At 41.2% G+C, this 120,227-nt stretch overlaps 3 protein-coding genes and 2 long non-coding RNA genes across 14 annotated transcripts; 2 read left to right on the top strand and 3 right to left on the bottom strand.

The window, feature by feature from the left end:
• Positions 1-15,579: 15,579 nt before the first annotated feature.
• Positions 15,580-41,296, bottom strand: CEP152 (centrosomal protein 152). Of its 3 annotated transcripts, XM_065688523.1 has the most exons (27): positions 41,194-41,296; positions 39,827-39,946; positions 37,684-37,784; positions 37,394-37,460; positions 36,833-37,177; positions 36,113-36,281; positions 35,193-35,333; positions 34,172-34,311; positions 33,701-33,901; positions 32,112-32,259; positions 31,356-31,447; positions 30,923-31,086; positions 30,137-30,344; positions 29,161-29,274; positions 28,917-29,047; positions 28,603-28,731; positions 28,322-28,457; positions 27,397-27,576; positions 26,615-26,887; positions 26,027-26,158; positions 25,145-25,792; positions 23,373-23,547; positions 18,587-18,668; positions 18,388-18,494; positions 17,469-17,625; positions 17,123-17,226; positions 15,580-16,858 (listed from the first exon to the last, which is right to left on the bottom strand). In XM_065688523.1, exons 2-27 carry the CDS (start codon positions 39,911-39,913, stop codon positions 15,855-15,857), a joined length of 5,235 nt encoding a protein of 1,744 aa, XP_065544595.1. In that variant the 5' UTR covers positions 39,914-39,946; positions 41,194-41,296; the 3' UTR covers positions 15,580-15,854. The 3 variants fall into 3 exon arrangements, with proteins under 3 accessions (XP_065544595.1, XP_065544596.1, XP_065544597.1); XM_065688524.1 differs by lacking the exon at positions 26,027-26,158 and having other exon boundaries at positions 41,194-41,295; XM_065688525.1 differs by lacking the exons at positions 26,027-26,158; positions 26,615-26,887 and having other exon boundaries at positions 41,194-41,293.
• Positions 41,297-41,496: 200 nt separating this feature from the next.
• On the top strand, positions 41,497-43,172 carry LOC136019022 (uncharacterized). Its single transcript, XR_010614702.1, has 3 exons — positions 41,497-41,576; positions 42,583-42,681; positions 42,908-43,172. It is a non-coding gene; the product is annotated as an uncharacterized LOC136019022 (long non-coding RNA).
• Positions 43,173-44,131: 959 nt separating this feature from the next.
• On the bottom strand, positions 44,132-76,134 carry SHC4 (SHC adaptor protein 4). 7 transcript variants are annotated; one of them, XM_065688162.1, is made up of 13 exons: positions 75,261-76,127; positions 74,812-75,185; positions 67,796-67,866; positions 60,802-60,865; positions 59,803-59,922; positions 58,117-58,170; positions 54,869-54,920; positions 53,425-53,551; positions 50,812-50,989; positions 49,359-49,419; positions 47,797-47,976; positions 46,223-46,476; positions 44,132-45,362 (listed from the first exon to the last, which is right to left on the bottom strand). In XM_065688162.1, exons 1-13 carry the CDS (start codon positions 75,388-75,390, stop codon positions 45,207-45,209), a joined length of 1,821 nt encoding a protein of 606 aa, XP_065544234.1. In that variant the 5' UTR covers positions 75,391-76,127; the 3' UTR covers positions 44,132-45,206. The 7 variants fall into 7 exon arrangements, 6 of the variants coding, with proteins under 6 accessions (XP_065544234.1, XP_065544235.1, XP_065544237.1 ...); XM_065688163.1 differs by having other exon boundaries at positions 74,812-75,182; XM_065688165.1 differs by lacking the exon at positions 75,261-76,127 and adding an exon at positions 73,326-73,495 and having other exon boundaries at positions 74,812-74,877.
• On the top strand, positions 61,194-65,486 carry LOC136018686 (uncharacterized). The gene is made up of 3 exons (XR_010614536.1): positions 61,194-61,319; positions 61,440-61,511; positions 62,106-65,486. It is a non-coding gene; the product is annotated as an uncharacterized LOC136018686 (long non-coding RNA).
• Positions 76,135-83,754: 7,620 nt separating the features above from the next.
• Positions 83,755-113,821, bottom strand: SECISBP2L (SECIS binding protein 2 like). 2 transcript variants are annotated; one of them, XM_065688313.1, is made up of 18 exons: positions 113,660-113,821; positions 103,443-103,621; positions 101,751-102,075; positions 101,117-101,252; positions 100,456-100,685; positions 100,346-100,370; positions 99,455-99,570; positions 97,725-97,856; positions 97,351-97,434; positions 96,158-96,325; positions 95,859-96,000; positions 94,052-94,221; positions 92,844-92,976; positions 91,726-91,888; positions 90,817-91,037; positions 90,029-90,183; positions 89,339-89,558; positions 83,755-88,351 (listed from the first exon to the last, which is right to left on the bottom strand). In XM_065688313.1, the coding sequence occupies exons 1-18, from the start codon at positions 113,675-113,677 to the stop codon at positions 87,681-87,683; spliced, it is 3,288 nt and encodes a 1,095-aa protein (XP_065544385.1). In that variant the 5' UTR covers positions 113,678-113,821; the 3' UTR covers positions 83,755-87,680. The 2 variants fall into 2 exon arrangements, with proteins under 2 accessions (XP_065544385.1, XP_065544386.1); XM_065688314.1 differs by having other exon boundaries at positions 113,581-113,665.
• Between the last annotated feature and the right edge of the window lie 6,406 nt (positions 113,822-120,227).

Here is a 120,227-nt window from a genome sequence, read left to right as displayed (position 1 = left end):
CAGCCAGCTCCAGAACAAATGCATGCCTCCTCCTTAGCAAGGAAAACAAACAAGCAAAAAAGCCCTGCAGTTTTTACTTATGCTTTTGGATTGATTTGGAAATCCTGAAGAGCAAATTGCTATCCCACCCCTTGAAACGTAGGAAGTTTTACACTTGAATAATTTGGGGTGAGGAGAAGACAGTCAATAATTAGAATTCAAAAGCAGAGTATATACTCCAGTCAAGTAGCTCTGTACCAGGATCATCCCATTTCAACATACACAGAGAGTACAAAACCAGAAAAGCAAACCTATTAAACTGAAAAGAGATACGCGTTCTGCTGCTCCTCACTTACAAATATTCTGGCAGAAATGTTGGATTTCCTAATGTGCAGGTATTCTCATTTCTGATACATTCAGGCAGGTTCTGACAGTGAAGGGATCTGTGTTATTGAATTAAGCTGCACAGTTTTATGAGCAGACAGCTGACCATCCATGCACAGCAGCTTCCAAACCACCTTGCCCAAAGATAAATGCATGGTGTAGTGTGAACCAATGACTCAGTATGAGGGGGAAAAAAGGAAATACCATGTAAGGTTTCCTAGTACCAATCTCTGTTTACAGCTGAAATGTAACATTGACACAAAATATGATAGATGCTACTTGAAATATATAGTTAAATCAATTTATAGTAGTTTTTATACTGTGTGTAAATATGCATTATCCTTCTAAAGGTACATAGAAGTATTTAAACCAGTACAGGAGATGCTGTATTTGTGTGTGATCAGCAGAATAACAGCACTCTATTCATTTTGGCTGATTTTTGTCATCAAGCAAAGTGGTGGATTCTGCAAATAATCAAAACAGTCATTTAATTTTGACCAATCCAATGCCACCACTCAAAAATTTAACCTGAAAAGTTCCAGACAGACACTTAATATACAGGTAAAACATAGATGTACAGTGAAATACTATGAGATACTGGCACGAGAAAGGAGTCATTTGATTTTTCAGTTTTTCTTGTTTGTCTACCACAGATAGGAAATATTTTTTCTCTACTTACGCTTGTTGAAAAGACAACCTAGCATTGGACAAAGGATTTTGTATTTCTTTGGCAGTGGCAAATTAAAATTGCTCAGAAATGAAAAGAGACCAGGATAAAGGTGGTAGCAACTGCCCCGCTATTAAGAAATCTCAGACATGCTGTACATTGATACACAATTTTCTTCCTTCACTCTTACCTATATGTACAGCAAAATCTAAACACTTATTTAGTGAATATAGAAGGTAAATATGTTCAAACCAAGCCACTGCAAAATAATGTTGTCGGATGTTTACTAATTATGTTTATGATGTGAAGATAGAATTTAGCAGTAAACAAAAGTGAGTTATGAAAGGAATTCTACGTTACTATTTACTCAAACATTCCTTTGGGTTTGACAGTTTCTGTTTCGACCACTTTAATTTTCTGGATGAGCTACCAGAAAAATATCCAGTCTTTGTCACAGGTTAATGGGATGATTCTCTCATATCTTTTAGGACATTTTATGACATATTATTTGGTATCTTGCATGGTTGCAGAAATATGGATTACAGTATATGAAATAATGTTACATGGTATGCAGGCTGTCCGTTAATTAAGCTAGTGAAATATGCAGCACATCATCAGCTTCTGGTGTGCCAGTTTAAAGAATATGCCTATATATTAGAAGTACTTAAATTGTTGACAACTTTAAAATAGCACCCACCTGGGCTCTCAAACCACTAGAAAAATACACTGTCACAAGCAGAAGACTTAAAACAACTTCTGCTCTCTGCTGCTGAACAGAGCTACTAGTAAGGGTCATCCACATGCTTTCCCACAGCCACTTGAGCCTTTGCAAACATCTGGACTCCGAAGAACATCTGGACAAACAGATTCCTATATGGCCTTCAAAACGCTTGTTCTCCACTCAGAAGTTTCACTGAAGGGAAGAAAAAACTCAGAGGAGCAATTTCGATGATCCAATTGATCACCATCTCCCATGGCAAACACAAAGATGAGCTCTCAGATTAACTGAGATCCAGAAGCTCACTGATATTTTAGCTCCTTCATCAAACCCTGGAATCACGCCCAGAAATAAATGACACCAGGAACATGGCATACAACATCACTGCTGCATGCATAGTGGTATTTGCTTTAACACATAAGCCACTATTTTCCACAATTCTGATTCACCAGATGATACTGAGGATCTTACAGCTATATCTTGGAGCATGTAGATGGCATAGATTGTGGTGGCAGGGCCCAAAAATTAGGGGAAGATACTTATAGGTAGATTCCTCTTATCAGGGAATGATAGATAAAACATGAACCACCTTATGCAGTTAGGTATGAACTTGGAAGCCATGATCCTAAACATTTACATAATCACACACACACTTTTTTTCAAGCCCAGTACATTCCCCTGGTAAAATAAATTCTCCTTGCAGGCTACGTCTTAGTGCACCTCCCTGTGCTTATCAACATCACGTACACAAATCATTTTATGCAGTGGCTAAATTATTAAACTGTAACTGATTGTCAGAGAAATACCTCTTTGTCCTGCTATTCGATTCCCATAAAACCATTGAGCTGAAGTTTGCAGAGCTGATGATCTTTGCGTTCAGCAGCAGTGATGGGAAGTGCTGGTCTCGCTCCTTCCTGGCCTTTACCAAGCTGGTCCTGCTCATCTTCTGCAAACATTCCTCCCTCTTCTCCTGTAGGATGCTTACCAGAATTTTCACATTTTAGACAAATTGTTTTGAACTTTTGCAAACAAACCCAAAAATATTATCACTGGAGGTACTGTGATGGAGTTGGAAGCTCATCTCATTCAGGTTTCTTTAATTTCCATTTATATGAACTTTTTCACTAATTGCATTTTTTGATCTGCGAATTTACTCCAACCCAAGTAAGCAAAAATAAGTATGTTCATCTTCCATATTTCTTTATTAAGAAAGCCTTGATTATGCCAATGAAAACAAATAGTGTGGGAAAGTTTTAGTGTGTGTATTTTCTTAAGTACATTAAAAGCACGAACAGTAATTATAGCCAGACAACCAATTAATTGGTTTACATCTAAAATAAAAATAAAAAATGGAAAATAAAACAAGCTATCACCCATTTTTATTAACATTGGTTGGCCAGACAAGCTGATAACTAGCTATGAAATCCATAAACGATAGCTTTTAGGGGACAAACTTCACTTAAGACATTTACTTCATTTTTACAAATTGTTTTACTTGATGTTTTCATCTGTCAGCTGGGCTTATAATGATGGAGGAGGAAATCCAACCTACATGAGCATATAACTCCATCATTTGTGATACTGCGCAAAGTGATGGTGTAATACTTCTATAGTATTATAAGAATTAAAAAGTCTCTGTTGGCTCAGACAATTAGTGGCCTATGTGCTTCTGGGGAAATTCCCTTATTTTATCTCAGTTGTATCCTAGGTGACCATAAACCTATTACATTTTATACACATTCATAATGCATCTCTCCTGTTTATGCCTGCATGGAATAGTTTAGGCACAGAACTTGTGTTGTTTTAAACAAAGCAAATCCTTTATTTACAAGAACAAGGTGAATTTGGTATCACCCCACCAAAAGCTGTAGAAGTCAAACAGTAATTCATTTGTCCTTTCTAAGATCAGAATAAAACAGATGTTCTTGCTCCTCTAAAACACCTGGATTCTTCAGTATCGGAGACAAAGAAAGCACAAGGCCATTCAAGAGATGCCCTAATTCAGACACTCTCCCTTTCAGTACTATATTTAGGGAAGTTTTGTACCACATTCATAGCTGGTTTCTAAAACTAGGTCACATTTTAAATCAATCCTTAGCTTGTAAGGGTAAAACTGTTGTACTACATCTGAATTTACTAAAGACATGAGATTACATTAACAGTTTTTCCATGGGGGTCCAAAAGAAAACTTAAGCAGAAGAAATCCTGTGACTTCTCCAGGAAGGGGAAGCACAACTGATTTTTGTAAGACTAGTGCTGAATAGAAATACAACTAAAATACACTGGAATGGATTTTTTGTTTTTAATCCCAGTCTATCACAATACATAGGTTGATACATTTAATTCTATGCATGCAGGTGGAAAACCTAAAGTTTAACAATAGCACGTGCTTCTTTGATTTAAAAAGAAAAATTTAATCCAGCCTTAGTGCAAGAAAAGGAAATACATATCCTACTACTTTCTGTCAGCTATAACCCTGTCAAATTCAATGGGAATCTTGCCAGAGTAACAGTTGCAAACTGAGCTTCCTCAGTCTTACATTTGTCCCAGATGACCTCTTAAATCCCACCTGTAAACTCAGAAGCAAAGTGAAACAAATTTCAAGGCTTAGCATGAAATGCCAGCTGCTGGGTGAATTTTCAGGCTAAGATACTAAGCAAAAGAGATACAGCTTTTTATTAGAATTAATACATTCCAAGTGGGTGGAAATCAGTAACTAGGAGCCTCTTCTTGTAGCTCTCATTTATGCAGAACTCCCTACTGACTCTAACAAAGACAGCTGAATCAGGCCTTACATTCCTTCAAACACTGTGTCAGCAAGGGATTGGGTGTCTCTGCCTCTGTTTTCCATCCCAGTGTTCCTCTGGCTATGAGATGTCTCAGTTGATCGGGAGTTGCCCCATGATGCAGTTGAAATAATAAACAAGATAATAAGAGACCAGGGATTAGACTCAGAACCCACCACATTCCATTTGCAAAGCCTTTCCTTTGAGAAATAACACTATGAGAGCATTGCATACGGCTGTCATAGAATCAGTGATGAATTTAAGTCTGAAGGGACCTGTAGAGGTCATTTGGTCCAGTCTCCTGCTCAGAGCAGGACCAACTTAAGAGTAGGCTGTTCAGGTCCTGTCCAGCGGAGTTCTGAATATCTCCAAGAATGGACATTCCACTTTTCTGGACTAACCTAATCCACTGTTTTACAACCCTCATTGTGATTATTTTTGCTTAATATTTAGTAGGAATTTTCCTTCTTAGAATTTCTGCTGGTGCCTCTCATCCTACCACTGCTCACTATCCGGAAGAGGCAGTCTCTATCTCCTCTATACCATGAAGGCAGCAGTAAGATCCTCCTTAGCCTTTACTTCTTAAGTTTGAATGAACCCTCTTCTCAAAAAGCATTGCTGTAGCCCCTAACCGTCCTGGGGGCTCTCTGACAGTCTTGCTGTAAGTGTTAATGCTTTTGGGGTTTAGGAGTGGGGGTTTGGTTTTGTTTTGGTTTAATTTTGTTCTTGTACCCTGGTGCCCAGAGCTGCATACAGTACTGCAGATACAGTTTCTCAAGTACCAAAGGAGGGGAAGAACAGCTTCCCTCCACTGCCTGGTTACACTGCCACTAATACAGCCCCATATGCAGTTGGCCGCCCTCACTGCAAGGGCACGCAGCTGACTCAGAAATGGTAGTAGTGAGTCTCCAGCCAGTGAATAGTTCAGTACGGCTCTGGTCTGCACTTTCCTTTATTAGTAACTTTCCAAAGGCTGACTTCATTTCCTCAGGTTTTCTAGATACCAGTAAATGGAGACAACCTCATCTAGAGTCTGCGATTTCTTACCGGGTATAAAATCATTTGGGATTCCCCCACCCCATCTGTTGAAAGCATTAGAATTTACTTATGAGAATCACTGGGGCGTTGCTTTATCAGGTTCATAAGTTTCAGCAGCCAGTCTTCTTGCCTCTAAATGGCCATCAGATGCAGGGTCTTTTATACACCACACTGGATAGAACATGATCCATTTAGTAATGCATGTATCTTTTTATATTACATCTTGCACTTCCAGTACTGTTATTTGGGTATATTCAGCCCACAAAAGTCAGTAGGAAACTTCCCATTAACTTTCATTTTGTCTCATTATTAGCCCTTTCTCATTTCTGTATTGGCTCGACCCACAGCAAGCTGATTGTGTCCTAAAACAGATAGCTATAAAGCATATGTATAATGCAAATAATCACATTGCCTTTCTTTATAAGAAAACAGGAAACAACAATTATAGTTAATTCAAAAATACATTCATTTTACAAATAACCAAATGAAGTTAAGGAAGCTATTTGAGTAGGAAGTAGCAATAGATACCAAATACTGTGGCTCAAAGTGGGAATCAGAAGGGTCAGGAAGAAAGCTCTGTATATTTTGGTGGTTTGGGGTTTTTGGAAACTCTTTTTTTCTTCCCTACAAAGAGAATTAAGATGTAAGTATAATTTATTATGTAGAACACTTGAAATATGAGAAATGTAACTTTTACCAGTGTTTCCAGTACAGATTAATCAGATTAAGATTTAAATGGGGGAAGCAATTCTAGCACTGCAAAAAATAACAACCTTTAAAGCTTTTTTTCCTTCTTTTAATACTGCCTCTAAAGCATCCCTAATGGTTTGCAAATTATCAACACCAGATCCACCCAAAATTGCTGGAGTGGGGTGGAGTTCAGAAGAGACTGGTTTGCTGCATTTCTTTTTTAAAGGGGCAGGTTTTGACACTTTACAAAGCTTAAACGAAAATGTTGAGCACTGGTTTTAGCTTTGTGAACTCCCTTCAAGACCAAAAATAATACCACATAACTTGAGACAAGTAAGAGCAGAGGTCGAACAGGCACACAGTCAGCAGAGGAAATGTCATCTGACACCCGCAAGGGAGAGCCAAGGAAAAATACTCATGGGCAGGAGATGCTTGGGAAAAAGGACATCTATATCTATCTGTCTATAGAAATTTGGATATATAGTAAGGCTGACTTTTCCCACTCCTGTTCATCAGTAAAAGGAAGGAAGTCTAATTTCATGGATGAAACATAAATAAGATTCATGCTGCCTTTTCAAGATAAGGAAGTCTTCCAGAGGCTCCAGTCTGGACACATTTTATGATAAACTATTGGGAAAACAGAGCTTCCCTGCACTGCAATGATCTGGAGAAACTTCCTTTGGCATTACAAGCCTAGTCCAAAGACTTGAGATCATTTTTTTCCCTTCCACTTATTTCAGTGGACTTGAGAGCATGCCCTGACTTCACTGTGGTGAAGACTGTTCCATCAGTTAAGCTAAGCTAGAGCAGTGAAGTTTCTGAAAATAGAGTATCACTTGAATTTTGATGCATTATGGAGAACCAGAAACAATTCCTTCCACACAATTGGCAAACATGTCTTTCCTCCTTTTCAAAATACATGGTCCTCTCCATTCTCTGGTCCATACACAAGGCCACTTACCTGCCTGAGCTTTTGTCACAAACAGCAGAACAGCAACAAGTCTGTGCAGTGCTGCTGACTAAATATTCAGTCCTGCACAATGAAAATAAAGAGAATTCTTGGCAGTGTTGTCTAAAACAAGGAATTACTGCTTTTTGAATTTACTCCAACTTGTAAAACAGTTTTTAGAATTCGCATATGTATCATGCTCTAATACACATGCTCGACACTGACAAATTCAGAGCTGAATGTGTTATAAGAACAACTGCGCTATTGTATCAGTTCAGCGTGTCACTGATATGCACGTGCTGACAATGGTCATTCCCCATGGAATCCTAGAAAGTGTTGCTTTTTTGAGGGCATCTCAGTATTTGAAATCTTATTAGCCTTTTCCACTTTTCCCCCTCCCCTCCAGTGGTATAATAAGCTGCATTTTAAAGGTAAGCTGACTGAAGGAAACCTGGTAGCAACTTACCTCACTTTGACAGGCTTGTTTCACAAGCTGTCGTTCCTCTTCCTGCAGTCAAAACCTGTATAATAGCATCTGCAAGAAAAAAAAAAAAGTGGAGAGAGGGATTAAACATTTAAAAAAGCCAAACATTATCATTTATGCCACTGGCTAAACCCATAATATGGGAAAGGTTAGCCCTATGCTTAACCAAATCCCTGGAGAAGAGAGCTTTTCTAACACATACGGAACTAAATTCTGTATTCTGTTAACTGTGATTGAAGGACCAGAGTAGACAGAAAGTCTGAGGAACTTCTTCCACTTATGCAGAATGAAAGTGGGATGTAGCCAAGGAAGATGCTGGGAAGTACAAAAGTGTGTTAATCTGCAAATCCCAGCGATAAACCTACCCGAGGCTGCACTGCTCAGCCCTACTCCTGAGCTATCAGCAGACAGCCCTGCTTCAAGAAAAGGCTGTCTGACAGCTGCCAGGTGTAGAAGTTGCTGTTCCTCAGATGATCAGCAAAATATGTTCTGCAGTTGCCAGCACTTCTGCAAGAAAGCATTCAGCAGACAGTGTGGTGATTTAATTTATGAGGTTGCTCATATTCCAGAAGCTCTCAGAACCCCCAAGTGAGGCTGTGGCCCTATTGCACTATACTAAAAGCGCAAAAAGAAAGCTCCAGACAGTTAGCCATTGCCATTCGACACCAGGTCTAGGCAAACGGTAGCAGTGGTGGAAAGACACTCCGACAGCAAGGCAGAAACATTTGCATTAAGCTGTCCATCTCTAGGATGACTCCAGGACTTCATTCACCATAACCAGATCTTACAGCTTTTTTATATGATCACTTGCATTTTTAAGATTTGATTTCCTTGTCAATAGTTTCAGTCTTCTGGAACCACAAAAAGGGATGAGAATAAATATAAGGGGCAAGGTGGGGGAGGCAGTGCCCTCATTGCAGTGCTGGAGCAGCAGGGCTCGGACAGGCCTAGCTGCAGAATTGCCAAATGTCAGGTAGGATGCCCCAAGCAGCAGTGGATCCTTCCCTACCCAGGCCCATGCATTCCCAAAGGCAGGCCCTGCCAGCTTGTTTGAGTAAAGAAACTTCTGCATCAGCTGCCTGCTTGTGCGCTTTTTAGAGCTGCAGACAATTTTATTTCAACATTATATATCTTACATGCTTCCTATATATGTACACATGAATGATTTTGATTTAGTTGGACTGTTGACACTGCTGCTCAAGAGAAGAGTTAAAAACAAGTTAAACTCCCTGGCTGATGAATTGGTCACAACTTCCCACAGGGACTGCTCAGACATCCGCAGTGATAAATAGAGTCAAAGCCTCTACTGGCTCAGCTCATGTTTATTAGAACTATCTGCTAATGACCTAAAGGGAACAATCTTGAGAAGCATAGCAAATAGCTTCCCCAGCTATTGGTTTTTATAACATGCATCACTGACACCGGCAAATAATCTCTCATAAGAGTACAGCAGGAAGACAGGAGTTACGTTTTATGAAGGATTTTACTTTTCACATTTGGTTTCCTTCCAGCTTGGAAACTGAGATACTTAAGTTTTCCACAAAAGAAGAATCATGCGGAAAAAAGGCCAGGTTTGGATCTCCTAAACTGTTTCATTTCAATTTTGACTTTTTAGAGTTGCAAAAGTTTACAAACAGACTCATTTTAAAACAAAAGGTTTCACTCAAATAGTGTTAAAATGTTTTGATTCTTGGAACGCTTTCATTTTTCTTCCACAACTGAATATGAAGACAAACACAATTTTGTGAACTATTTTAAGAGAACCGTATTTTCAAATGGAAAATTGTCAACATTTTCTTTATTGATCCCTTTTACTCCCCTTTCTTTTCTTCCAAACATTAGTCCAAGACATTCTAGAAGAAAATGGAAAAGTTACAAGGGGATAGTTTGAAAAGAGCAGCTAGCTACTGAAAAGTGAGTCCTCTAAGTACATTTTCCTTAATATACTCTCTCTGAGCAGAAAAAGGAGAGACGAGACAAGCGTCTTATGAGATACCCCATCTTCTCCAAGGACACTGTATTAGCAAGTCATTTCCATACCTTTAAAATACAGAAGCAAAGAAAAATTTAGATGAGCACTTAACTATTGCTAAATTAAGCCTGTGCTGCACACCTGTATAGCACTGATTACAACATCAGCAATTTCAGCAAAGAACCAGGGGATTACTGGAAAAGTAGAAGTTTCCATTCTGATCCTGTAGGTTCTCATGTATTTTCCAGCTAGTGGAAGCCACATCCTACACAAAATGGCCAACTGGCAAGCTTAAAGGAGGAACCCAGTCATTCAACAGTCTCCATATGTCCCACAAGTTGCACAGGCCCAGGCAGCGCTAGACACGCACCAAAACTGGCATGTCGCACAGCACAGACATAGAGCAGCACTACAGACGTGACTGAGTTCTGCTGATGTTTCTGCAGCCTTGGTTGCAGTTTGAGTCACCATGACAATGACACTAACACCCCTCATGAACAGATTTGAGGACACAGGAGACAGAAGCTTACTACACAGCTTTAAGATTTTCCTGTACTTACTGACTTTAAAGCTGTGGGTACAGTTTGGCCTTCAGCTAAAGCCAATACATAAAAACCAGCATTGTTTAGAGAGTTAGATTGGCAAGAATCCCAGTCACTGAACAGGTTTCTCTATACAAAGAAAGGAAGAAGGAAGGAGAAGTAGACCTGGGTTTTTTTTACAGAATATTAACTATTTATAAATTTTAATTTATAAATATTAATCTATTGTGATGAAGTGTTATATAAAAGTACATATGGCATAAGACCACTAGAGGGGAGTAAAGTAACTTAAAAGTGAATGTTTCTTCTACTTGGTTTTGCTGTACAAATTACATTTGCACATGTTAATTAACAGCTATAGTAAAACCAGAGTATTAAAGAATTGCATTTGCTTAACATTCTAAGCAAAGTTGATTAGATAATTACAGTATTTCTGTACCATTGTCCCCTCTCACTAGGCTGCAGGCTGACAGGGAACATTCATCATCTGGATGAAGCCAGAACACCAGGGGTGGCATTCAGCCAGAACATTTGGCAATAGACGTGAATTTCTTTACTTGTATTGAGATTTATAAAGAAACAACACTACATGATGGAAACAGACTCATTTTATCAAGTGTGAAAAACGCACCAGGCTTAAAAGCTTGCTTGGTAGGTAAGTATGTACAAGAGGAAGGAGAATAAGAACCCTGGTTCTCACATAGATCACTGTCCAGGTTTACACAACAGTGAAATATTTACCCAAGCAACAAGAACAGAGAGAAAAGCATGATTAATTTGGAAGTGTGAAGTACTCTGCATCAGTATGCTGGGTGAAGTCTCGCTACAGCTGCAAGTAATGTGCTCCTGTATCACTGCCAGGTTACCATCATCTCCATTGTAACCCATCTACACTGTGGGAGACAAGACTGTGCAGTGAATCTGCACAAAAGAGCAAACATTTAAAATAAATTTCAATGGGAAATCTTAGCAACTCCCACAGAACAAAGGGAAACATGAGAACACAGTTCCAACAGCAGAAGAATGGCTTTGACAGCAAATTTTAAGGACAAATGACTGAAATATATATATGCCACTGTATATCTTAATACTTCTGGGAAGTATACTCAGCTTGAGATTTTATGGGAAAAGGGACACTATATGATAGTAAGTAGATCTCCAGACTTCACTGGACAGTACCAACTACGAAGTAAAATAAGAGGTAAGGGGATAGTAAGATACAACATTCCAAAGGTGTTAAGGAAAGTCTGGTAAGCAAGCCAGAGCTCTCCTTAGCTGCATCTCCACAGGTTACGCTTACAGAAGCTGGATTTAATCACATCAGTCTTGAAAGGCTTTTACAACAGGATGTTTTGCAAAGATTGTAGTAGTTGCGCAGAAGAATGGACAACCAGTTGAACCAGTCTGGAAATGATCAAGCATAGTAGGACCATGAGTGTTGGATCTAATTTTTTTCCATTTATCGTTTGCTGTCCTTTGGACTAGTTCCACATTTGCATGCCACAAGAGACCTATGCATCTTAAAAGCTGACACATGGAAAAAAGAATGAAAGCAATGGTGTTACCTAAGCGAAAGAGAACTGAAGAGGAGAACAGTAATTTTTAATCATGACATAAAAGAAATCCCTATTTCATGTCTTTGGTACACTGAAGAAGCAGTTATGAGCTTAAATTGCAGCAGAAGAGTTCAGGTAAGACACAAAGGGAATGGGGAGGCAGCCTTCTATCAGTAAGGGTAATACTGCAATGGATTTATCTGGGCAGTTGTAGACTCTCTCTATTGGACCTTTCAAAACACATTGGTCAAACATTCACTAAGGACTAACATCAGCACAGGTGATTCCACCTTGCAGGAGGAAAACAGACTAGGTGACTTTCTTAGAAAGGTAAAGGTGGAAAAGACCTGTAAAAGACTTGTGATGTTATGTAAATTCTAATTCATTAATGTCATAAAACATGATGAACCAGATAACACAAGAAAAAATGGTATCTCACACTGATGAGATACATACAGATGAACCAATTTCCTGCCAGCAAAGGCTGAAGAGGATGGGGAGATCCACACACACCTCTTAAATCAACAGTAAGCTCAAAGTACTAGAAAAACCTGGGTTTAATTCCCCATTCAGGCTTGCTAACTGTGTGAACAAGCCAACTAAACGCCTATAGCCTCAGTTCCTACTCACGTAACTGTTCATGTGCACAGCAAATTGCTGTGATATGAGACAAGGTTTCAGATGTGCATACGTTTACCAGAAACAGAGAATGTGGGAAGTGAGTTTATGCAAGACCTATTCTTAATTTTCTTCATTAACAGATACAGGTGCTGCTCTTTCCAGCTGAAAGATGCCACCGAAGAGAGAAGCTAAAACATTAGCATCTGAGACCAACAGTTAACATATTCATTATTCAAAACATGCATGACTTAAATCATGTGCATTCCTCTTCTGTACATCACATATATAGCTAATTGTACGTGTTTATAAAAGATGTTCTTAAAATTACCATTTAAGCATAGCATTAAAAAGCAATTTCAAAATTCTATCATATTTTAGTATGAAGTAGTGACACATTTTCACAGAGAAGCTGTTCTAAGCAGGAATGTACAGACATAGATAAATCAGCTGAAGCAAAGACACATCAAGGAAAGAATACTGCTGCATTCTGCTACTTTGAGGATGGACCTGGGGTGTGGTTAAACAATGTTTAAGCTAAACTGCAACGTCACTAGAGTGAAATTAGATCTGGCTCCTACAGCATAAATGCAGTATTAAAATGGGAATTACCTGAATCAAAAAGACATGGGAGCAGGTAATGAATTCTTGACTAAAACAGGTAAGTTCTTTCAGCAGTATAACCTAGTGGGTGAAAAACCATGGCAAACTTACTGCAAGAGACTCATCTAGTGGCTCTGTTACAATATTGGCTCAACTATACAAGTCCAACCACATATATTGCAACACTACATCCCCCTTTCCGACGGGTGTCAGCTGTCCAATTTCAGGAGTTGCCACCCCTTATGCTAGCCCGTTATTGCTTCATTTTTTCCTGCTGACGCTGGAAAGAGGGCTGAGGAATGCTTTTGAGTAATTGTTAATTCTTGGGCTAAATATCTCCTTGTTCCTCAGACTTTACTCACCAGGGAATAATTGCTGCTGTTTGGGTATGGATCTTTCCTCCAGGCTTCTGCAGTAGATTCTCATTAAGGAAAACTTGGCAGGTCTGGAGCTCTCTGGAGTTATCAGTGCAACAAGACACACAATAAACGTTAGGTGAGCAAGGATTTAACTGAATCTCTACCTACATCTACCTTCTCACATGCACTGCAGTTTTAGTCACTCAAGTTCACTGGTATGGTGATGCAGTAAGATACGACTGAAACAGCAACCAAATCTAGTTGGGCACCTAATGTCTGTATTTAAATACTCTCCCTTTTACTAGCTGGGATTGGAAAGATTTCCCCCTTCCTCCCTCTTTTGCCACAAGTGCATAACATCATCCGTAAAAGAGGAGGAACCGTCACAGGACAACCTTTGCTCACGTCAGGTTATGGAGCAGCTGAAGAAAACTCCCTGGTTTCCTCACTGTAGGAATCTGCTGCACCCTCAGCTTTCTTCAGAGCAGTCAGTAATAAGGAAGATGCCTTCTCATCACTGTGGAACCCCAGCTTCTAAATTAAATACATAAAAATCATCAGCTGTTCAAAGCTTTAGCAGGACTAGAGTTACTAAAGTGCTTCATATGCCCTAAAACCACTGAGCTTTCAAACACAGGAAATTTTCTTAAAGCGAGAGAACTGACAGTCAGTTCTGCGCACAAACATTGAACAAGGTGACAGAAATCACATAAAGTGTTCTGCACAGTGGCACGGAGTGTGGCTTTTTGGGGAGCAACTACAGAGCAGCTCTTCACCACACCACAGATGAAGGATTACATGGAAAAGCAGGTTTGGTCCACACTGAGGAGCTGGATGTTTAGTTTTACAGACGCAAGCTTTCTTCATCTGGGGAAGGTTTCTGGACTTGCCCAAGCAGTGAATTAATGTGGTGTATTGGTTTAAACACTCGTACAAGTACCTCTCATGCAGGAATAAATGTGCTGCTTTTTTACCTTGTGCAACTTGGGGAAAAATGTTTAAACTAACCCGAAAAAACCACTCATCATTGAAAAAAATTATCTCCACGTGGGGCTTAGAGGACAACTAGTAAAAACTTTCCCCTGCAGACAAGGCCACAGCTATTTCCTCAGCTAAGAGCTCGGAATTTGGCCCTTGAACTTAACCACTGCCCATGTTTGTTTAGGCACAAGCAGTCTCTCATGGTTTGATTTGCTCCCACTGACGATGACAAACCCCACCTTCACTAAAGAGGAAATGGGGTTGGATTTACAGGCAACTTTAAAGGCCACCAAGAAATTCAGAAGTCTCGGATTAGCTCGCCCAAGAGAGTCTCAAGTCACAAACCAGTCCTGCGTACCAAGAGCTGTAATGCATTCTGCCTTGCCAGTTGGCCTGAGATATAAACATGCAGGATGTTTCTGTAAAGGAAGTTTAACACATTTTTCTTCAGAAGCTTTCTCTTGAATCTTGTACTATTTTCCTCTTAAAACCCAAAAGATTCTCAGACCAAACTGTGCTGCTCAACTCAAAGACCAAATGAGTATCCTTACGGCAGTTAAATGTTACATATGAGAGGTATATACATTATCTGAGAGAATATTCAGTCTTTTTTCTTCTTCTATCATCAAAGAATAGCAAGCGAAATCTTTTTGCTTACATCTTCTGTATTACTGCTGATGTGAACTGCTGGCCCATAACCAGACTTTTAATTGCAACAGGTATGATTTAATCATACCCTGCATAAACAAGCAGCAAACCCCCTCTTCCTCAGAGGAGCACTAGAAATGAAATGCTATCCCTAGGAAAGCTAATAGTCTAGAGGAAAACAATGCATTTTACAGTTCTCTTCAAGACATGAGCAGGCCTTTAAAACAGAAATTTCTAAGCATTGCTATATCTTCATTACATTGACAACCTATGATAGTTAAGGAACACCTGCCAAATGTGGTTATTTTAATTTATACCTTTCTTCTGCCCAGTATCAGCTATTTGTTGCTGTACCAGAGGGAAAAATACTTGAAATGTGATTTGTTATAATAATGAAAAAAAATGCAAGTAGGGTTGCTTTTATTATCAGGACACACACAGAGGCTTACAGGGGGTCCTTCAAAATGGGAAAGTCAATTAAAATACTGACTTAAATCCTAGAACATCTCTCATTGAGCTGTGAAGTAATTTTCATAACCATTTAAAAAGACTACCACAAGTTACAGTACCTCTGTTTTAGATAAACACTGCACTGCAAGCAAAACTTCATATAAAAATAGACTCTATTTAATAAATTTGCAATATAATACACTATAAAAATCAAAGTGTTATTACAAAGGTAAACAAAAGTCTGCATTAATATTTCAAGTAACTTTATAGCATTTCTTCAAATTGTGTAACATTGGTCACAAAATGGACACAGTAGAACAGGTTTTCCCCGATCCTCACACTTTTATTTTAAAAAATCCGTATCTTTTTCCTCCTCCAAAGGAGGAATTGCTGCTTGTGGTTTAGGTTATAAAGCGGGACATCGAAACCACTATCTTGCTGAAGAGACTGTAGATTCCACAGCACGTTTTTCCATGCATTTGTTGCAGCGTTTTCCTGCATTTGAATCCTGCAACACACTGAATTGTGTGACAGTGGAATTCGATTTGTCAGAGTTGAGGAATGAAGAATGTTCTGGGTTAGTTGTCAGGTGTCCTCTACTGGAAACTTTAGCGCTGCTTTTTGTGCTGAGAATCTTGCCGTTGCCATTAGGAATGTGTCTCCAAGAAGTAACACTTTCATCTACAGGAGAAAATGACCTCATGTGAGGAAACTCCTCACAGCGTGCAGTCTGTGTGTGCACATTAGCGCTGGCTTTTTGTTCAGGATACAAGAAAGGTGTATCACTACAATCCAGGCTTCCATTCACAGAACTCCATTCACTGCAGCTTCCTTCATCTCTTTCTGGAGTTTCTCGGAAATCAAATTTCTGAGTTCTTTTAGATTTAGTTTTCCATTTTCCATATGACTGGATACATTTATCCTCTTTCAAGACCATTCTTTCACCCTTGCTCTTAAGCATATGAGTTGGCCCAGAGATGGTATGGCCATTTGTAAAGCTTGGTGCATGCGTATTTTCTAACATTACTTGAAAAGCAGATGGAGAAGCACTCTGATGTGCTGTATTACCAGCAGCACACAGGAGTCCTTTGTCTGCATTTACAACAGGGCCATATTTTTCTCTTCTTCCATCTTCATTTGAATAAAACTCTGGCACAGCATCTCTTGAAGCACCATCAAGATTTTTAGAATTACTCCCATTTTGAGTATTTGAAGTCACTGTTTCATGAAGCATATGTTGAGTTTCAGCCTGCACTGCATCAGACTGCTGTCTCAAGTCATGTGGTACACGTTTCTGGACAACTTTATCACCGGCTTTTTCGGTAATGCTTTCGCCACATGATTTGCTTTCCATATGGTTTGCCCTAGTCTGAAGCACGCGATCTCTTTCTGTGTACTCAGCTCCAGGTGGCAGATCAGAATTTAACAGCAGAGCTAGGAGAGGAGGGAAGGAAATAGATTAATAGATTAAAAGAAATTAAAATTAATAGATTAAAAGAAAGGTTAATGCCAGAAAATAAAGTTCTTCTGTTTGTTTTTAATAAAGAATTGTAAGTGCTGTCAAAACAAGCAGCTTATACTGACATTTGCATTAGCAAGCTTATAAATAAATAGTACTTCACTTTGCATTGCATTTTCATTACTACATGCATTAAATCAATATGATCAAGAAGAGAACAACTATAGAATCCAACATACCTGACCGGGTAGATTTGCTTTGGGGAATGTGTCGAAGAGGCATTTCAAGTCCTTTAGCCATTGTAGCAAGCTTGCTGGCAGCATTCATTATTTTCTTTTCAGCTCTGCCAAGAATTGCAGAACATGAAAAAAAAATTAAAGTTTAAGGGTAATTCCTTTTCAACTCTGCATTTTACTTCAAGGTAATGTTGGCGAGAGTCAAAGACTGAAAAGACAGTATGCCAGACTGCTCAGCAGTGACCCCATGCCAATACGAGCAGACTGGCAAGACTTTAGGTCAGACACCATTTGCTCCAACACACCTCTTTCAAAGCCAACAGTAATTTCCAAACATACTTTAACGTACCCTTCATGTTTCCCATTATCAGTAAGCAGTTCTTGAAGACATGTCAAATAGTATTTGTGCATTTTCCTTGCCGTCTCTTGGCGCTCTCTTAAGACCTCCACTTTAATCATTTCAGCAGCTCGCTCCTTACTTTCACGTATATAATAAAGCATATCACCTAGAAACACAATTAATTAGTAGCAGTTTTCCCCCAGAGAGGTAAAAAGCCAACACCACAAACTGGGATTGTCTAGCAGACCTGGAGCAAGTCAGCAAAAGCCTGAATTTACCTGCCAACATTCCACCCAAATCCCTGTGCCAAGTGTTACCTACTGGATTAATGCCACGGAAGACCACAGTGGGTCAATATGAAGCATCAGACAGGAATTCAGTTGTCTGATTCTGCATCTTAAGCAGCAATAGAAAACACTAAGCACAGGGATTTGGGAGGAATGTTGGCTGGTAAAATGCGGATCTAGGAATTCCTCAGTGGCAGTAGAGCTGTCTTTGGCGACCTGCTGCATTCAAGTAAGACCCAGTGCTACACTTAACCTCTCTCTTCATCCAGAAGGCTGCTGATCAAGACAGATGGCAGGATATAGGAGAAGAGAAAAGGAGGTTCTCTTTCAGAAGTTGCAGGGTAGATGGATTGTTTGCTGGAGAAACAAGATCAGTTCTCAAAATACACTTTACTACTTTACAAGACATAATACAGTGCAACAAAACAAGGGTGGCATAACAAGGCTTCACCCATCACAGTTAATCTTGTCTAAGATTATGGTGACAATTCCATTTCTCACATCCACTCTAGTAAGAGGGAAAAATTTACTTCTCATGCAATTTGGCTGTCAGATTCTGTGCAAATTGGCTGAAGGAGGAGGAACTGACAAAGGAAATTATTTTGCTCTCCTAACTTTTTAGCTAAGACTTCAGTACTTACACTTAATCTTGCTCACAGCTTTAATGTACTGAGCACGCATTTCTTCCAGCCCTTTCACAGAGTCAGAGGATGTACAAGGTTTTGAGACGCCTCCCTTTGACAGTGACCTGAAATGCATGTAAGTCACACTTCACAAACAAAGCAACTTAAATCTTGCCAAGAAAGAAAACCCAGCAGCTTGTTTAGCTTTTTTTATTACCTTGGTGGTGTTCCCAGGTCTTTCAGTTTAGTCTTCATCCCAGAATTTTCTGCAATTAGAGCTTCTAGAACCGTCTCATTATCTATAAAATGAGAAAAGTGATGAACCATAATTCAGTGCACTTCTCTACATTCAGGTTGAGTTATTACATGAACTGCTGTCTGGTATAAAGCTCAAAGTCACGAATGCACATCAGCAAATGTACAGCTGTTGCAGTAGCAAGCACTTGGGAATCAATCACAATGTATTTCAATGAAGCCTGGATATAAAAGTTCTCACACAGTAATTAAATAAATTGAAAGCCTTCATATGCTATTACTAACATTATACTAGAGGCAAAACTTCAGGAGGTACCAGGTGTACACGTAAAGAAAGGACAGGGGAAAAATATTAGGGTTGTTTTGACAAACAAAAGGACATCAAAAGGAGCGTGACCAACAGGTCAAAGGAGGTGATCCTGCCCCTCTACTCTGCTCTCGTGAGACCTCACCTGGAGTATTGTGTGCAGTTCTGGTGTCCTCAACATAAAAAGGACATGGAACTGTTGGAACAAGTCCAGAGGAGGGCCACGAGGATGATCAGGGGACTGGAGCACCTCCTGTATGAAGACAGGCTGAGGAAGTTGGGGCTGTTCAGCCTGGAGAAGAGAAGGCTGCGTGGGGACCTAATAGCAGCCTTCCAGTATCTGAAGGGGGCCTATAGGGATGCAGGGGAGGGACTCTTCGTCAGGGACTGTAGTGACAGGACAAGGGGTAATGGGTTAAAACTTAAACAGGGGAAGTTTAAATTGGATATAAGGAGGAAATTCTTTCCCGTTAGGGTGGTGAGACACTGGAATTGGTTGCCCGGAGAGGTTGTGAGTGCTCCATCCCTGGCGGTGTTCAAGGCCAGGTTGGATGAAGCCTTGTGTGGGATGGTTTAGTGTGAAGTGTCCCTGCCCATGGCAGGGGGGTTGGAACTAGATGATCCTGAGGTCCTTTCCAACCCTAACTATTCTATGATTCTATGATTCTATGAACACTGGAAAACAATTATTAGTTTATGGGTCAGCAATTGTGCCTTCTTTGGAATAGATAAAATTGCCTTTGGGCTACAAAAAAAATTGTCTCTTCTTTGGGAGAGATAAAAATAAAACCTGGTTGTTGTTGGGTTTTTTTGCTTTGGGTTTTTAATAGCCAAAAGCCAGTATTACAGAGGAAGGCTGGATTTCCATGCTGAACAGTGCTCAATGCTACTAACTAGCATACAAATATTAAAATGAGCCACCACAGAGAATGAGAGGATAGTGGAGCTGAAAAAGTCCAAAGCATAGGACTTCAAGCTGATGCTGAAGACTCTTGATCATGGCATACAGATAGGTCACCTGTGGGTCATCTGAAAGTTAAGAACCTTAAAACCTATGCATTAGCTATGTAATCTAATTCAAGCAAATGATTATTCTAAAAAAGGGTATGGGAATTTACTGTAACTTGAAGAATTGCTGGACAGACCCATAAAAATCAACAGCTGATTACCAGCTTTCCTATTTTAGGAAAGAAAGCCAACATGAATACCTACAATGAATGCTGAAGGTACCTCCACTGCACCCAGCCACAGAAGTTCTCACATGAACCACATGGCCTAAGGACAACAGACTGTCACCACACAGTGGAGGGCATGTCTTAAAGACAAGTCTTCCTTCTGGAAGAAGCAAGGCTTTCGTGGTAGAATATGAGGACCTGAGCCCTGGAAAAGGCATGGACAAGTCTGGCTTTCTTCCTTCTCTAGGACGGTGTGTGGAGAAAAGCAAAAAGTAAACAGCCATCCTGGAACACAGAAAGAAGCAATTTGTGGCCTTCAGGGATCCTCATTTGTGGTCCAAATCTCATTTTGAGCAGCTGCAAGTTGTATCTATGATGACCTTGTGACACCAGTAGCCTCTATTTTCACTAACAGACCTCCTATCACCCTTCAGTCTTTCCTCCAGTCCCCAGGGAAGTTTACACACTATATGGTTGTCAACAGAAAGAGCACAGAAATAATATTAGGCAAATTTTTGTGACTTACCCACCTGGACTTGCTCACGCATCTACAAGCTGGCAAGAGCCTTTCACTTACCAGCTGTCCTGGGTTTACCAGTAGCCATACAGCATTTTGCTCCTCACTGAGCACAAGATTTATTACAGCACGCAAATGAGACTTCTCATTTAAAAAACAAAAGGAAAAAACCCACTCCCCCCACCCCCCCCCAAACCACAGCCTTTGGCAACTGAGGCTATTCAGTCACTTGGTACAAGCTACTACACCACATTATCTCCCTCCAAGCTGACCATTTGTCAAACCTGCTTCCAGCAGCCACAGAGACTTTTCTACAGTTACTGTAGAATTGTTACAAAGACAATTCTGCAGAGTTACTGACCCTCAGGATGCAGAACCTTCAGCAAGTCCAATTCCTGCCATGTTCAAGAAGAGCCTTAAAAAAAATGTCATGAACACTATTGTGTACAGCTTCAACTGATTAAAACACTGCAGGGAGAACGATCCTCTTATTCAGTCGTCAACATGTTTTCCTTCAGAGAAAACATCATTCTCTTTGTTCTGATCCTTAAAACAAAGGGCTTCTCCTGACTTCGGTACAGCTGAATAAAGGGATGGAGTTCCTCAGATACCAACTGAATGGGAACTGTGCTCCATATGGTACATTATGCTCAATTAGGAAATAAAAAGTTCTTGAGCACAGGAATAAAAGAAAGCAGGCAATTCTCCTACAAATCCTCTCAGAAATAAACCTAGACAAAAGGAATTCTTGTTGCTATCAGACAGATGAATCAATATGACTTGTTCTGAGTGAAAAGCCTGCACTCAGGGCCCATAGGAGACCCAACCGGAGAAGTAGTCACAGGCATGGTAAAGGGGTTAGGTATGCCAAAGATTTTTCCACCCTTGTTAGCCCAGATTCTACTACGGCCAGAGACTTTCACCAAATTAAATAAAGCAATAAAGGATGAAGTCTATTATCCTGAGAGGACAACAGATGTACATGATGCAACAGCATCCACAATAAACATAGGCAGCAGTATCAAGTCAGATAATTTCCAACTAAGCCGACTTTTTTAAGTATGCACACACCTACTCCATCCACTGAAAACTAAATCGTGCAACGGACAGACTCATGCAGCCAGCAAAGCAGAGCCACTCAAAGATGTCTTGAGGTGATTAACAGTCCTAACCTTGGTTTTGCTCTAACTTAGCTGCATGTTCCTTCACAGCAAGCTGAAGATGTCTGTGGGCTATCTCCAGCTCTCTTTTCAAGCCCTGGCACACAGCCTCTCATATTTTAAGCTCCTGGCATTCACAGCAAAAATCTTCCTGAGACCCAATTTTCCTTTTTGTACATTTCTCACCTGCAACAGTAATTGCTAAGACCCAAAAAAACCAAGCCCAATCTTACTATTTCCTACGCTCTGCTCAGTCTGTCTCTTGCTGGAAGTCATATAACACATTAGTTTAATTAAAATAATCACAAGAGGCTGGAACCCTATTATAGAAAGCACAGCAGCATCTATCAAGCAGTTCAGCCCTCACAGCCTCAACACATTCCTGTCGGTGATGATTTGAGCCTTCACTCAGAGCTACGAGACCTGTAGGTTGAATGTTTAATTTTTAATTGTTTTTTCAAAGCACAGCTGCCAAGCAGGGTCTGCTGGAGTCAGCTGAGGGACACTCTCCCAGCTGGGAAGCCTCACATGCGGCTCAGTCTAGTTAAGTTAAGAAATTCACAAAGACTGGGCTACTTCCAGGAGAACAATGGCTGCTCTCTATAGACAGGACTGGGAGCTCTAGAGGCAGAAGCACTGCACTGCCTGTATTGTTTTGTCTTAATAGACGGCTTGTTATTTTGATGTTGAAGGAATTCAAGCCATACTATAGGCATAAAGCCAAACTCTCTTGGGTTTTCTTGCTTTATGTTTTTCTGTTGCATAAGAATTCAAACTAAACAGAAAACCCCAGAGATTTCTGTACCTCCCATGAAGTCTTCCCCAGCTAGACTGTCTCCAATTTTGCCATATAGTACATATGACACCTCTGGGAAGAGCTACAATGCTGAAATATATACTGGGGGGAGAAGGAAGGCAAAGGGGAAAAAAGAAAAAAAAACCAAACAAACAAAGAAAAACAACAAAAAAATCATCCAGGGATTTGAATTTTTTCAACTAAATTCTCGATCAAAAGAATCAGACAATACCACCATGCCAGGTGAAGTATAGTTCTTGACACAACAGTATCTTCTACATGAATGCAGAATTCTTTGTCTTGTCTAATAGCAAGAGCAAGTAGTATAGTCCAGTCTTCAAAGCTCTGATTTAGTATCATCCATGGTTTAGACCATACCCTACTCGTCATGATCAACACTGCCTTATTTATGAGCTGTTATACAGCAAGGGTATTAGTGCTTATGCTCACAACCTCCAAAGAGTACCTGCAGCAGATATGGCAGCTACTTCTTTACTCCTGAAGGATGGCTTTAAAAAGCAGAAAGCTACTAACATTTAATAAACTAAACCTCAAAGCCTAGCATTCAGTCAGTAAGCAGGAGACCAGTACCATTAGCTGCACAGTTTGTGACTGTGACACAGTACAAGCTTATGCAATATTAAACAAACTTACAGCCAGAAGAACCCCATCTTACTCTATCACCCAGATATTCACTAATTAAATTTATATCAATAAGACATTAACTGTTAAAGACTTAAACAAGCTTAATTTGATAATACATAATTTGCCAGATCAAAACCAAACCCAATACCTTTGTCTGTTCCAGTTTCCTGCAAGGGCAGCTGTTGTCTTGGCCTCTTTTGTGCTTCTACTTGGTGTCCAGCACCAGACACAGGAGGTCTCACCATGTCCCCAGTTTCTCCTTCACCATGATGCAGGCATGAGCATGCTTCTTTATTTACATTACTCATTAGCTCTTCATATTTCTGCAATTAAAAAAACCACTTCCTGAAAACCCAACATGCAGCAAAAACCTCAGGTGTCCTCACTATCTTAAAGTGGATTAAGTAGTATGTTATGGATAAAAACAAGCAACTCTGGCCACTAAATAGCTTTATTAACTGTAATGCAGGTGCTTTAAACCTGCAATAGAACTGTAAATCTCAAATCAAACTGTGAATCTCATGTTTTGCTCAGATCAGGAGGAAAACACGTACTCTAGCATATAAAAGTTTTACTTTGCATAATTCACTGCAACAGCAGTACCTGGCTATCTCGAATTGTATTTTGGAAATGTCAGTAGCCCTTAACATTGCACAACTATAAAATACCCTTGAATACTTGATGCTGACTTGTTCTTTAAAACATATCAAGCAGAAAAAGGGGTTGGACCCATTTAGACCTTCTGCACAAATATGGGTAGTAGGACAGGATTATCTACATAAATGGAACTCCTTTATTTATTGTTATTATGGTAGCATAAGAGAAGACATTACTAAGAATTTAAAGGTATCACTGGATAAGGTGGTTTAAGCCAACCAATGTTTTGAAGTTCAAAGGCATTTTAAAACGTTTACCATGACAGATTCATATGTATTACAGAAGGTGCTTCAGGCATTAAAAACTCCCCTTCCGATTCTCTTTACCATTGTGAAAATAACTTATGCTAGTAAAATTTTAAAGGACCACATTCTGAACAGAATCATATTACCACTAAAAAATCGGTTAACATTGTTATGAGAAATCACTTCCTTTTCTTGAAAAACATGACAGTTTCTTTCTCTGTCCTATTCTTGGATAATTCCCCAGGTGCTAAATGCTGGGTGGCAATGGCATTTTCAGTGGGATGCTCCCCATAACTAAAAAGTTACTACAAGCATAAGCATTGCAAAAAGAGGAATTTGCTAAAACAGACAACAGAAGATTTTACACAAAATCCTACTTAGCCCCAGAGTCCTCTAGAAGGGGGTAAAATGTCTTTCCTCATTTGGGCAGGCACATTGAAAAGTATTTCCTAGAGCCACAATAAAGTTAAGCAAGATTATTAATTCCCAAGCTAGATCAGTTTGGCAGTTGTTCAGTTCTACTACAGATAATTTGCAGAAAAGATTTACTGCTTTAACTTTTTTCTTCCCCTTCTGATACAGACAGAGTGACATGATCCGCAGTTACTGTCCAGTCACCATTATGATCTGCCACATTTCTAAAAAACAAAACACAAAATAAAGAGCTGCTATGCAAAAATTCCACTTAAGAGGTCACAAGGGGCCTCAACAGGCTCTCAAACTTAAGATGGTGGATTTATCTCCTTAATTACGAATCTTGACATTATAGGATGACACTTCTAACTTGGCATTCTCTTTTTCAAATACTGAAGAAATCAGAGCTACACCCATCCCTTTTCCCTTGCTAATGGTAGTTTTAGCCCTCTTTTGTAGTTTTACAGGACTATTGTGATCAATGAACTCAAATGTTGGATTCTCCAATTTTCAGGATTACATGGATATTTTATTTTGGAAGGAAATACATATGTGTGACTTCCCAAACTTTCTGGCTGTCAGTTATAATTTACAGAAATATTACCTCTTTCCATTCTTGCTCTCTCTTTTCCAGAATGGTGTAAAGTGAGGATGTGTAGGCCTTCTGTAAGCAAGCCTTCAGCTTGTCTTTACACTGATGGCTTGATTGAATATGAATGTCAAAACACTTCTTCCAAGAACACTTACTAGGTGTACACTTGACAAGTTCTTCATGGATGTCACTCAACAAGTATTCAAGCTCAACCAGAGTCTTCTCCTCATACTGATTAATTTCATCCTGCAATCTCTTTGTCTCCTGAGCCTCCCATTCTCGCTGCTTTTGGTCTATTAACATCTTTATTTCTGCTTCTTTCTGAATGGAGAGATCATACTTCTGCTTTGCAAGATCCTCCTTTGCTGTTGCAAGTATCTCTTTAATTCTGTTTCTGTGATCATCTAAGAATGATCGGTAGTCTTTCTCATTTTGCTCTTGTATCTGCAGGATTTCTTCTTGCTTTTCTTTGTTCCACTGAGCACGGGCTTTTGCTAGTTCTGCTTTGATAGCTGCAGGGATTTCTTCTTTCTTTAGGTCCAGTTCCTTCTTGAGAGAAGTTACTTTTTCTTCGAGTTCTTTCACCCTTGGTCCAGATCTTTCTGTATTGCCATACTCTTTCTTCCATTTCTCTTCAGCAGCTGAGAGAATGAGGGCTAACTGGTGAATACATAACACAGTTGTTACAAATATATACATACATTTACATATACATAAACTATCACCTTGGGTCGTTATCTGTTGGAGATTATTCTCAAGTTATTTAATGAAAGTATAATCCTATATAGAAAAAAAATGGATCAGAACCAGAGTACACCAGAAACACCTTTTCCTAATGATTCCCCACCAATGCCTACATTTATTCCTCAGAAATATACAAGTATTTTGGGCTACCTGCTTTGCTGCAGTCTCTTTGTGCTCTTTTTCCCATTTTTCTTGCTCTATCTTTAGATTTATTTTGTACTCTTTGAGGTTTGTTAGTTCTTGCAGCCACCTGGTATGAGCTTGGGTTAAAGCTGCATCTACCTAGAAGCAGATTAAAAAAAACCCTCCTTCAGTCACCATCGACTACAGTTTATCATTACTTTCATGCAGCAATGAAAGAACAGAGTTCAGCTGGGATAGCCTATGTTTACAGAAAGTAAAAGAATCAGACCAGCAGCATCTGATGCATTTCTTGATGCAAAACTGATACCAAGATGATAAATATTAAATTTATCTTTAACAAAGTGGTATAAACTAAGTCAGTGTTGCTCAGTTCTGTTAAAGACTCCTGCAAAGCTTGTCCAGCTATATGAAAAACTAACAGCTAGAAAAAAACAAGCTTCATGCTATAGCTTCTGCAGAAAATTTTTAAGAATGTATCTCTAATCTACCAAATATCAACTACTGAGCTTAAGTGGAAAGCAACACTTCTTTTTGTGACTTAATTGCACACAGCAGTTTCACAGGCTCCAGGCAGACAGAACAATTATTTGTTACCTGGCTGGCAAGTTTTTTATGGTATTTATTTTCCAGTTCTATTTCAAATTCTTTTAAGGCCTCTTCAGAGACCATCTTTTCTTTCAGAGCCTTCTGGATCTGCAGCCTCTGGTCTTCAACAATCCCTTCCAACTCTTTAGTTGAAACTTCATCCACAACTGTTACTGGGTCAGTTTGGCTGCTGCAGTCATTACATTCAACTACAGTTCTTCTCACTTCTTCCAGCCTACTTTGCCATTCTCTTTCTAGTTTTGCAAAGACTCGTTCTTTATTCTAAGGAAAAAAATATCCTTAAGAAAATCTTCCCAGTGCCCAAATAACTCGAATTTCACTGTATTTAACAAACAAAACTTTCTTTACATTAATAATCTTTCCTAACACAATAAGAGCAAAATCATGCTAAGAGGAGAGAGTCTGGCAGCTCATCACAGCTTTATTCCCTGGGATCGGATACAGAAAGAACTTCTATATGATAACTGAAAGAAACAATAGAAAGCATAACCACTTGCCCAGGGATCAGGGTGGAAAACTCCAGCATATTTTCAGCTGTGACATTCAGGACATTCTGCATGTTACTTTAAACATCTAGAGTTTTCTTTTTCTGAAATACTAAGCATCTGCAATACCTACTGACTTCTTCAGAGGCTCATGAAGTGACAAAACCCTAAAAGCCACTTCAAATGGCAGAATAACAGTGCACAAGTGTATTTACATAGAAGTTCCTTCTGAAAATAAACAAATAAAAAAAAAAATCAAAACAACCCCTGAAATAAGTTCCACACCTCTTTTTCTTCCTTCTCCCAGTGAACTTTGGCTAATGCAACTTCCTGTTCAACCTGCTGTTCCTTTTCTTCCAGCCACTGCCTCTTTGCTGCTATCATAGAACTGCGGTGTTTCTCTTCAAGCTCATTCCTCAGAAGCTTAAGAGAGTCTTTTTTTTCTTCTAAAAGCTGTTTCTTGAGCTAGAAGGAAAAAAAAAAAAAAAAAAAAAAAAGAAAGTATTCTCCAAGGCATAATGAACTGCTCTGGCAGCAAGTGAGGAGAATGCATAAGAAACATGATTAATGCTCTAGAGCGCTGCACTGATCTTCCTGAGGACACCTGAATAAAAGATTCAGCTATCAAAAGGAGGTGTTTTAAGGCATGATATCAGAGGTTATTATAGGCTATTGCTCTAAAATAAGTTTTCTCATCAAGCGTCTTTATTCCCAGCATACTTTGAGATGTACCTCTTTGCTGTACTTGCTTAGCAAGATGGTTGACCTACTTTAGTCACTTCACACTGTTTTATCTTCAGAAAAATCAATATAGCAGCCAGAATTCATTATTGCTTAAAATAGCCACAGTATTTGCAGATCGGTTTTATACAGGAAGAAGAAAACTTGTAACATCATTCAGTTTTTTGGAAAACTGTCTCATGAATGTGAAACCTCACATTGAATGAGCAGTCCTCAAGCATCAGAATTATGAAAGTTGACTACATGAAAGTGAATAGCTATTTGAAAAGGTTAGTTCAACAATATTTTAAAAGCTGGGATACTAGTATATTATCTTAGCCACCAATAGGTCATATTTATGAACTTTATGATATAGCCGCATGCCTTCCAAGTATCTTCCCCTAACGACTACAAAGTTAAATACATTCATGGATATCAAATCTTGAAAACAGTCTGAAGTAATACAGTTTACAGATATTTCCATTAGTACCTTATCTTCCTTCAGCTGCTGCTCTTGCTCAAATTTCTCCCTTAAAGTAGCTTCCAAGTTGTCCTTCTCCCCACAGACTCCAATGTAACATTCCTTCACTGCAGTCATCTCTCTGTTCAGCTCCTCTATGTTAGCCCTTCACAGGACAGATTATTTATTATCAATTAATCTTTACATTCACAGCCCAGCAATTCTGTATTAAAAAAAACATGACTAGAACTGAGAGCCAGACAGGAAATGTGAAAGTTTCAGTAAAATGGAAAACAAATGCTAAGTCTTACTGTAACTGCAAGATTGTCTCTTCATAAGCTTTAATAAGCTGCTGTTTTTCTGCAGCATGCCTCTCCATCAGGTCTTTCTCAAAGTGCGCTTTTGTATCCTCATGATGTTGCTGGTAAGTTCTTTCACATCTACAATTTCAAGAAAGGAAAGTTACCTAGGCTTTTCTTCCCCTTCTAAACAGGGTTCAATTCTTCCTTAAGAAAGAAACTAGCTTTCTTACATTGATCTCCACTTGTATCAGATTAGCAGGCACAAGGTTATACATGCAGGCTAAAAGTCCACAAATGGAACTAAACACAGTTAAGAGACTTACCTGTCAATGGCTTCTTGTTTATCTTGATCAAAATCCTGAACCATCTTCCTCATCTGACAACAGAGATCTTTATTTAAGCTTTTCAGGTTTTCCTCATTTTCCTTCAGTTCTTCAATAGTCGAAGTACAGTTCTGGCCAAACAAGGGTCAGGTAATAGGTGAGTTGTAAAGAACCCTAATTGCAGGTTTTAGCAGCGGTGTGGGTGCGTGTGTGCTTTTGTGGGGATAAGCAGCATCTCTCTTACCTCAACTTCTTTTAGCAAAGTTTCATTAGCCTTTCTGAGTCTCAAAACTTCTTCATTGAGATTATCAGAAACTGAAGGACTGGCCACTGAAGTATCATACAGATTTGCAACAGGCTAAAAACACAAAATCAAAGTGATGTCTTTTGAGATATATATGATTAAGATGCTGATGCTTTCAGAAGTTAAAGCTGCCAAATAAAAACTGCACTTAGAAGAAATAAACAAACAACACAAAAGGTTAATTATTGCAGTGGAAAATAGAATAATATTACTATTACACTAGAAGAACTCTTGAAACTCATAGCATCATGAAGGTTTAAAGTAGCTCACACTTGATATTGAGCTTGCAAGCTGAATGACTACTATGATCCAACAGACAGCACACGTATTAGATTCCTGTCCCACATCCAGGTCAAAATACGTAGATTACAAGAGCAGATGTTACAAGTCTGATCAATTTGTAGAGGGAAAGTAATAATGGGGTGAAGAGAGATACAGTATCAAAGAGATTCCTTATTGATCAAATTACATAGTGAAGGCCATCTGAAGGCCGTCTGTTTAATGTTCCATTATATAACTTCATGATACTACCCACTTTCCCAGAGAAATCACAAAGTTTTTTTGGCTAAAGAAAACCTATTTTCTCCAATGAAATTTAATTCTAAAGAAGCAGAGCAGCCATTAAGTTCCACCAAGCAAGTAAGCCATTGCATCAGAACTCACCTAATAACACCGTTAACACACAATAATAATAACACCACACAATGCTGTCCAAGTTCCACTACTCTTGTTTCTTTTGCACCAAATATACAATTCACGACATCATCTAAATGACAATACTTTCCTTAAGATCAACGACAGATTTACTTAGTTGCTATGAAAACCCAGCTGTGAGTAAATTTTTTCATTCATTTTCATAAGAAGATCACTCAATTCCAGCACATCTTTAATTTTTAAAAAGTGTAAACAAACCAACCTCTGACTCTTTGGATGCTTTTTCTGCTTTCACCAACTGCTTGTATTCCTCTAAAGTCTTCTGGCAATCTTTCAGATCATTTTGTAATTGAGTAATCTGGTTTCTCTTCATTTTATTACTGCTCAATAAACGTTCCAGCTCGGCTTTTAATTCTACAATGATTTCATCTTTAGAGAGCTCTTTATCCACGTCTCTGTTCTGCATTGCACTATTACGGAAGACAAAACTGGTTTAGTATTTAAAAGACAAAACACATTAATCTGAAAAGTAGTGGCAGCGAATAGAAGAGCAACTAATACTACCAGAAATAAAGATGTCTAAGAGATAATAGTAAAAAGAATGAGAGAACATGAATACAGAAGCCATATGCTTTGCGTTTGCATCAAGCTGCAGTTAATGTACAGAAAACTTGTTCATTCAGCTGTTTCCCCAAAAGATTCATTCTCACATTATGTGAGGTTTTTTTGAGACAACTCAATTGGTTGTTTTAAAAAACAGCTTCAGCATTAAGTGGCTACGTAGAATCTTTGATCAAAAAGTTATCCACGCATGCAACCCATACAATCCAATGAGTCCCTATAATATCTGAAGATTTATTAAGCAGCAATTAGGCATCCAGTTTATGGTATTAGTTCAGTTTCCTGTTTCCCAGATTAGCTAGCAACACAAGCGAAATTTCAAGTGTGTACCAAAAACCCTACATGTTGATCCAGTAAGACCATCTTGTACACATCACTTATAATTTGATGACTTGACTTTTTTCTTCCAACAAGAACCACTTGATACCTGCAGAACCTTGGTTTCTTCCCGGTGACTTTTTTAATTCCCAGCTCTACATAGGAATCACCCAGGTTCGTATGCACCTCTCCACCTGCATCGTTCAAAAATACTCCAAGCTTGGCAGCAGATTCATACAGAGCTATTTCTTCCTTCAGTTCCATTAATTCTTCCTTAAAGGAAGAGACAGAAAAAAAAATTATACTGAGCAGAGAAATTCCAAGCAAACACACCGGTTAGACAGATGTATGATATCAGATGAGAAAGCCCCATTGTGTTTTAATGGAGGGGGGAGAGAGGTCCAATGTGCAACACAGGGAGGTGAAGTAGTGAAAGGATGCGTTTGTTCCTCCAACGAACACAAAGAGTTTCAGCTACCAACCTCAGCTATAATGCTCATCCCCCCTTAAATCAAAACAGTAAGATATTTAATAAAATTAACCTGCAAAGCCTTGTTCATGTTATTGCTTATCATTTGTGCAGACTGAGCTTGTTGCAACTGAAACCGTAACTGATTTGTCTCCTGCATCGAGCCTATTGCAGGAAATAAAAGGGAGAGAAAGAGCAAATCATAAATGTGCAACAAAGACTATGCAATCTGAAAAGAGATCACAAACTCAGCAATGTTGATTCTGGTAACAGGAATTACTCTGTTTCCTTGACCTCACCAGTAGCTACTACATGCATTACTACTAAAAGATTTCAATATGTAAAAGTAGACACAAGTCAAATACACAGAGAGCAGAATATTTCACATGGTATTCCTACTGCTCTAAGTTTCCAAGAACCAGTCTCCACGAACAAATACAATTTCTTTCTCATCGAGATCTGAATTTAGCATGGCAATTCAAGTCAAGTGCCTACAGCTTGCTCTCAAAGGCTGTTATTTAGTCCCAAACTGAGTTTACACATATATAGCACAAAATGCATATAAAAAGTTTTATAACTCTTGTTTAGGTGGAATTTTTTGGCTGGGGAGTGGGGTATTTTATTTTTATTGGGGGCTCTTTTTACATTTCAGTCTAGATTTAACTAAATTTAATTTAAGTCTGACTAATCCACTGCATAGGAAATGGTCTAGCACACATTTAGCTTGATGCTGATTCTATTTCAATAACAATATAGATGTGCAATTTCAAACATTGAAGAAACGAAGCCATTTCTGCAAGGAAAGATAAGGTATGAGTAAAAGGCTGACCTGTTTGCAGTAAATTTGCACATTGCTTTTGGCTTTCTTCTAGGCTTCTTGTCAGTCGATTTATTATTTCTGTTTTTTCACATTTAGTTTCTTCCAGCATTTTTTCAAGTTGCTTAACATGCTCTCCTAGATTTTTGCACAGCTCTTTCTAGGAAGAGAGATTATTTTTACTCGCATTACAAACATCTAGCCATCTAGAACAGTTTTGGATACAGAAAGAATCAATACATACAGGTCACAGGGAAAAGAAATAGAATCAGTCTGATGCCTAAAAGGGTACCGGCCAGCTAAATCAATCACTGATCAAACGCTATTGCAGGCTCACAAGTCACCTCTTACAGAATCAAAGTTAAGTTTTCACTAGGAGACAGTAAGTATACTCCTATATAAACATCCATGGATGCGAACTATCTGTAACTTCCTAGAGCAGTTAAGTTTCCAGCATGTCAGATTATCCTCTGTAATTCTTCACATATAGTTAGTTTACTGTAGAAAAATCAAGCTTTCACGTTATTTATATTAAGCTTCAGTTTAACTCGAGTTTATTTTGACTGAGCTTAAGCCAAGCTTTCAAGTTCCAATACTCCGTAAAAGAGGAACTGTAGTTTTTTCACTTGATATACAAAGTAGACCTTCATAAGGCATTATTAACAGTTACCTACACAGACCTGGAAGGCACAGCACCTCGTCTTTGCGTCTTTTGACTTCTCTATTTTCTCTCAAAAAACAGGAGGCCTCTAAATACCTCAAATATACACCATAAAAAACCCTTCTTTGCTATAGAGACAAAGCTGTGTAAGCTTTGTTGCGGTACCGAGACAGAAATTAGGCAGCATGCTCCTGTTTACAAGCAAGTGCTAGTTACGCTTTCAAACGCACAACCCATTTACTTTTATGAATATTTATGCTGAGACAAGAATTACAGTCCTAGAATTAATAAAAATAATTCTATTTCCATTATGTGAAAAAAAGAGGACAATCTATTAAGGCTTGACTACATTGCTCTAACATTTCTAATAGTGTAATGGACTCTTGCCAGGTAGAATAATTTTAATAAGGTCCATAACCATGTGACACAATCCATATCAAACTCCATCTCAAAGCCAGCCTTTTCTCCCCCTTCTCTCCTTTCAAATCCATACTTCTCAAATACAGTGACTGTTCAGTGGTCAAATCATTTTTGGGACTGAAGTGTGGCAATAAACTGTTTAATAAACAGTTCTTGTAGAAAAATATCACCTCATTTCTTAACTAGATCTTTTCTTTCCCAGATTTATTTGCCAGTACTCTTTCAAAAAGAGACTGTGCACAGAATGAAAGCTCAGGAGAGAAACTAAGACAATGAATTCCTGCCTCCTCCACATCTGCTATGTACGAACTCACAATCTGAGCTCACAACTGCCTGGAGATGTTTATAAAAAACATACCACACAGGCTCTGTAATATTGAGACTTACATAGAATTTCCTTTCCATTTGCTTAGCTGCTTCCAGAAAGAGTTATTATAGGTCAAAAAGTGCAGCTTAGGAAACACAGGGAGCTCTACAGCCTCTCCAGTACAGTATTCAGGGTCCTAAAATAATTTCTCACCTGCTCTCGGAGTGCAGATTTTGTAGTCTCAAGTTTCTCCTCTAATGATAATACTTGCTTTTCATACTTCTGTTTGAGTGCTGAAATAATGCCCTCATGTTGCTCTCTGGCTCGCTGAAGGGCATCTGATCGCTGAAGTTCTAACAGCTGCTTTTGCATGCTTTCCATGGCTACCTCTGCCACTTTGGATTGCTTCAATATCTGTAGGAACAGTATTAGGATAGCTCCCAGTTACATATATTTTACTTTTGTGACAATTGAGGATTTTTTTTTGTTCAAGAGTTGCTAAAAGTCCTCAGATCATGCCTGGAATATAAACTATTTTCCTCCAATGCATCCTATTTATTCATTATATATTCAGGTTCTGCAACAAACATAAAGAATGTTTCAAGAAACTAGCACTTCTGTTTAATGCAAATGCACCACAAATGTAACTAGAGAGTTACAATAGTTTAAATGTATTTATAGTACCTGCTCCTCATTGGTAGTAAGATTCTGAATTTGAGTTTCAAGTGCCTTTATTTGACCTTCAAGATGCATTTCCCGCTCCTTTCCATTCTGATAGAGTTTTTGAGACTCACGAAGACTAACAGCCAAACCATCTTTTTCATCTTAAGAGAGAAACATTATAAGTGTGTGAGAATGTGGCCAGCCACCCAGCAACTTCATGGAACATGACTGTTCAGTATCCCTGCTCTACAGAACCATTTACTATGATCCCTCTGTCTTGCACCATGGCCAAGCAGCAGAAGGCAGAACAGAAGCATTCAGTCTCCATCCAGTAACAACTTTCACCCTCTGGTAGCTTGAAGGACTTTGATATACTGTACCTTCAGAACCCTAGAGGAAACAAGCTCCATTGTGTCAGCACTACGAACTAGCCCCATCCCTTACATCATTTAAAAGAAGAAATTAAATAACTTCCCTGGAGGAACAGCCAAGACACTGCAAAATATTTGCCAGCTGAGGTTCTCTCTCCTTTGCTACTTTTGCCTTCTAAAAATTATATTAACTCTCTAAGTTCATAACTTTTCATTTGTTCTTATAAGGGATACAAAGACAACCACCAGTCTCCACTACAGCTTTGATCATTTGGGAAAAATACACAGTTCAGAAAACAGCTTGTTAAACCAGACAGCACCAAACCCCCCTTTTATTATAGATACACAGTTCTAATAAGGGTTTTTTTTATATTTTTTGTACTTTAAACATACTACTTCAGCAAACTTCTCACTTTTCTGTACTTTTTTAATGCCTGGCACACAGGGACTCTGGAAAACAATGATGGCCTTAAGAATGCAGTAAAAAAGCGTTATGCAGTAAGTCAACTTTCTTCACGATAATACTGGGGGGAGAAGGTTAGGCCTATATATCCCAAATCAAGTTTATAAATAAAATCAGTAACTGCAGAGACACTATCTAAATCAAAGTTTCAGAATAAAAAAGTTGCTAGATACAGATGAAATCAAAGAATTAATACAAGACATTTTACCTGTGACCATTGAAAGCTGATGATTCAAATACCTAATCTGCTGTGCACTCTTTTCTAGCTTGTCATTAAGTTCTTCCAGTTGTCTTTCTCTTGCTTTATTTAGAACTTGAAGTTGAAGGATCTGCATATTTTCTGAAGAATCTGCCAAAATGTCAAATAGCACACAGAAAAGTCAGCACAGTTAACTAACCAAGAAACAGTCATAAGTAATTCCTGCCCCAACATAATCTTTTATACAGTGCCAAATTAATTGTGGATTAACAATTGTTGCAATTTTGTGAACCGACGTTTGACTCACATCACCTGAGTTGCTCTGGTAGCAAAGAGATGAAGAATTGTAGGAATCATCAATGTGATTCAAACCTAAGAGCAAGCCCAGATACAGGTTTACAGGCTGTGAATTCCCAGAGTCTTGCAGAAACTATAAATTTTCAAGATGTCTAACAAGCAAAGAAGTTTGATCATTTGAAGTATGCTTAACAGAAAAGCCCCATGTGGCAAAGTATACTTACTAAGGTATAGCAAATCATTGTTTTCCAATATTACAAAGACCAAGTGCCAGCAAGACTTAGGATCAAGCTACCAGAAATAATTCCATTCACAGTCTCACCAGACAAAACTACATTTTTCATAGCCTGAAATTCAAATACCCTAATCAAAAAGAGCAAATTTCTAGATTAAGGGGTGAACACAGACACAAAAAAACAACCCCCAAGCAAACAAATAAAAACTAACCCCACAAAAACACAAACTCAGGGCTCTCACAGCGTAAGCTTAGAGCAAAATAAAAGTCAGGTACATCAACATACTTTTTGTTGTCCTATTACTAGAAATCTACTGAAATAAACAGACTTTCCGCTGCTGGTTTCCAGTGGACTTTTCACACAAGTTTATTTCAAGTCTAAACAGCAAACACTTACTGTCATCATTGCCCAAGAATTCATGTTGCAAGTCTTCAAACACTTCATTTCTTCTGGTTCCTTCTTGGAGTACTGGCATTTTTTGATGAATGCCATTTTGGTATGGTTTATAAGTCACTTTGTAAGATTCTGGTGATTGACCACCACCAACATCAGATGCCACAAATTGCTGTTGTGACAATATACAGATAAGAGGAAATAAATTAAAACTACAGCTGTAGTTCTGCTCTATGAAAACATTTTTGATTTTACATGCTGACACTAAGAGATCTAGTAGCTCTTCATTTTCAGGCTCCAACCCAGCACACCATTTCAGTGTGATAGAAATTTTCATGAAAGCATCCACATTAGGAGTACAGTGAAGTCTGAACTTCAGTAAAGTAAGTACATACTTAAGTGGAACAATCACATTCACTCTACCTCATTGAATTTCACCTAGCCAACAAGAGGAAAAAAACCAACAAAACCCATGTGTATATGAAAATGTAATTATTTAACATTTCATTGTTTTAAATAGACTACATATTCTCTCATTAATGCTTAAGATGATAATAAGAGAATAAAAACATTCAGAAATACTGGAATCATAGAACAGAATCCCAGAAACAACTAGGCTGGAAAAGACCTTTAAGATAAGTAGCAACAGTTAAACTACCAATACTTAAAGACCTGTGAAAACTTTCCAGAAGAGACAAAAAATTGCATCAGCTTCTGAAATACCTTAAGATGTTCCTTTGGAGCATCTGAAAAATTTATTATCTTATTTTGCTGGTTGTTAAATTCTGGTTTATGGCCATTTGTATATGGCCTGAAGTTTTCAGGAAGATGATACACATTGTTCTGTTGGTAGCAACTTGGAGCACTAAACCCTTCTCTACCAAGATACACATCATCAGGATCCTCTTGACCATCCTGGCCACAGTAATCTTCTTTAACTTCATATAAATGTTTCTTTTCTTCCTCATTATGTAGGCCATTCCAATTATTGCCATGTTTTTCAACATGATCATTTTGCTGGTTGCACAAGAATTGTTCAGGGTACAGATTTTGTCCTTGTTCATAAACCTATGAATCGATAAAGAGGTTTAGAATTGCTTTCTCAAAACTTGGATTTCTCCCCATCTCCTTTTTGGCAGGTTACCCTTAAATTGGAAATACTTTAAATTAACAGCAAAACACATTACCTACATGGGAAGCATTTCTCTAATGAATTTAAATACTACTTAGCATATTATGAACAAGCAGTTTCTAATAATTACATGACTGCTCATACAAGCTTACATTTTGAGGATCGCTTATCAAGGGATGATCATTCCACCTTCCATCATGCTTCCCGGACTCATGTGATCTAGAGAAAAAGAAGCAGCTTAACTATGTATTTAGAACTTCAGAAAACCAAACAAACAAACAAAACAAACCATCTCTTCATTAATCTAGTTTGTTTCTCATGGAATACAAACCATACAGCTCTCCTTTTACTTGGATTGTGTTTATGGACCTCATCAGCTGAGATTTTGCTTTAATCTTAAATGCGCAACACAAGTAATAAAAAATGATGCAAAATTCCTTACTGCTCCTCAGACTCGTGTAAGCTACTGTCTGAATAGCTGGAGAGCTGGTCTCCACTGTCCTCCAGCATGTCATGGGGAAGGTCTGTCAACAGTTGTTGCAACTGAAACAGAACAAACAACATTCATTACATGCCTTTCAAAAGGATGCATACAAGGTCAGTCCAGAGAGACACAGAGGACAAAATAGGCCACTTGCACAAAATCCTGGGTTTTTTCCTATTATATTTCTGGAATTCACAGAGGTACTTATACCATTATATGCTTAATAAACTAGAGTACCAAGCAAATGATTTTTGGCAAGCTCTTGCTAAGAAAAGAGCCGCACCAGAAAGAGGTAAGGAAAATGCCACCAGATAGACATGTCCCAGGGCAGACTACTTCAGAAGAATGATCTGCAAACTAATCACACCAGGGTTTCTCCTTCCTAAATCCCAGGCAAGAGAGGTACTGGACAGTAAAAACATGCTCTTATCTGGATTTCAATCCAGACTTCTCCAAAAGAACTTGACAGTCAGTGTTATTAGATGCAAGAAGGCATCACTGCAATGATAAGTGGTTTGCTCAGGTGTTCAAATGAAATCACCAAGCAACTAGACATGAACGGAGAGAAATACTACCAATTCTAGTTTAGAAAATAGATAGCTGTGCCACTAAAAAAAAAAACAAAAAACAAACAAACAAAACAAAACCAATCACACAACCAAACCACACCTGAACTTACTTGTTGTAATGATTCCAATAAAGACTGTACCTCTTCTTCCAATTTTCAGAGAGGCTTTGATATAGGGGCACTCACTGGGCTTCTTACAGATCTGAGCCATGAACTGTTATTAGGTAACTTAAGAACTACACAATATAGTCAGTTATTACATACCGTTTCTGAACCCTAACCCTATTTTTTCTCTGCACTCTCAAAGCTTTTGTTAGTAAAAGCTGAAACATTAGCTGCCCCATGCTAAATACCTTACTAGCTTTTCTTTGTTAAACAAACAAAAATCCTCACAAAAACCATCAGCCAAAAAAAGTTTATCTCAAACATACCCTGTTTTGTCAGACGCTATTTTACACGCTCTCTAAGACCGACAGAGAGGTGAGAACAACTTTTCTAAATGTTTGCAGGACAATAGAGCACCAAAAATTTGTTACTGGAAATTCACTAGTGGCATGAAGAGGTTTCCCTATCATTAAGGCATTCTCTAGATTCAGTATATCTGAGCTCCAGGAAGCAGGAAAAGAAAGGCAGCATCATTCACTTAAGATCCCCTTTCATTTGCCCTACTTGCAACCAAGGACCAACTCAAGAACCACAGGTTGAAGATTATAATCCTATCTATGCACACTCTTTCTCACCCACTGCAATAACACTACAGTTATTTCACTCCTTGTTCTCCTGCACAAACAGAAAATCCTTTTCTGGGTTGAAAGTTTAGAACAGATAACAGATTCCCTACAGTGTTTGCAACAGCATCTTTCCAATTGGTACAGCTATTGTTCTACCACACATTTTTATGAGCATTAGTCTCTATAATACCTGCTCTCCAGACAGGAGAGCACTCCTGGTCTCCTGAAGTATATACTGGGGATGTTACGTGACATGAACATGACTTACCACCCCTTACAGGTGGTATTTGCACATTCATGTTAAACGCACGTTTTTGCCAATTGTCTTCACGAAACAAAAAGAACAGAAATATCTGAAGTATTTCAACTTCAAAGAAATCCCAAAACATTTGAATATAGTTTTTCTAGAGATTAAAGTGTGCAATCAGATTTTTAAAAATGGTTTCTCTTTTTTTCTAAGCTAAGCAAATTTTCAAGTAGAGATGTTACTTTCTAAGTATTTATAATAAGTGAAAAAAACTGTCTAGAAATACAAAATATAGGTGACACCAGCCTTTTGCATTTGGACTACTGGACAGGCAAGGAATTAACAGTCTTCCATCCACTACATATGACATTGCAATGCACTTAAGATGCACCATCTCATTATCTCTTTACTTTCTATGCCACCCTTGCACAGGACAGCTTGCACTCTGTTTTGCTCTTAACAAAGCCAGCACAGATTTATTTTTTTTTTTAACAAAAGAGAGAGATGGGAAGAAGCCAGATACTCGAGCCTTCAGATCAAATAGTTCTTTTTCACCTCTTGTTCTCTTGCATAATCCTCTTGGTCATAGTCTTCATCTTCATGCTGAGTTTGCAGAGCTGCACTATCAAAGTCAAGAGACATTGTTTTCTAATGTTTTTGCGCATCCAGCAAAACCTATCACAAGATAAGAAAACATTAAGGAAAAAGCAAGGAAGAGGACCAAGAAGTGCCACCCTCACTTCCTGAATTAAGTAGCCAAACACATACAAAAAGATCACCTTTGAAACAAACTTGCACATTACCTATATGCTTCACTTAAGCTTTTGTTTGTCAGTATACCCAATGTTACTTGCTTCTAAGAATTTAGCACGTAAAACAGATTTGGGCTCTTCATATGTTGACATTATTATTGTCGACTTACAACCAGGCATTACTTTCTTCAAGTTCTAGCACTGTATGTTATGCGTATGTTGTAATACATACTAATAGTTATGCCCACTTCTCAATCTTGCTTCATTTATTTCTAAAAAAAACCTATATTTTGCACCAAATCCTGGAAGCATGCTATTGCTTGTACATTTGGATAGTGGCTCAGACTGGAAAAATAGTAAAAGTATCATGGAAACAGGGAAAGTATCGTGTCAATTCCAGATTTCACTGCTTAATGAAAGACTGAGGCTCCCAGGAGCTTGTCTACACTGAGCAGCAAGTTCATAGTAAGGTACAGCACGTAAGTGTTGGCCCACATTTGGCTGCAAGGTAAGTTACTCCCTGATGAAGAAACACTCCTGGCAGGCAGTTATGAACTAGAAAGGACTGATGAAGATTTTACAGAATGGCACATTCTTTGGGCATACAGGTATAGCACATGCTGAAGCCCTCACTCAGTATAAAATGAGCTTTACAAGAGCGTTATTCCCAAGGGGAAAGACATAATGTGCCACTTTACCATGTTTAAGTGACCTGCTTGCCAATGATATTCAAGGAAACTCTAATACAGCTAGCAGGAGCCCTAACCACGCAAGTACCTGTCTCTGGGAGCCCCCTAAAGCACCAGCTCCCCCAGTGTGACCACCTGCAACACGCCCCACGGTGAGGGAAGCAGCCATCTTCTCCCGAACCCGCATCAGCTGCAGGCAGCCGCCCGCCCCGTCCCTTTCTCTTCCCTTCCTAAGCCCCTCCTCAACCCCACCAGCTGAGGAGCCGGACGAGGGGATACAGCCCCGTTTCACTCGCTCACGGCCTATGAGGGCCGCGAGCGAAGGGGACCTCGTCAGCCGCCGCCTCAGCAGCTAGCGGCGACCATTCCTGCTGCTCACAGCGCGGCCGGGGAAGCACCTCCCGCCAAGGCCGCCCTGCCCCGCTCTGCCGCGCTCTGCGGGGCAGGAGGCGAGAGGACAGCCCCCGGCCCCGAGCCTCACCTGCGCCGCCCGGCACCGCGGCCGCCCGCCGCTCTTCCGCACGACAACCGAACCGTGCGCCGGCCGCGCTGACTGACAGCAGCCGGAGCCAACCAGAGGCGGCAGCGGCGCCCGGCGCGGCCCGCCCCAGCCGCGCTCGGTTGCACCGCAAACCCGCCTCCGCGGGCTGCTCGAAAGCGGGCGCGCAGGGCCGCGGGAACGTGCCCGGCTAGCTGATTGGCGGGTTTTAGCAGGGGGCGGGGTCTCCCCGTGACGTTTAGAGTGCGCGCGCGGGGCGAGGCGGGCCGGCGTCGGGCGCAGGTTGCGGGTGTCATCGCGCCGCGAGACGTCGGCGTTGCCTGGCAACGCGGAGTGGCGCCGTCGGGGGGTGATGGCGTCAGGAGGTCAGCGCCCGGGGGCCGGCTGTCACGGCAGTGCCGCGGTGGGGGCCGGCGGGGTGACGCTGCCGTCCCTCGCTGTCGAGCAGCGGGTTCCCGCCTGCACCTCAGGGACAGCCGACTGAGGGGAGCGGCTTGCAGCCCGCCTGTCCGCCCCTTGATGGCCGAGGCGGTGTGGTGCGGAGCGCCCGGGCTGGGCGGCACGCGAGGAAGCCCTTCATGGGGACAGGGCTGACAGGAGCAGCCCGGCCGTCTCCAGGCAGCCTTCCTCAGGGTGCTCAGGGAGCCACTCTGCTTTGAGAGCTTAGAATCACACAATCACAGGCTGGTTTGGGTTGGAAAGGACCTTAAGATCATCCAGTTCCAACCCCCTGCCGTGGGGACACCTTCCACTAGACCAGGTTGCTCAAGGCCCTGTCCAGCCTGGCCTTGAACACCACCAGGTTACGTAATCTGTTTCAGAAAAGTTTCTCTGAGTAAACTAACTTCTTCCACAGAATTGCCTGTAGCAAGCTTCCTTTAAAAAAAAAAAAAAAAAAAAAAAAAGGTTTTTTGAACAATGGGCGTTTGTTCCGAGATGAGAAAGATATGTAATAGCTCCATCTGGTGACACTTAACCCTCAGCAATAATAATGCTGCCTGCTTGATGTTGGAGCGGAAAATGGAAGCTGTGGTAGGGGAGAGGCTTTTGGGTCACTTGTCACAGCATTCTTATTGATGGAAACAAATAGATACGTGTGCTAATGTGATTTAGTGAAATTTATAGGAGCTCTGAAAAAGAATGACCATGCTATCTTTGAAATATGACATTATAGGCAGAAATAGCTATTCTTCCCAGGGGTTTCTAGTAACCATTAGAACAGAGATTAACCAGGTCTCCACAGCATTTTCATTGCATGAAACCATTAAACAAACAAACAATTTACATGTGCCTTGCAATTCATATTTACTTTCTCACGAACAGTATTCTGAAAATCTTTCCAAAATTCAGGTAGCTTTCTTTTTGTCATAGTTACTTCTAAGACTTCCACACAGGAGCTGATAGTGTACTTCACATGAGATAGCTGGTCCACAGAGGATAAAAGCAGCGTTAATAACTAAGTGAAAGCACGTAAGTGTCAGAAACCAAAAACTGAGTTCCTACTTCCTGCTCCAGAAGTATGATTGTAATTTATTCTAGGAAAATGTCCATTGTCTGTAATGCATGTATATATTGTGTTTGAATTGTATCTAATTAGTTGGGTTCTTTGCTTTCTCTCACATCAAGAGATTTTGAGACACTTGTTTACTGCACTAGCACCCAATTATCTCCCTTTTCTTCCCTTTTTCCTTCACAGTTTTGCTTCAGACACATCCAAAAGCTGCAGCAGCAACAAAAAGAAGTTTCTGAGCTTACTTCTTTTTAAGCTAGTGATATTCAAAGAGGGAGATACAGACTGCATCACACTGCGATCCAAACATCGCACACTGGCTCAGGATGGTTTTATGCATTTGTAAAATGAAAACTGGTGAAGGGAAAAAAGTCCCTAAGTGAGCATCTTGACTGGAAAAGTCAAGCAACTTTGATCTCATACTATCACAACTCCAAGCTTTATTATTCTAGTCACAAGTAACTTTGATCTGTACTAAAAATAAAGATTAAGTTCTGCACATTTTCTTTCTACAACCTGTCATAAACCTCAGGTGTGATGCAAAAGTCAAAACCACCCTATACAGGTCTTTCTCTCCCCCTGACATGCCACAGAAGTAGCTATTTTTGCTTCATAAAGTCATGTCAAGCACATTATGAAGTTTGGCAAGACGTGGGAATAGAAAGGATACCATGCAGAGGTTTAACATTCCAGTTGTAGTTTCTTGCCAGCTATCCTCACGGTGGCACAAAGCTCGAGCACAAAATCTTGCTGGGGCCTCCTTCACAGGTGAAAAGCTTGCATAGGACAGAACTGTCATAAGCTTGAGTTTATAGTCTGAAGGACTGTGGAATCAATAATGCTAGACTATTAGCAGGGAAATCAACTACTAATGTTTTAAAGCTTCTCACTGCTTCAGTATATGCAATTTAGATTTTAATTATGTCATTATAGAGGAATGAAATATATTCTATGCCTATTAACTTAGAATGAGAAAAAAAGATTTTTTTTTAAGTCAGCTCTAAGTGTGGCATTTAACATCGTATTTCCCCCTCCAAGGAAGCTTTTGTCTTCAATAATTTTACGTGTATGTGACCACTCTTGTCTTCTAGAGGGAAGAGCTCTTACTATAGTGTCCCATTTAACGTGAATACAGGCAAAAGAATAGAATTAGTTTTTTATAGCCAAGTCTTCCAGGAATTGCTGAACTCCACAATCATTGTCTGCCTTGTGGAAGTGAGACGGTGGGCTGGGAGGGAGACAGAATGTTCCTGCTCACGCCAGAAGACATTGTTTATCTTAAGGGACAACTTTCTCAGGCCATCACCTGGATGACCAGTTCATTCCCCAAATCCCCCCTTCCTTCTTTGATTACTTATTAAATCACTGTTTCTTCAGCAGGAGGCCAAAGAAATCACTGTACACTCTGAATACAGGATTGTTCATATCTATTTATTGTGGCAAAACAATTCATAGGTTTCCTTTAAAAGACTTTTTACCATGTTTAGGAACAAATGGACTCTACGTGAAGAAAGGGAAAACTGTATCTTGTTTTGGAAAGAACATTGGATCAGGGCACATGCAAAGTTCAAACATCTTTTAAATAGTTTTCTTTCAAAATGTATCATTAGTTTTGTTCTGCTTCTCTAGTTTGTAAACAACTATGTAATCAATGAAAATATATTTAGGCTACGTTTAAAAAGAGATGTCTCCAGTATTAATTGGTAGTAATAGTAAAATCATATGCAAGACAAAAATATTAGGATCTAGCATGCTTGTCCTTTAACAAGTTCTATTCCAAAATTATATTACATATATTAATTTCAACTTTGTAAATGTTGCATAATCTCAAATCTTCGAGTAGTCAGACAGTGATAAAAAATGATTAAGAAACCAGACAACCTTTCTGTATTGTGAATGCTACTCATTTCAAACATTACTTGCTAGTAAAGTGCTGTTACAAGCAAAATGAAATTGTTAGTGTCTATCGAAAGCAGATGACATTTTAGTAATATTCAAATTGTACTTGTTTTGGCAAATAGTTAACAGTGTAGACATGTTTGTTTAACCACCCAAAACTAATTCAGTATAAATAATATTGGTTTCCAATAATCCTATGCTAAAAGGCACATACTAATGTTCCAGCAGTTCGTTCAAGTGAGCATTTGCATGTAGAGGTTTAATTGTGCTTTTAAATAGTTACTGATTCAGTATGACCTTGAAAGTGACATTTGTGCATGTCTAAAATACCTTCTCACAAATGAAGCTCCCACTCTGAAGGTGTAATTTCATTAAGATTATATATATCTATATAACTATGCCTGTTGATCTCTACAGATCTACATAGATATACACATATACATATATTCATACATACACACACAAAAGGGTCTTCTAGAACAGCAGCAGAAAGTGCAGTCTCTACTGTTTTGAATTGTCTTCATAATAGAAAGTTCTCGGTAGCTTTCAATCATGAATTGTCTTGGGATTTGTGAGATCCAAGGGATTATTTGTGATACTGCATGTGTCCCACATTATTCTCTTTCCTTACAGGCTGCTTCAAGCTCACTTCACTTCCAGAAGAGATGATTGGCAAGTTATTTTCCATGTGATACTGAATAAGATGACTCACACTGTCAAATATATGGTCTTTGGTTCTCACCTAATGAAAGCAAAAGAATATATTTATAGTTAGACTGTGTTTATAACTGGTTGGACATGAACCTAGCACATTAAAGTCAAAAGTCATTAAAGCCTCTGAACTCACTGGAGCGGGATCATTAGGCTGTAGACAGCGATTTAGGCTTAACCTTCAACCTGCCATTAGCTGACATGAAAAACAAAGGGCCAAGTTAAAGACACTGAACGTAGAACTGGACTGATTCTGCTAAAGGGAATGAAATAAACTCCCCACCCCACCCCAAAGAGAGATATTTTTCCCTAAATCCCATTGAGGATTAATTTTCTGATATACTCTCTCCTCTGAGAAACATCACACAAGAATGCTCTTCTAGCCCTGAGCAGAAGCCAGTAGAATTGAAGTGACCAGCTCTACCTTTTCTGTATCCAGAAGTGTGTTACTGATTGAATTCATTATTTAATGTTAGGGTTATTTTTCTAGCCATATAATAACAACTCAAAAGATGTATTAAGTGTATACACTAATTATCAGCACTTGGACTAACAACATTTAAATACCTCACTTCTATTTCCATGGTACTTTGGTGCTTGTAAGTTCTTAAATTTAACTTTCAAACCTACTGAAATCTCTGGCTAAATTTAAATTAACCTGGATGAAATCCAATCAGTTCCACTTCCTGGAATGAACCTGTGCATTCATTTTCATAGAATCATAAAATAGTTAGGGTTGGAAAGGACCTCAAGATCATCTAGTTCCAACCCCCTGCCATGGGCAGGGACACCTCACACTAAACCATCCCACACAAGGCTTCATCCAACCTGGCCTTGAACACCGCCAGGGATGGAGCAGCCCTGACATTTCAGCATATGAGATGTTCATACCTTGCCTTCAGGATCCACCAAGAGAAGATGCTTTGCTTGCCCTCCCTGAAGTCCACTGAGGACATACTGACCAGGTGATGTTGTGCTCTCTCGCACCAGAAAATCCCCATCGTTGACTAAGAGGCTCTCTGCTGCTTTCCTGTTTAATTTGCCATGGTAACAGTCTTCATTCTTTAGCTGCTGCTTTATTTGTGGCAGAACACAGAGACCAGCTGTGTTGCTTGTGGCACTCTGCTGAACAGCTTCCGGTAACTCTAAAATTAAATGAAAGGGAATGTATTGGACACTTCACCTAGAACTTTACCCTAAAAGGATGCAAGACAGTATTTTATTTTTATTAGCTTTTAAAATATTCAACAGTCTTGAAGCTGTGCTCAGGCCAACCCTACAGACTGTAACGTTATGCACATATGGATGTTCACAAGCCTCCAGTGCATTAGGTAAAATTATCACACCATCTCCTCCCGTACCTTAGATGGGAAAGCTTTGGGTTGCTAGGCAACAGGGATTGGAAACAGGAATTTGATGCTCTACTGTTTCGGGTTTGTATTTCTTTGGTTGTATTAAAAAGTCAAATCTTCCCTGTGAAAACAAGATTTTTGCTGGGGTTTAGCCACTGTTTTGTTTGTTGGGTTTTTTTTTTAAAGACCCAGCTCTTTCTTTCTTCCTTAACAAGCTCTGAAGAGATTGTCATGGATCATTGGGAGAGTCATTTTGACTGGCTCCAGCTATGTGCAGGAATGTAAGTCAACATGGCCAATGTAGCCAGAAGGGAAGGATTACAGTATGATGCATCTGCTGTGAAAAAACGAACAATTACTGAATGTACTAACAAAACTGGGTGGTTTGGGAGATAGCCAGTCAGACTGGAAATGATTCACAGGCAGGATTTTTCTAAGGAAAATAAGAGGAGGATACCACTTCTTCAATGGAATTGTGCAACCTAAGACTTCTCAGGATATCGCCAGTTCTTTTTAGAGCATAACACAGCCCCGGGCTGGAAATGTCTCAATGGTCACGGATTTCCTTTCGTGCAGTTCTGTTCAGTCCTTTGCCTACTTTCTTCTGTGGAGCCAAATCTGACAGAGAGAACACTCAATGGGAAACTATAAAAGACAAAGCTAATAAATTAAGTATTTTCAATATGAGGACCATCAGTATCAACTGTATAGTTATTTAATGGATATCCACCACTTTTGAGTGTGTAAATCAAGACTTAATTTGACATACATTTAATACTACTGATCAGTTTGACTTAGAAATTATTGGATGAGATTCAAAGGTCACTTATCCAAGAACTGAGAAAAGATGGTCATAGTGATCCCACTCTGTGTGCTACTGCCTGTGAAGCAAAGGCGTCTGAAGCCACTTCCACCTTAAAGTGTTTGAGATCTTGAGCATACAGAACCCTCTTCTCTGAGGTATGGTGCAGTCACAAGCTTTCATATCATCCTAAAGACTTGCTTACTATTATGTATGCAATACTATTATCATGAATCAACTACAGAAGACACAGATAACAAGACTCCCTCTTTTCAAAGCTTAGGAAAGATAGGTATTGCAATGGGACCTACTGGCCTGACGCAGTGGGCTCCCATGGGTCTGTATTGTTGCTGTACCACGGGCTGTACAGACTGCAGACTGCAGGGTCTGAGTGTTGATGTAACACGGATCATCAAAAAGATCTGTTTTGTAGGCAGGCTTCAATAATGTTGCCTCTTTTTTTGTCTTCTGTGATCTTTCAACACAGTTACCTGCAATTAGTATATAGTATGCACAGATTTTCTTTTTTTTTTTTCCTTAAACTCAATTTAAAATAACTGTAAAAGCTGAAATAGGAACGTTGTTGTTCTTATATATCCACTAAAGTCATTCAGAAGGAAAAGAAAAATTGGCAGATGAACTAGTTTTTCCATATGGCTAGAAGGCACGAGGTACACTACCCAAAATGAGTTAGAAAGAAGTTTTCAAAAACATTACACACTGATTCAGTTCTGCTTCAATCAATGTCAGCAGTAAACCCCCCGCTGACTGAAAAGAAATTAATACATATGACTTTATACAGATGCAAGCATATATGCTGTTTGTTGTAAAACCCTTTCCTTCCCCTCTGCACCATAAAAAAAGCTTCTGGGAAGCTGAACAATTCTCTCTCTTGTTAATTCTGGTGAAGCAGAGAAGATGGAGGAGGTTGGTGCTTTGTGGCTCTGTCTAGAGAGCCAAAGCCACATCTGTCAGGTTAGGATTCAAGCCCAGGAACAGGCTAACAGAATATCCCCTGCAGGGTATGAAAATAATAGCACTTCAGCTAGCCAAATAGCACACATAGTTTTGCTCTAGCAAATGTTTTATTCATAGATCTATTCATTCATTCTTTTATTTATTCACCCTCTCTTTGTAGAATCCATTTGATTCTCCTTTTCTTAAATCAGAAATAACACAAGAAACTGAACTATCCCCTGCAGAGAGTGTAATGGATCACTTTAAGAGCAGTGCAGGTGGGAATTCAAAAAGGACCTCATTATGCAGTGAAAGAGATGAGCTGAGGAAATGTGCTCAGGGCATCAGCTGTAGCAAAGGAAGTCCAGAAAAAGATGCAGGCAGATGATCTCCTGGAGTCCCAGAGAGCAGATACTGCTAAAGGCAAATTGATCTCAGGCACAAAGCCGCCCAAGGCAGGGGAAGGGCCCAGGCACACTGAGAAGCCAGTGACTCTGGAACCAAGGGCATGGGCTCCGTTGGAACAACCACCCAATGCTGATAATATGGGTCTCATCAAACATTTGTAGGGGGAAGGGGTATTTTCAGAGGCTGATAAGGAATGAAGTATCTTTCTTTTACAAAGCGTATGAAAGGGAATAAACCACCAAAGAGTATGAAAGAATAAAAAACAAAGAGCTACTGTACAGTATCATGACAAGTAAACCAAGTAAGTCTGCCAGCAGACATGAAGATAGATTAGAGGCCTTTAGAGAAGCTGTAAGGCTTTTTTGTCTACCCTTCATCTAAGGAACTAGAAATGGGCCACTAAGTAGAACACTTTTCTTCATTGTATCAAAAGCCAAGGGGTAGCTCTTGCAGGCAATCTGCCTTGGTTAATTCTGCGTATCTACGAGAATGAAAAGAGAGTACATACCCACAGTTTTGTTTTCTTCTGGGCAGTTTTCATATATATTGATGAATGCCGGGCTGCATGTCTGTAGGAAAATTGTAAAAACAGTCACGTAAAGTAATCCCTTAGAAACCTCAGATAACAAAACATTCATGCACCTGTTAATGGGGATACAGGCAACTAAATGTATCTTCACCAGAAAATTCCTATCTCCTCAAATAATATTTCATGCTGATACACTTCTTTCTACAGGGCATCATGTCTGGACATACTCCAGCCTTACAGAGGTTAACTGCCTCTGTGATATAAAACTGTTAACTGCCTAGTTTTATACCTAAGATTTAGTATATACAGTATAACTACTAGGTAATACAGTTCAGATTGTCTTATAAATGTTTCTTGCAATAAAAGCAAGGAGAAATAAGTACAAACATCATGATTTGAAAGTGAAATGATCACTAAGTTGTTTATGCAGCGTTAAACAGTCATCAGAACTGAGAGGAAAAACAAAAAAGTAACACCCTGTGAAAAAAGGATATTTGCAGGGTAACCTCTTGCAATGACTGGCAAGCTTCACATGCAAACTCAGGGTCTCATCAAACATCTTTTTAGATGTCTGGGGACTGCTGGGGAGTTGGAGACCACCAGGCCCACAGCAAAGATGTGATATACAGTTGAGGTCAACAAAGCAGTAAGCAGATGGAGCAGTAGCACAGGAACACCCAGGAACCCAGGAGCAGTTGTTGCCAGACACAGATAACACTTGGGAGCAGCAAATTTTTAGACAGCACCAATGGGATTCCAGTGGGTGCATCTGAGTGCACTTCTTCTAGAGCAAAGCAGCAGTGCCTCCTTCCCTGAGTGGGGAAATGCCGGTGTTCCCAAGAACTCACACAGCAGGCTTTGAAGTCTGTACAGTCAGTGTGAACTCAGCTGGTTTTACTCCCTGATTTCTCGGTTTTATTCCCCACTATTCCAGTAAAGAGCCACAGATATATGCATCTTTTGCTGCTGTGGCTGATTTAACAGAGCCTCTTGAAATACTCCAAAGGTAATTAATGTTGTATATACATTGCAATCAGTTAATGCTGTATGTATAGGTTGTAGAGCGTAATGGACAGGGTGAAATATTTAGCAGATCTCAGAATTAGGAGCCAGGAGGTCACAGATATTGCAGATGTTCTCTCAGACATGCCATTTTAATCTGTATCTATTTTCTTCTCACAGCTAACAAGAGAACAAGGGAATATTACTTGGTCTCCTAAAAGTACTCTAAGGACAAACGAGTTAATATTCAGAAAGTGCTTTGGGATTCAATTATGTACTAAGCGTCATTAAATCTAGCCTAAAAAACCTTTTCCCAGGATAATCAGGACCTGGTTCTGATGTTAATGCCATGCTTTACACCACAGTAACACTTTATTATTCATTCCCGTAACAGGCAATGAACAGTTATCCCAGAAGATTATGTACTTACCAAGCAATACTGCTTTTTGCACTGTGTAAGACAGTTAGCCCTTTGGTCCGTTTGCACTTTTATTCGCATGTCTAATACTCCACCGGTGGGAGGCTCTTTCCCGGGAATTTCGTTGTAATATTCATGATCTTCCCTCTCCTGTGAATTCCCGGCTGATCCATTAGCATTTGCTGCCTCACTGAAAATACATGGGGGGAGGGGAGGAGGAAGGTGACTGATGTAATCAACTGCTTTCTAGTGTAGGCAAACGTCCTCGATGTTTGCACATCGCACAATACACAGATTAGCCATATGGAGGCTGTAAAGGGCTTTGGGCCTGAACTTTCAGAGCTTTATTTTTCCAGTTACTTCTTCCTGAATTAAAAATGGAATCATAAAATCAACCAGGTTGGAAAAGACCTTGATCATCAAGTCCAACCTTTACCACAGGACTGCCAAGTCCACCACTAAACCATGTCACTAGGGGCCTTGTCTACACAGTTTTTGAATGCTTCCAGGGACAGTGATTCCACCACTGCCCTGGGCAGCCTGTTCCAATGCCTGAGCACCCTCTTGGTGAAGAAATTTTTCCTCATATCCAATCTAAACATCCTCTGGTGCAGCTTGAGGCCATTTGCTCTTGTTCTATCACTTGTTACTTGGGAGAAGAGACCAGCCACCTGCTCTCTCCATCCTCCTTTCAGGCAGTTGTAGAGAATGGTAAGGTTCCCCCTGAGCTTTCTTTTCTCCACACTAAACATGCCCAGTTCCCTCAGCCATTCCTCATCAGATTTCTGCTCCAGGCCTTTCACCAGCTCCGTTGCCCTTCTCTGGACCTACTCCAGCACAGTCACTAGAGCTTGGGGTGCAGGGAAGTACACTCATTTTCTTAGCAACAGGCAGTCCAAATCCCTTTTCTTTGACTTGAAAATATAAGAGCCACCTACTGAAACTTTAAGAGAAGAGTGCCAACACATCATTCATTAAGGTGTCCAAAATGTAGACCATAAAAGTAATTCCTCTGGCTTCTTTTCTCAACTGTATAAATCCAGACAATGAGGGGGAAAGGGGAGGAAGGCAACACTTACAAGAGAAAACGAAAACCTCATAGCATTTAGTTAGAAAAGCCTGCAACTCTTCTAAAAAATCAAATATTGCTACCAGAAAAAAAAAAAAGTAGTTTTCCTGAATGTACCCTGATTTTAATAACTATAATCAATATAACTGTTCTGTTCCAGCTGGAAGAAAACATGAAGGAGAGCACCCAATGTTTTTCTTGAGCTAAACCAGAATGATGATAGTTTAAATGTACAGCTGATACACTGCAAAACAACTAGGTGCTTCCTGTACTGTCTCCGGTCCCGAAATAAAAAACTCATCTCAAATCTTAATTCAGAATATAATTGGATAAAAGGCCTCAAGCAGGAAAGAGATAAAGTTCAAGTAGTTGATTATGTGATATGCAGTGCAAGTATTTGATTATGTGATTCATAGTAGTTTGGAAGGGAGTGACTCATTCACACAGCAATATTCAGCTTCTCTGCCTGAGGACCGTTCTCCAATGCTGGCTGCAGGTCAGGATCAAGGAGGGAATCTAATTAGCCTGTTCCATTTCTCCTCACTCTGATGTACTTGTGGCATAACCTAGCACAGTTTCATAGGAAAGGCTTTTCCTCTGGTTATTGTCCCCAAGGAACACAGACCAGTATTAGCAGTGGAATGGCAAGAACCACTCTGTAGAATGAAATAAATATAAACTGGAGCTGGGGCTGCTGTTATGCAATAAAACCAATTCTGCTGTCTTGCATTAGGCACTGTACCAGGGACACCACCTGCACAGTGACTCCTGGTGCTCAGGATGCGGTTAAGCAGTATTAAGGCTTTACCTATTTGTGGGAGGTAGCAAACAATCAAATTTGGTGTTGCAGTAAAGACAAGACAGAGAAAAAATAGGCATGTCTAACGTGTGAGGAGAGCTATAAATTAGAGCAAGACCTGCATCCCCAGTGCAATGGAAAAAGGGTAAGTGAAATGGGGAATTGTACTCCTGAAATTAATCTCGGCACTATATTTTGAGCAATGTGCAGAGGACATGGCTTCATACTTTGAAATGCTAAGCAGTGGCTGTGTTTATTTCAGTACACGAGGCTGATGTAAGTCACACCTGGTGGAATCAGAGGCCACTGCCAGGACATGACCAGAATAGCAGAAAGGTGAATTACAGTGGCTTCTTTCCACCACCACACACTTTCCAGAAATATAGCACATTTAAACTTGGCATGGATCAGGACTGAGCTCTGCGTGCATTTGCGCTGAACTTACTTGGGAAGAGTAGTTTGAACATTTGTTCAGCTTACTTGCATGACTTAAGAGAGGGCTGTTTTAGCTAAGGTACATTAGAGCTAAATTGTGTTGTGCACCTCTACAGATGTCACAGACATCAGTGGAGTTTACTGGAATAAGCTTATTTTAGTCTATTATAGTGTGTACATACAGCACATATTACAATTAACATATGCCCAGAAAGCATATCTAAAGCATCTTACTTATGGATCACTCTTTGGAGTATATTGTTTTCCTGAAAAGTACTAAAGAGAATGAAACCCTCACTTAAGTGACTGAGAATGTGCTGACCTTTCATTAGACGTAACCAGGCTAGAGGGGTTCTTCAGGTACTGTCTGAACCGGAGCTCAAAAGCCTGCCCTATGGTGTTTATCACCTCCTGCGCTGTTCCATTGGGACATTCCAATATGTGGCATGCTGCAATGAGACACAATTAAGTAAATACACTTTATACCAGAAAAGAGAGACATAAGCTATTTTGCTTACAACAGAAAAGCTGGGCATGAAATTACACAACTAGATAGCTTTAGGGCATGATATAAACTGAGATTTTTGATAAGGAAATTGCTCTAAGCATTCTTTTGCTATAGTATCAACTTAAATTTCAATAAAGGAAACTCGCCATTTATGCTTCCTGCATGGAGTGCTCCTGTATCTCCTTTTCTCTCCCTGCCTGACAGTAAGCAGAAGCAAGGGAGAGAAGCACTCCTGCCAGTGTGCAGTTTTCATGTGAAACAGGAGGAAAACACAAGTATGGGTGGCTCTGGCAGCCTGGGGCAGGGCTCCCTCAGGGCAAGACCATGCTCCTTCCATCAGTCCTTGTTCTCACAAACCCCCTCAGGAAACTCACTCCAGTAGCAAGTGCCCTGTGCCCAGGGTGGGCTCTCCCCTCTGCTGAGCCACCATGAGATAGCACTTGGGGATGGTGCTGGGCCAGCCGCCAGCCCTGCCTGCAGTACACGAGTTCGATACATCCCAGCATCAATACCAGCAGTATTCAATACTCGTGACCTCACGGCGTGCCCCAAGTGTTTCAAAATGGCAGTGATGGAGGTATAGATAGGTGGCAGAGCAGAGCAGACTGTAAGGCCCAGCTTCTCCAGAAAACATCCCGATCTTCTGGGCCATCCACAGCACCTCAGAGTGAGGTCTCCTGTGAAGTGCCACTACCAATTTCATAGCCATTGGCAGTGTTGTTCTGGGAACTGTTTGGCATGAAAGCAGCCAAAGGCCAGTTTTTCTTGTACTGTAGGCAAATAATGAGAGTGAAGGAAAGGGATTTTATCCCCAGGGTTAGCCTCCAGAGGGGAGAAGCTCCAATATAGCTGAGTGTATACCCCACTCTGCCTTCCAGCAACGTACCCAGGAGTCTGGATTAGATGAGGAGGCTCATTTGCTAACCCTTCACACATCTGGAAGTTGCCCCAGAGCAACTTGCCAGGCTCTGCCCTTCCTCGCCAGGAAAAGCCAGTTTGGGAGAGTTCCTATGCCTGCATGGAGTCAGCAGCTAGTACAGCTGTAGTCTGACATGCAGATTCTCACTTAGATGCGCAAAGAATATGGCATTTAAAGCCACAGCCTGCATACCATCACCCATATCCATACAGGCAAGTCAGAAATTGTACAGAACATTGAACTGTTCAGTAGCTTTCTTATTTTAAAATTCAAACAATTCCTTGGTACAGGTAAAGCAATCACATAAACATGTATAACATCTGAAAAGTGTCTCCGTACCTCTCTGATTAACAGGATCTTTTGCTACATATGCAACGTAGTCTGTTGTATCCTTTAGGAAAGAAGACAACAAATGTCTTTAAAATTGTCATTATGAACAACCCTACAAAAACAGCAAAGCAACTGAGCATAAAGAGATATACTCTTAGCTTTAAAAAGCATGCTTCTTTCAGGGTAAACAACTGGAGGTACTAGCGAAGTGGGCTAAGGGAAGATCAGTGACACACCAGTAGCTGTGGACACAGTCATTGACCTGGAATCTTTTTCTTGAAATACATGCATTAGACCATCTGGCATTCTTTGGGTCTTCAATAAACTGCATATTCAATTCCAAACGCTGCAAAAGGAGTAGAAACACAACTGGTGCCTCATCAGCAGGCAATGCTGCTCTCTTCCACTGCTCCCACAGAGCTCCAAGCTTCTCCTGTGTAATGCGTTAGGGCTGCCAGTCACAGCCTTTAGTCCTTATCAATATCAGTGGAAAACAGTGTTAAAACACTGCAAAGGACAAGTTAGAATATTCCTGATTTTTAGAATGAAGATTGAGTTTTCAAGGCATCTTAGAGAAAAGATGCTCTTTAGAATACTGCAGAATACAATAGGTACCTGATCTCAATTCCTGCTGACTGATTTTAGACTGGCTACAATCAGGTTAAATTACTCTGGATCTCAAGGCTGCTGCTGAGATCAGCCAACCTCAGTATAATCAGTTGTCTGTTTCACATTCTCTTTCCAGCCAACATTGAAATAATCCTCATTTTTCCTGTCAAACTAAAAAGGGAACTGGAATAGAAAAATTAACATTTCTAGCCATACTGCAATAGCAAGGAGTTGCTTGATAACTCAGTGTTATAGTAAAAATGGTGAGGTAATGAATAACATGCTTTTAATTATTAAGGATGCATTTTGTTATTTTGGATATTTAAGGTAGGATGAGGAAAATGCAATTCGCAGCTTCAAGGCATGGCTCTCTTGAGGGAAGATGCAATCAGCTGGCAGGAAACAAGGCCCCCATTTGCAATATGCACAAGAACAATCATTTAATAATTCACAATGAATGACACGAGAGGCAGGTCTTAGGGCCAGCAGAACTTGTCCTACATAACTCTTTTAAAATCTCCAAAGTTAATATCTTTAAAACTAAATAGTTCTTATGTGTTTAATGAACTCAATTTCCCTTCTTTTCCTTTCAGGTTTTTCTTAAAGTTTATAAATATTATAGGATGCAATTTCAAAATGAATTAGATCTAGAGAGCTACTAGAAACTAAAGTAACTGGAGCAGTATCTACTATTTTTGTATTTTTGTAATGTTTATGTACATGCATGGATGACTAGGCTTTAAAATAAAGCCGGAATAGGCTTTATTCTTGGGCAGAATAGTGTTACTTAACAGTGCAGAGCAACACTGAACTGCGCTTAGACCCTGAACACAGGGGCAGGTGGAGAGACCTGCCCTGTGAAACTTATCTCCCACTTTAAATGTAAAGAGAATCTTAGGAAAATAACCTAAACAAGCCACCAAAATTGCCCCTTACATGAAGTGCCACTAGATTTATAGTTACCACTGCTGAGCCAGACCTCTGTTTTATTATATATTCTCCCGGTAGAGAAAAGTTATCACAAACTTCACCACCAAGTCCATGTCCTGCAGCACATAGGTGTAAGCTCATCTCTTGGTTGTCCTGCCATTAAGCACTGATGAAACCCAGCCCTGCATAGCCTTTGAGATCTGACAGAACCACTAAAGAGAGCCAGTGCAGGATAACAATATAAAAACTACTAAAAAAGGTAAACAAGCCCTGAGAATTAGTCATCCAACCTGCTGAGCAGAGGTCTGAAAACACATCCCTGAATTTTCCAAGCTGGAAATGTTACATAAAGACAAACTAGACAGCCAGAATCTAGGACAGGGTACGTACTTCAAAAACAAGTCATCTTAAGGACATATTTAAATTGTTTAACTATCAAGAGAACTGAAATCTGAATAAAGCGCTGTGATGCTCAGCATAACAGTGTGCCAGCTCTTGGAGCTACCTGGAAATCCACATCAGGAAGGATCTGCAAAGCCCAAGGACTGTATTATACACTGTGGCATATTAGGACAGCACAGGCATCTAAGGGTGAAATTTGAACTTAGACTTTCAAAATGCCTCAAGCTTTAAAAACAATTTTTAAGGATGTAGCACTTCAGCACCAAGCCTGTGCTGTGCCTCCTTTCTGGGTACAGGACTGACAGCACAGAGCCTGCACATGTGCTCCCTCCCCACACTTCCCAGCACAGCTCCAGAGAGCTCCAGTTCTCAGGCAGCCTGAGCAGCATCATTCCGAGCAGAGCAGAGCAGCTGGGCTCCTTACATCACCCACATGGCCCTCTAGAGATCCATCGGCCACACAGGGCCAGTTCCCAGCTATTTTCCCTTGCCTGCTCCTAAATTCAAAGGGGCAAATCTGTCATTTTCCAACCAAAGCTGGATGTGGCTTCTGCCCCAGTGTTATGAAGAGCATGACCCAGAGCCTTCTCTTTTCCCTGTTCCGTAACACGAGAACAGGGAGACATTTAGCGAAATTGAAGGGCAGAAAATTCAAAACTGATTAAAGAAATAATGTTCTCATACCACATGGAGTGTGAAACACAGAATGCTGGCAGGGCTGAGCTTGCTTAGATTTGAAGAGGGAATAGGGCATGTTTATGGATGACAAATTCCTTGCTTACAATCATTGCAATAAAGGGTTTGGAAGAGAATAGAAAACCTCTTGCTTGAAAACATTAATGACTTCATGAGTAGGAGAAAAACACATCTGCAGGAGGAAGGAGGTTATGTCCCATCTGTCTCACAGGAGATGTGTTACTCAAAATTCATCTAAAAATTTAGAGGTACCAGTGCTGACTGCCTTTGTAACAGGTAGTGGATTATAGGGACCGCCAAACTGATGCATTTCCTGTATTCATGTGTTCTTATTTCTAGAACCCCAAGTCTGAGGGCTTTTGAATGAACAGAGGCTTACTGACTGGCAACAGGAAAATTTACTATGAATCTATCAAAGATCCACTAAGTCTCTATTCCATGTCTCCTTTCCAGTCTCATTTCCTCAGTTTTCTTGTATTACTGGTCATGATCCAGAAGAGTGGTGTACTCTGTTAGTGCTTGTGGATAGGAAGTGATGAAGCAAAGTATCTGCAGGTACTTTTAGTCTCATAATAGTTTCATTATACCTGCGGAAGTATATCTTTTAAATCAATACTTACTGGGTCACCTCCAGAAGCAAATGAGATGGACTGCATGTGATGGTTGGCAATAATCTGAAAAGCATGACAAACTAGTTAAACATGCTCATGTGCCACACACTTAGCAAACAGCAGAGCATATATCTTCATAGAGCAGGCAATTACGTTTATGACAACCCAATCCATTAATACATGCACATATCATTTGTGAAGGAAGGAGATAAAAATATGAATATTTTTGAGACTACCCATTCATGCTTAGTAATATCCAGATCCCTGAGTAATCTTCCTTAAAGGGTTTTTAGAATTAATTCAACCAACTTCTAACCTGGTCTGTACAAAGCTCAATGAGACCTTGAAAAGGAAATAACTGGAGACACTGGATGCGTTTACAAAGTCTTCAGATATTAATTAATTTTAAAATTACCAACAATTTTATTTAAATGCTTGGTACTTAAATGTAATGGTGGTGTTTTTACAGCCAGACCCCACGGATACTCTGACCATATTCTCTCTCAACATTAGCACCAAGCTGTTACCTGATTGAAATTTCACTAGCCAATGCAAGCATCAACTTTTCTTGGTTTCAAACACTATTTCATCTCTGGAGACAAACTGTTCTTTAGTATAAAATCAAGTGCAATAGATTATGTAGACATCAACACAATGAAATGTGGTGCCAGCACAAGAATAGAATAAATAGGATTTTCCATTTGCAAAGGTCTCTTAATGAAAGACCTAGAAAGAATTTCAAGACAGTGTCTTGCATGTCCATGTGTGTGGTGACCGGACACATCAGTGTGTTTGCAAGGACACCTGTCCAGCCAGCTTTGAGCCTAGTTACAAGCAGGAACAGGTTAAAAGGTCCATATTTAGCTGCCAACCCCCGTTTCAACTGCTGTGGGGAAGCCCTTTCCTGCTGTACCTGAAAGGAAGGGAAACCTGGTGCAATAAACTTACCCCTCTTAGCACAGGGGTCCAAGGCACCTCTGTGCTGCAGCCAAACCTCCACTACCATTTCAGCATGGCATCAGCTCAGTGCAGTGATTCCCCAGGGCCAGCGAGCCAAAACTACCTCCCTGATGGTCCCCCACTTCAACTTGGACCAAAACCCTGCTGGCCCAGGGCAAGATTGTGCTGGAAGCTGAAGCCAACAGCTGACAGCAGAATTAGGTGGGCAGGACAAAGCTCCTAAGCTCATCTGCCAAGAAGGGAACACACCCCAGTTCCAGGACAGATCCAGGCTCTCAGGAACACATCTCTATGGAGCCCAGAGACTTTGCTTAGTATAACTGCCTATGCACATATATTACCCAGCTGTAAAACAGCTTTGAATGACACCAAAGCCAAGCTCTGACTCATTATTTGTGTCAAAACTTTTTTCTCTAGGACTTTTCAGAAACTTGTCAGGACTAGCGCTTTTTTATTAGGCACCATACAGGCAGAGAAACAGCTTGCCAAGTGCTTAAAGATCCCTCCCTATGGAAGACACCATCATAAACAGAAAGGGCATGTGCTGCATGTCCAATTCCTCCACAGTGCTCTCATTTTTAAATTCAGAGGCATCACGTAATTCAGCTTTACTAGCACAAGACAATTAAAGGATAATGCTTTCCCTTCAAAGCACCCAGCCTTTTCTTCAGATGCTATGAAAGGAGGAGAATACAGGAGCATGGAGAAAAGGACACTGATTTATATGTATCCTACCTGCTGCGTGTCAACATTAATCAAAGTGAGGCTGCTTGTTGAAATGGTCAGCTTTATATTCACACCAGAAAACTGAAGGTTACTTTTGCCAAGTACAGAAGATAGAAACTTCACTGGAGGCTATGAACAAATAAAAAAAGAAAGAGGCTGTCAGCCAAGTCTGTCAGGGGCAGAAACATGTCAAAATCAAGTAGTTTTTACGATATCTTGTTGAGAAATTCAGTGGAGCAAGGATAATGGCTTGATCAAATGCAAATAGATTTTCTAACAAGTATCAGCTTTGAATACAATACTTGTAAGCATGGGTTTATGTCAATAATGGGGAAAAAAGTTTTTAAACAAAATCCCAGTGAGCCAAATGTTATAGCTGGCTCAGTAAATCAGAATGTGTAATTGTCGTGCTGAACTCTGCTTCATTTCCTGGGCATAAAGTGTTTGTGAGGAAATCAAGAAAATCTCTCATGTATTCATTTTTCAGCAAGTTCATTCCTCCCGGGCCCCACAGTTACAGAAGGGGATCAATAAGTTTCATTGGACACAACCCAACAGCATCCACTGACGTTGGCCCTCATTACATCCCAGTTACTTAACAAGTGATCTGCCCATTAAACACTGCCATTTCAGTCGTGTTTAATTTTTTATGTATATAAATAGCAATCAGGAAATCCTCCAGTGAATGAGCTCCCTTGTGCTAAACAAACCCTCTGACATTTTACCAGACAGAACCTAAAACCTGTAAAGCACTGAGTGCTGCATAGGCTGGTAGGAACAGGAACTCCAGGCAAAGCATCGATCCTGAAGAAAACAGGGTAGGATGTGCCCTCAGCCCCAAACCAAGCAGGCTGAACACCCTGCTGCAAATGCTTTCATGTTATACTGAGTTCAGATGGATCAATGTGCACTATATCCAGCATGGACTGAAGCCTGTTAGGGAATCAGGTATGCAACTTATCAAAAGCAGATACAGAAAATTAATTGTTCAGTTAAAACAGTGTTTACCTTCCGCTTTTTTATAGCTCCATTTGTACCTGACACAGCTTCACACAGCCGGCTTATTGCTTCCCTGCAAATAGAAAAACACAGCACAAACTCTGGGATCATTTCACACGCATCATCTGTAACAGGGCCAGCAACTCTGCAATTTATTGTTATCGTCCCACTTAATAAACACTTTAATCTTCAGGAAGGTCTTTCACAGCTGTTTTTCTTTCTCTTTCCTCCCACTGTTAAAGAAAAAACAACCTATTTAACAAGACACAGTGATTCAGCAGCCTGGTTTGGGTTGATTCTTTTTCTTCATAAAACACATCAGTTTCACCTAGTGACAATTCGTTCTTTAAAAAACCCATCAACTAAGCACAAGAAACTCAACCTAATGCCTTCAAATCCTTTTTCTCAGTACAGTTGATAGGTCTCTTGCTTAGCAAGGAGGATCCCCTCCCTCCCTTAATCCTTCTTATTTAGAGCAGCCAGGGCATGCTGAGTGTGCTCAGCTGGGTGTCCTGATTGCCTTTCTGGTGCTTGGGGTTCCTCTTTCCTAAAGAGAAAAAAAGTGGGGGGAAAAAACGGCAGCGTAATTGAGCTTCTGCAGTTGTTCAAGTCTGAGGTCTCAGTTCATGTCTTTCCATCTCTGGCAGGTATTTTCCAAACCAGATGTCCTTGCCAGCCACCCACTATTCTCTATAGGCACCTCTCAAGGAAGCAGAAAGGTAAGGCATAAAGCACTCATTTTGGTTTATATTGGTTTATTGGTCTATATCAAAGACAGCTAAATCACACACTTAGTACACTGTAGTGGCCCACTGCACCTATTTTCCATGCTTGAACAAAGAAAATTCAGATACATTCTCATGCAGGTCACTGGTTTGGACATACAGAGGAGCACTCAACTGCTCTGATCAAGGTTAGCACAACAGCTGCAAAAACACCTTTTGCTGGCAATCACAGGCTTTCCCTGACTGATACTTACTGTTTTGAAGTCAATGGAAAAATGGTGCTTACGGGCTGGGATGTACTTAGCATGTTTCCTTAACCTTGCCTGGACATCCCCATCTAAGCCACAGCTCCTCTGCCGCACCACCGCCACCTAGTCACCTTCTCGGGCTTTGGTTCCCTCACTGAGTCCCATTTTGAGGCCACAGCCTCAGCCTTTCCTTCATGGCTGAATTAGGACTTGGGCTTTCAAGGGTTGGGATTTTGTTTTGTTCTTCAGGGGAAGGGGATTAATCTGTTTAAGCTATTGGATTATTACCCGAACAGCTAATAAAGAAACAAGCTAGTTACGAAAGTTTGTCTATTTTCAGATCAGTGCACGGGAGGAACATGCCACTGGGCTTCATTTCCTGAGGAGGTTTGGTTCAGAAGGGCTGAAAAATATCAAGAGACTGCACAGTGGCGGGATGCTCCAGGCAGGTATGTCCAGTGAAGCAGAGGTGCCCCAGCGAGGAGTGTGGTCTGCCCAGGACCCTGCATTGTGCCCAGGGAGCGGATTAGACAGCAGGTAAAGCCAGCACAGTGCCAGTGAACCGCAACATTGCTGCTGCCTCCTGCTCAGCGCCCTACGGACATTGCTGTGCTGATGGGCTATGTGCCTAAAGCACTGAAGACAGTGATGCTACATCAAGTCTTCCTTCCAGAGAACATCCTGAGAAAGTCAGCCTGGAGACTGTCAAATGAATGGAGACCTCACCCATGGTAAAATAATACCAATTGAATTAAAATGTTCCGAGTGAAAAAGCAGGGAAGAGGAGGAGTCTTATGGTGACCCACCCAAGGTGGGTCAGAAACACAGCCTTTTAAACATTGCCTTTCTTCAGCCTTTTAAACAATTCCCCCTACACAGCTGAAAACACAGTTTTGAAGCGAGTTCCTGATACCCTTATTGTTGAGCTCCCGTTTCATTTAGCTGTTACCAGCAGAAAGGCCAAAATTAAAAAAGAAATAAATAAGGGAAAGGCATCCTGCAGGATGATCTCGCAGATTCCAACAATCAGCTTGGAAAATGAGAGCTCATCTTCTCATTCAATATTAAAGGAAATTAAAATCAGAGCCAAGACATTAAGGCTACTTGGAGCCTATAAGTCTAGCTCTACCTAGAAAGAAAACCAGATACAGAATAAATTGGAAAACCAGGGAAGTCATCTATTTTGGTGTCAAATGAATTCTCACACACTTCAGGCAGCCCATGTAGAATAAGGAGTTGTAGGCAAAGTTGCCAGCATTGGAGCCCATTCTTGTACAAGCCAGTGACTGCCCACTTCACCGCGCTCTGAAGCACTTGTCCTCCAAACAGAAACCAAGAAGTAGGCAAATCATTTCTACTTCATGGTTTCTTTTTGGTAGGGGAAATCACCTTCTCACAGACATTTCTTGCAGCGTACCTCTGCCTGGTTTTCCAGGTGATCTAACAAACCTTACTTTAAAGGTGTGAAAAGCAGCAGTTTGGTAACACATTGCTGCTACAGCTGAACACTCCTGACCTTCAGTCATTTCCACGGGGCAGGCAGACCTGAAGTAGAAACTGGTACATTAGGAAGAAAAGAAACTCTGGATATGTCTACAACAAATTCGAATAGGATTTATGTAGAATCTGTGCTTTCTTGCTGGAAAACCTCTATTAATTCATTCTTACAGCATTCACCTTCACACAGTTGCTCAGGCAAGTCTCTGCTTTTAGATCTGCATCATGGCATATACCTGTGCAAGGCTGACATAGTTAATCACCTTGCTCCTGGATGAATGGGCAACCTTATGGGTTCTGGCATTTGCTTGTCCCTTTGATATCTTCCAAATCTGAGGCAGTAGCAGAAAAAGTGGCCTTGTTATTCCAGTCATGTTGCTGCTTTTTCTTTCTTTTCTCCTCATCATTCATCCCAAAACAAAAAACTTGGGATTTTTGTTTGTTTTCCTTTTAAATTGCCCTGAATGAGATAGCTCCACTTGCAGACTCTGCAGCAGCTCTTCCCGACCCTGGGAGCCACACACTGAATCGGGAGAGCTGTGAGGAATTTAAATAGTTCTTGTAGTTAAGGCAAAGAAAACCCTGCTCCTCGACTCCTCAGGCATCTTCTGCCATTTGAAGCAGAGTCCCTGTCAGTCAGTCCTGCAGTACCCACACAATTATATAAACTGGCCATTGTTTCATTGACACGGTTTTCACTCTCCGTAGTGAATGGAAGAGTTCTCTTCCCCATCCTGAAGAATATTCCTCTGAAGCACATTGGTCCCTGGGCTGTCACCAGCAGCAGACCTACTGCAGAGCCAGAGGTCCCACTCCTGGCCGCAGCAGATGCCCATCCATTGCAGGGGGAGTTTCCCAAGGGCTATTCTGCTGGGCACCAGTTCAGTGAGGATCCAGGCTCACACAGTTCCCTGGGGACACCTCTATGGGATCCAGGAGGTGGGATGGGGAAGCAGGACCACCTCTTTTTGACTGGGACACGGAGACTCCTGAGCAAACAGCTGTAAGCATCTCCCCAGTTCCTGGGCACGATGTACTGAAGCAGGACAGTGTCACAGCCCCTACATGGCTGGGTGCTGCGGGAGCCAACAGCACAGGGAATTCTTGCTTTCTGCTAAAAACCCCTGGTGCAGACCCCCAGCCCCGCAGGGCACTGATCCCTCTGCCCTCTGGTTTGCAGCAGCCCCCCAGCCAGGATGCAGATGCTTGGCAAGGGCTCAGCGAGCTCTGGGGCAGGCTGGAGCGACAAAGACAGCCCCATTTTTGGCATCTAGAAGTGTTCAGATCAGTTCATCCGTGCAGTTTACAGGTTTACTCTGGGTCTGCACCTCTGCAGTGAAACCTGCAGCCAACAATCCTCCCTGCTCCTCCCCAAGCGTGCACACGCGGGAGAGAGCTGCACTGGCAGTAACAGTGAGCCACTTTGTTTATTGTTCCCCCAAATGAGAGTAAAAGAAGAGAGATGGGCTGATGTAAGCAAGTAAGCATGCTGTTGAAGATTTGCTTTTAAGCATCTAGGGCTCTGCCTACACTATCTAACAGAAAGGGATTGTGTGGTTCAACAAAGTTGAAATGAATCTTCCAAACAAAGTCAGCCTTCTTCCACCAGCCCACCCCAGCAGCACATTTTAGATGCCCTTCGCCCTTCAGTGCCCAACCATTTTCAAGTTTATGCCCTGATCTGAGATACAGAATCCCTTTTCCCATAAATGCCCAAACAGAGTGACTAATAATAAGTTTAACAGAAATGGGAGATGTGTAAGAGGAAAAGAGTTGAAAGGCTGGACAAGGGAAGTGCCCATCCCAGCAAAGACAGGACCTATCCAAGAACAAGCACAAATATGTTTTGTACTGAGGACAGCAAGCAAAACACATTTATGGGAGACCATTCCAAAAAAATACAAAGCCTTTCAAGCAGAGGAACCTGTCACCCTCAGTGTGATTTCTAGATATTACTCTTGTCGTCTACATGGAATTTGAAATCACAAGTTTCTGCAAAATGGGAGGGATGTCCTAAGAGCATGTGAGTTGGGTCACAGGCAGGCAATGGCAGAGCTGGAAGGGAAACCTGCTGCAGTGAAACCTCCTCTGCCAGCCTCTTCACCTCACAGCCATGAGGGCTGAGGATGAAAAGCACTTCAGTGCTGGGCCCTTCGCTTGCTAGGCTGCAGTCATTCCGCCTGATGGCCATACAGTATCTCTGCACCCCATGGTCATTCATAGCACTGAAGAGGCTATTTTCTGCCTTACCCAGCCCTGTGCCTGGTAAGTGACTGAAAATGCAAGTCCAGCAAGAAACCAGAAAATAAATCCTCCATACTCATCTCTTGACTCCTCACTCACAGCACTTTGGCAAACAGGAGTTTGTTGATCTTTCCAACATTCATAAGGGGCAGGTAAATAATATCTTTAATTTTAAAGATCAGGAGACTAAGAATGCACGTACACATAAAGCAAGGCAGGGAGCAGACATAATCAGAGACCCTTTCTGCATCACTTTAAAACAGAAGATGCCTCTTTGTTTAGTGAAATGCCATTGGAGTAAAAATATTTTTTACCCCCAGTACAAGTAACAAAGATGATTTAAATGGGATCATTTCCAATAACTCTGTGGTTGGTGCATTGTGCATGCCATCTATAAACTTACTCCCCTGGGAGAACAATAGGGGAATAATCAGTGTTATCTTTGCTCCAGTCAGCTTGTAATCGATCAAACTTTAAAGTTTGCATGCATGAGCTCAGCACTTCAGCATTCAGTTTGCAAACAGTTTAGGTTTTGAATTTCTCATGCACAAAACAGCCCATTAAGGTCTGGCATATTTTTTAGATGATGGAAATATTTCCATTGTTAAGTTTTCACATAGCTCTGGTTAACAAAACCTTGCTAATTTGGGCCAAATTTAAGGTGGCAAGGTCTTGTCACACGGTAATTCATACTCATTATTTTCCAGACAGACCACCTAATACATACTTCTGTGTCTTGCAATTAGGAGATCACCTCGCTCTTTGGCTGAGGATGTTGAAGAAAACGGTGGCTTTGTCTGAATGCTCCAGGCTGATTGCTTTGGGTAAGCGTACTACATGGCTCTTTTTGATCAGTAAACACCCAGGCTGAGGGAAGGATATTTGTATCTAGGCACTTCTCCATATACACATGCAGGAACTGGGTGAGTGTGTGCTTATGCTGATTGTAAATGTCAACAACCACTGATTTTAAATACAAAACAAATCGGGCAGCTTTTGAGTGCGGTATACAGGCATTTAAGGAATCAATTTTTTTCTGTTTCTTCCTTTTAGCTGGTAAGTCTGGGAGCCAATAGGTAGCAAAGTAACACTTATCTCTTCATGTTCCTTTCCTTTCTCCACAATCTCTTTGATACAAACACTTGTGGAAGCAAAAGAGCATCTGTAAATCATCCACCAGCAGGAAGGAAGAGTTGGGCAGGCGCAGGAAGCCTCAACCACACTCCTGGCATCCTCAGCATGAACCATGCCAGAAAAATAGCTGAGGGGAGGAGGGAACATGTCTAAAGCTGGGCCAAAATACTCTGCACCCACCCACCCCTCCAAAAAGCCTTTGGAGGTGCTGGGATGCTGGGTGGTTGCTGGGGCTGACCAACAGAGCACTAGTCCTGGCTGCTGGACTGTGAGTACATCCCAGCCACACACAGCGCTTCAAGATGGAAAGAGGATGCTTATTTTGATGACTTACACACTCCTTCACTGACAGACTTACAAGGATCAGCATAAAAATAAAACTGGGCTTTTCTGCTCCTGACACAACATTTCAGCAGCCCTCTGGGTGCATATACTGATAATCTAGAGCCAGCAGCAATCTGCAACAGAAGTTGCAAACTTCACTAAAGACCACAAAATATCTCATATTTAAACCATATTCAGTTGTATCTGAGAGTGAAACATTCATCTTTTTCTGATTTGCAGGCTGGAAACTTAGGCCTGCAGTAATGGCTATATTTCAACATGTTTTCCTTGTGACTCCGCTGAGCCTGGCCTTGGTGCAGATGGGGTCAAGCAATGTCATAACATCTGATAAAAAATCACAAGAGGACCTAGCTGGATTGAGGGACCGATGGCACTTTCTGTACCAGGTGTGAAGCAGAGTGGCAGGGAGGCTTGTGAGCACCCAGGCTCACTGCCTCGGCCACCCTGTGCCGTGGGTGAGCTGTGCGGGCAGTGCTGAGCCCACGTGCGTGGACTAGCTGATGCCAGTACCCAGCTAGCTGGGGTTGTCTGCACTGTGCTGAGGCTGCAGGGGGAGGTTCGCTGCATCCAGAACAAGAAGTGAGAGAGAAATAAGGTCTGTGGCTGAAACAATTCCCTTTCCAGTGCAAAAAGCCTATTGTAATGATCAAATAATTCAAATCATTGCTTGGGACAAAACCAAAACAAAAATGAAACATGCAAACTCCTGTTCAAAGTGTCTCAGAGCTTGGCGTGCACCCTTGGCTCCATGCAGAAAACAGTGCTCAACTTTTTCATTCTTGGGCTGAATTTTAGTTTGATACCACCTACCTGGTGACTTGCGTTCGTGTGCCAAAGTCCAGGGACCTCATTGACTGCAGCACTTCAATGCAGCCCATGTACTAGGGAGAGCAGAGACACAGAGAAAGGAGGGCTTTGTTAATATCTAGCATACAGGTAAGAGGAGGCTACGGAAAGAAACAAATGTGATTTTAGTCCACTAAGTATATGCAGAACCACAATCTGAATGGAAAATCAAATCAGCCATCCTAAAGCTGCTTCCTAAATAGATTTATTTACTGAAAAGTGTAGAGAAGAGCAATAAAGATACCAGTGGTTTCAACAATGAAGCATAAAAAAAGGTAAAGCCTGCTGGGGACACAAAATCCAATCATTCATTTTTCCAATTCTGCTTATTCTCAGTGATTAGCCTGTGGCACTGAGCTGGTAGGAATACATGCACATTAGAGAGAAATTCCCCCCGGAGCAGAGCGCCTCTGGAAGCAGCGCAGGACCAATGCACTCAGAGCCCCTGTGCTGAAGAGCTGAATAGTCCCTTCAGAGCAGTGGGAGGCATTACTAGGCATGAAGAAAACCACTGGCTCCATGCTGCTGCACATCTGATGACAAATAACCTCTGCAGAAGATGAAGGAAGTAGAGCTGCAATTGCAGCTCATAGCAACAGCTCTTACGAGCCTGCACTGTTAACTGACCTGCTTGAAATTAGAGGCTGACTCCCACATTTCTGTTGCATGGGACAGAGCTGAAGGCTTTTTCTGTATCGTTTGGGATCTGCATAAGTCTAATTTTCAGAAACATCAAGAATGTGATGGCATGTCAGCCCACAGACTCCTTTGATGTTATATACTAACCTACGGAACACTTTCATTTCAATGAAGTGTGCTAGGATATGTCTATCCACTGAGTTTACCTCTCCCAAAACACATTCCTAATTCCTTCAGCATGTCTGTTGATATCCATCTCTTTGCTGTTGAAGCACTCAGACATCTCCCCATTTCACAAGGCTGGCAGAGGTCTGGGTCCCCCTGCATGCCCCTCTTCCACAGTGAATTCTCCCAGAGGGAAAAGGGATTTCAGGGGCATCCTGCAGTGCTCACACAGTGCCCATGGGCTGCAGAGACGGAAGTCAAAGCCTCTGGGATACAGCAGACAACTGGGAAATCCCAGGCAGGGACATGCATGCTCTGTCCTCTTGCTCTGAATAGACAGAGGAAAGGTACCGTATTTACCTCCTCTGCCTCACTTTGTCTGTGAATTGATTTTTCTGCTGGGCCCTTCAGAGTGGGGTGGATTTGGGTATCTCTTTCAGCTTTGGAGACACTCAGAAACGAATGTGTATGTTAAAAAGAGAACATTATGTGTGCAGTCAAGCAGGGATTCCACAACAATTGTATTATCCCTACTTTGGTTTCCTTCCAGATAGCAATGTAACCCCTGGGAGAACTCCAGAATTAGGTCAGAGACCTGGAAGGACATCAATAAGAATCTGAAGGGTTAGCAGAACTGCTTCCCTAATGAACATTTAATGACTTTGAGATCTCTCTTACTTGTTAAAGATATTCCTGCTTAACGGGAACAAAGCAAACGGGCAAAATATGTCTAGAGCCTCAGCTTGTAGCACAGTGGTGACCTCTGATCCTATGGTATGAGGTCAAACATCCTGTGAGCTGGTTGGCTGCTCCTCTATCCTTGAAAAAAGGAAGATTCAGAGGAGTAGGTGAGTCATACGCTGATAAGTGAGTCCCCACTGCATCCTGAACAGATGCGTGGGAAGCTACTCTAAGCAAAGATGAAAAATCAATATTAGGTTTTTGCATAAGTGACCCTGAGTGAAGCTGAACTTATCAATGATTCACAAAAGACCATTTTTTTTTTGTCTTTAAAAGCCTGAGTAGGGAAGTGCATTAACATGGCACCTTGCTGTATCCCTCATTTATTTTAGCTGCTGTTGGTTATCCAGACCAGCACGGTTAGTAATGGCTGAACTGTCACATCTCAGCAGGAGGGCACAGAGAACCTGCAGAGCCCAGGGTAGAGGGACCTGTGGGACTGAGGCAGAGGAAGTCGGGGTCACAGAGCTGCACAGGAGCCCATGGAGCACATGAAAGGACAATGGGGTACCAGAAGCCTATTCAAAAAAACAAAAGACAGTCTCCAAGGGATTAAAAATTATTAACAAATAAACAAGGAAAAGATTAACCCCTCCAGAGCCGAGTCTGACAAGTGGTGTAGGAAAGAAAGGGGAAGGCAGCAGAAAAGGACAATGCCAGTCTCAGAGACTTCTCGTGTGCCCAGTACTCCCGGAGAGGAAGCCACAGCAGGGCACAGCCCTTGCCCCAGCCCAAGCTGTCTGCTGGTTGTCTTTATGACATGGTGATAGAGATATCGAGGGTTCAGAGGTGGTGTCCAAGGAGGGGCTTCATCTTCCCTGGCTTCAATGAGCTGCTGAGGAAAGCTGGGGAAGCTGGACACAGGCGCAAGGGTGCTCTAACCTGCCCAGGACAACAAACACAGATACAGCTGCAGAATTCAGCAATTCAGCTACCTATAATAAAATAAAATGCCAGCGCTGAAACAAGCTGAGTGCTGAAAACTTGACATGGCCAATGAAAGTGGATGCTGGACCCCCTGATCTGCTGGCAGCAGGATCAAAAGCTCCTTCCAGGACAAGAAACAGCTCTCAAGAGGGACAGGAGAGACTCACTGGCCCTGCTGGAAAGGGAACTGCTCCTCTAACTGCGACATGGGCAAAGCTGTCCCCTGTCTCCCTGCACTGGGCTGGGGAGGGCTTCAGCACCAGGGTCTGCTTCATCTCTTGGTGTTTGTATCCAGAGGGTGATCTGGGGCTGGCTGCTGTTTCCCCATGTGGGAGAGAGCAGGGTGGTTACCTAAGATGCACACATCTTTTCACATCTATTTACAAGACATGATGGAGAGTGACTACAAACAGGATGAGGGACTGTGTGGGAGGAGATGTGAAGGCACTAGGCAGAGCCCATGTGAATAAGCTTTTCAGGCACCCTCTAATCCAGACCCACGTCTCATTTCATTCCCTGCCATAACACAGTTAGTGGCTCCAGCTTGAATGACAGCCAGTGATTCACCCACAGGAATCACAGAATCATTTAGGTTGGAAAAGACCTTTAAGATCATTTAGTCCAATCATTAACCCAGCACTGCCAAGTCCAGCACTAAACCATGTCCCTAAGTGCCACGTCTACCTAATTTTTTTACATGTCTTTTAAATACCTCCAGAGATGCTGACTCCACCACTCCCTGGACAGCCTGTCCCAATGCTTGGCAACGCTGTCCATGAAAAAGTTTCCTGATACCTATCTAAACAAACCTCCCCGGTGCAACTCCAGGCCATTTCTTCTTGTCCTGTCACATGTTACTTGGGAGAAAAGACCAAGGCACACCTCACTACAGCCTCCTTTCAGGTACTTGTAGAGAGCAACAAGGTCTCACCTGAGCCTCCTTTTCACCAGAATAAACAACCCCAGTTCCCTCAGCTGCTCCTCGTCACACTTGTGCTCCAGACCCTCCACCAGTTTCATTGCCCTTCTCTGGACCTGCTCCAGCACCTCAGTGTCTGTCTTGCAGAGAGAGGCTCGAGGGTAAGTACCTCTTGCAATATTCCTCAGGTTTGTCACAGCTATAACAAACACTGGCAGGAGGCACAAGTGCTTGTGGCTGTTATGGGCACCGTTTAGAGACAACCTGAGCTCCGGATGGCAGCGTTGTGGGAAGGCATGTAGCAGGTAGAACATGAACAAGGACAAGGTAAATATCCGTCTTGTAAGTCCTGCAGCAAACTGCATACAAAGCATGTTTTGGAAGGTAACAGTGTGGGGATCAGAGCTGCCCAGGCTCCTACTGAAGTATTAATACTCAGGCTCTCTGTTATTCTCATGAGCATCTCGGGGAACAGCTGCTGATATGTGCCTTGGCTTCCTCACCAGAGCCCAAGGGACACACAGCTGTGACACAGGTGCCCTGTCACCAGCAGTCACACGGCCAAAGCTGGTTTCCCCCTGCATCACCTTGCTATACCAACCCCAGAAAGACAATCCCTGCCTCAACTCCAGCTTCTGCCTTAAGGCATTTCATTACTTCACCATATTATTGCCTCTAAAATAACTGTGGATCCTCTCCACATAAGTGCCAAATCCTCTTCAGACTCCAATTAAGCTTTTAAGGCCAAAGATCTCTGGCAGCAGCAGTCCGTGTAACATAGACCTGACTTTCCTCGTAAAATGGTCTCTGTGGAGATCCCAATCATCCCATACTTTAACAGGGCACAAGAAGCTCCACAGGGATAGGAGGTGTCTCCAAATGCCACAGAAAGAAGGTCAAAGGCCAGGGGGTAAGGACTGGGAGCAGCTCCCACAGTTGCCCAGCCCCTCAACGTCTCAGCCCCTCTTTGCCTCCAGGCAAGACCTTCCCCCTGCACCATGTTCCAGCCACCATGCTGCAGCCCTGTGCCCTTGGCTGCTTCCCAACCCTTCTGGGGTTTCATCACCAGCTCCCAGAGAAGCCTCATGGTCCCTGGGGAAATGGGCACCTTGCCCATGCTCTGATGCTGAAGCCCCCAGGCTGCATATTTAGCAACCTGCTTGTAATTAAAAGTTGAAAAAAACAACCAAGAGATTGGCCAGGACACATCAGCAATGCTGTTGCAGCTCTCCTGGGGCTGGCTCTTGCAGGCACACAGGTGCAGAAGCAACAGTAGGGAAGATGCAGGAAAGATGCAGGAAAACATTTCCCTGTTGTGCTGGGAGGCTCCTGCCAGCGACCCTCCCCTTCAGGGACATTCCCAGTGAAATGGGCTGATTCCAAATAAAACATACTGCAAGCTCACTATGAGGGTGCTGAGGAGCTGGCACAGGGTGCCCAGAGAATCTGTGGCTGCCCCATCCCTGGCAGTGTTCGAGGCCAGGCTGGACGGGGCTTGAAGCAACCTGGTCTAGTGGAAGGTGTCCCTGTCTGTGGCAGGGGGTTGGAACTGGATGAGCTTTAAGGTCCCTTCCAACCCAAACCATTCTGTGATTCTATGAAATAGAACCTGGGGAGCAGCAGGAGGTGATGAGCCCTTCCCCACTTCATATGACCTTCCCATCAAGTCTTTCTCTTTTCTTTGTTCTTTCTTGCTCACATGCTCCCCAGTGGGTGAGACCTTGGTGCTTCTTGCTCTCAGCACTGGGCCACAAACAGAAACTTGGGAAATTCCCCCAGGGTTTCATCATCTCTTCCCCTTGTCAAAAACTGAATCCTTTAAGTGTGCCTTGGCATTAGCATTCCAGTACTTAAATCTCTATAGTTCTTACTCATGGGCTGCACTGCATTGGCAACACAGGAGGCAGATCCTGTGCAGTGCGCGCTAGGCATCACACCATCCACCAGCACAGGCCGAGAGCGCAGCACCTGGAGCTGCAGTGGCCCCTGCACTGCCACCTTAAGCCACAGCCTACATGCTCATTCATTTATCTTAGCAGTCTGCTGGTGTCAAAACCTCAGCTGCTCACGTTAGTACTAGAATTTAAAGAAAAGAGAACATACATATTGTGCTTCTCCTCCCTCCACCTGCTGCATCCCAGGTGAATGTTCCAGGCTTCCTGTGGCTCCACTCACAGCAGCTGGTGCCATGCTGGGACACCATCACTTTTCGGCCAACATCCCATCAAACCAGCTGTGCTATCACTGCTGGATGCCAGGCAGACATCTCATTCCTGCCCAGGGAAAGGTGAACAAAGCTATTTTCCCAGGTAACTCTTCCCCCCTCTGGCTTGCCTGCCCTCCTGCTGCATTTGGAAAGTGATTGACTGATTCTTCTTGGCCTTGCACCTTTCTTTAGGCTTTCCTGCTTGTGAAACATCACAAAGGAAACAGATTTTGCAAGTCTTACAGCTCTTTTACTCTTGCTGGAACATTTTGATACCTCTTTTACATCAAACAGAGCTTACACACACACATACTCTTAGCACTCTGCCTGCAGCCCACCAGGGGAAACAGATGTTGGTTAATAACCCCCTGTACAGGTCGCTCCTGCGGTCCTCCTTCTATATCAGGGACAGGCATGAGGACTATGAGAGCTGCAGGAGCTCTTGGCCAGACCAGCCATTACATGAGTATTTCTGAAGCAGGTTTAGACTGCTTTCTCTGCCATTTCCCCATGGTCTGCACTGGCTCCCTCCATGCAAGCAGCAGGCAGGTTTTGACTGGGATTGCTTTTTGACAGATGAAACATAAGCACTAAAATGTACAGGGTCAGAGGTTCGGAGCACAGAGAAGGAAGTAAAGACTAGCAAATGGTGAGGTTTGGCCATAGAAAAGGAGAGGAAAAGAAAATGAGAAAGCTGCCAGGTGTGGAGGGAGCAAAAGCAGTCTTCTCTGAGCCACTGACTACTAATTAGAAGATGGTACCCATCAAGCCCAGCTCACAATTTGACAAATACCAGGAAAGGCTATTTCAGGGTGTCTTCTGCAGAAACGCAGTGGCTTCCGTACATCACTGTTACCAAGAAAATCCACCCTACAGCAGAGGAGGGCAGCTTTGGGATTCTGCCTGTTCACCTCCGAAGGCAGGAGGCGTGGGGGAGAGGTGCTGCGAGCAGCAGCAGTGGTCCCAGCATGTGTCCCACACCCTTCATGGCAGATATGACAGTGGCATGTACCAGCCCACACCTAGTGCCTGGGAGCTGCTCTGTAAGTTATAGGAAGCCCTTTTCATGGGCCTCCTTCTCCCTCCAATATGCATTTCAGGCCAGAGTAACCCCTGTTTGAATTGCAGCTTAGCTGAACTCCTCAGAGAGTCTAAAGATAGTCTTTTGGAAATGGAGGTTGTATTACCTCTGGGAGTGCCTGTGGTCCTTTTAACTCCCTCTGTTAGACACCACAGCCCTACATACGCCAGGAAACAGGAAATACATGGGAGAAGTCAGTGGTTCGGAGCACTGACTTCAGGATTGGGAACATGGAAGTCATCCTGCAGCCACCTGAGCAGTTTGCCCTGTCAGAGAATGGAAACCCCGTGAGAAGTACTCACCCGCACGCTGTAGGTTGTTCCCAGCTCCCCCGCGCTTTCACGGCTGTGTGCAAGGCTCCTGTCCTGCCTGCCCACAGGAGCAGCCTCCTCTGCTCCCCGCACAGCACAGTCACCCGCTGCCTTGGGGATTAGGGCCAACTTGTCCAGGTCGGGCTGTGGGTAAGAGGCCGACAGGCAGCTGATCTCAGGCGAGGTTGGGCTGCTCGGGATGGTAACGCACTCCGTGAGTTTAATCCTTGGCACCTCTTTCATTCCTAGGCAGAAGCTTTTCAGCCCCGGCAGATTTGACGGGTTAGCAAGTTTAATGTTAGCCATGCGGGGGATCAGTGTGCACAGGGTGCTGCAGGTGTCCTGTGGCCCCAAGGAGACATCTTCTGCCAGTAAATTAGGTGATGAAGAATGGGAAGAGGAGGAAGAACCTTTAATATTTAAAGACGTATTTTGCGTACCTTCATCAAGGGATGTTATCGAGTCATTCCTGAATCGGCTGTACTTAGCTCTGTGCAGCATTCCTGGATATCGGAATAACCATACATACAGGACGTGTCCACCGAGGCTCTGCTGGATGCGTTCTCTCATAGCCTTGGCAGGTCTGTAACTGGATCGTCTTGCATAAATTGGCTCTTGTAGATAAATTATATGGAAATCAGGCAAGTCATTAAAAACAGAAACCTATTGGCTGTTGTTACTGACTCCCTCTTGAGTGGTTTATTTTCCTCAATGGACAAGGTTTAAAAATGAATGGACACCTGGTATTTTGCAAACAGTAATAAAAGCAGCACACAGGAAAGCGCATCAGTGGTACAGCAGCTTAAGCCGAAGAGCCCCTATCCAAACTTGCCTTCATTCCTGCCTCACGCCCCGCACTAAATCCCACCTAGCTCTGAGGGCTCACAGTCGGAGCATCGTCAACCGCGGAGTCCTGGCTGCAGCAAAAGCTCAGGCATTTTCCAGCGAAGCAGGAGAGCGAGCTACGGTCTCCAACGCAGACCGGGAAGCGCCCCGCGGGGTGCCCGGCTCTCGGCATTCCCACCGCCGGCCGCCCCGGAGGCGAAGCGCATCCCCGCGCCGCGCCGCCAGGAGCAGCCCCGCTGTTTGAGGGCGAACGGGGCGCAGCGCCGGCGGCGGCAGCCCCGCGCGCTCCCGCCGGGAAGCCCTTCGGCACCGCGGTGCGCGCCCGGCGGAGCGGCAGCGCCCGGCGCGGCCCCGCCGCCGCTTTTATGAATGAAGTTTTTTTGGGTTTTTTTTTTTTTTTGTGAATGAGGCTCGGCGCGTGCGGGCGGGCAGCGCCGTGAATGGCGCTCGGCGGGCGGCCGCGGCCCGGCGGCCCCCGGGGTGCGCCTCGCAGCCAATCGCCGCCCGCCGCCAGCTCACGCGCCCTGGGCGCGCGGGGAGCGGGGCGGGGGAGCGGGACCCCCGCCGTGGGGCCTCAATTCCCGCACAAGCCCCTCTCGGCCGCCGGTCCGGCCCCCACAGCCCCCCCCCCCCCGTGATGCTCCTGCCGGAGCCAGGGCAGGGACAGGTCCCGGGGCCCCGGCTCTGCAGCTCCGCGCCCGCCTTTGGCTCTGCATTACCTCAGGCAGGAAAAAGCGCCCCGGGTTTATTTCCCCCCGTGCAAAGGCCTGGGCGCGCAGCACGAGTTACCCCGGCTCCATGGGGGGCTTCTCCGCCCGGGGCGGCACGGCGGGCGGCGGAGCGCGGCAGGAAGGGCTCTGGCCGGGAGGGAGAACCGGCCCAGCGGCCGCGCTTCCCGCCCTGTGCAGAGGTGCTTCCTCACAGCGGCCCCGGGCTCGTTCTCGCCTCACCGGCAGCGCTGCAGGGGGGCTGCCGGTGCCCGGGGGGAAGCCGTGGGCACGGAGCAGGACGGAGATAGCACAGACACTGCTTTAGCTTGAGTTTTCCTTCTTTTCTTCAAATGGAATAGAATAGAATAGACAACGTCCTGAAAGGTGCAGTGGTTTCTGCAGGAAAGCAGGGACACCACCATCCCCGTGAAATCTAGCTCAAGGAGGAAGCGGCTGCTTTTGAAGGAACCCTTGCAGGCTCAGACTGCCCCCAGAATCAAACCCAAAGGCAAAACCTGGACCAGGCACAAGTTACAAGGAGCGGCTGATGTCTTGTGAAGCTTTAGCAACAGCTTTGAGCACAAGAGAACAGAAAATGTTCAGCAGTGACTAGCAGCACTATTGATTGTACATAAAGCACAGAAATTCTCCAAGCATTAACATTTTTCTTAACGCTTTCACAGAATCATAGAATAGTTAGGGTTGGAAAGGACCTCAAGATCATCCAGTTCCACCCCCCCTGCCATGGGCAGGGACACCTCACACTAAACCATCCCACACAAGGCTTCATCCAACCTGGCCTTGAACACTGCCAGGGATGGAGCACTCACAACCTCCCTGGGCAACCCATTCCAGTGCCTCACCACCCTAACAGGAAAGAATTTCCTCCTTATATCCAATCTAAACTTCCCCTGTTTAAGTTTTAACCCGTTACCCCTTGTCCTGTCACTACAGTCCCTAATGTAGAGTCCCTCACCAGCATCCCTATAGGCCCCCTTCAGATACTGGAAGGCTGCTATGAGGTCTCCACGCCGCCTTCTCTTCTCCAGGCTTTCATTTGATGCCATGCTAGAACATGCCATCAAGAGGGCTGGAGGAAATACCCAGGATGGAATGGGGAGGCCATGGTGCCCTCACTGGTGAGGAGGAGGGACTGGAGGCAGTGTGGGCTGTATTTACCGTGAAGGGGACAATGAGGACGGGTGCTCAGGGAGATGCTGATGCCCCAAGCTCCTGTCCTGGGGACATCCCTGGTTTCTCTTTTCACTGCCATGAAAAACATGCAACCAGACCAAACAATCCTGCCCTTCCTGTGAGATCAGCCTTAGTGCCCTTCCCAGCTCTGAGCACACGATGAGGGCCTTCCTCACGTGTGGAGGTGACAGCACTGGCAAAGGGTGGCTTGGTAACCAGGATGCTCCCCCAGACCTTACACAGGTAGAGACTAGTTCATGGCTGCGGGCTGCCCCTGGCCTGTCCTCGTCTCCTGAGCCCTCCTGCCAGCTGCACGTCCCTCAGGAGGCAATTTGAGCTGTCCTTACCTGTGCAAGTGAGAAAAGGGGCAGACAGGTCCCTTGCAGCCCTGCAGCGGATGCAATCCCCAGTGTGTCCCACTGCGGCTAGGAGAGCTGGCAGGTGACAAGGGGCAACAGGATGGGCTTTAAACCAGTGATGTGGTGAAAGGAAAGCTTCTCAAGAAAAAGAATCAGTTGTGCATCAGCCTGTCCTTCCCTAAGCACTCAAGGGCTGTGGCTGGAGCCCTGCATGGCACCAGCACCTGCTGCCTCATGGCCAAACTGTTGTTGCCCATCGCAGATGCCAGAGGGGCTTTTCCCTCTCTAGAGGGAAGCCAGTACATTAACCAGCCCTCCTCGGCTCACCGGCACCAGCAAGCATGATTACAGTGTGGGAGGTGAAGAATAGCTGGTGTTTTACAGCAAGTTCCAGAGAAAAATGCAATTGTGACAAGCTCTGTTTTCAGCAGCGATCAAAAAATACAAGATCGAGAACAGAACCCAGCAAAGAGCAGCATTGTCCAAGGCATAGTAGCCATTGTGGGGAGGAAGAGGAGGGAAAAGAAAAATGCCATGCCTTTGTAAATTAAAGAGCTTTCTTATCAAGGCTAAAAACAAGATTTCTGTGTAAGATACTGGGAAATCGGCCTTTGACCAGCACAGAGAACAAAGCTCCTTTAAGCGCTGGTGAAACCAAGCCTACAGCCTTGTGTGCTGCCTAAAAGGAGCCTGTGTTTCTTGCTCACAGCTCGAGTTCCCAGTTGCTCTCAGTGCTCAGGGCCCAGGGAGCTGCCCGCTTGCTGCCCACCCAGCCGCTGCTGCCTCAGCAAGACACAGGGAGAAGTCATTCTGCCCCTCACATGGTGCTGACATGTGACGGTGTGTGCTGCCGAAGAGCTGTGCCATGCCTGTTATCTCAGGCTATGTGGGAACGCCTTTCTTGTGCAGTTATAAGCTGAAACCTCCCTCACTCGCTGTGGTACTGGCCCCATCACACCAAACCCTCCATCATGCCCTGTTTACAGCCCCAGACAATCTCTCACCCTCAAATATGCTGCATGAAAAACTGCTGTGACCCCAGTGGTGTTCTGTCACAGGGGACAGGAGCTTTGTCAGGTGTAACCACTCTGACAGGGCAGCACCATTACATATGAGCAGGAGCAAGCAGTTAACCAGCTGCAGCCACCTCTAACACCCCTTTAAAAGAGCTACAGAGAAGGAGGTAAGGTAGCAACAGCCATGTCTGCAGTATCACCCCAGGGAGCCTTTGTGGAGGAAGGGCTGATGCCAGCCCCAGGCACCCTTGGGAGTGACACCACTTCTGATCTGGGGCTGTGAGACCACAGGTCTAGCAGGCAGTTAACACTGCTGTGCTACCCTCCCTTTGCAGCACAGGCGCCAGGGAAAGCAGATGCAGGGACACAGATGTGGTGCTTGCTGGCAACTGGAGAGCCGAAGGCAAATTGGGGAGCAATGTAGAAGAGAGCAGCCAGCTCATCAGTCTCGCACGAGGAGCATGTGTGGGCAGCACAGGGAGCAGAGCTGTCGCCCACCCAGAGCACACCCGCGAAGCAGTCCCACTCCTGAAGGAGCCCAGAGGAAGCCGTTTCTGCCCCTTGCAAACAGCACAACAGAGCTCAGCCCTTCTGTTAAAACACAGGGTAAACGGGGGAATTTTTTCCTGTATAAATAGCAACAGCAGCATTAATTTATGCTGAGGTGCACAGAGCTGATCTGCCTTCCTTCCTCATTGACATGCCTGGCTGATGCTGGTAGAAATCAGCAAAGTGCTACAGAACAGCAGGAAAGCCCCATAACCAGCAGTGTGGTGTCAGGTACTTACAGGAAGCACTGAAGCAGGCTTATTTGCACTAACGGAAGTCATGCACAGCCTCTGCTTCATTTCAAAGGAGAGCAATTTATTTTCCCACACACTGAATCATTGTCACTGGTTTATCTCCCATAGGTACCTTTCCCTTGTTCTGAATGGGTTAAGACCAGGTGTATTTGATAAGTGCAGCCCACCTGCTTTTCAGGAGAGTCAGAGGGGGTTTGCCTGGGCTGAAGACAGAGCTGGGAGCTAAGGGGTTTCGAAAGGACAAAAGCACAACCCTGGATATAGAAGCAGAGTCAGAGATTAGACTGACACTGCTTTTCTCCTGTTCTATCTCTGAAGCATCCAACAGTGCTGAACCCAGAAAAGAAGTCCCAGGGTGACTTACAGACAAGTTGCAATGTTCCTTCTTGGCACCACACTGTGTTTTGCTCAGCCCAGTTTAACCATTCACAACATTGCTTTGTCCAAAACCACAGCTATGGGACAGCAGAAGGCAGGGCTGGCCTGGGCAAAGGACCCATCCCTGCAGCTGAGCATGGGCATAGAAGGACCCAGCATGGCATGCAACAGGGCTAGTCTAGACATGCTGCATGTCCTCCCTTTTCGCCTCCTCTTTGCCTGGCAACATGGCCACCTTCTTCAAATACTGCTGGGCTTTGCCTTTTCCACCAAGAGAGACCCCACAGCACGGGGGAAGAGCAGCAGGCTGGAATCTCCTGAGTAAGGGCCCAAAAATCAGAGCCAGAAGGTTGCTCCACAGCCAGCACAAAGCCAGTGCTTGCACCTCTGAGGAAAAGCAGTCAAACATAAACCCCATGTGCCTCAGGCTATCTCAGCGTTTAAGAACCACAAGCTGAACACTGGAGGAGGGCACAGCATGAGGGACCCCACAGCTGTCCCTCCTGTGAGGTGGATGATACCAGCCTCTGGGCCTCAACAAGGGTGTACTGACCACATCACAGCTAGTCAGAGCTGCTGCAAGCCACCACAAAACAACGTTACCCTAACCACTGCTTTCTGAAAGGAGAGCTGCATGCTAAGAGCCTGAAGATACATTCAGCAGCACTTGCTGGCTTGCCTCAGCATTGCTTGCAAGGAGGCCAAGCGGTCATGAGCAAAACCCAGCATCACCCGATGTCCATTGTACCACAAAGTGCTGGAAGCAACTGCAGATGAAGCATCCGGTACCTGATGTGCTCAAAGCTGGCTCTGGCTTTGTGCACAGCTACACAGCAGGAAGGATACAGAGACAAATTTCAGCCTAAAAGTAGCCTCCAGCTTCATCTCTGCGGAATTACCCACCATGTGAAACAAGTTTCAGCAACAGCCCCACAAAATTACCATCAGCTCAAAAGGAAGTTGGAAGCAGTCGCACTTCAATGGCATCAAGCAGTAGCAGGCAGGGAACATTCTTTCCCGCATTTCAGCTGCAAGCTATATTTTTGTAGAGCAGTCCACTAGCACATATTTGAAAAGAATAAATCCCACAACACAGCTGAACTTCTCCCAGTGTCTCCTTAGCTGTGCAGAAGAGACCCAAGGAAACCCTGAAGGATACACCCTCACTGAGCATCTCCTCCTTCCATCTTAGACAGTTGCCTTTAACTTGGCTGTAATAAATCAGAACGGAAACCTTGACATTGGGGCACCTTTGATTGTTTCACTTTTGTTAAACTGCTCTTCCTCTACAATCCACATTCCTCCATAAGGAAGGCTTTGCAAGAGCTTCTTCCAGTTCTTGCTCCCCACAGCCTTTTTGCCAAACATCCTCACCTCTCCAGTGCTCACCTACTCCTCGAGACAGTCGATAGCAGAAGGGACACTCACCTTCTCAACTGCAGCTGGCAACCATCCGTTAGTTTGAAATTATACTCTCATGGACAGAATCCATCTGAAGACGTACCCTTCCATTGCAAGAAATCGATTATAATGATCCAAATAACTTATGTTTAGGTTTTTTTTCCCTTCAAAGATGCTGCAAAACTTTTGGAAAAGTGTAAACAATCCCCACAAGCATGGAGTGATGTTTATTATTGCTTTATAACTCTGCAAGAAATGAGTAACCTACTATAGAGGCATGAAGCCTTATAGAATGACAAAGTTGTTTTGCATTTAGTGTGAACACCCATTAACTTTCCCCACAAACACCGATGGAACCACTGCCTGCATGGAGCTGCTGCAGCAGCCTCCAGGGAAACCCAACTACCAATGGCTGCCACACAGATAACCGTAGGAAACGTAGTTTACTCCGCACCCTTCCACACAAGAGCAAGTCTGTTATCAGCATTACACCATTGCTAAACTACTCTTTACTCAAAGTACGATCCTTGGAAAACACCAAATAGAGCCAGGCACTTTAGACACTGACCAGATGGACACCCACCCACATCCGCCTCCAAGAGCGCTCACCAACACTAGTGTGAAACCAGGATCCAGCAGCTACGAGCACAGCAGCATCCTGGAGCTGTTGCCAGGAAGTACATTCCAGCTTCGGTTTCCCTGTATTTTGTACTGTTCGCTAACTCAAAAGACCCCAAAAGGTCAACAGACTTCAGCTGCATCATCTGCTTTAGGGATTCGCGTGGGTTTTTTTAAGGCATTATTGAACAACAAAGTACTATTTTTTTTAAATTCCTCCCTTTTACACAGAGGGATCCTAAAAACCTGAAAGCAAGTCCTAAGAGCAGTACTTGTTGCATAAATAGTACAGGTTAACCAACAGGGGTCTCTCTGCGCATTACAGACATGCAGATTCACGATCTCTCGTGACCTTCAGTGCAGCAATAGTGGGAGCAGTTTTGTTCTTGTGGTGGGGGTGCACCTTTTACAAAACTCCCCATAGAGGCAAGGAACTCTCCTCAGGGGCGCTACAAAATGGTTCATGGTTCTTTAGCCATGAAGAAATAGAGAAGAGAATTCAGTTTGTGAGGCTTTGGAGCAATAAATATTTTTGTGATTTCCACAGCACAAGTCACACGGTGCCACCTTCTTTTTTGTTCTTTCCAAAACTCTAGCCGGGTGAAGACACAGGCAAAAACCCAGATGTGAGGAACAATTGTGATGACAACTGATTAGCACGTACAGAGTACAGTTTATAACAGAAGCACTTTCAGCAGAAGACAATTGCAATAGCAGAACTGAAACACGAACTTAAGGCACATAAATAGAAAATTCAAAATTACAGGATGAAGCTGTATCCTTTATGAATTGCTACAAATATTCTCACACGTGGGAGTTGCAAAACCAGTTAATGACACTGCAGTTACCAGTGAGTCACTGGAGAACAGGGGACAACATGCTGAGAACTTCATGTTATTTTCCAAAGGTGACTTCATCCATCAGGATAACAATAAAGGCAGGTCAACTTGCACTGTTGTATATTAGCAGCATGCAAGAAATTCTAGCTTCTGGAGGTACTGTGGTTATTTCTGCTCACTTACTCTTAAGTAAAAAGTTCTTTCCAATTCAATAGAATCACAGCCAGGTTTGGGTTAGAAGGAACCTTAAAGCTCGTATCTAGCTCCAAATGCACTGACACAGGCTGAGACACCTTCCAGTAGCGCAGGTTGCTCCAAGCCCCATTCTGCCCGGCCTTGAACACTGCCAGGGATGGGACAGCCACAGCTTCTCTGGGCAACCTGTGCCAGCACCTCACCACCCTCACAATAAAATATTGTGGGCCTAGTTCAGCCTTATGGTCTCCAAAGAATGGCAGGGTTTTTCTGTATTTTTCCAGTCATCACTAAGATGATGTGTGACAAAAAGGACCGGGCTCCATAACATGAGAATCCCTCTGCTAACCCCGTTTTTCTCTTCAGCCTCCCTGGCAGTCACCTCTCAGTCTGGGTGACCTGAGGGCTCAGCTCCCTGCGCTGGGGCCGAGGCCAGGAGCCCCAACATGGCTTCTCCACCCTGTGGCCAAGTACGGTGTAACACAGACCTTCACCTCCCGTAGTGCCAGGGCAGCGTCTGCAAACAAACGCAGGGTAAAGTAGTTGTGAACACACATACCACAGTAATAAAGCTGTAAATTTCTACAATCATTTTTATTAGTTATGGAAGAATTCCCCACTAGTATTTACATAGTGCAAAAAAGCTGTTATTACTCCAAAAAGTACGGTAGACAGAACAATTATCCTTCATACAGCAAAAAAGAAATGGAACAAAACCCTTCATATTGTATTTCATAATGATTTTTCTACTGCTTTAACCTAAATATTACTATAAATTTTAAGACATTAAAGATTAAACAGCTTTCCTTAGTAGAATCTATTCAAAAGTAAAATATATGAACTATTTATCAACATTTAGAAGGTGGGCTGTGCCAACTGGGTTTCTACTTTCGGCTTTATCATTCATTGGCGAGGAAGTTTTGGGTTTGACATTCCTGTATTTCCTTATGTGTGGCAGGGTGGGTAGCAGACCCACGTTACGTGTTTCTATGGCTTACTTCTGCTGGTTTTTGTTTCATTAACTAGTTGTCATGTCCAATTTTTAAATGGCTAACATTGACATCAACTCAGTAAACTTTCATTAGTTGGCACAACTTCACAGGAAATACTTAATGACAGTTCAGCAAACAGCAGCTTTTCAAACAATAATACTTTGTACATATGTATTTAAAGTAACATTATTAAAATTGAAGCTTGTGTTAAAGAACTGGACAGAATCACATTGTGTAAGCTCCCACCCACCCAAATAAGCATAAAGACACCTCTTATCTTTACCAGAAGAACACCAACAAGTGCATTACTGAACATTTTCTATAGTAAGTTTTTTAAAACACAGGTCAATACCTTCTGTCACTGTTTAGCTCCAGTCTTACAACTACCTGCGCACAACTTAAGCAGATAAACAGGCCATCGATCTAAGCCAGTGGAACTAATGCTCTTAAGCATGTGCTCGCAGGATCAGGTCCCTAACCATACCCAGACATTGTTACTTGGTCCATCTAAGGACAAAGTTCTCCAGATTTTTCCCTTTTATATATTTGTAATCCACTTTGACAGAGATACTGAAAGTATTCATATAAATAGGCTGTATACATAGACACCTCTACCAGATTTAAAGATCCCTACCCCTACCACAGATACATTAGTTTGGATTTTACCAGATAAATTAAGTGGTGAAATAATTTCTATAAAGAATGTCTTAAGAAAAGTAGATTTGTTTTCCGAATAATCATTTTCACAACGAAAATATCTATACACCTGCAACTACAGAAACACCTCTTCCTGGGGACAGCAACAACCTGTATAGTACACTGCACACCTTTATACTGAAATAGAAATTCAGCTACTTGTAAAAGAAAAAATAAATCATGGTATTGTAAAACATTTGTAGACTTCCTTTCTAAATTCTGGTGATAACAGAATCAAGATTACCACAGTGAGATACTCTCTTCAAGTGCTTCAAGTGGCAAGGAACTTCCCTAATTTTAGATGCAAACGGATCACTCCCAAAGGAATTGCAATTTCATTCTCAGAGTTATTGCTCATTCCCAGCTTATCAAAAGGAAGCACTAAAACCAGTTTCCTGTACTCAGTTTCAGTTTGCTCCTCTAAGGGTGATCTGCCACATTTGAAAAAGAGACTAGTTCCTTATTTGCTGGCAAATTGAGAGATACTAGAAGTGCTGTATCACCATCAAGAACTCTATTAAACCTGTAGCAAAACTGCAGTTAAATAGTGGGCTGAATATTACAAGACTTCTTTGATACAAACGTCAGAAAATTTTAAAATGACAGTCCAAGTTCAGAAAAGACATATAAAAAGATGCGCCTTTGATGTTCGTACTTCAAGATCAAAAGTTATTTGAATCACTGGCACTGAAAAAGCAGAAGGAAAAATTACAAACACCTTTGTTTTTTTGATGTTCTGGTGAAGTTTTGCCCTCAGTGCATACATGGATCTCAGCTGGTGTCGAGACGTGCTTACACATCCAAGGGCAAGTTTTGCTTGTCAGCAGTTCAAACACTTATCATTTCCTAAAGCAAAAACTCTTTCAAAACATACAGACGGTAGAAATCTGCCATTTTACATACAGTAAAAGGTTTAACATTCAGGAGGCATCATTCCTTAGTCTTAGTTTTCCTATAAAATGCCTGTTGTAACATCTAGGAAGATTACATTAAGGAACTAAGAACATGACAGAACAGCCATTTGTCCTAGCAGCTCTCTATACTGCTTATCTACATAGCATTTGCTATGCCTATCAAAGCATTATTTACATAATACACACAGTTTCTATTATACTCATTAGCATCCAAAAAACCCAGGGGTAGATGATTTCTAAACCTGGAGTCTTATTTTCCCAGTGCAACTTAAAATGCCAGCATCACTAGTACTATAAGCGTTGGTCCCATATTAATATGTGTGGATTAAATACCTAACTAAGCTATTCGTTTCTTGTGGGTTTGGTTTTTTTTCAGCCTACCCAGAGGATTTTTATGCATTTTGATACAAATGATCAAGAAAAATCAAGTGAAATTAAAAGAAACATACATTTACTATGAAAGTGTTACTCATGTGAATTACTCTTTGGCTACTCTTGTAGTGAAGCTCTTGCTGCTGGCAGTTTCAGTACTTCCCTTGCCAATGTAAGACAAAAATGGAATATATACTCCTTACATGCAGTGTTTAGACACATACTCCATCTTCAATCTAAAATGAATTCATTAATGGATTTTGCTTAAATAATCAGAACAAAACATGGAACAATTCTCCAGCGACATGTATGCTTCAGAGAGGGCGTATTTTTTTCCTTTTACCTCAGAACCACTGAAATACCTCCCCATACTACAGGGCACTTCCTCCTTTCCTGGAAAACTACTTCCTTTTCTACTCTAGAGATCAACTCCCAAAGCTGCTACAACTGCCAGAACAAAGAGAGGTCACATTTTGAGTAAGAATTGTTAAGATACACCCTGAACTCAACACAGGGGTGGCCAAGATCAGAGCATGCAGATGAATGCGTATATACGCTGAGCCACCACACTGTTCACACTTGTTGCTAAAGGATTATTCTTGCTTTTTGCAATGTTACGTAGGTTACAATATGCAAAACAGCATTCCTGAGGTAAGTGACAGGAGAAAGAGGAAGTCCTCAAGTTTACTAAGAGCCCTGGATAGAGATTATGGTTAGTGACTCACTTTGTGTGGTTTGGCAGACAGCAACTCTGGAGAGAAAAGAGGAATTTTTGTTTTCTTTGCTGTTTTTTAATGCCATATTTTCACCTTGGAAAAAAAACACAAAACAAAACCACCACACAAAACCCACACCCCAAAATATTAATTATATCCCTCTGGTTTAAAGTTTTTCTGGAATCAGAGTTGTTGTAGCTTATTGTAACCATCTCAACTATCATCAGCTTTTTAATGATGCATTCACCGAGACCAACTGAAAAGCTACATCTTGGCATAAGAATCATGCATAGATTTCTCTACTATTTACTTTGCATTAAGACTGCAAATGGGGTTTTACAGCTTTTCTTTGAAGGAAATTAAAATTTTACTTCTAGATGGAACCAGAAAATCATAGTCAAATACACTGATGTGCCTGGCATAACGGCATAACACCAATGTAAAGGGTTGGTCATTTGTCAGTCTTAACATAGGTTATCTGTGTGAAAATGAGCCAAATGGTCACATCTTAATGAATGTTGCTTAAAACTGATCAGTTACAAGATGTTTCCTTTTACAAAAGATCACACGAATACTTACTGACAAATTTTCCACACAGTTTCTATTCTGGGAAAAAGATACTGATTAAAAGCTAAGTTAGTTCTTAAATCAAGTAACAGAGCTACAAAAATATTGTTGTGAATTAAATACACATATTAAATGTTTAACAGTGCAAAATGTTGAGATGAAGTGTACGAAATAATGGCTGCAACCTTTACAACAGTTAGTTTTAATTTTATTTCTAAAAAGTTCCTGAGTTCCTGCTTATTTTTTACGGCATATAGATGGAATCTGTGTGTTCTTTATTCAAAGAACTACAAATTGTGGGTTTATGTTGAGTGGTACTTGCATGCTTATCATTTGTCCATTCCTCACCATCAGTGACTGGATCAGCCTGCTCAGAAGTCTCTAATTCTTCCTCTTCACTTTGTTCTGTGTTGTCTTCAGCACCACTAAGGGTCTTCCCAAGCTGAAGAGTCTCCATAGTTCTCTGGGTCTCTGAAACCCAAGATTCAATCCTGCTGTTAAGCTGAACCTCTGCAGAGATTGGTTCATGGGTATAATCCTCATCATCATCTTCCTCCTCCTCTTCCTCCTCTTCTAGCATTCCAGGTACAAGAGTACTGGTGGTACTGGTCATGGAGGAATTCAAAAGGTCTCGGCAGCTGCCATCCAGTGATCCTGTTTCTGTACTCTGCTGTGAGGCCCATTCCAGATTGTCATCTGGTTTCACCTCATCTTTGTCACCTGGTGCGGCTTTTCCATGATTTGTTGCTGAGGTAGTGCCAGTTGTAGCCAAAGGTGGTTGTTTATTAACAGTGGCTTTTTCAATTTGACCATTACCAGCTTTTTCTGTTACCGCAGTCTTACATGAGGATTCTCTCTCATTTTCAGAGGTTTCTAACCCATCAGATGTTTCCACCATATTTCTCCAGTTTGTTTCTACAAGTTTCAAAAGAAGTTTAAGTAGAAAACATTAATTCTATCAAAAAAGAATTTTCTCTGAACACCCCAGAACTGTTTAAGTAGCAGTAAGAGCTAATGATTTTAATATTATTCTGTGCTTGCAAGAAAAATTTCAATTAGAAAACAGAAGAGAAGAAAGAGAGACAACAGAAAGAGCTGAGAATAACTCTAGGTTTTCACAGTATCCTTAACCAGACATTACAAAGTTGAAAGTTTGTGGACTTAGTTTCCTGTGTAAACTGTGGAAGCACTGGATGTATCAGTGAGTGTGGTCAAGGAGGTTACTCTCAAGTATAACTTAAAACCAGAAAACTGCTACAGTATTAAGTCATCTGCTTAAGAATTTTTTGAAAAAATGTTTAACAAGTAAGTCTAAGACACCACAAAAGAATTAATTAAAACCAAAATTATTTTCTTTTTAATACACCATAAGACTGAAAAAAGAGGTTGTCTGACTTCAAACAAGCATTCTCCTTTTTAGCCCCTCTGTCATCTCGGCTTAAGCAACTGGCTACATAAATCTGCCTTTTGCTCACACTAGAATCGCTCACTGCCATCTCAAGTTTCAATAATTAAGCTACGTATCCTTTCTTCAGAGACCTCAATAATTTAGTTCCTACCCTCTGTCATTAGTTTTTCCTCAATCATACAATAATCAATTCTGCATTTGGTACCAGTGCTACACCAGTTCACTAGAACTGGAAAAGACACCTCCACTGATGCGAGTTAGGTAACTAACGCTTCTGAGGATTAGAAATTTGAATTACTATTTTTATATAGTTCAGAGGAAAAAAAAAATTGCTTACAGAAGTCCCTGAAGTCTAACACATTTTCTCTTCTCCCTGAAAACTACAGAACACTGTAATTTATGAAGAAATACTATATTTTTGGCTACAGTTGGCAATAAGCATCATTTGGAAAAATCAAGCTTCTAGTTCCAAAAGTAAGTTTTAGCACACTTACCATATTCTTTCTCATTCACTTCAGATATGGGTTCAGAAATAACACTACAGAATGAGATAGCACTTGCTGCAGAAGGGTTACGAGAATGGCCCATATGATGAGGTGCCTTCTTGACATTCTTCAGGGCTTCTTCTGCCTGCTCCTGTTCCATTGCAGCAACCATATCTCTGTATGCTTTTCTGGCCTCTTCAGTCAGTGATACCAGCTTATTAAACAGGTCCTAAGTACAAAGGCAGTTTTTATAATCAGTAGCTCTTACTAATAATTTCCAGTTTAAATTACTCCTTTTAGTCAGAGGTATACCACATAGTAAGCCTTAAGCTTGTTAGTACCAAATACCTTTACTTCAACTACAAATTATTCTATGTATTAAATAAAAATACCACCCCGTGTTTATGCAGCTTTGAGGAAACATAAAAGATACTGGATTTTTTTTTTTTTAATTTTAATCATTTCAGAGAGTTTTGGCATTTAAATCTATTTGAAAGCTACAAAGATGTTGCAACTGAAGTATTTCAACACAGCCTCTCAGTTCTGTAAACAGCGTCTTCCAAAGAAAAACACACTCATATAGGTCAGGTCAGGGCCATTATCAAATGCATATTAGTTAGGTGGGCTCTCTATGCCAAATAAATTCTTAAAGGCACATAACTATTTACTCCAGCCATTTACATGAATGGATTTACTCACCTCAGCACCAGAGTAGTTGAAGATACCCACTACACTAACAGGAACCAGCTTGTTCACACAACGCCCAAGAGCTTTACGGCCAAGAGCAAAGACAAAAGGAATTTCTTGTTCCCGTGCCATGGCTATTACATTATATAGAGCCTCATCCAGTCCACCTTGGAGAAAGCAATTTTAAATACATACCTGGTCAGTTAAAGTCATAGTAAGGTGCTATACAACACCATCATATCTGAACTGAAACTGGTCAGTAAAACTTCAATACATACAATCACCAGCTACTCTGTCCTACAGGATAACAAACTGTATGTTTCAAGTATAATCGGTACAGATCTAGGCAACATTCTCTATTAGTCCTGCATACAAATCAGAATTTTTCACAGCTCTTTTCTTGAGCAGAGCTTTGCTATTCTCCTATCTCAGGATGCCTCTATCTACACTTCTGACTGTAGCAAAATGTGTTGGCTAACTAAACAATTGACATTCCTCTCAAGGAATCCTCCCTAAGAGCATCCAAAGCTCAGAACTCTAGCTATATCAAAGACTGAACAGAATAAAATTGAAGTCTACTGTATTGGTTGTAATATCTGGTTTTCTTTATAAAGCTTTTCACCTCTCATGAACAAGTTTATTCCAGAATTGAGTAGAAGAGAATGAATGTAGAGTGGCAATTACATAATTGATTCTGGGCGTTATATTATACATAGGAACTAAAAAATGTTTAGACCACACTAATCAGCATAAGAGAACTGTAAACAGTTAAATACACCACTTATTTTCATCATTTATACCTTTTGACTGGATTTTCTCGCAGTTGGGAGATATGATTACACACTTAATCTTATTTAGCTTCATATGCTTAGTAACCTCGCGCAACCCCATAACAAGTCTTCTCCTTGCTTTAGCTCTCATGGGATCCTTTTGATAAATACGTTCCTGGAAGCTGACAAGTTCTTGCAACAGGAGAGTCACACACTCATCTATTTCCTTACTTAGCACTTGGTTACAGTATCTGTCAATTCAAAAAACATCCAATATTAGCATAGTACATAATCAATACTACTGCACCAAGCTTTTTCTTTTACCAAGTAATTTTACTTCCTTGGAACAGTTACTAAACTGCTATTAAAAGTTATTAAAAGGATTTAAGACAGCAGACTGTATACTGTAAGATAAAAATCCATCCAGGCAAATTTGTATTTCCACTAACATCCCTCACCTCAAGAAGTCAGTCAAAAAGAGTATTAAAAACAAAATACCAAAAATACTATACTAGGCTCCATAACCCACTATTCCTTAATTTGCTTCTCTATAAAGGAAAAAGCAGTGATACAGTAAGAATGACTATTACAATATTTTCAGCATTCATAAGTATTCCATCCCATCCAAAGTGTACGTAGCCCTCCTTTAAAAAATATTTTTTGGAGAATACTTCCACCTAGCTTATATGTTGCAGCAACGAAAGTAGTTCAACATGCAGATGTGTACATACATACACACACACACATTTGTGTATGTATACACATGCACAGAGCAAGCCACCTATGGCAAAAAAGAGCACTTACAGAAACTTCTATTGATGAAAGGGTAGGTTATGTTCATTAAACTCCCCCTAAGCCTACTACAGCTATCCACACTTAACAGACAAAGATGACTGAAGCACGAGCCTTGAATTTATATTAATAATGCAGAACTCTTACTCTCTGAATCTCTTGCTGTGAATTTTGGTTATTGCGGAAGATGCCATTGGACTGCCTATTCCAGAACTAGCAGGGGAACCTTGCGACACTGGGGTCATGCAGTATGGAGAATTCTGACTTGCTGGTGAAAGCGAAGTATCACTAGTCATGCTTAGTCCAGTTTCTGAAAGACAATTGTGAAACATAAAAGGTGAAGACGTTTTCATATAAAAGAAACAGCATCATACTTCTGGATCACTCCCTTGCTTTTCCCAAATTATGTTCTGAAAAACCAAACAGCGTTCTTCCCTGGAGTTGGGGACAAGGGGGGGATCAGGACAAAACAAGCACATAGCCAACATTCAGCATGGGTTGGATAAATAAGCAATGTTTGATTATTCATTTAAAATTTCCAAAGCTTGGTTCAGGAAACTGATAGAACAGACAGAAAAGGTTGCCTAAATACAACTTCTTCCAGTATTTCTTTACTCTTTAAATATATATAATATTTAGCTAACTTATTCCTAGAATATTTAAGCTTTTCACACTTAAGTAAGGCAGGTTACTCAGAAGAAGTTTTGAACAAATCCAGCTGGAATCTTGCCAGACACCTCCTCCCTGCCCAAATATGTCAAAAAGTCTCTGGAGTTTCCCAGTTGCTCAGAGCTGTTGCTGCAAATCAATGATCCAGACACTGCAGTTGACTGGCAAGACTATTTAATAAGACTGTAAACACTTATTTACAGTTTGCAACTTCTGTATCTGGAAAACTTCCAGTCTGCTCATTATTATAAACCACTGTGATCAACATGGCACGGTCGACAACACGTCACATTTTGTCTGCTTAACAAAAATGCTAGGAACTCTGACATGTTGGGAACATCCACTGAAGAGGAATGAATCAGAAGTCTGTATGAAGATTACGTACTTAGAACCCATACTGCACTCAGCCTTCCACAACTGAGGGACAGACAAGGCATTTTAGAAGAGGGCTCTGACTTTTAGTATTTAATAATGTTAAAAAAGTTCAAAGATAACATCAATAAATTATGTTGCATAAGACAAAGACAAAATATTGAAATAAGCGATTTAGTGCATTTGGGTGGGAGAAAATGGGAGATCAAGAGATAGAGACCAACCTTCTTGAGAGGCCAGCTCCTGAGACTGATCAGCAGTCACATTTATATGAACGTCTTTTGGCTCATCAGATCCCAACAGGCTGTGGTCAGATGACAAACGGCCCTTCTTCTCTTCTCTCTCTTTCAAAATGATCTAGGAACAAAACCAACAGCTCTCAGTATCTGAAAACTGCAGGTAACTAAAGAAAAATGTCTTTCTCCTGAATGTAACACAAACAAGTTGTTTTGAACTTTCCTACTCATGCCAGCATAGAAAACCCTGAAATCATTTCAATTTCCTCTTTGATCACAAACAGTATTTCATTTCAGCATTATACAGATTGTCTACACAATACTCCTACATAAACAGTGCTTGCAACAAGTCATTTTAATATTAACTACTTTCACAATTTTTCTGACACATCACACTCTCATTCCCACCCCTGTAAAGAAACCTTATGCAAGAATACTAGTCATCTTTGTGAAGCACCAGAACACAGAAAATCCTTTCTATACAAGAAAAGATAGTGCAAAGGTACGTAGCCATGGATAGATCTGTATTACTATGATAAATAACAACATAAAAGTATTGACAACAGAGAGCTAGGGAGGCAGGGAGGGAAGCAGCTTAGCCAAAGCCAGCCTTTGTACAAGCTACCTTTACTAGTTTTAACTGTCCATACCATAAAGTGATCTTTATGATCTAAAGTGATAAGAAATGTGGTGGCTAAAAAAGGCTTTAATTTTTCCCTTCTGTTTTACATACATTGCGTATTCTGTGTACATACCTACTTCACATGCGCACATAAATACATGTGCACAGCCAATCGTTTCTAAACTTGACTAAAAAAAAAACCCTCTAAAACCAGAGAAGGGAAACATAAGGTTAGCATGCTATATTGCACTACAAGCCAGGATACAACATGAAAAAACTGCAAACTCTCCCATATGTCCTAGTGCTTATAGTAAAAAAAAAAAAAAGAAAAAATTAAAAAATCCTTGCAATCTGTATTGAGATAGTTTTGTACCATCTACGACTAATTATGGGACTATGAAAGTTATGTTGCATGCCTAGATCCAAACGACAGGATATCAGTGTAACAGGAACTAGGAGGTAGAAGCTCACGACTCCCTTACCCAACGCTCATGGTCACAAGCCCTTAAGTAAGGAAATACCAGTTATTTTTGAAGAGTGTGTGTCAAGACACCCCCCAGGTTGACATATTTACCTTTTTAAGTGCTGTAGGGCGTTTCAGTTTTGCAATCTCCCTTTCTTTTCCTCTTTTCACTTTTGGAGCAGTTGAATCCAAAGGATTAAGGCAACCCATTGATGGCTGTCCTTTTGTTAGGGACTTTCTGTTGGTGGATTCTTTGGTATGAAAGGGAGCAGCACTGCCAACTAAATACAAGAAAGATATTAATTCCACCAAAAGACATGTCAGCTTCATTTCAGCACTGTTTTCAGTATTTCCACTGATGAGTTCTCAAAGTACATTTTCCTTCCTTGGAAAAAAGCAGCTCATAATGACAGGAAAATTACATCATCAGATATTGTGCTCCCAGATGGTTTTAAGCTTTCTTCAAACTTAGCCTCATGTTTTAGGAAGCTATGGATTCCAGGAAATTAACTGCTTCATTGGTAAGGGATCTCTCTCAAAAAGTTTTATTAGTAAGATTTTAATAGCAAGGTAAGTTGCAAATACTTATCCAAACATTGAGTTTTAGTTGTCCAAGACTTGATTAGTCAACAGGACAAAACAGAGGAGAGTGAATTATGTAGTTAGTATATCTTCTGCAGGAAAGAATAAAACAGACTCAATGGAAATGCCAACTGTTCTTTGCTGAACTTAGTTAGATATAACCTTGACAACATGAATTAATGTTTGAACACAGCTGAAATTCAAAGCAGGTAAATGAAGCAACACACAAGAAGGAAAATGTTAACTATGGCCATAACAATGGACTCTAGGCTAAGTATTACTGCTCAGGAATGAGATTCATTGGTTATAATAGGTAACTACAATAATGTCAACTGTATTCAGCAGCAAACATTACAAAAGCTAATTTAATGTTAAGTGTTGAAAAAGAAATAGAGGGGGAAAAAAAAGCCTACATAGATTGTATAGATTCATGATGGAACTATAACTTTGTATTCTGTCTGTGTCTGATCTTCCTTTATTTTCAGAAAGATACAACAGAACTACAAGGAGGTACAGAGAAAACAATGTGGAACATGCTTCCACAACAGAGAAAGTAGACCAGGACTCTTCAGACTATAAAATGTATGACAGACCTTTAAAAATCAGGAGAGCAGGGAATGATTTTTCAGTCTTTGTAACAGAGAGGCTATGAAAGCTAACAAAACTGCACGTGGGGCACAAATCAACCTGGCCCTGACCTCCACCCCCACAAAAAACTGCAAAAACAAGAGAAGGGAAAGCATCTCCACACAGCATGTGGTAAGTTTAAGACATTCACTGCCATCAGACCTTACAGACAGTAAAAGCATGTGATACAAGTGATAGAAGTGATGGACAGATTAAGGAACAAATTTGGTTTTAGAAAGCCTTGGGTCAGGGGGGCTTGAACTACAATCAGTAGAGGTGGAAGAATATCCTGGAGAGGTATCCCTCTGTATCAGTCACAGGTATCCTCACTAAGCTGCTTTCCAAGAGAATCTTGTAATATCTGTGGTAATTGTTTGGTTTGACCTAATACAATTCTTGTCATATTCATTTTAGCACTGAATTACAATCAAGACACGAATCCTGAGTTTTGAATAATAGTAGGTCTTAGGAGAAGTTTGTCCTCAATTATACATGGACTTCCACTGCTGCACACTGGAGCTCATAGGAAGACAGCACAGGTGAATTTTGAGACCACATCAAGGAAGTCTTCCCAGGTTTTTATTATGTTTATATTCAAAACCAAAAACTTGACAGAAAAACAACTCAAGCCATATATCAGATGCTCAGACCCATCACATTTATATTATCACAAAACACACTCAGCCATGGTCAGGAAGACGAGAAATACCTGTGTATGAGAGAGGCCTGGTGTTCGTGATCTGACGAGCTTTCATTGCTTGCTGCTGCTTTTCAAGAGCTGCTAACATGTCCCCCAAATCTAACTGAACAGGGGTCTTGCTCTTCTTTCCAGCTGCTTTTGATAGAGCCTCCTGTAACACAAACATCATATGCTGATAAATACAAAGAAATAGCACCTGCAAAACTTTCTTTACAAGGACAATTTTGCCACTACAGAATAAAGAAGACCATCTAGTAACTGATACACCTCTTTACCAACTGCTGCAGAGCTGTGGGTGTGCTACTCACTTGAAGTTTTTTCTGCTCCATGCTTATCTCTGAATACTCTTGAGCTGTTGCAAGTGCTGCTGCCAAGGCCTTCTTCTTCTGACTTTTTGCACGCTTTGGTACAGAGGTTGTGATGGGAATTGGAGTTTGGACTATATTGATTGGAGAATTCTCTGGCAAATCATCCAACTAGGATTTTAAACAAAATGCAAGGAAAAACACAATTAAAAGACTTTTCTCTAAAGACCATAGGAAATGTGGCACTCCAGAAACCAAATGAACCATTTCAGTGCTTTGGTCACTAGTATGACATCCCAATTAAATATAGCAAAATGACACAATAAGTTAACTGAGCTAGAAACTCATGTATTTCATTTTTTGCATGAAAACACTACTACATTTATCTTCAATTATGCCTTCAGAAGGTTTTCTAGTCTGATTGCTAAATAAGGGAGTGTTCTTACCCCCTCCTGCAAAGATTAAGTAACCTGTATGTATGGTCCTGCAACAAAAACATTTAGGTCAGATATTAAAAGAATATCTTTTGAAAATCCCTGTTTCTACAGCCTTGAAACAAATAAAGTTCAGTATATTTTCATTTCAAAATAAACTACACAAACTGTAGCTATTTCAAAAAACTGACACCATTACTACATATTTGTAGACCAAACAGTTTTAAGCAAAGTCTGCACCAAAGGACCAGTCTGCATGCAAGCCCTTTGAGTCACAAAGCTTAACCAGGATATAGTTTATGTACTAACACAAAAAAACCTTGATAATCCTCAAAACTAATCTTAACCTCAAAAAAATGGTTGCATCTACTGTTCACACAAAATTTAGTGACTTCAAAACTCACAAAACTTGTCAGAAACCAGTGAGATGGAGAAGCTGGGAGCGAGACTCAATGATTCTCGTAACTTGCTTCTAACTTGTGATAGTTCATGATACCAAGTACCTATCTATCCTAGAGTTTCACTTGTTAATCTCATTAACAGACAAAAATTCAGCTGTGTTTTTTTAAAGATGGGTTCTCTGCACCTTTTATTTTAATTGGCATTTCTTTAACATTCAGAGTTGCTAATGCAAATACTCCACAAAGAGCCCAGTTAACTGCATTAAGTACAGTAGTGGAGATTGATGCAGAAATTACACATATCAAGTAGTCTCAAAATTACTTAATTTAGAAACGCTTTGCAAAATGATTAATTACTTACTACTTTGGGTGAAATCTTTTGCTGGATATTACCACTTTTACTGCTGCCATTGTCACTATTCAGCTCTGGAAATTCATCTTCATCCTAAACAATACACAAGAAGGAAGAGTATGGAACCAAAAGTCACATGAAAAGGATCAATTGAAACAGCTGTATCTAGAAGAATAAATTGAATCCTGAAGTCCCACATAAGCTAGAAGGGCTTAAAAGTGACAAAAATAATAAACTAACAAAGCATTTTTGTGTTTATTTACTTTTTTTTAAAGAAGAAAAATGTTTTAAACTAAAGAAATCCAATTCCAATTAGGAGGAAACATCACTTATTCCACAACATGCACCACTATAGCACAGAAACAGTTTTCATACAACACTACCTCAAAGTACAGAGGCTCAGGACTCTGCTCTGTTCTGCTTGACTGGCTTGCAGTCAGAGGTTTTTCATGTCGTTTCTGCAAATTCTGCCTTCTTTCTGAAGATGTGCTGTGGTCTCTGCATCTGAATCCAGACTGAAAATAAGGAACAGAATTGGCATTTTGCAATTGCAGTTTTTCAAGATGTGTATACATGCATGTAAGGCTCTCATGTCTGCCAATCATCAACTAAGGTGACACAGTTTTGACAGAATCAGATTTAATAAGCTGTGCTTTTGTGTTCTCCTGGGGTATTTCTGATGTTGTTTTGGGTTTTGTTGTTGTTTTAAAACCTGTACTAATATATTCTACAGGTAGTACCAGATTATTCCCCCCTCCCAAGTCACATGCAGCATCAGAATACATTCACCTCTAAATTTCTAATTGAAAACAAAACACAAAAGGTCCTTTTGGCCAAACATGAAGAAAACCACAAGAGCTGCTGGTGAGTATGTAACTCAGACACTAAGCTTGAGGAACTGTCTGTAGCCATGATCAAAAGAACTATCTCACACTATAAAACTGTTCTGCTTACAATTATTGCCAGGCCAATGTTCAGGCCAAAGTACAGGCATAGAGTCCCCTAAGGACAAGAGACCTCTGTAGTATAAACATTCTTCTGTTTATTACGTGAAAGGTTGGTGGTATCCCATGTGCGAGACTGGTTGGCTGAAAGCAAAGCATGATTTGAATCTCCAATTCTGGATCTTTCATACTAATGTATTTTGGAAGAAAATGTCTCATGGACCTGGTAAAAATTTACTTTCAAAGGAAAATAGTTTCTAGAACAATTCTGCCCTGAGGTACAAAGAATTTGGCTAGAGAAACCTAATTTAAAAAACTCTGTGCCTGCTTTGCTCTTAAATATCTAAAATAACTGCCAGACTTAGAGTCTAAACTATAGCTAGATGAAATCTCGTTCTTCCTACTCTCTCAATTCCACAAATGACAAATAGTGGTTCTAAAAGCATCTGATTTGACTAGAGATTATAAAAAGATTCTGAACTGCTACACTGCCCAATATGAGCATTGACCTTTATATGATAAACCCATGGATACCGAATGGGAAGATTCAAGACAAATTAACAGTTGCATCTACAAAACTAAACAGGGCAAGCTAGCTCACATGTATCTGAACATACAGACATCTATGACAAAGCTCCCACTTCAACCTCAGCTAATCTTGTCTGCAATAACTGAGTTCAAGCAAAACTTCTATTTAAGCAAAGGCAGATGTTTCAGCCTCCTCTCTGTCCCCCTCTGCACATCACTCCACGCCCCACCCCCCACCCCTTCACATCAGAATCTCTCCTTAGCAAGTTTGAGGGAGGGTTAGTTGGGTTCCCCCCCCCCCCCCCTTATGAAGTGTGAACAGGTCAAAAACTGAAGTAACTTTTCTACACCTACACTGTCTTAATTTCACAGATTACTTCATATATGCAATGTTCTTCCTAGGTAGATACATATAAAGAACAGGCTGCAAGCAGGAAACTGCCAAACACATGAAATTTTTATATGCATAAATGTGTATATATAGAGATACGATATAGTGCTAGGTTGAACTGCAACACTTTGCATTCACCATTTTCATTAACTATTCTTTGCATTTTAATTTCATAATGCATTTAAAATTCCTTATTTTCACACATTACAAGAAACTGAATGCTTTGATTTTAGAACCATTAGCAACATACCTGTGCACTATTTCTCTGCTCAGCTTGTCTTCCACCTCTAGAAAACGTCTGAGCTTTTTCAATCCAAGGTTTTTTTTGAGTTGCCTGGGAATTTACATTAGTCCAACTTATACCAGCTGAAAAACAGAAATGTCATCACTGAAAAAATTAGTATGACAGAACACGTCATAACAATACACAGGCCATCAGAGCCAGGAACACAATTTTGTTGCAGATAAAGTTCTCTGAGAAAGTCTAATTCTCCTCTGACAAGACTTACTTCTGTAGCTGTATCTAGACATTAGCAAAATTAAGGAAGTCTTAATGGGAAAGTCAGATTACAGACATTCAAACTGCCAACAACCGATCATCAGGAAGTTGTCAGGTTCATACTGACATTCATACTGATTTGGGTCCAGTCATTAATAGCAGCCACTAGCCCTACCCACTACTACCAGACTAAAAATATTTGTTCATATTAAAGTAGTTCTTTACAGCTTCTATAAAAGCATCAGTACTTCTCAAATAGAGAATGAGAAGTCTTCAATTCTAGTTCTAGCCTAGCAACTGCAGTTTCACAGGGTAAGGAAGCTTGAGGATAAAACACAGCAGAAGCACAGCCTTATCTGAATGCTTCCATTGGAGTCTCTGGCTTTCTTTAATTCTTTAAAAGCAGCTGTTGACAAACCATTAGTCATAGCTACTTATACACTCGTTCACTCGACAAATAACTAGGGCCTTAATGGAGGTGGTGGAAATGACAGTAAAGACATATCTTCAGAAGTATCTGATCAATCAGGGTAGCATGCTGGAAGCAGATCAAAGATGATTCCTAGCAAAACGTAAAGAAAAATAAACACAAAAGTGACCCAGCTACATTTTAAACAGCTCATGAGCTGAGACAATACTTACTTGTACTTACTGATGGTTCTACAACCTGAAAAGGGAAAAACATGTTTTCAGTAACTTTTACTAGTCTAGGAAACAAATATAGTTAATTTATTCAGTTATGTATTACACACATTCATTGCACAAGAATCTGTACTTCTTGAAGTCATGGCTGCAGCCTGGTTATTGCCATGCTTAGGACTACAGTAGCCACTGTCACTGTCAATGTCTGCTTCACTTGCGCCCTGTTCACTAGAGGACTCTGCAGCAGGGTGAGAAGTCCTTCTGCGCCTGCCTTTTGATTTCCAAAGCATTGTAGAAGCACTCTCAGAAAGTGACTTATTGGCTATATCCGAAGGGAAATCTGCAAGAAGAAAGTAAATAAGCAAGTTACTTGTGCAGGAATTGTTCAAGGACATGAAAAACCTACACATCATAAAAGAATAGGGAAAGCCAAAGTCTTTGCACATGACAACAATCTCCTACGAAAATTAAAACCGGCATTGTATTTGAACATATGTCTAGATACAACTATTAATAACAACCAACTCTTTCAGGAAGAGTCTGCTTTTGCAGGGGAAAGAAAATCCCTGCAGAAGTATCATATCATTGCAACGTTACAATGTGACATACTGAGTAGGTCTCTGCAACTATTAGCATGTTTTCATTACATTTTTGATCCACAAAGTTCTCTTAAAAGCCGCATCTAAACCAGAGCCACCTTCCTTTAGGAAGGATGGTGACCGACATGTCCTACTAGCTATTTCATACACCCAGAACACAAAAAAACATTACCTGTTTGCTGTGATGCATCAACCAACAAAACAATCTTTGATCTGTTCTCAGGACCTGAAGAACTGGTCTCCTTTTGAGTGGCAACATTTTTCACTGGAGGACGTTTACTTTTTATGTGCATCTGTAACTGCTGTTGCTGTTTCAAAAGATTAGCCACACACAAGTCATATGATTTGACTTCACAGTTGTAAACAAGGCAACTAAAAGTTCTAATGCTTCTACAGAAGCCACATGTTTAAAGACAAAAAAGATTAAGGGAAGTATTAATAAAAGTATCAGACTTATTTGCAATATTTTCTGAATGAACTGGGTTTTATAATACGGAAATAAACAAAAAAAGGTAAAAAAAAGTATGGGCATACTTCCTTTGCTCTCTAATGAAGTAACTCTAAGCTCAGACCAAACCAGCAAAGTCTCAGTGGGAGTTTCCCACATTATACTTGCAGGCTCTATAAACTCACCAAGTACTTAACCAAGAATTTTGCTACTGTCCCATTAGTACCTACCTTTTCTGCCCACCTCTCCTTCCATTGGTACTACTGCCATACCTGTTTTTACTGAATTAAGATGCATGTTTCCTGGACAGATATTTTCTCTACACAGTTTTACTTATCCTATTGAAAAACAGACTCACTTTTTGTATGACTGGTCCCCTGTTGCTGCTTCTGCTCCGCTGACTGGATAACGGAAAGACCTGGCCGGATGGGTTGGGACGCTCAGTGCATTCTGTAGTAACTGTATTTACAGTATTTGCTGCTTGAAAGGGTGCAGAATAAGGGGTAGGGAAAGGATGATAGAACCCCATGACCTGAGCACATGGTGCTGGCATCAGCTGATAATACGTATATTCTGTAGAAACAGGAGGTTGCGCAGATATTATAGGATAAGCAAGGTATGGTCCTGCAGGATTTGGGTTGGGTTGCTGCCATCTGATGTCATTGTTGTATAATGGAAACTGTCTGTAAAAATCAAAAGGAAAGGCAACTGCTCAGTAAGTTTCTCTCCCTAAAAAACCCCAGAAAACAACAAATCTCAACTTATTTGTTTCATGAGCTCTTAGCTTTTAATAACTAAACTTAAATTTATTAGGACTTCAAGATGCTGATCAATTGATCCACAAGTTCACATTACATTCAAGTCCAAGTCAAGTACCTTTGTCAATCTTGCATTTGTACAAGTTTATTAAATTTCCAATATTAAATAAAATGTAGGCATTTATTTTCACAAGTACTTTGGTCCCATTACAATTTCAGTAATATAACTTAAGTACATACCTAAGTTTACACAAGGTAAACTAGCAGACACATGGAGAAGTGTCATTCATTAGCCAACACAGGGCCAAGTACTGAAGTATGTTAAGTTGCCAAGTCACCCTTGTTCAGAATTCCTATGAAAATGCAGGCCTTAAGCAGCACACATGAAAACAGGCATTTAGGACCCTACTACTGAAACCAAGAGCAAAGACTTCTTCCTGTGTTTATTTGTGATACAGCATACTACTAGAAGACCCCCTTGGAAACTATGAACCCAAGTCTCTCTCTCTCTCTCTCTCTCTCTCTCCAAATCCCCAAGAGACTGGGAAATCTACATGGCAAATGCAGAGGCCAGAATATTAGAGAAAGAGTAAGAAAAGGTCCAGGCTAATTATATAGGTCAGCAGCAAGCAGTCGCTAAGTATTATTTTTGTTCTTCATATTCCCATACAGCAGCACTGAAGTGCTGTCCTAAGCAAACACTAAGTACATTTTTCAAAACCAAACAGCAATAATGGTTTATGCCTTCAGAGTTGATTGATTATATTGAAGCTGTGCATTTAGTGAATACCACATTTCGGTAAGGATAAAGAACATGTGGGTTAGAATAAAGGTGTTCCTAAACAAAATGTATAACTTGTTATGCTAAAAAGACAACCCTGGGTACAGCTACACAACACAAGTGTCAGCTGCATAGTGTTTTGCCATGGCTGGATAGAAGCTAGACACATGAAGCCTTGCTTTAGCATCAGAGATTCAGGTACAGACCTACTGACTGTCCTAGAAGATGCAAGGGCACAGCAGGTGAGTTTGTGGGGAATTTAGAATCATAGAATTTGTACCAGACCTCTGTAGCCAAGGCAAGAAAAGCTGCAAAAAGTATGAAGAGATAAGTAGAGGCACAGAAGTAAAAAATATCTGGGACAGAGAAACTTCACCCTCGCCCATGAACAGTCACAAAATGAAATAAAGTGAACAGAATAAATATGCCCTCGACTCCTCTCAAGTCTACCAAAAGTTTAAATTTATTTAAAAACACATCATCTTTCATGAAGAACACAACTATTTATTACCTATTGGGTTGGTTTTCCTGTACAAATGGATAGCAAGTGATCAGGTAGCTAGGGATAGGAGTTGGTTCCATGCTATTAATTCCTCCACTGTCATTAGGAAGCGCCATTGGGATCATTAGTGTTTCTGGACCCTTCTTCTGAGGAATAAATGGTTCTACTTCAGCTGACAGCTTGACATTCTTAAAGAAAATAGAAACAATATCTTCATTAAATACAACCGTAGATTGCTTGGGAAAATTCAGATTCATAACGTTGTACAGTGTATACCACAAATAGCAGGCAAATGTATGACAAGACTATAGGATTCAGTAAACTGAAAGAGACGCAAAGCAGTTGGCAAGCACTTATTACATCCTTCCCATCACAGGGTGTAAGACAGATCACCAACATTTGGCATTAGTATTAACCTTTACATTTCAAAGTGCAAAAACTAATTAATTTAAAAGGGACTGAAGTTCAGATCTTGCAAAGGATATACTAGTCTGAGCACAGAAAGAAATCAAATTAGCACTGTAGGTGGAACACAGCTCTGGAGACTTTCAAAAGTGAAACCAACATATGGAAGATATAGTAATGTCTGGCCTGCTCTACAAATCTGAGCATGTTCCTAGGCAATTATAAAGATGATTTTTCAGCAGTAAACCACAGGTTAACTACTAAAATAGATGGCGTATCACAGAACCACCCCCCACACATATTCCATCTGCACAATTTTAACATATGTTAAAGTGTTAAGAATATGATTATATTTTGCCATGAAGGCATTAAAGACTGTTTCGAAATTAAGTTTTAAAAAGCAGTTTAAAGACTGCTTTCAAATAAAAGTATCTCTCCAACCCTGAAGGTATCCTCAAAAGCTTATATGGTGTTTTTACCCACACTTTTTGTCTTGTACAGAATAGCTGGATCTTAAACAATGAAAAATTCTCTACTCAGAATGACAACTGCAGATCCAAAGTACCCTTAAATTCTGTACTCCATTTTAACTTGCATTCAGCCAAAACGCATATTTTTTGTACAAAGATTCAGATTTATACCTGTCTCACATTAGTATCTCAGTGAATACCAGTTCTCTCCAAAGGAGACACAGATTCCAGAAACTCTTCCTTCCATTTGTCTAAAAGCATTCCAAAGGCAGTGCATAACCTATACAAGCATATGCTCCTATTCTACAAAAGAAGAGCCTGACTGTTTGATGTGCTGAGGACAGCCTTATATCCTTGCCATTACATGTAAAACATCCACAGGAACAGAAACAGTTAAACAATGGGAGCTTTGAAAATATCATGGCTTGTAGTCCTGTGCCTACCACACACTTCTCAGTCCATGTCCTTGCTCAGCTCATCCAGAGGCAGCCTTCCTGTCCAGTATTTGAATCTATAAATCTACTAGAAGTCCCCAACATACATTTTCTTTTAGTAAGATCCTGCGTTTCTTTAGCAGCTTGGAGGTGAAGGGTAAGTCCAAAAAATGTTTTGAAAATACAGTTGTTCCAGGGAACAAGGAAAGCTACTTTTCCTGGATGAGTAGATACTTCAATATATCAGCGTGAACTAGAAAAAGTGAGGTCAAGACCCACTCATGCGAAGTACCAGATCTTTGTTTAGTTAGTCTGACGCATTTACATACAAGAAAATGTAATTACTAAGCAAAAGGTAGAATCATCATTAAATAAATTACTAAGACCGTGAGTTACACTGTAATTCACCAAACAAGTTGCAAACCAACTGGTATTTAAGTACTTTACTGTCACATACTCTTCAGAAGGGAAGGGAAAAAAACCACCCCACAGTTGAGACTATAAAAGCTCCCTTTCATTTATTATATTCACTATTAAAACATCAGAACTACCAGAAGTATTTTCAATACAGATTACCTATGATTACAGTATTAGAATTCCCTGCCAATTTTGAAAATTAAACCAAACGTTTTGCTCAATCCATTTTCAGCTCCAAATACAACATTCAAGCTAGGTAATTGCAAAGACGGTCATTCTGTAGCAGCTATTTGGATGACTAGTACAAGTGGAATCTAACTTCTCCTATAACAAGTGTTATTATATAAAAAGCATCTGCCTCTTTTAATTTTTACCCTTCCATTATCAAATTTGCCAATTCATACTTTCACGAGATTTTATGCAGTTAGCTACAGTATTAGCTCAAATTTCACCAGCCACTTCCTGTAAACATCAGTTCATTGAATAATTTTACTTACATATCACTCACTTTTTCCAAATACTGAGCACCTAACTAAAAAACAAATTTCATAAACACAGTCAGAAGCTTTCTAAGTGAAACATTATTTAGGATAGAGTTGTCTGCAGGATGTCTGCAAGTATTGAGATCAATGTTACATCCTTAACAACTTTGATGGCAAGATGTTCTGCAAGCCACAGTGACCAAAGGCAAAGCTTGGTATAACTGGACTGAGAATAAAAATGTTACACAAAAAGAGGGGGTGGGAAGCAAAAACTGTGAAGTAGAGAGTCCATTGTTATTTTTAACCATTTCCTGAGAGGCTTCTCTGACTTTGGGCTTGTCAAAGTGTTCTAAGAAAGCAGAAATATCCCTTCCAACAAAATGAGTCTCTGCTTTGATAAGCTTATTTAGTAAGAACATCAGTTATTTACAGATATAATTGTAGCATAAGAGACTTGAAGTTTTATCAGCAATCAAGAGAGGAAAACAAAACATCTAAATAAATAAAGGATAATAGTAGAACTAGAGTGGCAGAGGGGGAAACGGTATGTCTTAGTAAGTGACAAGACATGCTATCTTTGTCAAAAAGTGGTTATTAATGACTTTTGTGAAAATGGTTATGGCTACGAGCACCAGTACAAAAGTATCACTACCTGCTGTGCAATAAGGTCTACCTTACAGTGGAACGATCACCTTAATATTAAATAAATTCTTTTCCAGCTCCTGAAGTTATATACAGAGCACAAGCTATGGTGCAGGTGCAATGGCAGCACCTAACTTGTGCAACACAAGTCAAACACACTGCTGTACAGAGAGCTTCCTCTGACCTCAGGCACATCCCTCCGCAGCTGGTGACTCACCCACCCCTATGCAAAACTCCAAGGCATTCTCCTCCACACACAGCACCATGAGGATAAACACTTTCCATTAAATAACTAACTAAAAAAACCCCTCTAGTGCTTACGTACACTTACACATAACAGAAATACCAACACTGAAATCCCTCCCAGAAACTAAAAGGGGTTTTTTATGCTATTTCAAGATCATGAAGCAAAATTATTTAAGAATAGATACAGTTGTGGGCTGGCCTACAGAGCTGGACAGCATAAACTTTAAAGGAATACACCAAGGCTGTCTCATCCATAAGGAATTCAACAGTAAAAACTGGATAAGTGGTTTATAAATATGGTGGTTTTCATGAAGTTCTGAAAACTTTCAAACAACTACCCCTAACCTACTGGTCATTATCTCCCAGCAACGTCAAGTGAACTTTATCCAAGATACTAATTATAAACCACTCTAGTGCTGGTTTGGAAAACAGTCAAAACATTTTATTTGTGATTGAGGTTGGGAAAAGATCACTTATTTTAAAGGTCTTTCCTGCCTATCTGCTGTTTCCCTATATTATTTTGGAAAAATGATGTGGAAATACAAACATCATTCCTTACTGGTGACTCACTTGCAGAATGGTCTCATTACAGTGTTTTATGTGATATTGTATTATACCATCACTCGTTATTAGTATTATGTGAGAAGAGTGTTTCACATGAAGTACTAAAAGAAAGAGATATAACTGATCAAAGCAGGAGCCAAATGACTCCCATCAGCAAGGCTGCCATAGCAAAGTATTTCTTGTCAATCTGCAAAGTTAATCCCTACCTTACTTTTCCATTTAAGTATTTTGGATGGAATTTGACTTACTTTAACCTTTCCAGTAAATGCAGAATTACTGTATTTTGGTTTTGGGTTTTTGTTTTTATTTAAATAATAATTAAAAAAAAAAAAACAAAAGCAAAAAAAAAAACCCAAACAAAACCCAACTCTCTTAAGTAACTTTACAAGGTGAAGAAAATTTCGTTTGATTTCTTCTGCTTAATTTTCTAAGCTCAAACAACTTGGAGATGCCCAAAGTAGAACAACTTTAATGTTTCCTTGCCTGTTGCTTGGCCTCTTCTACAGGTAATGATTAACTATTGCAACGACAGAGAAACTGGCTGATGTATTTAATTGCCATTTTCTGTACAGCTCATAACATATGTAGCTTACCTGTAGTGTTGAAATAAATATACAGCATATCCTGTAATCATAAACACACATGGGTGTATTTGAAAGTTAATTTCTTTTTTCACCTACAGAACTTAGACAGGTCTGTTATTTAAAGGAATCAAAACTGCATTTCAAAAATCTTTTACATGCCTTATATCTTAAACACAATTTTCTTGTGCAATTTAACCTGTACCTACAGGTTGGGTCAGTCTGAGGTTTGGTTTGGTTTGTTTTTTTTTTTAATGCTTGCAAGACACTTGTTTCAGCAAAATGAATAACTTCAGGTAAAGCTCCAGTTTTCAATTTTGCCATTTGTTCTGCAGGCATCGTATAAGAGTGTGTGTGTGTGTATGCTAACTCACCAGAACAGCAACTAAAACTTAAAAACCTTAATACAAGTGTTTCAAAGTCATTCTGTAAGCATAATATAAGCAGTACTCAGCACAACTGATACATTTCATGAAACAACAAATCCCCATTTCCACTTCAGAGTAGGAAACAAAGACAGCTCAAGCATATTACTAGCTAAACAAATTAACTTCAACATATTGCTTCCTTATAGTACCTTACCAGTCCCTCCAAAATACTTAGAAGTTCCTTTTTACATAGGATGCCTCTTCAGATGAGGACAGTGAACTTTAACTTGAAAGCAAAAAGGGGAAGCAAATGTACCAAGTCAGAAACCAAACCAAAACATAAACAGGATTAACTCCCCAGTGTGATTACCCAGACATTTCAGTACTTTTCACAGGTGGTTAGTGGCTCTATCTGACACCTGAAGGAAACAAAACAGCAAGGCCAAGTAATTTGCCCAAAGTCATCTAAGCAGGTATTTTTTAGGACTATCCTTTACTCAGCTGGGAGGGAAGACTGGTGAAGAAGACAGCAAAGTAACTTCTCTTTTTATAAATAGCATTTTAGGTCTCCTGACTCCTAGTATGTTGCCAGAATAACAGACATAATATTTCCTTAATAGTGTAAGAAGAAAAAGTGAAACAAAGCAAAATAAATAACCAATTTTGTAAGTAAAGGTGCTGCTAATTTCTTACTGTGCTGGACAAGCAAAAAGTATCTCCAACAAAGACTTCTTATTTCTTTTAACAGGTTGTCTGTTTCTTTGGCCAGACACAGAAATGATGATAAAACAGTTGTTGTTGGATTTTTTTTTTTTAAATACCACGTTGACAGGCTTAAGACTCAATGGAAAATGCAATCAATGACAACTGAAGTAAACTTCAGAGTAAGAGATGAGATCCTTCTTTTAAACAGTGTTTTGTTTCAGAAGCAAATACTAAGTGCATAATCAAAGTGCTTGCAAATATGTATGAACACAATTCCTCAAAGACTTCATCCACACAGTACAAATGGAATGACAAGTGCAAATGAAGAGAACCAGCAGGACTGACCATGCCACTAGGTCGTAACCACAAGCAAGCAAAAAGAATTAGACAAGAAAAATTTGTTAAGCACTGAAGGATTTGAGGGAAGGTTTCCACACCTTTCATAATCCTTTCAACACAACACTTGTGCTACTAACTTATGCTCTAATTGCACTCACAGTACGAAGATTTATTCTAGCCTGCATCCACTAAGAAATTGGTGCTTTGCCACTGACAACAGTAAATACAGGGTCAGACCCTAAATAGTTGATAGAGGGTAGTGTATAGTTTTGATCAGGCAGTCTAAAAGCAAACACCGCAAATGCTGCAAGACCAAACTTTATTTTGGAATGTAACCTTTTCATGTTTATTCAACCTTTCACAACACAAAGATAAACAAAGCTTTATTAGAATTTATCTTTCATAACCAAACTCAATTCTAAATATAAACTCAAGTCATGCTGCAACATCAGATTTTCAATCACTTGCCTATCAATGGAAGCACACCCCTTCAAAAGAAACCAACATTTTTACAGAAGTCTCTTTTGTAGATATGCCTAGTTTCAATTTACAAAATGTTTTGCAGTAGCTCATTACATATTTCACTCCAACAATTACAACTCTTTCAAGACAGCATATATACTGAAGTGATCCTTTGTTTCCTATATAAAAGCTACTGTAGTCATCAACAGCTGCAAAGACAGAAGATGACACAAGCAGGAACAGACTGGTAAACTTTGTCCTACAGTTATAGCACTGTATGTTTAATCTTAGAAAAGTTTTTGTTCATTGTAGCTTAATGTCATTCAGCATTTTCCATTAAACAGTATCTCTGTCAGCTCGCTCTCAGAAAAGAACACTTGGATATCAATCTTACCATTTACAGGGTGAGAAAATAGACACAGATGCCACATTTCAGAGGGCTATAATAAAATCAGCTGCTTTGCTGTCTCAAAGTCTGGAAACAAGAAGTCTCATCACAAAAGTAAGATAAACATAGCTCCAAACTTTCCTGTTTTGAGAAAAACAATCCTACTTCTGAATTTTGAATTTAGTATTTTAAAAGCCATTTTAGTAGGAAGACAGGTCACATTTCCTCTATTTTAAGAGAACCTTCACAAATATGGAAGTCACTGTTTCTATAATTAGTTGCTTCTAAGTGGCAATACTTCAGGAATGGTAAATATGCAGTCCAACTGGAAACACCAGCAGCAGGCCATTTAACAAAGCACAAAAATTAATCCTCCCTATTTAGATTTAACACAGTAATTTCAATGTAACACTTAAAGTAAATACTCCATGAAGCCCTTTCCCCTCAGCTCATAAGGGAACCATGCATAATTATCTTCCCTTTCATGGAAGGGAGTACCACACTCCAAATGTAACAAAGCCAAGTATAAACATTTTTATGTACATGTAGAAATTGGCAAGTGGCACAATATGACAAGTTGCCATGTTTAAACACAAAACCAGAATATTCTAGGGAAAAAAAAAAGTGGGGGGCTGGTGGTGGCAAAATTTAATGTTTACAGTTACAAAGCTCATCCAAAGATCTAAAAAGGCTACCAAGAGGATCCTCTTCACTTTAGTTCACAGCATTCGACAGTACATACAAACTTCAAAACTCAATACCAATGTGAAGTACTAATATTTGAATCCTTTGTAACTTCTGTACTAAAAGTGTTAATAGAAACCATTCATGGAAATCTCCACAAACTAGTCAAGGACAAATAAATTTGATCAAAAAGATGTTCATATATCATATCAATAACATTCAAATTTACTGGAGAAGATGTTCTCTAATAATGTGAAACTCACAAACTCTAAGTTCTGTCTTTTCAAGGTTCAAGAGAAAAAAACCCACACAAAATGCACAGCACAGGAAAATTGACCTTTTCCAGTTTGCCTCAGTTGAAAATCCTGCCGTGGGTAAGAAACACTGAACGAAATTGCAGGAGATAAATAGCACAAAATATAGAACTAGTGCTATTTCTATGGTAAGCATATTATCAAGCCAACTGTTGAACGGTCAAGAATAGTAGAGGCAAGCAGAACAGGCTGTCTTTAAGCAATACTAATACAAAACACAGGTCGCTGATTTTGCAACTTCACCTGATTTCCCAACTGCACTAATAGAACTAAATGTCTTAATCACAGGGCGGGACACGTGTGTTAACACTGAGAAAAATCGGAGCACAGCAGTGTCTTTGAGAGGGGAAGGTGCAAGTTGTTTCTCCTTAGCTTTCTATCACAATCAGCTTCAATGGAAAGAGTGCCAGAGGTCATGCGGCAAGTTCTGTCTCTTGTACAAATATAACCTACATTTAGCTGCTGAAACACATACACTTTTTCATGGGAACAGTTACAGTTCTGGTGTAAACAAAAGTGAATTTCCACACCCACCACCACAATCACAACACATCCTATCATAAGATAGTTGTTTTTAAACAACATGACTATGTTTTCTTCAGTGTCAGCTGTCAAAATATCACTGAGCATATAACAACAGGCAAAGTCATACCAGGATTTAGTAAGAGACACCTGAATGGCTATCTAGGATCTTTGCCATTTAGTAGTCCAAACGTTCTTGGTGCATGGCAGCTCACATAGATTTACTGAGCCAACACCACAAAACACTGTTCAAATACATTCCTCCCAAAGCATTTACTATCTCCCTTTACTCTAGAAATACTATAATGTAGTACAATACTCCTCCTTCATATCGTAATTCCTCAGTAGTGATTCCTATCAGCATGCACAGTTACCATATTGCAACTGAAAAAATATTTAGGGGGAAAGGAAAGAAGAGTGTAAGCACTGTTAGCACACATCTGCATGCTTTAATATGCATATATCAGATGCCATGCGATACAGGTGCAAAAAGGAGCCCATATCAAAGAAAAGACGGAACAGCATCCAAAACTGATGCAACCTTATCAAATACATGGGGAAAGGAGACTACATTCAATTGTTACAGCATTAAAGGTTCAAACCTAAAGCATTTAGGGATCTTTTAACCAAGATGCTACTGTATAATGAGGAGACAAAAGCAGTAAGATAGTTGAATCATTTTAGAAACTCATCAGGTGTCAATGACTTGTCTGCCTAGAAGCCTTACTACTGAATAAGGAACCGAGAGGACTAGATATGGTGCAAACAGCATAAACAAGATGGTTCTTCCTTCAAAGAGCTTAAACACACCTCCAAGTTGAAATACTGGACTTAGTTAAGGTAATCAAGAGAGAGCCAACATTTTACACTATGAATAACACAATGATTCTCTGAAAAAAAGTGAATTTAAAGTAACTTTCACACCAGAAGATTTAGTAAGAAAGACACAGTGGGAGCCATACTGCAATAAGATACACTGCTCACCAATTTCCTTAGACATATGCTCAAAATGAAAAGCAATATATCTTCACAGAATACATTCTTACTCAGTATGTACTTTGCTACAGAAGCTTGTGTTATTTTATTTATTAACCCAACTATTAGAATCCCTGGAGAGGCCAAAGCTGAAAATTACAAAAAAAAAAAAAAAAAAGCACAGTAATTCATGAATTTTCAACACATTCTGTGGAAACAACAGCTCAGAAGCAAGATCAGGTTGTTATGGATAGTAGCATTCATTCTAGATACACCTTTCAGAACTACGTCCTGATGATGAAACATTTTATTGCATATATGTAACAAATCCTACAAACTCTTAAGTCCCAGCTTAAGCGTCTTCCTAACTATAGTATGAGAAGCCTTAAGAATAACTCAAACAGATTACCCTGACAAAGCCAAGTTAAACATCGAGGGGAAAAAATAGTAACTTGTAGGATTAATGAGTTATACCCAACTCCTTCCTTCTCAGCTAACCAGCTGCGACCAACAGCTACGTCCCAACGCTGAGAATTTCAGCCTGAACCTGGTATTGCAATATCTCAACAAGAGTGACACATCTCAGGCTGCAAAGTTCTCAAAAAGCCCATAAAAGTCTCCTCTAGTGCCCAGGCAAGTTTAAATCGAATTTCACTAAAGGCAATTATAGCCTAAGCTTGAAACAAAGCCTGCAGAAACAAGAAAGGTACAGGCCAAGTCAGACCTACGCACCCCTTGGCGAGTACCGACGGGAGCTGCACGCTCCACAACCCACCCCGGCAGCCCCTGCCCGGCCGGACACCTATCGCGGGCGGGCAGCGCCCGGGCCGAGCACTAGCGAAAGGCACCGCCGGCCGCGCCACCGACCCAGCAAGACACGCTAAGCTCTGGTGCGCAGCCTGGAAGCCGCCCCGTCTGAAGCCGCAGAGGGGCCCTTCTTCGGCGGGGAGGCATGTCAGCCCCACTCCGGCACGGCAGGCCCCTGTCGCACCCCTCGCACCGACGCCGGCCCCAACAGGCCGCGGGCCGCGCCCTACCCCTCTGCTCAGCCGGGGCCCGGCAGCCGCGGGTCTGACAGAGCGGGGCCGCTACCCCAGCGCTCCCCTCCGCCCTCCATCCCCGGCCCGGCCGCTCGCCCCCCGCCCTCACCGCGGCGCCGGGGGCGTAGCTTGCCCCCTCCCGCCGCAGCTGTTTACGGTCTCCTCAGCGCCGAGCCCGCCCCTCACACCTTGTCCGCTTTGTCCATGGCTGCAGCTGCGCTGGGCGGCGGCTCTAATAAGGCCGGCGGAGAGCCCGCGACGCCCCCGCCATGGCGCCCGCTTCCCCCGCCGCGCTCCCGCACACACCCAGCGCGGCGCTGCCCCGCTCGCAGCTATCACGGAAACCGAGCCCGGCGACGCCACAGCTGGGGGCGGGGCGGGAGCCGCAGAGGACGGAGGCCGGGCGGGCCCAAGCAGCGCGGAACGGTTCAGCCCAGCGCTGGCAGGCCGTTGCGGTGGGTGCCCCCTCCCCGGCGCGTTCCGGCCTCCGAGAACAAGCGGGGCGCTGGCTTAAGCGCTGGGGAGAGCTGCAGGGGTAAAGGGGGGCCCGGAGCTGTCCCCTCCGCCCGAGGCGTACGCGGCGCCGCAGTCTGCGGCAGGTGCGCCGCGGGGCCCTGCGCTCAGGGGCGGTGTCAGGGGAGCCTGGGGCCGGCGGCGTCCTGGAAATTATCTGGAACATCGAAGGAAAGTGAAAACCCCCGTGGCTCGTGTAGAGGCAGAAACGTAACACTGGGGCAGAAGCGCTTCGGGGGCAGGCGGGGCTGTGAGCGGGGCCCGGGTGCGGGCCGCCAGCAGCACGGGAGGGCCGTTGTAAGACACGGGCTCCAGCACAGCTCGTGTCTCTTTCATTGCTGTTTGGGTTCTAACCTGTGTTTAGTTACTGTAATGCCAGCACCGTCCATGAAACCGTGTTCACCACTGAGACCGGGGAGTACAGCCAGTGCTAACAACAGTCCCCCCATACACACATCCAATGTGTTTCGTTCCTACCTTCATTTAAGGTAGTATGTCCATTGCCTTGGGCTTAATAGACGTCATGCTATATGAACATTACTAAATCGTGGCAAAGAGACGAAAAAGTAGAACTAGACTACCCTTATAAAAGACACACGAAAAGAACATTCTGGAGCAGACTCTTGAGCACTTCCAGGTGAAGTGCATTTATAAAATATGTAAATGCAAGAAGCAAGCTTCTGCTTGATGGAGGTTCTTGTGAACAATACATGGAAAGGGAAAAAGCGAACCTGTACCTGATTTTGACGTCAATAAAACCACCTAAAACATCTCTACAGAGCAATTTTCCTAGAGCTTCCTAGATTTAACCTGTATTTTATAATTATTTAATCTTTCCCTATTTATGTTCATTATGCTGTGTAACAGTTTGTATTTTCTAAAGAAAAAAATATTTCTTGGATTAATCATCATAATCCCATATTATTTTCTTAAGAGTTGATCTTCACCATTTTAATTTCATATGTAACATATGGTATTATGAAGATGGCTATTAGATCGCACAGCAAGTTCTCATCTTGTGAGATGAGACCATCACTGCCTCCTCTGCTATACTGTCCATAGTAGGAGGATCACCATCCAAGTGTAACTTTTGCCTGAATGTCTACAACATTACTTACATTCTGTGCCTTAAGCTGTCATGGGTTTGCAGCAAACAAAATCACAGGTCCCCTGGATCACAGGGGAAAAGGAGAGGGTGAAGTTATAATCCCAAATGGTAGGATTTCTAATAACTTCAGTGAGTACAATGTTCCACTACAAGTGGAGAGAACAGACTGGCTGCTGCTGCACCCTAATTGATAGGGAAACCTCATCTAAACAGGAGAAACTGCAGCAGTTGTACACTTGATATGCACTTTTATATCCCAGCACTTGACAAGATTAAATGGTAAGCAGAACTAACAGAAGTGTTCATAACCCTAGGAAGCCATTTCAAGGTAGATTAATTTGAGGTTATGATGTTATGTTCCCAGGGGCTTTTACACAATGACATTTGTTATTTCAACACAAGTCACAAAAATAAAACTGAGGATTAAGCTGGTTCTATCTAGAGCTTTCAGCTGAGGCAGTGGAACAGCATTTCATCAGTAACTGATGAACTTAAATAGGAGATGTAAATCTACAGATATATCATAATGAAACATAAAATAAGCCACCTAAACTTGATCTTTGTAAATCAAGCCACAAATCTCTGCCGAGTGAAATGTATTTTATTCCCAGTAGTTGAATGTGTATTGCTTTTTTTGTGCAAAATTAGGCTGACTCCTTTAAAACCTAGTCAGTTTTCCTCTCCCAAGTAATGTGGGAGAACTTGCCTGACTGGACAGAAAACAGTGAAAAAATGCCACTGAAACAACTAGAACAATGTATTCTTGTATTAGCACACCAGCATTTTAGTGTGGAATGCAGCTTAATTTGTCCAAATTGGTGCTGACCACAGAATATATATTATGACATTTGCTTAAGATAGCTGCTGTATTTTTAAAAAATAATGACTCATTATGGCAAGGCTTTTCATTATGAAATCCTTCTTTTGTTCCCAAGATACATACCAACAGAAAGGTCACACTTGGAAGGGCTGTTATGCATACTTAACCAACAATAACAAGAGCTTCTAAGATCTAAATCGGGCAGTGATTAAAGACATCAGATCTACATAAATCTACAATATATGTAATACAGAAAGTCATGCTGGGTGACCTGAGTGGCCACTTGGGTGAAAAGAACTCAAGTCTCCCATAAAATTTAACTCTGTGTTATCAGTGTAAAGCATACCAAAGCACTCGGAACCAGTTATGTTAGATCCTCTGTCCACAGCTATCACAACTATGTCAGGGTATCTGGTTACATCGCTCTTGATCCAGTGTTGTGTAAGAGAACTCAACAAGAGTAAGAGAACTCTTACTCAGTGTTGTGTAAGAGAACTATAGCCATAAAAAAAGTTTTAAACCCCTGTTCAGTTTAAACACACTGGTAATTGCAGTATCTGGTTTTGAATATTCAGTCCTAAGGGTCCAGCTCTCAAATCTGGCAGTTTGTAACAATTACTGCTACTTTTTTATTGCAACATGGAGTTTGTAACTGAATAGTCTGGAAGCAAAAATTATGCTCCAACCTAGGGTGCTGACTGCAGTTCTGCTAATGAGTTGTTTCTTGTTACATCTGCTGGATAGTGGAGATACCCTTCCCGAATACAATGCAGGACACCGACGTGATGAAAAATTAAATCTAGGTCAACACAAAAATTAAAAAATGGAGTCTAAACCAAAATTTCTCAGCAGTATGAAAAGGCACTTGGTAATGACTGTATTCAGAATTACAATCACAGGATTACAGGGAAATCTAACAGCATATGCATGGTTACTCACACTCTCTACTTACACTGACTTTATTTACATCTAGTAGGTATAAAGTCCTGCAAAACATGCAAGGATGTAATTAAGCATGTCTCACTGAAATCAAGGCAGCTTCTTATACTGAAAGCTGAACATACGTGTAAGCTTAATCGCACTGGCATGGAAGTATGAAATAAGGGTTGCTCAGTAACACCCCCTCCACCCCGAGGTCTAAGCAGGCTGAAACTGAGCTCCACAAATGAGCACTGCAACAGCACCAGCAGGTTTGGAGGTGCCATAGGGAGCAAGTGGAAGAGGCAGCAAGAATGAAGCTGACTCCAAAATGACAGTTTTACTGGACTGGGACTAAAATCTTCAGCCTAATTATAGAAAAATACCAGTACAGAAAGCAAAGTATACCTTAGCAAATAACATCTGTATATGTGATGAAACATGTAGCATCCTGCAGAGGCAGCTAAGGGCAGATGCCACAGAGAACATAACCGAAGTTGGAAGGTAAACTGGGAACCAGTACATGAAGCTGAGAATCACGACTCTGATAGCAACATGAGATTACTACCTGAGAGCAGCCAGAGTGAGCCCAGCACTCTCACTGAGAGCAGCTGCAAAGAGGCAGTGGAGCCAACCAGGACAGATCCTGCCTTGCAACTCCTTGTAATACTGCCAAAAAGAGATTAACCTTTACTGTTGCTGTAACGCTTACAGTCATTGCATCTGAAGTTTAGTGCTAAATATGCAGTTATAACATAGATGCAGTTTGCAATCTACCTTTCCACAGCTTTAGAAGCATTTATGGCAGCAATAATCCTTTCTGTCAATATCTTAATTAACACTTTATAACTAGCTATAATGTAGTATTGTACCTAGTTCTCTAATCTGGTTCTAAAACATATTTTTAGCACTTTGAAAATAATAAAGTAACAGTTAAACTTTTAAAGTCTGTATTAACATCTCTGTATGGAAATTTAGTTCAAATAACTGCTGTATTTTCAAGAAAGCAAAGGGGTACTGTCCAGAATGATGTCATTTTACTCTTAATCCATATTTATGCAGTTCCTGCTCAAGTAAATTCATTCACCACCTCTCAAAAAAAGCAAAAACACAACTTCAAATACAGACATGGTTTACAGCTGACAATTTCTCAGTCATTACAAAAATCACAGTGTTTATTTACAGACTACAATTCAAATACCTTCATTATATTATTCTGCCAGGTGCATTTCAGCTGTGTTGCCTTTATTCTGTTTTCTTTTTGCTTAATGTATTTTTAAGCCTACTTAAAATAAAAATGAAATCCTCACTACACCACAGTTTCAGATCTAATCCATTAGAGAAGGACTTTGAGATGAATAAAAAAATACATTCTTCTAAAGCATGTTTGATAAATACTACTACTAAAACAAATCTAAAATGCATGCAGACACAGCACACACATCCTCCCAGATTTCATTTGCAATGATATTCAGTTTTAATGCGTAAGCTGCCAGAAACTTGAAAGAGGGGTTTACATATACACAGCTTAATCACTGTTGTAACCTTACATAAGATTACAACAGCCATTAAAACGCTCATTTGCAAACACTGTTACTGGTACTAGTTAACGTGCCAGTTTGTCTTGTACCAATAGCAACAAAAGGTGTACAAAACCATCAAAAAAGTTGTGAAAAGCGTGGCTCTGACAACTAATGATAATTGCAGAAATTTAATGCCTGGAACCGAGACTGGAGAATGCAGTGAGGTTGCTCAGCACACGTGTAGTGCAATAATGTTATTTGTAAAACAAATTCAGTCACCCTCTTCCTTCAACTGCTCGTTCACTTTTCCTGAGGAGGTAGAAATGACTCCAGAGCCACATCTACCATGGACTAAGTAGGCTAAAGCAACTATTAGCAGTTTCTGCTGCAGTTGTATGACAACACAGCTCCTCTCCTGCAGAGAATTCTCATCTTACAGGTTAAGAATCATGAGAACACAGAAAAGGGGTAGAATCCCTTAGGGATTATATAAATCTTCATTATTTGCCTAGAGCACAGATGCTAAGGCACTATATGCATGAGTAAGAACTAAAGTATGCCAAAACACACAACAACTTATTAGAGGTAGACTGACACTTTTTCAGTCTAAAAACACAGTGTTAGCCCTCACTATTGAAATTAATACCTTCACTAGTTGGCCTAGTCCTACTACAAGTAGTCCTTCACAACAAAAAGATAAAACAAGGGAACTAGATGGATAGGACAAGTTTTACTGCAGTATTTCTGTTTCCTTCTTGAAAAACCCAACCTGCCTCCTCAACAGACATAGCTGGAATGGGAAAGGTTACATCAGTTACAACAGACAGTCTAGACTCTTTTTTTAGGTGTTACTAAGTGTATGCACAGTTTTTTCCCTCCTTTAGAAGAAAATAGTTGTTCTTTCCCACAGCAAGGGTGGCAGGAAATGGCAGAGAAAGGAACTGTGCTGAAATAGCTGTCACGGTCCCCATGGGAAGGAGAAACTTGAAATAGCTGTCACAGTCCCTTGTCCCTAAGGGAGGAAGAACCTTGCAAGATTTGCTATCCAAATTAAAGTCTATCTGTAGGAAGGGTCCCAGTTAATCTGCAGTATTATTAAGTTCAGTTTCACAGCACCAGATCTTGGTGGAATTTTCAAAGTAAAAACTATGCTGCACATTACAGCACTGTAAGTAAATACTATCTACAGATTTTATGAAGAAAAAAACGTTGCCTTTGCATAAAAACTAAGTTCAATTTTTATATTTTACTATTAAGTGGATAAATTAGAAACACCTATTGGTAAAAACAGGCACCAGTGAAGGAGAAATGGCTCAGCCAAGACTAAGCATCATGCTACTCATGCAACACATTTCAGTTTTACATCTAGGGGAAAAAGTCACTTGCTTTGACAACTACAGAGCAAAATAATTTTCTAAGGGACATAATTACCCTTCAGATGAAAGTTAATTTTATCCTATTTAATTATACACTGTTACCAATTTAAATCCTGTCCTAGAACATTGAGCTTTCCATGCTGTCTTGCATGTATGTGCAGATTTATGCAGATATGGCCCATGGCTTGGGCCTACTATGTGACAGGACTTCAGGACTTGAATAGCAGCTCTGAAGGGACTACATTACAATTAAGCATTTGAGACAGATGTGTCCCCACACTATACACAGTGTCATTTTATATACACTGAATTTGGTCAAAACCACCACAGATTAGAGAAAAAGAGAAATAACAATCAGGGCCTGCATTTCTATTCCCAGGGTACTGCTTGGCAAACCTGTATTCTTGAAATACTGAAATAAATACCAAGCATATTCCTGAGAAACACTAAATACCCACCAACATCAACTAGACAGGACTGGTAATAGTTGGGTGTCTT

Source organism: Lathamus discolor, chromosome 8, assembly GCF_037157495.1.
Source record: "Lathamus discolor isolate bLatDis1 chromosome 8, bLatDis1.hap1, whole genome shotgun sequence".
Lineage (NCBI taxonomy): Eukaryota > Metazoa > Chordata > Aves > Psittaciformes > Psittacidae > Lathamus > Lathamus discolor.
This window is presented reverse-complemented; position numbering and strand designations above follow the sequence as displayed.

Bases quoted from the DNA above. Each gene is read 5' to 3' on its own strand.
- CEP152 (XM_065688523.1), bottom strand. From the start codon at position 39,913: ATGTCTCTTGACTTTGATAGTGCAGCTCTGCAAACTCAGCATGAAGAT. The intron at 33,902-34,171 runs GTACTATAAATA...CTGTTCCTACAG, and splicing joins TTACTACCAATGAGGAGCAG to ATATTGAAGCAATCCAAAGT. The intron at 17,227-17,468 runs GTACGTTAAAGT...AATTCTTGGCAG, and splicing joins GATAATGGGAAACATGAAGG to AGCTGAAAAGAAAATAATGA.
- SHC4 (XM_065688160.1), bottom strand. From the start codon at position 75,390: ATGAGAGAACGCATCCAGCAGAGCCTCGGTGGACACGTCCTGTATGTA. The intron at 67,867-74,811 runs GTGAGTACTTCT...TGCTCTCCCTAG, and splicing joins GAACAACCTACAGCGTGCGG to TACATGGGCTGCATTGAAGT. The intron at 54,921-58,116 runs GTAAGTATTGAT...TCTTTCCTAAAG, and splicing joins TTGCTTCTGGAGGTGACCCA to GATACAACAGACTACGTTGC.
- SECISBP2L (XM_065688313.1), bottom strand. The intron at 100,686-101,116 runs GTAATGTTTTTT...TTCTTCTTGCAG, and splicing joins TGATGCATCACAGCAAACAG to ATTTCCCTTCGGATATAGCC. The intron at 100,371-100,455 runs GTGTGTAATACA...TTCCCTTTTCAG, and splicing joins CAGATTCTTGTGCAATGAAT to GTTGTAGAACCATCAGTAAG.